The sequence below is a fragment of the Phodopus roborovskii genome, unplaced genomic scaffold (assembly GCF_943737965.1).
Source record: "Phodopus roborovskii unplaced genomic scaffold, PHOROB, whole genome shotgun sequence".
In the NCBI taxonomy this organism is placed as follows: domain Eukaryota; kingdom Metazoa; phylum Chordata; class Mammalia; order Rodentia; family Cricetidae; genus Phodopus; species Phodopus roborovskii.
The window spans coordinates 58,462-202,640 of NW_026126002.1; the positions used below are offsets into that span (position 1 = coordinate 58,462).

The following is a 144,179-nucleotide window of genomic DNA, read 5'->3' on the forward strand; positions in this document are numbered from 1 at the left end:
CAGAAATTTACTATTTGAAGCAAGAATTTAAAATAGAGTTGCAGCATTTACCAAACTGTGAATTAAATCTGGACTGCACTAAAAAAATAAAGAGGTGTGCTTTAAAATACCCAACTTCAAGGCCAGGCAGTGGTAGTACACACCTTTAATCCCATGATTTGGGAGGCAGAGGCAGACCGATCTCTGAGTTTGATGCCACGCTGGACTAGAGTGAAGTCCAGAACAGCGAGGACTATATAGAAAGAGCATGTTCCAAAAAAGGGAGAGGGAGAAAAAGATATCGAACTCTTAATAGCCGACAATACCATATTCCCAAATTCCACAGCTAGAGAAAAGTTAATATATTTTCAAATGAGCAGGAAATTAGTCTGTGAAAATAAATGCACATAGAGATAAGGGTTAACCAGTGGACAAGAAATTTAAAGCTATTATTCATGTTTTTAAGATTTAAAGAAAAATGTATATACTATTAAGAGAAATGAAACCAGAAAAACATGGAATTACATAACAGGGAATATAATGCCCCATCTGCAACTAAATTCCAATGAATGGGTTTCACATGTAAGACACTACAGTACTGAAAAGAGTGAAGAGAAAATAAAAGCAATAGAAATAACCAACCAAAACCACCAAAAGAAAATTTTAAAGCCTTAGGAGAGCCTTAATGAAAGGAGGAGAGCTACAAATCAGCTTTTTTTAACTTGTCATGGGAGAGCATCCTAGCTTACCAGGATTTGGGAGCCTGAGGCAAGAGTATACAAAATTTGAAGTCAGCCTCAACTACAAACAGAATATTTCCTCCAAAATAGAATGAATAAATCAATAAAGAATTAGTTATACAAATTGCTCTTCTATAGAGAACTTTTCTAACAAAGTGAAGTGATAAATAAATAAATGAATTTTTAAAAACTAGAAAAAAAACTTGAGGAAATAACAGGCCATAATTTGCCAGATTTGATGAAAATATCAACCTACAAAATTAAAAATCCAATGAGCCCAAACAGATTTAATCTTTTTATATAAAATATGAAAGAGTTTTTTAATCTCAGCACTCAGGAGGCAGAGACAGGCAGATCTCTGTGAGTTTGAGGCCAGCCTGATCTACAAAGTGAATTCCAAGACAGCAGAGCCCTTCTACATAGAAACCCTGTCTTGAAAAACAAAACAAAACAAAAAGCTAGCCTGTTTTAAATTAAAGATCAGTATTATTCACCATAAAATAACCACTGAAAGCCATAATTAAGAAGAATATGTAATAAACCAATAGATTCGCTTTTATGGGGTACATTTAATGTACAGGAGGGCAAAATGAGTTAATTTAGCAAGTAATATATAACCCTGCATATATATAAGACTAGTAACTGTCTTCAAAAACTAGAAGTAATAACCGATAGGACTAGAGGACAAACAGACAAATCTACAGCTAGGGTCACTGACTTAATTGTGCCTCATTCAATAACTGATAGAGTAAGGCAAATGGAAAATCAGTAAGAAAGTAAACGACTTGTACAATATTACCAAATGATAGCATCTAAACCTAAATGATGTATATAGAATGCTTAAACGGACTGCAGACCTTAACATAGTATTTTCCAATATACCTACAATATCCAACAAAATAGACTTTAGGCCATACTATGAATCTAGCTTTCAGTATCCATAAAATTAACAAAGCTATAACTAAATTTCCATCTTTTCTTCTTTTTGTAGTGTTAATGAAACAACCCACTGCCTAGCAGAAACTCCCAGAAGCCCAAAAAGATAACACGGTTAGGTGAACTGGGAAACTTAATAGCATCTACCAAAAAAGTCGCCTATACACAAAACCTACAGATATGATATTAGTTGGCAAAATGAGATCAACTTTACACCAATATTTTTGTGAGCATTAAATGCTATGAGAAGTTACCCTGTTAAAGCCACACAGAGGAAAGTGTCAACAGGAAAAGCATATGACCATTTGAAGCTGGAAGCCGAGACTAGGATTATGTCCCCACAAACTAAAAGCTGTCTGGTATGAGCAGAAACTGAAAGAGAAAAAAAAATGGGTTTTCCCTTACAGCTACTTCTGGCCTTCATAACCAAGACAAATTAAGTTTCCATTGTTTGGCTGCCTATTAGGGCCAATACTACCAATATAATCCCATAAATGAGACAAGCTAATATCTACATATTAAAGACACTTATATAGTTATATACACTATAGTTATATCCACTGCAGTTCACACACCATCTTCAATTTGAATGGATGCTACTTACACCTTCATGAGTAAAAGGAATTGTTATTTGTTTATTTTGAATATGCCATGGATTGAACATAAAAGGTTTTGTTATTTGAATTTTTCTTAATGAAGTTAAACTGGTCAAATCTTCTCTTCACTTGACCTGTAAGGAAACACCCAAGTTAGAAATATTTCATGATTTTATTTAAAAAAAATTATCCATGCAACATACCTTAATTGAAGCCTTTATGTTTGGCTCTGTACTCAGCACTGAGGTGCTTCTAGAGTGCATAGGATAAAACTTAAAAATGCTAAGAGCTGTGGACCACTGAGAAAGGGATTATTTCAAGAGGGTAGAGCTTTCACTAATTGGATTAGTATCCTTATAACAGACATAAAATGGATCTTGTTTACCTTTTCCAACATGAGTATTAAGCAAGAAGTGGCCATCTGTGAAATATCTTTGAGTGCTCAGCAAACAAAAACTTTGTTAGTGCCTTAATCTGGACTTCCTACTTACCACAACTGTGAGTAACAATTTCTGTCAATGATGTTACCTCATTTGTGCCATTTTGATACATAAGTCTGAGAAAACTATGACAGACAAATATATGAACAACATATTGTTTCTCTGTGTTTGTAACTCACCACCTGTCTTATATGAACAGTTTCCCTCTGTTTTTTAAAAACATGGCACTTAAATATTTTACAGTCCACCACATTGTTTTTTTTAATATACTCCAACAATATTTGTGTTATGAAAGCACCTGTAACAGATTGAATGTTTGTGTCTTCCAAAAAATTTTATGTTAAACCCAAACAAGAATGTGATTTATTAGAAGGTAGGGCCTTTGGGAAGTAATTATCTTTTGAGTGAGTCATATTGGTACAGTACTGGTAATGAAATTTAGTCATCTTATGAGAATAATAAGAGATAGAAAACATTCTTTATCATTGTCATGTGATGGTGCACTGAAAAGTATACAGTCTAAAAAAAGATCTTCACTAAGCCGTATGTGGTAGCATTATGACCCTAGACTCCCCATACTCTAGAACAAAAAAATATTTATTACTGAACCAGACAACATAATTCATTTTCTTACCACAATCAAAAATGACTAAGAAAACACGTACACACCAGCATGAATATATGTGTCTTGCATGTGTGTATCATATATGTACACCTTTTCTCTAAACAAGAACATATAATTGGTTAAGAATTGAGATTCCATTTCTTTCACATAATTGATAGCATCATTACTGCAATATTTTGCACATAAAAACAGATAAATGCAAAAAATGACACAGCCACAGATTTTTTTAGCCTCAATTTATAATCCCTTAGTTGAGAGTTGAGAACAAGGATTCTTTTCTGCTCTAAATTTTCCACTTTCTGACATAACTTAGCTTGCTGATAAAATAACATATGGTATGACTAGCAACAGAGAAGACTGAAGTTTCTATTTTAAAAAAAAAAACATAAATGTTCTTATAAAGATGTTAAATGATTATATGACTATAGGGAGACAGCAGAGTAAACTAAATTCCTGAGACGGTAACTTCAATTAATATTGTTTTCCATATCAACAATCCACTCTTAGCAATAATGATTAGAGGAATGTCACAAAATAATACAAGAGGGGAAGGCATCCTTTTGCAGTGTCAAACCAGGGACTTGGTATCAGATCATGATTTGAGTTTTGATTCCTTCCACAAAGTTTTAAGTAAGTTCCTTTGACTATCTAATCTTCATTTAATTCATCTCAAAGAGAGTCTGAATACAAAATTTTCTGAGGATTAAATGAAATCAGGGTAAAGGGCTGGCACATACAGCAAGTAGCCTTATACAAAGTTTATGTCTACTTCTCTAATAAAAAGAGAAAATAAAAGATATGAGCAAAGACTGGAAATTGTACAATAGTTATGAGAAGTAATAAAATAGGAAAAACAATTGACTTAGAATTTCTATTTAAATGTAAAAGTTAAAGTTGAATGGGTATTCAGGGTTACACAAATAAAGGTGTTAAATTTTATAGTTATAACTACAGAAACCTAAACATCATGTTTTTTAATGAAGAAATAGCTCAATTATTATAGATTCAGAAAACATATGGGATCTTTTCCCAAGGAGACAGACATTACTCGGCTTTCTGGAAGTTCTAAAAGAGTATTAGAAGAGTAGTAATAAAAAAGACACTTGAAAGGGGACCTGGAGGGCAGGGTTCAGGGTCAGAGTCTCACAATACACCAGGCTGATCTTGAATTTATGATCCTCGTGTCTTTGCCTCATGACTGTTTAGGAGTCAAAAGACTTCATTAACTCCCTTCCCCAAGCTCTTGTTTTATCCTTCTCCTGGATTCACAGGTTTATCTGCAATCAATCATAATGTCTGATTTCTCCATATGGCAGGGATATTCTGCTAAACACCATTATCTATACATTAATTGACATCTTCTTTCTCCTTTTCAAAAGTACCTGCAATCAAACTCCTAAAACTATCATGTTCTCAACCTCTATTTTTCTTTTTCCCTAAAATAAGCCAAAAGAGGCTCTCTCTTCACATCAAATGGACCTCTAGGTTTGGTTGCAGTATGGGGTGGTGGCGGTAGTGGAGGTGGTACTGATTTGGTTTTGATGTTCTACTTTTTGAAAATGGAGTATCAATCAAATTGTTAACACTATGCAACACTATGAACTGTTGAAAAGTATATACCCTTATATAGCTTGTTATTGAAACACAATGATAATATGCTAGTGGTTAATAGTGAAAAATACCATCCAAACACAAAATGTAATATTGCTATGCCGACAGTGGTAAAATCCAAATGATGTTCAATAAAGTGTGATGGCTGGCTGTGACTGACAATTTGGTTTGTTATGATTAGGATCATCTAGAAGGCTTATGGGTATCTGTAAGTGTATTTTTGGATAACTGAGGTATGGAGACCTATACTCAATGTGGGCAGCACAATCCCATTCTGTCTTGAACTGAATAAAATGGAAATGAAAAGTAGAACACTGGTATTACTCTTCCTGCTTTGTGACTGTGGCTGAAATGAAGTAGCCACTCATTCCCCCATGCCACCCCATGCCACCCATAAGAGACTTCTTAAATGTGATCCAAAATAAAACCTTTTCTAAAATTGCTTTTGGGCAGGAATTGATCAAAGAGGTAAGAAAGGTAACACATGGCAGAAGTGCTAGTCTCATCACATGTTTTTCTTTCTTACTAAACAAAAGGTAACATGTATGTTAATGCATTGTTGTTTAAGTGAAGAAATATAAATAAAAACAGAAGCAAAATGCACACCCATCATAGCGTATACAATGGGAAGCAAAATGAAAATGGAATACAAGGGAGAGCAATCTCTTTCTACAATGGTTCTAAGATTTCAAAACCAGGCTTGCAAGGGTGTTTTCCTCTAACACACACCAGAATGAGGTATAAACTGAAATCCAATTGCTGAAAAGAATAGAGGTTTTATTATCTTTAGTAAAATCCTATTGCCTCTGAAACTATCACTGTGTGTATCAAAATTAGTTTGCATAACAGGTAGTGGCCCTGTAACAGCGGCATTGTAAAGGGATTCTGTTTCATTATATTATGTTTATTCCTTGACAAGTATGCTTTTTTCAAAGCACCCAAACTCATTACTAATAATTTAACTAACACCTCCTTGGAGCCTATTTTAAAGTTACTTTCATTTCAAAATGTAATGAAACCAAAATTAAAAAAAAAACATTACCAGGCCCACACACATAAACCTATTCTAAAAGAGCTAAAAGTTAAATAAATTAACATTGAAATGAACAAACTAAGTCTAAGTCTCCAAAGTTACATTAAATTTACATACTATTGAAATATCCTTTTATAACAACTGAAGTGTTAAACTAACTGCAGTGTACACTCTCATACATATCAGAAGATTCTAATTAACAAGAATATTCAATCAAATATGATAGAAAAAGTATCCCCAAACCTATATGTTCGATAAGAAGTCCACATTTATAAGGAGATTATGTCCTTAAATCTGTTGGTAAATCAGCTGAACATAAAAATAAACAAACAAACAAAAATAAAAACATTGGGACACTTTCCAATTAAAATAGTTCAACCAAAATATTTACTCAGGAGATCTTGTTCCTTTCCCCTTCTCAGGGATATCATATTTATCTCTGTTAGGGTCCTCCTTATTTCCAGCTTCTCTGGGGTTGTGGATTGTAGGCTAGTTATCATTTGCTCTGTGTGTAATATCTACTAGTGAGTGAGTGTCTGGGTTACCTGAATCCAGATGGTTTCTTCTATCTCTATCCATTTGCCTGCAAATTTCAAGATCCATTTTTTCCCACTAAACAGTACGCCATTGTGTAAATGTACCACATTTTCTCTATCCAATCTTCAGTTGAGGGGCATTTAGGTTACTTCCAGATTCTGGCTATTACATATAATCCTGCTACAAACATAGTAGTACAGATGTCCTTGTGGTATGAATGTGGATCCTTTGGTTATATGTCTAAGAAAGGAATTGATGTGAAATGGAAAGCTCTTCCATGCTCTTGAATAGGTAGGATCAACACAGTAAAAATAGCAAGCATACCAAAAGCAACCAACAGACTCAATGCAATCCCCATCAAAATCCCAGGACAATTCTTCACAGACCTTGAAAGAACAATACTTAACTTTATATGGAAAAACAAAAGACACAGGATAGTCAAAACAATCCTGTACAATAATAAAGGAACTTCCAGAGGCTTCACTATCCCTGACTTCAAGCTCTACTAAAGAGCTATATTAATGAAAACAGCTTGGTATTGGCTAGATCAATGTAATTAAATATGAAACCCTGACATTAATCCAAACACCTATGAATAATGATAAAACTAAAATTATACAGCGGGAAAAAGAAAGCATATTCAACAAATGGTGCTGGCATAACTGGATGCTAACCAAAATATTCAATTACCAAGTCTACACAGAAAGATACATTTGAGATATAAAAACATGTACTATGTAGAAGAAGAAGAGGAAGAGGAAGAGGAAGAGGAAGGGGAAGGGGAAGGAGAAGGAGAAGGAGAAGGAGAAGGAGAAGGAGAAGAAGAAGAAGAAGAAGAAGAAGAAGAAGAAGAAGAAGAAGAAGAAGAAGAAGCAGCAGCAGCAGCAGCAGCAGCAGGAGGAGGAGGAGGAGGCATTCCTGACTCCTTTGAAAATGATGGAATCAATCCTTGCATGGTGCTATTGTTTGGGAGTGGGGTGGGGGTTAGCTGTTTCAGCTTGTATTGCCAAAGATATCAAAAACAACAATGACAGTGCATCCTATCATTATGGAAGCTGGCTCCCTGTCTGCAAATAAGGAATCAAATATTGCTAGGAGAGAACTCAACAAGAAAACCATGGAGAATAGTAAATATCACCAATAGTCATTTTTACAGCTCTGTACTTAAAACTGAGGGATAATAGTTTGCACTTCATTTACGATAGGGAGCTTCCCCATATTAGAAGATCCTGTAAGAAAAACTAGTCAGGTCACATTTGTTGCACATTGTATCATTCATAAGTAACTGTCTCCTATAGTAAGTAGAGTAAGCCTATCTTGCTATTTTATCAAAGTGCTGGGGGTAGGAGGGGTGTTTAGACAGGTAGAACAATTGTAAGTTGAGAGGTCACTGTCAGGCACAGCTGACAATGGGCAACTTAATTACCTTTTGTAAATCTGATCTTCTAGAACTGAAGATAATAATGATCATCTTCTAAGATTACTTACAATGAGGACAGAATGAGATCATCCCTGAAAAACTTGTATTTATGACAATCCTTATAACACAACAAAAAGTCAGGAAGCATTACAGGAGAGTACCTGGCAGATAGGCTGCGATAGGGACAGGCTTTTGTATAATGAAACAAGCATCATTCCTCTCACATGTCATAAAGAACACTGTCAACCCACCAAAAACAGACACTCCAGGAATATGAAAAAAATCACTTCCCCTTCCCATGGAAAAATAGCACCAGGGTTAGGAGCCTTTTATCTAATCCAAATTGAAACCCATTCCCTTTTCCTACAAAGTTCTAAGACATCCATGCCTCAAGAAAACTATTTTTTAAAAACAATCTTGCAGGTAGCAAGTTATTGCCTTTGAAAATAAACCTCATAAATATTCATGGGAGGTTATTATAAAACATGAAAAAATGTGTCCCAAATTATATCAAATATTTCTGGAATCCTCACTTGTTCACTTGGCATAGTTATTCTGTAGTTGCACTATCCATGCTTTTATTCTATTAAGTCCTAAGTAAATCAAGGATATCTATTTTTTCATGAACTTTCATAAACTAAGTACAATGGAGTCTGTCATTCCCCACACCCAGTGATCCATAAATATATGATCTGTGTGTGAAAGAGTTTTTTAAATTAAACAATTAAAAGGGAAGGGAGATAAGTAACCCTGATGGAAACTTCTGGAAAATGTAGGAGACTTAAGCTGTACTGTTGAAGAACATAATGAATCTCCTCTTGATGGCACCTCATCAAGATCAATTTTTTTTCTTTTCAAAACATAAGATTAACTGGGTGAAAGCCTGAGTTGACACCCACAAGTCTCTAAGACATATTAAGTATCTTCATTTCCCATATTTAATTCAGAAAAAAAAAGGCAGGTAATGCTGAAAATGGTTGAAAACTGAATTCCTGATAAAAAAAGGACCTATGCCAAATATGGAACTACCATAATGTAAAGCCTTGAAATCAATAAACATGTTAGCACATAAAACTACACAAAGCAATAATCAAAGGTGGCTTTTCTATCAATTACCTTGGATATATATATATATATATATATATATATATATATATATATATATATAATGCAATTTTAAGATCATAATTTATGATGTGAATCCCTGAGATATATCATACAGTCACACACACACACACACACACACACACCACAAACACAGATCAGGTATTAAGATCTTAACATTGCAAGATATGAGAAATTAAAACAACATAAACAACATGCCAAGACTTTCTGAAACTCTATTTTTCTTTGCTTTATTGTTTTCTTAGCTTCTGCCATATCCCAACTCACCAACCTAAAACAAAGAAAATTAAAGTCTGAATAAAAGTCAGTATATTATATGGCTCTAAAAAAGTATCAAGCCAGATTATGTTTATCTGACTGTATTTTCAAGAGGACATGGAGTATAAGCAACTGTATTTTTAGCAAGCTATAAACTTCTAGCCAGGGCTAGTCAGGTATGTTCAGTGTACTCATAAAGCTTAACTAAGGAATTCAGCAATAATGCAAGTCAATGAACAGGTACTTAAACCACCAAAGCATTAGAGACACCTCTAATAAATAACAGAGACCTTCATCATGCATATGGAGTGTAGTTTAAAGTACTTTAAAAATGGCACACACTACAGTTTAATTCTCTTCCCATCTCTAATATTCACACAAAGCCATGCTAGACAGAAAAGCTCACAGAACAAGCCTAAGACTATCCTCTATTGAAAGTATTCTTATAATGTTGGCTATTGGTAATAGTGTAGGAACCTGGATGTAGAAGATATCCCTGATTTCCTAAATGACAAGGTGAGAGTCACTGTGACTGTTGATATGAAATAAAATATAAAGACCTGCTTTATATTGGGGAGTTTGTATTTTTCCTAAAAGCTAAACTGAGCACCTATTCAAACAATCAAAAACAAATAAAAACAAACAAAAAGAAATTGGGGTCTGATTTTCTACTGTCATCGCAGGAACAAGTAGGTCATGTGAGTCACTTGTATATTGCTATCTTTTCACTACTTGGGAAGAGAATTTTCTGTGTAACCTCTCTCAGGAGGCAGACAGAAAGCCAACCTACCCATGGTTTCCTCCAGGACCTGCTTAAAGATCTTCCCCCTTCCAATCAAGGAGTGACTATTAGACTACAGCAACAAATTTTAACTGTTAATAAAACAAATCTCTCACTCTGGTGAGTCCCTTTTAACAAAATTCCCAAAGTGGAGACTGTCTTGGTAACACTTGTGCCTATCATACATGTGACTGTGATGAATAAATAAAAATAAATAATGAAAAAATTATTCACACTTTGATCTGGTCCTGAAAATACTTTCTTTAGACACTTATAAGAGGTTTCAGAAGGGCTTCCAACAAGTATGTGCTGACTATTCATTAAAATTACCCACGTCTTTAATCCCAGCACTTGGGAGGCAGAGGTAGGCAGATCTCTGTGAGTTCGAGACAAGCCTGGTCTACAAGAACTAGTTCCAGGACAACCTCCAAAGCCACAGAGAGACCCTGTCTTGAAAAACCAAAAACAAACAAAAAAATGATTACCTATTTTCCTTATAAAGTCAACAATTGGTTATTGGTCATATAGAAATAAATATATGGCTCTGTATTGGAGGGGTCTACAGTATTAAAAGAACCTGTGCACATTGACAGACTATGCACTTAGAATTGCCACTTTCTTACAGTTACAAAAGAAGATACAAAACTACTTCGGGAGAGACATCACCACATTCTCTGACAGGTAATTTGACTTGCACAAAAATGATGTTATCTTAACTTCTTTCAAAGCGTAAGTCATACCGGAATCATTCACTGCATGTGGTGAGAACCTTCCTAAAATTTATCAACTATCAATGAAGGTATCAAGCACAGTGCAGAATTTATTTAGAATACAAACACAATCCTAACCCTCAATGATCACACGGTCTCCTAAAAGAGATAGGGTAATAAATAAATCATTATAATTCCATATTACAAGTGTGAGAAGCTTACAGGAAATAAACTAAGAACACAGATGTGGATCATGTGACTTATGATCTTGAGAAAAGATACCATAAATGTTATAAAACAAATGTGTGATAAACTGTCAAAGAAGGAATACCTGAAAGGCAGTCTGAAAATTACCTATAAATTTAATGTTTCTACCTGTTATTTAAAACATTTGTACATTTCCTTTGAATTATAAAATTAGAGAGAAAATTTTATCAAGATATAAGTGTACCTGATACAAAAGCCAGTATATTGAGTAGCCTTTGAAAGCAGACACTATCATCATAATCAAGGATAGGATTGCTGAATAAATTACATTAGGACGGGTATATGATCTCAAAAACATGTCACTTTGCATTTCCTCTATATTTTTAAAAAAAGTCCTACTTTGAAAGATATGCTTCATTTTACTTGGCATTGTGCTGAAAACCAGACTAATTTTTCAAACAATTTCCATTAAAACCAGCAAAAAACAATATTTATGGAGGGGAAATAAATCTTGAAATTAATCACTTCATTAAATTTAAACTTCTTTACCTTAAAAATGACAGATGTTTTCTTCTGTACACAGAAATATTACACTCTCCTATTTTTGAGGGCTTCAAAATATATATTAGTTCAAAATCCATTTCTTGGTTCCCACTGAGATTTAAATTACCTGAAACTAATAGCCTCACTACAAGAGGTCTATTGCATGGCTTGTAAGTTGAATTCACCAGCATGCCATCTATGTTTTATATATGTAAATTCTACAGGGTTACTGTAAATTCAAGACATTGACAACAATGGTTTCCTAAAAGCTTGGTACTACCACTGAAACAAATACACAAAATAAGACAGGAAGCACCCATATTTTTTCTTGCCTGCCTATTTTATTGTGGCAATCATGGAAAGAACAGAGACAGTCTAAAGCACAAAAAACAAAATAGAAGCTGAAAGCAGCATAAACTATATGAAAAATAAATATCTGCATATAAATCAAAGGAAGCAATAAGGCTTACCTCGTGGTACATAGTAAAAATTATTTTATTACAGAAGCTACTGCCTGCATTCTACCCTCGATTATTACATTTTCCAAAATTTGGCATGGACAATATGAAAAGAAAATTTAAAAGCAATAATATATACAGAATTGATCAGGTTTTCCCTTTACCTTTTCAATTCTTCCTAATGCTACAAGAAGCCCAGTATGCAGAACAAAACATAATTGTGAGTGGAGTAAAGTAAGAGGATTGGTGTCATCTGGCAAAAGCACAGCCTAGGGAGAGGTATTTCAGCTCTGGGCCATCTCACAGATATCTTCTGTAAGTATTTATTTCTTATGTTAACTAACTATGCAAATAACAGTGACATTGTTCATCAGTCCTATCTACCACTGGTTACTCTCAGAGAATCTGCTTACAATCATAGCTATTCGCATAGATATAAGTAATTCCTGGTGGTAATTACCAGAGGCCCCTGTCTCCACAGTACTTTGATTACTCTCTGGTAATCAGGTAAGCACTTAAAAGCAGACAGCAACTTTTTCAGAGGTTATCAAGGGGATATTTAATTCATTGCAGCTGCCAAATTCTTGATCACTAACACAATAAATAACTTCTTTTATACTACAGATGGGTGGGAAGTTTCAATGATGGTAACAGAATTTAGCACCTTTCTATAAAAGGGTCCTGTGGGTAGAACATTATCTTGGATCAATTGGTTTCTTCAACTGTCTTCAAAGACTCAGAAGTTTCTTCGAACTTTTGAAAAGTATTCACTTGATTCTTCCTGTCCTTGCTTTCTTGTAGCATTAAAGGGCTTTTTGTTCAGCTCTTCCACTTGCTTCATTAATTCTATTTCACCCTTGTGCTCTCTGATATTCCCTTCTTTCTTCTTTCTCTACCAAGAGACCCTGAAATGCTAAGGTTTGGCATATATCTCCCATGTGAAGACTGCTATGTTTTAAATATCTGCCACTCTAGAACCCATGTCCAATTCTGGATGTTGCTCTGATCATGACCAACTGTGTGATGATGCTGGCACTTTAATCTTGGACTTCCTATCCTCCAAAACAATGAAAAAATAAGTTTTTGTTCTTCATAAATTACTGATCCTTCAGGATTCTGTTATTGCTGAACCAAACGGAAGATGCCAAAAATATATATGCTGATCCTCTGTGTTTCAGTCTATTTTCTCATTACTTTGACAAAATACACAAAATAAACAACTTAATGGGAAAAGATATGTTTTGGCTCATGGATTGAGAGGGTACAATCTACCAGGACCTGAAGGATAGGTGGCTGTAGTGACTGAGTCCATGGCGATGAAAGCATGAGGCTGTTTGCTTACATCTCCATGATCAGAAGAAAGAGATCTCAGGCTAGCTAGCATGTGACTCAAGCTACAGCCCAGGAGGTCTAACTCACTCATCTCAGCAGCTCATTCTCTCTAGCTAGGCTCCACATCCAAAATGTTCCATAACATTAAAAAACTCTAAGTGGGGACCAAGTGTACCAACACATGAACATCTGAAGGACACTTCACATGCAAACCATGAAAGTTCTCCATCCAATTATCAAACTCTCATAGTCACTACCTATATAGATCACTAGAAAACACTGGTAATACCATCTCCATTTTACATCTTTGCTTTGATATATATCTACATGCTATTGATGGCTATCCTACTACTAATAACCTCTACTCTTATAATATTTCTTAGTTACGCGTTTTGGTTTGTTTTTCTTTTTGTTTCTGTCCAAGACAGAAAAAGTTCTGGTATCAGTTACCAGCCTGCTCATGCCTAACCTTTGTCACCAAACCAGTAACATAAATACATAATTCTTAATTTTTACTTGGCTGTGACTGAGCCAAAGCTCATTCTTCTCCCATCTTGTCCTATTTTAGTCACAACTCAGACATGCAAGGCTTTTTTCTCTATGATAGCACATCCTCACACACATACATTCACACACCCCTTTATTGTATAGCGGTACCTGTTCTGATTATCTTACCAATATCACTAGATTTACCTTTAGCTTACTAAGATTTCAGAGAGGTCTGATTTTATGCATCTGTCATTTAATAATGTATCCTTTGCAAGAAACAAAATACTTTAGTAGAATTTAATCTAACTGCATTTTCCCAAAGAAAACGTTACATTTATAAAGATATACTGAAAACAGAGAATCATACACATTCATTCATCACTAGTATCTACCTCATAGGACAGAAACTGACACCTGCGTAACAAATACAAACATGTACATTCTAAACTATCACACGTCTAAGTAAACGTCAACCTTTTGGTTCCTGCTGTACTTCAATATCTATAAAAGTACCTGGCATATTCGGCAAGAACAAAACAAGTATTTTTAAATAAATGACTAACAAAGAAATACTGGAGTTATAGGGCTTGTAGATCATTAGATAGCTGCACAAAAGTCTTAGAAAAGTGACACATTTGAAACTGGGAATATGTATGAACATTTATATTGCTGATGAATTATATACCTCTGCTTTCAATAATGTTAATTTTGTTTCTCAGAATGTAAGTCGTTGGGCTGTGAAGATGGCTCTGCAGGTAAGAAAACTTTCTGTGCAAGCATCAAGATCTGAGTTCAAATCTCAAACATACATGCAAAAAGCCAGGTGTATTGATATATATGCTTATAACCTCTGAGCTGGAAGTGTTGGGCCAGGGAGGCAGATCCAGTTGAAACTACTGGGAAACCTAGGTTCAATTAATAAAGCAGAGAATGACAGAACAGGACACATAGTGTCCTCACTTGGACTACCAAAAGAACTATTTCAATAAATATAATCACATCTTAATTTTAATTCCATCACTTTCCACTTGGCAGTTGCTCAATAAAGCATTTATACTTGAGCATACACATAGGACACATAAGAATAAGTGACATTAGGAAAGTAGATCTGTGGTAGAGCACTTCTTCTTAATGGAGGAAGCCATGAATTCAATTGCTAGTACTGCGTAAAAAAAAAAAAAAAAAAAAAAAAAAAACTTATTGATGGCTGTTCCTTATATAAGGGAATTGTCTTATCTGACAACGTCCCCCCCACGAACTCACTGAGTTGGCCCCTGATCCCGCTGCTCCTGTGTCCTGTCACCATCGAGAGGACCCTTGGAGCTCTAATATACCCCTACCCATCCCCTCCACGAGCCTGCACCCCCTACCCTGTGCCCCACCCTGCCCGCTGTCCTGCCTCTCTGGTAGAGGACTGGGACAGAGGGTGGAGCCAACAGTCCACACTACTTCTCGGAGCAACTCTGAACAAAGAGACCTGCCTATCCATGCAGGACCACCTGTAATTTCCACCTGCTTGGTCTCTGACCCCCACCTCCAGTACTCTGCTGGAGTCCCGGGCCCATCGCAAAGACCCGCTGATCTCTGCGGGACCACTCTGAGTTTCTGCAGGCATCTGCTACTGGATCCTCATCCCTGACCCCATCCCTGGGTCCCTGTCTGCGGAGAGACCTCCTATAGAGCTTGAACCACCCAGAGCTACAGATATTGAACCTCTGACCCTCATAACACCACCTGGGAAGTACCACAGAGAGAGGGGGAGACCCCACCAACACCTACTGGAAGAAGCTATGGGAAGACAGCAATACAAGGAAACACCTAACAACAGAAAGACAAGCATGACACCACCAGAATCTAGGGAATCTACACCAACTAGAACATAGTATGTACTCACTCATATATGGATTTTAGATCTAGAGCAAAGGATCACCAGCCTATAATTCACACCACCAGAGGAACTAGGATACAAGGAGTATTCTAAGAGATTCCTATAAAGTCCCTCACAGAAGCGGGAAAGGACAAGTCACCCAGAGTACAGGGGAAGTGGGGGGGGGGCAGTGAATGGAGAGAGAAGTAGGAGAAAGACAGAGGGAGGAGAAGAAAACACATGCGACTAGGAAGATTGACTCCGGTTAGGAATAGAAGACAGGAGAGAGAGACAGACAGACAGAGAGAGAGAGAGAGAGAGAGAGAGAGAGGGAGGGAGGGAGGGAGGGAGGGAGGGAGGGAGGGAGGGAGGGAGGGAGGGAGGGAGGGAGGGAGGGAGGGAGGGAGGGAGGGAGGGAGGGAGGGAGGAGAACATAAAAGAGGGAGCCAATATTGGTTTGAAGAGAAAATTGAGCACAAAGAAAGGTCTAGAGAACTACAAGACTGCCGCCAACTAACAATTTGAGCATCCGTGGAAAGGCTACCATAAATGCCCTTCCCGGATACTGAGATCAACAACTAAATTATCCATGGAGCCCTCTTCTAATACCTGTTGGAAACAGGAGAAAACACCCATACATAAACAGATTAAGGGCTTTTCACTTTGGAATAAAGTTTAAGTAGAGTTCTCTTTTGTTAACATAGTCATGGAGTGGAGATATTTATAGAATTTACTGAGCATAGCTACAAATGATTAGAATGAAGAAACTGCAAGGTTCTGAACAACAGAATGTGTTGTTTACCTACATTCCAGAAAACGGTAGTACAAATTATATATCAAAAACCAATTTTGGGATATTTGTAAATTCATTCTTGGTAATTAGAAAGACAAACATTTTTTAAACTTCTCGACAATAGTGAAAAGGAAGATGACTGAAAATTTTACTCATTCAGTAGTGATCTAGTATAAAAATCATCATTGTAAGCACAATAAACCAGATTCACAAACACAAACATTGAATGCTTTGTCTAATGTGTGCAAAGTAAATATAAATATAAAATATATATGAATAAGATGCAAAAGTAGAAAGTCTAGAGGGAAGAAACACAATAGACTAATGGTGGCAAGAAGCAAAATATTTCATGTTTTCGCTCATGTAGAATCTATATTGACAGTGTGGGGGGGGTCAGGGGGTATATGGGTGTGTCACATGAAACCACAAGGTAAACTATTTGGAAGAAAGAAGTGAGGAATGGATGGGGAAGGACAGTGGTAGATGAGCAAGGAGTGTATGTATGTGTGCATAAAATGCCATAATGAAACACATTATTTTGTAAACCAACTATGAATCTTAAGGTAGTACTGGTTTTAAAAGTATAATTTAACCAGGCATGGAGACACACTCCTTTAATCCCAGCACTAGAATGCAGAGGCAAGCGGATCTTTGTGATTTTGAATCCATTCTGCTCACCATAATTAAATACAAGAACAGCCAAGACTACATAGAAAGACCCTGTCTCAAAGGGCGTAAAAGTAGAATTTCATACTTAAAATATTCAAAAGGATGTTGCAGTAATCAATGTAAGTTCCAAATATAACTACAATGAATTAATTTTTCAAGTTGGGTCTTATGTTACTTGTACTTTTCTAATGTTTCCTGTGACTATAAGAATGGTCTGTGGATTAAAGTAATATACATTATAATCTAAGCATACATTAATTATTTAGTTTTTATGTTATTTTTGGTAAAAGCATGAAAGGCATTCACAGACTATCAAGAAGTTGTGACAATGTATTTAAATGAATAATCTATGAGTGCATATTGATTTTTTTAATTCAAACAGGAAGGGGAGGTTAATAACATCAAATTTTACAAAATAATGCCATATAACAAATGCAAAAGTCAAGACAAAACCAAAAAGTCATTTTGTAACGAAGAAATTAAGTGACTTGGAGCAAGAATTCCAACCACAGGTGTGAAAAGTATACAAAGTGTTGCTAAGGAACAAGTTCCTCACATCATCTCAAAACATCATCTTATTTATTACTTATTAATTTAAAATGTAAAAGACACTTCCTCAATTCTTATCATGGGGCAGCCAGATATTCATATGCCTCATGATAAAATGATCTATAGCCAAGAATCACCTATGAAACATTCTTGTTTAAATTATTTCCCTAAATTTAATCATGAACAGACAGATAAATGAAGACTGGGAAACATTCTGCAAAATGACTTCAGTTTCTTCAAAGTCTTAACAAAAACTTTTCAAATGCATCTATCATATTCTAGATTGAAAAAGATGAGTAAAATATAGATAGTAAAGTTTGATCTTCAACTAGATTATATGAATATACTTATAAAGGCAATTAATACACTCGAGGAAATTTGAAAATTGGCTATAGTTGAATAACAGTGTCATGTCAGTGGATGGAGGGGAGACGTTAAATTTGATTATATGCACTGCTAATGTTGGAGAAGTTCCTTGCTTTTTGGAGAGACATGTTTAAGCACGAAAGTTTGAAGTATAACAAATCAGCAACAAAAATCACCGAAGAAAGGAGAAAGAAGACAGAAAAAGCAAATATAGTGTAATATAATATTTTAACTAGAGCCTAGGTGGAAGCTATATGAGTATGCATTCTAACATTACAGTGATCTGGAAGCCTTAGAGCAAATAAGAAAAGTTGGCAGCGAGTTCTTTGCATAATCATAAAACAGCCCAAACAAGTAACTATAGAATTATCAATCAATTCATTTAATCAAAGCATTATCTGCCAAAATTCCAATCTCATTTTAACTCATTTCAAAAATGGTTCATTTGTTATACACAAAAAGCTTAGAAAATATTTTGGGTGATTTTAATCAACTTCCTGAAATGTGATAACTTAAAAATAAAATTAGAATTATGCACTTGTGTACTCACATACAATTTGATGTGACATTTTATAATTGGACTACATTAAAAACAAAAGCATGAAATTGTTTTAGCAGCTATTTCAGCCTAGTCATCTGTTTAATACAAGTAATTTTTCCAAATGAAAACCTTGCTTCATTTGGAATAGTAATTCAGCAGTGCCCTCCCTATAAACAAGGAAAAGGATGGCTTGCCAAAATTTGTCAAACACTTTGATGCATTTCTGCTACTACTTACTGACCCCATACCTCTAGATTTGTCTCCCAATTACTTGTGTCTTGTAAATATGAAAATTTACATCTTGATGGCAATGTGTGTATTATTTTAAATCAACAATAGGCTAGAAAGCAAGACAATATTTCATCACGTTTCTCAAACAATACAGAAAAATACATTTTAAAAAAAGATGGAACATACCTACTCAAATACTCAACTTTTCTAGAGATAAAATCGTGCCACCACCACACAAAGTGAAAATTGCTTATAGATATTGAATTTTCAGTAACTATAATTAAGGGACCCAAAGGTACCTGGGTTTATGACAATATTATTTTGTTATAAAATATTTAATCTACCAAAAGTATTTTATGTTTATATCATCATAATACAAATATGCATGTCTGAAAGAAAAGTGTATTAATTAAAATTAGTACATGCAATTTTAAGAACATACCTATGCAGCAAAGAAATGAGTGTATATAAATTTACCAAAATATGACAGCATTTTATAAGGGGATAGGATTATGGGTCATTTATAATTCCTATTCCAGTTTGCTTAATGTTGTTGTGATAAACACCAGAACCAAAAATAATTTCAGGAAGAAAGGTATTATCTCCTCTTACAGGTTATAGTTTATCCTCAAGGCAGGAAGGAACCTGGAGGTGGAGGGTTGTTGCTTACAGGCTTGCTCCTTGTGGCTTGATCATCCTGTTTTCTTATAGAACCCATTACTACCAGCCCAGGGATGGCACTACCCATGGTGCATAAGGCCCTTGTACATCAATTATGAATCACAAAAATGTACTACAGGCTTGTCTGCAATGGGGCATTTTCTCAATTATTATTCCTTCTCCCAAGATATGACTAGGTTGACAAAAATGCTAACCAGCACATTTCCCTTGAGTAACTCCACTAGCTTTCAAATAATGCACTGGTTTTTAAAAACCAATCTTTAAAATATATGCCAGTATATGTATTTTTCATTCCTTAAGCTCATTTTCCCTCTCTCTCCTCGTTCCCTTCTTCTCATCAAAATTGCATTGCCATCACAAAGAAGAGAGGTAAAAATTTTAAAATCATGTATTTAGAAGAGGGCAAATTCTTAACTACTACCAGAAATCTGAAAATACTATGTCAGAAACTTTGTCATTGCTCAGTTTCCATAACTTTGGTTATAGAAAGTTATTAAACCCCTAATTTATGGAGTATGTATAAGCGAGGAGTTCAGACTAAATAAACAAATGATGCCATGACTGCACAGTTTAAAGATGGATATTTTTCATATTTAGATGCAATATTACAGATGGCATCCATTGTTGCTTATGTCTTTTCATAAAGAAGTGACAGTAAACATAACCTTTAGCCAAAGAGCAATGTCAAAAATGTGAGATTTTATGATGGATAAAAGCATATTTGGCTTCTAAAGAAGACACTGAGTAATGAAATGAATACATAAATGTATTATCAGCCAGCACTGTGGTTCAACACATTTCTTTTGAAATGTGTGTTAGGAACTACCATGAGAATTATCTCTTTAACTGGTTATCACTGTAATGACTTAATATGTAGCATGTTTGACAGTTTACAAGTGTTTATAAACTCCATCAATATAGCAAAATACATATAACAGTGTGGGCTAAAGAAAGATAAGTCTTTTAGCCCATATCACTCAGGCATAAAAAAGTAGTAATATTTAAATAAAATGTTAATGAACTCTTAAAAAACAAGGACCAAGTCTTAGTATGCAAGAGACATAATTTAAATATCTAGGCTGTAACAAATAAGTAATTAGGCATCCCTTTGTTCAACTGTTATAATTTCTGTATTAAGCATTTATTTTGTATGGTAGATTTCCTGTAAGTATGATTCACTGTGTATAACACACTGTGAGCAAACACAACCGGAGAAAAATTCTAAGGGAACAATCATCATGCTTCTAGCTGGTATGATGAAGAGCTATTTTGAGAGAATGTTGGATAATGGAACAAGAATGAAGGGGAGGGTAGACCCTTTCAATATTCTTCACCTCCCACATCTAAACTTAAGGAGAGAACTTGCATAGTCACATCTACACTCTGAATGAAATGAAAAATTAAAGAACATTGAGACGGTGAGTTATAAAGGAATACTTAACAATTCTGAAGTCCCAATCTCTAGACTGCACTCCCATCCCCCCCAAAAAAAGAAACAACAGTAAAAAAAATTACAGCTCTAACAGGAGAATTTGAATTAGAAGAGCCTGAAAGGCCACTTAAGCCTACAAGTGCCCTAGAAGAGTTCATGGGTGATAATGAGCAATTTTCTTCAATGTAGCAGAGAAGATACTTCATTTTTTAATTTTTATTCTAAGGGGGAAAAGGAGATTTTTATGACACTAACATCATCTCCAAAGCATGAACACTGTTTTTGAAAAACATTACAAAATAATGAGCAGTCTTCTGATTTCAGTCAACTTCACTGGAGTCATAAGAATGCAGTGATTAAACAGATGATTACTAATTATTTTATTGCTGTAACAGCCTAGTGTATTTGAAAGTGTCTAAGGTATACTAAGACATGGTCCTAGCCCTCTGAGAGTTTATAAGCATCTTAATTAAATATTAATCAAACAAAGCTGATGTTTAATTGAAATTAATTATAAAAGGCTAGAGTGCATAAGATAGGTGAACATAGATGATATAAAACTCAAAAGGACAATGTTTTATATCTTGCAGCTTAGAAAAATGGCTTCAAAAACTTATAAACCAATGATAGAAATGGAATTGTTTCTAGTGTATATTTTTGGTCACTAATGTAGCAGTAATTCTGCACTTTTTCCTCCCACTGAAGTTGTATAACATCATCTGTTTACAAAAGTCAGTGTTGCCAATTTGCAAATGAATACTCCAAAACACAAAGATCATTCTTTCTCAATAATTTGGTCCCACTCAATAGTCTTGGGCCTTCTTTTCATTTTACTAACAAATGAGTTTTTCTACTTAATAGTTAAAAATAATGGAATTGATTATTTTTATTCTGATTGAATGTAGATTTTTAATAATATTGTTACCACCATCAAAACTAATCTTTTACAATAGCAAGTATTCTGCAATGTCTAAATCCATTAGAAAAACACAATCAACTCAGAGTATGAGAAAGTAATCTTTTATCATCACGAAATAACTACTTCAAAGTCCAATAATCAATGTTTTGTCTCCCCCTTCTGGACTACCTAATTATAGATAGGAAAAAATAGGAAAGTAAGATTTAATCTTTCTTCACAGGATATATTCAAACTATTGGCATGATGTGTATAATACCACCATGAAGAAATCATTAAGGTATTATATGCTGTTAATAAACTAATAAAAATTGAATTTAATAATAGAATAATAGCTCAACAGCTCACAGAAACATGCTACCATACCTAGCAGTATTTTATGAATAATACTAATAGTAGATGATTTACAGCCAGATACATAGAAAGGACATTGTAAAGTTACATAGAAACTGGTCATAAAGCAATCACTCAGTCTCAATCTCAATGACTCTCTTGCTGTATTAACAGAGTCTCACACTGTGGTGCATGCAGACTTGATCTTGAATTATCATGCCTACTTTTGTATTACTTTCTTCACCATCTAGAATCCTAGAAACCTACAGGCCTCTCTTTTGGAACAAAATCCTGGAAATCACTCAATTAGTGAAGATAATTCTCACATACTTTAGGGGGAAAAGTAACACTTGCATTGACACATTCACTATGATAAGTTTGTCCTTTGGACTGAAATTACTTAGAAAGATTACAAAAGGAAAAAAGGTCAGTTTTTAATCATTTAAGGTTGCTTATTTTAAAGACAAACTCCGTTCTCTATGCTAACCCACCCACAAACAGTGCTCCTGAATTAGTAAAGACAGTTTGGCTTCAGCTTATGAGCTAGTGAAATATATTCAAATGATAACTGATCTCTTTCATCAGCAAGGTACAGAAAGTATATTTTAAATAATAAAAGCAGTAATCTGCAACAGTGAGCCCCATTATAAAAAAATCACCCTGTTAATGTTATAAAACTAAAGAAATGTCCTTGCTTGGCCAGACTTCTGCTTTTGTGGTCTTAGCCATTTTTCCTTGATTTACTTATGTAACTGAACTCATCATCTTGGACTCCAAACTTGGTCTTTCTCTTGACTTACGTATGAATGTTCAAGTCATTTTATTCAGGCATGCTAGAAATTTCAGTCATTATTGAGGCACACATCTCTTCTATCTTTTATATTCATTTTCTGAAGCTGATACAGCTCACATCCAGTCTTCCTTACTCTCTCCTCTATACCCTCCATTTAGTTCCTACTAACTACATTCAGAGTCATGATATCCCTGTAGAAACCACTTGTTCAGTGTCTAACCACGTCCTCAGTGTCTAACCACGCCAAGTCTACTACTGTGATTCCGTCCCAACAGAAACCTCTGATTCTGTCATTCTAAGTCTCAAAATTGCCCCGGGCTCCCCCAATCACTACTCAGCTGACAAGTCTTTCATACAGTTCTCCTAAATGACTTCAGCTTACCTTTCCAAGTTTGGAGACCGCTAGGTATGCTTAAATGTATGTTCAGCTATTGTTTCTAGCTCTTAGCATTGGTTAATAAATAACCCTTCCTGTCCTTTGCCCATCCCATGCTACCTACCCACAGTGTCCTCATTTCTATTCCTCAAACATTCATGCACATTCCTGCCGCAAGGTTTTTCTTTGCACTTGACATTGTCTCTGCCTACAAAGCTCTTCCCTAGATATTGGCACAATTCTCCATTTTCACTGAGTTCTCTTGCTCACATACCTCACCTGTTTAAGAGTACATCCCTGATCACTGAGCTTTTTCATCTTGCTCTTTTTTTTTACATTTTTCCTCCCACAGCACTTGCCAAAAACCTGTCATAATATTTGATATGTGTCTTACTTTATGTTCCTCCAACTAAAATGTTAGCTCTATGAGGACAACCTGTATAATTTATCATGCTAACACTACAAGGAGACCTAGAAATTAGTATGTGAGTATTTAAATTGTAGTCCTTAGCTCCAGCTTTCTACTGATTCTATCAAGGAAGAGTGGAAATGGTCCATTCACCAGAAGGACTGACCAGTTCCCTAAATGGAGCCTAAAGGCAAAGGTCTATATGTGCATTTCGAGGCTATTGTTTCATCTTTTCCTGTAAGTTATAACACTGCTATGGGAAAGGTGGACACAGAACAAAACTGGCTCTCTCCCACCAATATTAGCATAAAGGGCAAAATTTATTTTTTCCAGTTTCATGTAATTTATGGCCATTTGTCTGAACATGGACGTGTATTAGAATGCAAAGTCAGGCATTATGGTCAGGGTCTCTGGTAATAATACCAAGAACAGGTACCTAATAATTCTGGGTTTTATAATGAAGGCATTGGGTGTGGCAGGGTATGCTTGCAATGGCAGTGTGTGGTGCTCATTTCAGGGAGATGAGGAATACAAGGCCAGCCTTGGGTACATCAGGCCCTGTCTCTACACTGTCAGAGGGAATAAACGCATGTTAAATTAGTCATTTATTTATTTTCTTCTGATAAAGTATCTTATTATGTAGCTCTGGCTGGCCTGAAGCTAGATATGTAAACCAGGCTGACCCTGAACTCAAGAGAGTCACCTTCTTTTGCCTTATATGTTGCAAAATTGAGCACCTTCAACCACCATGTCTGGTCATAAGTCATCTATTTAAAATATGTTCTTTCCATAGGTAAAACAAACACCCCAAAGTCCCTGCTGCTGCCTTAGACACTGTCCTATTTATTATCTTAAATTTCTTTATGTTTAACCCTATAAGAGCTAATCATTATATTTATATTTTTTAAAGTATCGTGTATAGTCAAGACCTTTTTCCCTATAGAAGAATGATTTCTCTCTCTCTCTCTCTCTCTCTCTCTCTCTCTCTCTCTCTCTCTCTCTCTCTGTGTGTGTGTGTGTGTGTGTGTGTGTGTGTGTGTGTGTGTGTTTGTGTGTATCAGCAGGAAAATCAAATCAATCATCTAAATCTGTTGTATGTGATGTGTTACTAACAATAAAATCTATTTTGGTACACAAATTCTACCACACTTATTTAGAACTATAAGCCTCCAAAAAGTCAACAATCAGTTCTACCTCTATCGGTCTGCAAATTCTCTGTAACTTTCAGAGAGATAATGGTAATCATGGACAGAATCTATAGAAAATCTTCAACTATTTTAGTGAGTCTTTAAAATAATCGTGTCTGTATTAACTTGAGACCACATAGGAGGGTTTCTATTGTGTTTGTTGTTGCTGCTGCTGTTGTTTTGCTTCTTTCTCAAAGCCCAGCAATAACACACGGCTTCCAATAAAGAAACGAAACCTTCTTCTAACATTCAGCGAAATCCTTCCCACCATTTTTTTTTTTTTTTGAGAAAGGGTTTCACTATGTTCTGAACTCATGGCTGTCCTTGAACTAGCACTGTATACAAGGGTAGCCTCAAACTCTCAGAAATCTACCTGCCTCTGCCATCCAAGTGCAGGAATAAAAGGCATGTGCCACAACTGCACAGCCTTCCCACCATTCTTGACCCAGAAATCATTGTATTTCTACTTTTAAACCTACAAAGAGCATAGATCTTGTATGCTTAGAAAAAAACAATACTTCATGGTCTTAATTCTTAATTTCAGTTTACAGTGTAATTGTTATATTTTATAGTTTCAAGTCATGTTACATAACTATCATAATTAATGAAATGATCAAGTGGACATATGATTGAAGAGTTTATATTTTAAATACATACTGAAACTTATCCTGAAGTTAGTATTTGCATTTCACAATGAGAAGTCTGAGGTTCATGTATGGCCTGTAAATTACTCAAGATCATACAGGTCCTATGCAACAGAGTCTGAAACTGAACCCATTTTCTTATGAATATATGACTTCTATAAGACATAGAATGTGTCCTGTGGACACAGAAAGACAAACACAAACAATGATAGAGGCTAGTATTCAAGTACATAAATTACAATAAAGTAAAATATGAATGTCAATTTTAAAAAGCCCTTAGGGACTATATGAAGTAACAGAAATCACCAGAGAGAAAGGAACAACATGTATAAAAGAAAGAGTTAAGGAATTACAGTAATGTATTAGGTGGAAATGGGAGGTGGTTTGGGGAATCCGAATTAAGAAGGACTTCAAGTAAAAGCTGTGGAGAAAATCTGGGGAAAATATTCATAAAGCCAGAATTGGTATGATCTGGGGATGAAATTGTTGCTGGGTCCCAATAACAGGCACCTTTCAGGTTTGATTTTTAAAGTAAGCTTTATGAATATGAAAACTGAAAAGCAACAGCAATGGTAAAAATGATAAGAAGCAGGGCCTCCAACACTCTTATTTCAGCTTGCAATCAGAGTTAGAGAAACAAACCTGAAAAGGCCATGCAGACCTATTTCATTGTATATTCCATTTTTCCAATTTAATTCTGACTTTTCCAACACTCGTTTTTTTAAAACTAATGCTAAAAATCTCTAAGTAATCAGATTTCTCAAATTGGTTATAAGAGAATTCTACTGTCTATAGCACCTCTGTGAAATTTCCATCTGCCTGTTTTACAAGGAAAAATACTCCTCCCACCTTTTTAAGATTAATGAGCCCATGACACATAAGCCTTTAAAGCTGTCTTTTAGCAGAGGTAATTTTATATATTGTTTGTTAATCTCTCTCTCTTTATGTGCAAAAAAATAAAGTAAAATAAGGACAAAACAAATCTCCATAATGCATCCCTCATGTCTTTAAATTAAATCTTCCTCATTTTCTGTAGAAGGGATTCCTATAGTTTACTCTCTTTACAACAGAAGTTGACAGTTCAAATGTGAGAAGCAGAAATTGGTTATGAAAAAAACACATACTCTTGATCTATCCATGGCACTTGTCTCAAAGTGTCACCCTTCAAAACACTCTGGGACCCATGCACAGCTGCTGATCTCTCCTTCTTTGGGACTTCTTTGGATCCTTTATGTGTTCCAAAACCTGTCTGTGATCATCTATCTTGTTCCCCTTTAGACCCACTTTCTTGAAAAAACAAGCTGTGTTGATTGGCAAAAGAAAACATGGAAGAGCTTTCTTCAAAAAATGGTAAAAACATGGTAGTAGAGGATTGAATGACTAACATGGAAGAGCTTCTTCCTGCAACATGGAAGTTAATCAAGATGGATACTTAGGTACTTGCTGGGCCACCAAAGAAGAAAAGATCATTCTAAGTAAAAGCTAATATATGCTTAATTTAGAAAGATTCAAGAAAAATGTCCTTAGGAACTGTCAAGAGTACCTGTCAAGATAAACACAGGAACAACGCTAAAGATGACATTATAAAAAGGAGGCCTAAGATCAGAGACATGGATCAGTGGCCTGACAACCTGAGTGAAATCCCCATAGTAGAAGACTGACTTGAGGGAGTTGTCCTCTGACCTCTCTATACATATGTCATGACACATGTACACATACACACACAAGTAAATGTAACATTCTAATGAAGTGGAGATGAGATATAAAAGGGAACTGGGAACTTTTTGAAGCTTTTAAGAGGAATAGTAACATGTTTCTGGTAACCATATGTAACATCTCCCATGGAGAAAGAGGGAAGGAAAGAATAATAAGGAACTTTTAAAGGGACATCAAATATTATACACATTCACTATGTTAAATTCATCATTTTTCTGTGATTTTAAAGATGACTCATACTCTATATTCTCAAAATAAATGATATATACTCAACCCACAAAGTAATAGTAAACATCTCTGAAATACAATTCAGGGAATGTCCGGTTTGTTATATTACAACTGCAACACCGTAACTATATAATTTTTAAATGGTAGCACCAACAAGAAACTTAAAACATAAGTTGAAAAATTCAAGATATCTACCTAATAACTGAAGTTCAGGGGAAAATTACCAAATGTCAGAGCCAATATATATTATCCTACAAAACCAGGTCAGCAGGCCTTTTAACTGCATAGCATTAGTCGATATGAACACACAGGCACACACATGCAGTCACACAGTCTCTCTCTCTCTCTCTCTCTCTCTCTCTCTCTCTCTCTCTCTCTCTCACACACACACACACACACACACACATCAATAATGCCAAAACAAAAGTAACACATCAAAATAAGAATTTGGAATTTGTGTAAAAAGAAGGTCCATACTTTAGGAATACCCCCCCCACACACACACACAAATACTCGATTCCCCCGAAAAACTGACATATAGCACACAATTTCACCCTAGTTATCTAAAAGACAGAAATGTGATTCTCCAAGGGGTGGGGGGAACAGAAAAAAAAAACTTCCAAGAAAACTCAGGCATATTCTACTTCTTTTAAAACATATTCAAACTATAAGAAAGTATTTAACCTAGCTAAATTTTAATCACTTGATTTCAATATTTAATCTTAGCACTTTGGGAAAATATACATCAAATAAAAAAAAAAACATTAACTACTACATTCAAAAATCACAAATCTCTGAAACACAAATTTAGTACTAAAGGTGAAACACATCTTTTCTACTTACCGTAACTTTACTTCCAACTATCTGCATGCAGTGGTCAACGGAGAATGGTTATGGTGTGAAAAAAAAAAAAAACAAACAGCAATCATATTAGTAATCAGAAGCTTTGACAGGTGTTAAGTGTTTAGTAAATTAGTCACTGGACTACTCTAATAAACTTTAAAACAAGATACCAATATTAATGTGTGCCATTTCAAATATACAGTCTACATATAGAGAAAATGATCATGATGGTGTAGAATTTTTTTTAAAATCTGCATTGTAATTGGTTTTCCATGCATTACAATCTAAATATAAAATATAACTGCAATATACACTCAGATAATTTCCCTATTCATAGCCCCTCAAAGAAATTATCAGTAGAAACTTTTTTCCAAATATTACTCTCATTTTCTTTCCTAGCTATGGCAAATATAGTGTTACGGTCAGAGTTAGTTACTTTAAAATATAAATGTTGCATTTAAAGTCATGCATCAAGTTCTGATATAAACTTTACTTAAAAGCTGAATATTATATAGTGTTATAAATTTAAAAGGTACAGTATCATTTTAACTTATACTTTTAAATTATGAGACACATTTGTTAGTATTGTTCTTTTCTGGATCATCCTACTGTTCCAAGAATGAAATCAGAGTTTTCTATATAATGTGCGAACAAACAATGTATTTTATCCATAAGAATGCACATATTAATATGGAGGAAAAATCAGAAATTTCAAGATGTGAGAAAATTTCTGAGAGGCATGACTGTGTTTAAGAAAACAAGAGGAAACTCTCAACATAAACATACTCTATGCCATAATCCAAATATAAGTCCAATCACTGTTATAAGTTTCCCACACTTGAATATCAAGCATTGTATAAAAAAGAGCTAATTCATCATTCAAAACCATTCATGTGATAACAGTATCAATACGTGTTGTATTTTTCAGCTAGTGCTTTTAAAATTTAATTGAAAGCCAAATAAGTATCATCAGCTGAGTAAAATACTACAAGATACAAAAAGATAATGGTGGCTGTCAATGATTTCAGAGGAATTCACGAGCCTCCAAATAGAGAAGCAAGTTCCTTAAAAATTCATGCAACACACTGTTTACAACAAGAGATTATTTAGATGAATAAAACTTCTTTGGTCTCACTAACAATCCTCTAAAATTAAAGATATGCTGTTGACCTAAATTATTTCCTCCCACTAAAGAAGACAGAGGCTATCTCTGTCCCTTGTTTCCTTAGCACAGCATGAGATCAAAAGGAAAGAATGAGCCTGGGTTAAACATTAAGACAGGTTCACAGTCAGCAAAACAACTAAAACGTGGCCCATTGAAGGTCTGTTTTTAATGACTCATTCAGATTGCAAGATGATTTCATATAGCTAAATCACAGACAGAAATATTTTAGATTAATCAGTTAAGAGAAACAAGGAGAAAATAGTTTGGTCACATCTGGGCTCAACTGTTTCTCATTATCCAGCCCATGGATGAAAAGGACCTGAGGAAAAAGTATCTGATAATAGCAACAACACAGCCACAGTAAATACATACATACTGACATGTGTAGCACAACTTTCAACTACTTATTTTATTGGTTAAGTGTACAAATCTGTAGATATAATTGATCTAACTAAGTTGGATTTGGCAGGAACAAATTATACCTCTGAATGTCTCACTTGTCAAAAGTATAATATGACATGTTCTAAAATCTCAATTTCAAAACTAGTAATTAAACTTAGAAGTAAACTGCTATCTCCTTATTGTCGTGAGGACAATGGTGTGCAATTCACTAACATTAGGACTCTGGTGAATAATTTCCTCATGTCTACATACACTGTTAGGAGTATGCAAGATCGTCTCTAAATCACCAGCACAATGTGATTCTTTCTGGGTTATGAATCATTAGGACAGCTTTTACAATACCAACAGCTTGTTTTCCAGTTCCTTAATGACACTTTGAGACTATACAATCTTCTTTGTTATTTGTAAATAAATAATCCATATAGGCTAACTCCCTTTGGTCAGGCCTAGAACGGTACCTCCTACAATAACAAGTGTTTGGCTCCCAGAGCAATAAAAGCACACTTGGTTCTCCACATAAAGAAGTTTAGTCATCATTGGGTTACTCAATCTTACTATTACTTTAGGATACAGAGTATCTATTATAGAACTTTACAATAAATGTGTGTGGATGACCAAAAAAATAGTTTTACAACACAGACTTGTGGTTTCTTTAATATCATCTTATCCAATCCTAATTATAACAAAAATTAATGATACAGCACCAGACTGGTTTGTTTTAGAAACAGATTCTGACACATCATCTTTTAATGCCGTTTCCCAGAAACATCATGATGGCTATTCCTCTCTGAGCTCACATTTTCATTGCTGAAATTCCATATAAAAGAAGAATGCAGATAGTTAAAGGGGGAACAATTTAAAATTGAAATTTAACTATAGTCCTTCCATATCTTACATGTAAATATAGAACATTTTTGGACTTTAACACTGGTTCTACTCTCAGATGAGACCTTTGATTACCTCCAAAGCCTTTTTATCACATGATAGTTATCATCATATCTGTATTAAATGAGGAAGCATCTTTAATGAGTATACGAATATAATGAAAAAGAGTAAAAAATGTAACACCTTCTGAAAGCCAGACAGAAGGGCAGGAACCTAAGCTCCACACAGGCAACAGCCACATGTTCAGTGATAATTGGTGCAAAACCGACAGTCATGATGAAGATCAGGTGAAATAATTTTTTCATACTGAATGTTGTTATTCATTGAATGACATCCCTCTTAACTTTAAAGGGAAATTACAAAAAAAAATTGTAGTTTTAATGATAGAAAACAGTACTAATTAATGTCTCTCCAAGGTGAGAAAGCTTCACTGCTTGTCAACAGGCTCTCTTCCATCAAATTATTTGGCCCAGAAAAATTAATAGCAAAAACTATAATCTTGGAATTATTATGAGAGAAGAAGAGCTAACAAATACGTTGAATGACACAAATAAGGGCCATCCAGTCAGTAGTGTTAATTTTGTGGCTACTTAAAATGGAAAATCTCGTGTCTTATAAGAAATAGTCCATATCTATCATTTGAATAAAGCAGTGAGAAGAAGCACCTATCAAGTCTCCTCCCTCCTCCACTTTTTTGTATCTCCTCCTCTCAATCTCTCTCCAGTGCTAGATGGAATTCAGAGACTTAATAGGTCAGGCAGGCACACTTCATGGTAAACTAGAGCTTCACCCAATTGTTTTTCATTTTAATCCAAAAATGAGCATAAGAATTAAAGTGTATATGTCTTTGATGGGTTAAAGAGAACACGATATGAACAAAATTTAAAATATGGTGTTCACAGATAACGAGAAATTATCCAAAGGTTAAGGAAAGAAGACGTCACATAATCTTCATTATAGTCAGTCCCACTTACCCAAACAACACCAACAAATGAGCCAGAGATGCTAACAAATTCCATTAAAATACAATATCATTAGTCATATATTATCTCCACTTTGTACTCAGATATATATATATATATATATATACACATATATATATATATATATTGCTAGTATAGTTGCCTGCCTCTAAGCTTTTGAAAAATCACACTGAATATACGCCCTGAAATTTCCTAGAGCATTTTACTGGGAACAATAACTTGAGTGCAGAAATGAGAAGAGATTCATCAGAATTTCAAAGGAAAAAACCCTATGCATCATCTAATTCTATTGAAAACTATGCTCGTGGCAAATTTTACTTATCACTTGAAACATATTTCTGCCCTTGGATACCACAACCAAATTAAAAAACATCCTGTTGCTCTGCTCTGGCAGGGCTGCAATGCATTGTGTTTAAATAGTTCAGCATTCAGATTTAGCTTGCCTAAAGTACAATATAGAATCAATACAATTCCAAAATTCAGGTGTTGCTATTGGAATTAGTGTACTAAAATGTATGAATGACATAGCCAAATGATGCTATAATATGCTTTTACAGTTAAGGACATTTTCTTCAGTGGTCAATGTTTTAACCTGAAAATACTTTGTCTTAAATGCATTTGTACAAAGAAAAATATGCAATATATATATATATATATATATATATATATATATTCATGTACCTATATATAAATTATATATATATATATATACATATATATATATATGTATATATATATATATATATATATATATATACATACACACACACACACTCACACACACATCCATACAATGATTTTCTTGAAATCGGGACATATAAAGCTCTTTACAGAAATACAGGAGCTATATTTTGTCATATCAAAAATACATTTTCTCCTACAAAAAGAAATCAAATCTTAAAGCTACTTTTCAAGGAGCCTTAGAAGGGTAACAAGAAAAAAAATAAGCAATTCTATTAAAGCAGTAAGTTTCTCTTCTTGACAATAAATTCTTCCAATGAAACAAAGGTTTAGGTTTTGAAATTCATACAGATTTGATTAAAGTTCCCGGTGTGTTCTTTCCTTTATATTAACGTGAGCTTTACCACACCAGTTATGAGACAGCTTACACAGTTCGCACTCAAAACAACAAAGCAAAATAAGAAAAAATCCTTAAAAACCACATGCTTCAATGTAAACTTAATTAAAGGTGGCTGTGCTGTTTGTGTTTGCTCCCACAAATTCTGAAATTTTCATGTAGCAATCTGTATAGTAGGTAGAATAACAGCAAAACACTGCAAATTTTTAGTGACTACATAAAACCTCTGCCCTTATATCCACTGAACTCAGTCAAGAGACTGAATTGGTCTCTTGCTTATAATAATGGATCTCTCATGTCTAATGAACAGTTCAGTACTGAGATATATGTGCAAAATATGTAAAAGTGTATATGTATCATTTCCTTAATTGGCAATATGAGTTCACTGAGGCAAGTATTTAAAGAGCTGAGGTTTGTCAAATTTTAAGCAAACAACTAAGCTAATTCTGTTGGTTGTCTGGGAAGTGTCCTTACTTACAGATTTGGCAGTAGCAGAAATATACTGGACAACCATCTCACGCTTGGTGGTAAAATCCTTGTTTCGTAAAGGAGCCTTCTTTTCTTCATTAAGGTTCATATCCTCCTGTTTAAAATAACATCTACTGTGAGGATGGATAGATCCTTCAAAAGTGATTATTGCAATTAATATTTCACAACAAATCATTTTGGATAGGTCACTATTATTTAGTACATGAGATACCATAATTCTGTGTATATTTCACATATATTCATAATTTATATTTCTTTTATTTTAAATGTTTTTATTTAAATTTGAAACAAGCTTGTTTTACATGTCAATCCCAGTTCCAGAACCCTCCTGTCCTCCCCTCTTCCCCCCTCCAAGCCCTGTCCTATCCCCTTTCTGCTCCCCAGGGAAGGTGAGGCCTTCCATGGGGAATCTTCAAAGTCTGCCATATCATTTGGAACAGGGCCCAGGCCCTCCCCTGTGTATTTAGGCTGAGAGAGTATCCCTCTATATGGAATGGGCTCCCAAAGTCGATTCATGTACTAGGGACAAATACTGATCCATTTCCAGAAGCCCCATAGAGTGCCTAGACCTCCCAACTAACACCCACATTCAGGGAGTCTGGATGGTTTCCCAGCTATCAGGCTGGAGTCCATGAGCTCCCCTTGTTCAGGTCAACAGTTTCTGTGGGTTTCTCTAGCTTGGTCTGGACCGCAATTTATATTTCTATCTAGCTAAACTATGAAAAGAAAAAATATTTGTAAACTATGGTACAGAATACTTTGGTGGTTCATAACATAGATGTGCATTATACAGTACTAGCAAAGCCATTCACTTATTGCACTTATTGCTATAGCAAATACACACACACACACACACACACACACACACACACACACACACACAAAATACTCTTTGGTCCGTGCTTCCAAAGGACCACTACTACCCAAGAACACATAGGTGATAGACAAATTTAACAGGAGATATATCACCAAAGAAAAATTCTCAGAAAGTTGTTGTATATGAAAAAAAAGGAGGAAATCTAGCTGCGTCTATGTCTGTCTGTGTGTGTGTGTGTGTGTGTGTGTGTGTGTGTGTGTGTGTGTGTGGACAAAAACTATGTATTAAATTATCAACCTCACACATGCTTCATTACGAAACTTCACACATGTATAAAATACACTTTGATCATGTTATTCCCCTCTGCCACTTCTTATCTCTACACCTGTTCCTACAAACCATTTATTCTTAGAAAATATTCCCTTCCTATTACTGTAGCTAGAAGAACTCATTCATTACCACTTGTGTGCAGTTTAATTTTTGTTAATGTTTTCCTCACAGTGCTAGATATGAAATACAATCAGGAAAAAATTTAAAACTATTAAAGTCAAAGGGCACTGACTTTTTATGTCTACTATCAAAATTAGAATCACTTATTTATTCAACATATACTATACATAAGGAACTGTGAAAAGTTAAGAAACTGCTTTTATATTCAAATTAAGTGCTATTATTTATGAAGCAATGACTGGTCCTTAGTAAATGTTATGTATGCTGTTGACTAAAGAAACATAACTAATTCATGATCTAATAGGGACAAGTAATTATAATGGAGGCATGTATGAGATCCCTTGAAAACATAAGACAGATGGTAAATATTTATCCTGGATTTGAGTTATGAAAACTGAGGAATATCTGACTAAAAGCCAGGAGACCAGTTAAAAGATTCCAGTGATGATCTGTCATTATTGGCTGCCCAATACCATTTGGGCATGGCTTCTACATTTTCATGCAACCTCACATTGTAAAATTCAGTTTTAAAATGACTCCAAAAAAACTGCATTTGTCTACTTCCCTTATATATAATTTCAGTATAGACATGTAGCTTAGTCTTCACCAATGAAATGCATTTATAAAAGGTATAGAGTCAGAAAGAAACTATGTGAATAAATAGGCCATGAACAGGCCATCCATCTTGCTAGACTGTGTGGCAATAGAGATGACGTAGATAGGGAGCTGATGGCAGCAGCCACATATTTTTTACTTAGACAGACCTATTGGTTCTGGAGTGGTAGCAGCTCTTTAATCAGACTATATTTCACTATGTGGCTCTGAAAACAATTCCTATAATGCCATCTGGAGTCTGTTGTTGCAACACTCCTGAATGAAGAGCAAACTAATATCTCTTAATACTTAGTCAGCTTTTAATAATCTAGAGCAGGATACTTCTGCTGACAAATGTGAGATACTGAAGCATTTCAAGGGAATACTGTCAATTGTCAAACTAAAGAAGATGGTTGCTCGATTAAAGGAAATTAATTTAAAAACCACATAAATGTTTTTGGAAGTCTGCATTTTCTCAGGTGAAAATATACAGTTTCAATATATGTCCCTGTGATATCACTTAGAATCTATATCTACCACTCTCAAATAATCTTCTTCACCTTGAAATAATATACATCTATTCATTCAACCTTGGATTTCACCTTGAAATAATATATATCTATTCATTCAACCTTGGATTTTACAATGTCATTGGCTAAGCACATCATTGCATAGCCTCATATTGTTCTTGTTTTCATCAAAATTCCTACGTTCTCTCTACACGTGCTGGGATAATTTACTGCCTCAAAGATGTTGCTAAAATTTCTGTCTGACATAAAAGGAGTTGCATAAAATCTACATCTCTAAAGTACAATCAACTGGCCAACTGTCAGAATTTTCTGGAATTGTAAACTTTCCAACATAGGCTGAAAGGGTAATAGTGTCATCTCTCCTTACAGTGATCGTTCCACATTGGTACCTCCATTTGCTTTTTAGTGGCACATACTGCAGTGGTCAAGCCATCAAAGAATAGCATTGTCAGAACAACAGGCAAGACAATAAGAGGAATAAAAGATTATACACCTTAGAGAATGTTGTCAAAATTGAGTATGATCATACATATCCTGACGCACATTAACCAGTACCCAGAAAATGATATCTACCACTAATGTTATCAATTCCCCACCCTCATTCTGGGAACTTCTTTTTTGCTTAACCCTTTTTGCTTTAACACTAGGTGGGCAGTGATTGTTCCACATACGATGTTGTTTCATATTTCCCACTGTTCTTTATATGATACTGCTTCTGCTACCACTTCTCACGCTGTGAGCTGCTGCCTCCCACTAAATCAACATCTGGCCAGTTCTTATATTTTAAAATCTGTTCATCTTCTAAGCTTTCCCTAAGATTTTCTGCAAGGCCCAATTTCAAAATAAAAACCTTCATTCTGTTCTTCGATAATAATTTTATTTATAATTAACAATTTGTCATAGTACTATTACCGTAAACATGTAAGGTAACTGAAGTCAGGAATTTAATCTCTGCAAACCCAGTTAAGATCCTAGTCCCTGGAATACAGTAAACTCTTACTCAATATTTTTTGAGCCCCTGTGATATTTGGGACTTTTCTTTAAATGTTGTAACTTGCCTGAGAATCATCAGCATTTTTTTTCACTTTTGAAATGACTGCCTACATTGGTTAGGAATGGGTAACATTCATATGAACAGAAGAGTCTATAATGACTCATTTCATTCTTATAGAAATTAAAAAAACATACTACTAATTATGCAGCTGATACTTCCAAATCATTAACTCCAGCTTTATAATACAATAATAAAACTAAATAGAGCAATGCTCATAAGTCAATATTAACTCTACACAACATAATTGAACATGAAACTATTTCTGAACACAGTTCTTTTTATACTCAAAACACAAAGTAAGCTGTAAGCATATTTCATGTTTGTTTAATGTATCCACAATATGAGAAGAATGTAGTGTTAAAAATGATGTTGAAGTTTAAGTATCTGACCACATAGAATAGTTGTCAGCTAAGCCAGATTTGTAAACTTTAACACAAATAATAAAAACCCAGAGAAAAATACTGTTTTAAAGCTGAAGATTAGAGAAGCAAAGGAGGCAAGCCACATCATCTCTTTCCTGTTTTCACATATCATACATTTATATCTCTCTGGACATATTCCTTTACTTCATTTAATATTGTTTTTTTTTATTGTTTTGCTTTTATTTCATTTATTTAATTATTTTGGTGCTGGGGCTTGACCCCAGAATCTCATGCATATGAAGCAATGCTATAACACTAGCCTACACCTATAACTCAAAACACTGTACAACTAAAGTGATACAGAAGGAACTATGTAAAAATAGAGCCCGATGAGAAGGTTAAAAGTTGTAGTAACTAAATATTACTTCGTTTAATCATTCATTCTTTCTTTCTCACCCCTTTCTGGTTTTCTCTTTTCACCTCCAAATCCTCGGCTAGAGACATAAGGTCCTTTATGGAATAGTAATTAATAGTACCCTGGTACCTAAAATACACTTCTATCAACAATGAATGTAAATATTTTTCTGTTTTGCATTTTTAAATTGGTAGAATTTTATAAAATTACTAAACCAAATAGTTTTCAAGGCTGTTTGGGTGGTAGGTAAGTTTGAGCTTGGTTGTATTATTGATACAAAGTTTGTTATATAGCTTAAGCTAGGCTAGAACTCATAATCCCTGTGTTTCAACCTCTCAGGCATACATCTCCATACAAAAAAAAATATTTTCTACTCCATAATTATAGTTTCTCTGAACAAAAAAAGAATAAATATTTACTTCTTAAATTAAAATGAAAATATCAAGGATTTTTTTATGTCATTTAATTAGTGGCCAGTTAACCTGGCACTTATCAACTGCCTCAAATTTTCAAAAGATTTGGGTAACTCTATCAAACTACGTAGACTGCAGCCTCATAACATAAGAGCTTAGGTTGAAAACCAAAGTGAAGTGGATAAAGTGAAAAGATATTATTTCTGAATATAGAATGAGCCCAAAGGCATTCATAACATTAAGTGAATATTACTGTTTCATACACATCTTCCTCATCTATTTCTTTTTTCAAAGTCTTATCAGAGGCCTCCACCCAAAATCATGTATTTTAATATAAGAAAACATAACTAGACTTTTCACTGTCTAATAATTACTAATTATGAGTACAATCTTCAACTGATGTTTCTTGAGTAAACAGATTACATAAAAGACCCACGAGGGTTGAAAAATGGCAGTCACTCAAAAGATTAAGGAAAATAAGACTTACTAGTACCTAACGGAGAATACACACTAGATTCTTCTTTGGATCCATAGGTACAATGGTACGTGAAGTAGCTTAAAGGAGCAGTGAGATAGTCAAAACACAGATTTATTCGCCATCAGTGTACTACAACACTACAGGTAATGTTAGGTATATATACAGATTATTTTATCTAGTTTTAACCAAATAAGCACTCAGAAAATGGAAACTGAACTCTAAGTGATTCCTATAAAAGACAACAGATTGAAGATAATAGGATAATACCAATAATGCGAGCAAAAGAGAACAAGAAAATAGGTGACTGTTAGATCTCTTCTTCATAATTCTGCTTCTTTTTTCCATTATTACATAGTAAAAGTAACAAAAATCTAACTAATAAACTGTCTCCTCAAGACAGAAATGATTAAAGTAATCATTTGAAATATGGTTACCTATCAATAATGATGATGACCTGCAGTTTATGTGCATATTATACTTTAAAATATCAGGCAATGGTAGTAAAAATCCACCTCAAATTAACAAACCATTTAAATCCTAGCAAGCCAGAGCATGAAGAGAGCATCTTCAATTTTCTCGGCAATAATTAGAATCACATGATCTCAATCCTGTACCTTAGTGATAGTGTATAAACTTAATGGCACATGTTTATGTGCCTCTTTTGAATTTTCTTAATAGCAAGAAACAAAAGGCACCACAGCAGCTTGAAAACACTTGGTAAAAGCAGCTGAAATAGCAAATGCAAAACAAAATCTAAAATGCCTTTCTTGTCATCAAATACTGTCAGAAGACACACAGAAATCATTGAAAAAAACAAACAAACAAAAAGTGCTAAAGCAGGTATTAGGAAAGTGACTCAAGTGTGGGATGTTCACTATATAACTGGATGAATGCAGCTGTTCTGTAAAATAGCTTATAGTAAAATACCTTATAATTATTTACACACACACACACACACACACAAACACACAACATTTTTCTTGGAATCACTGAGAACAATGCAACACAGAAAATATATTGCCCAAATCAAAGCTGTAGTTAAGAAAATGCTTACAGAAACAAAACACACATGCACATAGAAAAAATTCCTGAACATACTTACATGTGGAAAATTCAAACAGTATTTTAAACCAAAGTGCACAAGGTGCTATACAAGTAAATAGGTCAGCTTTTATTTAAAGAAAAAAAATTAAAAAAAAAATCAAGCCAGCAAAGGTAATAAGTCACACCTATAAATCTTGCACTCTAAGAGCTGCAAGAAGGAAGACCACAAGTTCAAGGCCAGCTTCAGGTACATGATGAGTTCCAAACTAGTTTTGGCTATTGAGACTATCTCAAAAATACATGTCAAACAAACACACTAAAATATTTACCTAATTATTTAAATGAGGTAGGAAGCAAACATGAAAATATTTCTTCCTAATCATACTAAACAATGTAAGGTAGTGTCAGAATGACCAATGTATGTTTCCTCTCACTTGTGGTTCTCAGAGTTTATACAAATATGTAAAATCATGGATGTGCATTACATGAAAATATATGTGAAAATGTCTTGAGGAACAAAAGGACTAATAAAAGTTGGGAGTGTTAATAAAAGAGAGGTGAAAGTATGTATGGGGAGAATGCTAACCATACAATCAATACTTGTATGAATACTTCAAAATACATTTTAAAAAGAATGTATTTTTCCCTACAAACACATCTCTGGTTACCATAACATAAAGTATTTTAAGGCGTGATTTGGGAATTTCTCTTTTAATTTAACAAAATAATGTCTAGTTAGAAAGTAACTTCTTTTCAAAAAAACTCCATGTGGACTGACACATATTGGCTGACCCAACTTCCCTATCAGTCTTCTACTGGAATCACTTTCTTCTCGGGGCTAGGATGATAAAGACCTATGTATGAACAATATAGAAGAGAAAATGGAAAGGGTCTATTTTCTAAGAGCATTAATTAAAGACTCTCTCATTAAAGAACATTTGAACGCATTAATGTAAATACCTTAACATATAACCTGTCATACTCATTACACAATGGGTTGTCATTAAAGGGGGAGAGAATTTACTTGTCCTGGTGAAGCCTGATTAATGGAATGGATTGGTAAAAGTCAATGTTTTGATTTAGTTTTTGCTAAATACCCACTTACTGCAGTTGGAATAGCTTTTTGTTTTATGTAATTTTTAATGTGTTTTGCTACATTTATGTCTGTGTACCACATGTGTGCCTGGTAACTTCAGACATCAGATGATGTTAGGTCCCCAGAGATGGGAGTCACAGATGGTTAGAAACCATCAAGTAGGTGCTAGGAATTGAAACCAAGTCCTCAAGAATAGCACACTGTGCCATCTGTTCAGCCCTGAACTTAGGCTTCTTTGTCATCTTTTGGCTTTGACTGTGACATATCAGCCAAATATCAAAGTAAAATGAACTTAGAGAGAAGTAGTCTAATTACTGCCTATTTTAAAACAAGACATAAAAATAATGGGCTCACTGTCAGCTCACAGTAAAAACCATCATGAAAGCAAAGGCTTTAGTCTGAAGAAATGCATTCATTGGAAAATCTCATTCCTTCAAGTTTATTTACAATCTTGAATGCCCCTTTATCTTATAAGGTACATAACATTAGCATATGCATATGTATTCACAGTTTAAAATAAGACATATTGAGGTTACTTGCAGAAATATGTATACATATAAACAAATGAATTCATACATATACATTTATTTTTGTATATACAATTCAAAAGTGAGGAAGAAAAATCAAAAGGCTTAAGGACCACTGCATTATTCCTAAGGTTACAATGCTTTGCTGTAGTATGTCAATGCAGGTTAATAAGTGTTTTAGGTTTTACTCACTAGATTGTATCTGATTTCTTTTTATTCTTTGCTGGGCTTGTTTTTTATTTTGTTTCAGCTTGCTCAGGATTGGTTTAAGTTTGTGAGACAGGGCCTATATATCGCAGATTAGCCTTGAGTTCTCTATATAGGCCAGGATAGACTAAACCAGAATTAACTTTTGAGAGAGTACAAAGAAGACACAAAAGAGGACTTCAAAAATAGACATAGCTGTATTCAACAAAATCTCCTTTGTAAACAATGAAATTCATACAATTTCCATGCACCTTCAAATAGTCTTCTCTTTAACCATTTAAAACATAAAGCATGGGGACTGTGAACTGGCTTTGCATAGAAAAGCACTGGCCATACAAGTCTGGTGGCTTGAGTTGGACTGTGGAGAAGAAGAAAATCATATCTTCCAAGTTGTCATCTGACCTGAACATACATACTGCAGCATGTGTGCATTCCTACATGCACTCACACATCACACACACACACACACACACACACACACACACACACACACACACACACACACACCAGTAATAAAATAAAAATATAATACATAAATCAAACATTGTTAGCTTACAGAGCATTCAAAGTGAAGTCCTTCTGTGGGAAACAGTATCTTTGATATGTTTATGTTCTCTGAAACAACAAAGTATCAAACATTCTGGAGAGAGTTGTCCAAGCAAGTTCACTATGACTCAAAAGCTCTTTTTGGCTATTTCTTCTTTTTACAATGCCACCTTATGTTTCCATATGTCACACTATCAGAATGTTCGGGATTTTCTTTAAGGTATTTGCTCTCTCTTTTCTCCCTTCCCCTTCCCCTTCTCTGTCTCTCTCTCTGTTTCTCTCTCTCTCTCTCTCTCTCTCACACACACACACACACACACACACACACTCGCACACACAGACACACACACATATGCATATATATGTATGTATATAATAGCGTCTAGTATATTGGAACTCTTAAACTTTGGTGAATTCCTCAAACTATGAGAATGAACTGAACCTAGAAAAACAAAGACTGATAATTCAGAAGTTGACATTGGCATATCACATTTTCTTTACCCCTTCATCTGCTTCTTTCTTAGCCCCCACAAGAAGCTCAAAGAACTGTATTCTATCCCCACTAAAATAGCCGATCCACACCTAGCATAGATTTTAGGGAATCCATGCTTACTTGTCTCCATGACTGAACTCTGCTTTCCGAGGGTAAGAGGAGGTGCTGTATCTCTTTATGAACCTGCAGCTTTTAGTATACTATTTAGCACATAGCACAGATTAACTCATAATTGCTAAAATATATTTGTGAAAACATGACAAAAAGCCCTTTTTAAAAAAGGTAATTAAAGGGACAAGACTTCCCAAGAAAATTGGGAGCATAGAGGGAGGAGCAAGGGAGTTAAGAGAAAGGGAGAAGAGGAGCAGAGGGGTGGGCATGAGTGTACAGGAAGATTATGACAGAGAAAGAATAGAGGAGAACAAGAAAAGAAATACTATAATAGAGGGAGCCATTATAGACTTAAGGAGAAATATGGCACTAGAGAAATGTTCAGAGATCTACAAGGATGAACCCAAGTAACAATCTAAGCTATAGTGGAGAAGCTACCTGTAATACCCTTCCCTGATATTGAGATTGAAGACTACCTTATATGCCATCCTAGAGCCTTCATCTATTAGTTGAGGGAAGCAGAAGCAGACACACACAGCTAAACACTACCCGAACTCCTGGAATCCAGTTACAGAGAGGGAGGAGTGATGAGCAAAGGGGTCAAGAGCAGGCTGCAGAACCCCACAGAGACAGCTTACCTGAACAAGGGGTTGCTCATGGACCCCCAGACTGATAGATGGGAAACCAGCATAGGATCATCCAGACCTCCTGAATCGTGGGTGTTAGTTAGGAGGACTGGAGAGACTATGGGGCCTCTGGTAATGGATCAGTATTTATCCTTAGTATAGGAATGGACTGTGGGAGACCATCCCACATAGAGGGATACTCCCTCAGCCTAGACACATAGGGAAGGCCTGGGCCCTGCTCCAAATGATATGACAAGACTTTGAAGACTCCCTAGGGAAAGACATACTCTCCCTGGGGAGCAGAAAGGTGATGGAATAAGGTTTGGTGGGGGTGACAGGGGAGGATGTAAGGGTGAGGGAACTGGAATTGACATGTAAAGCAACCTCGTTTCTCTCTCTATCTCTCTCTCTCTCTGTCTGTCTTTTTTGTTTGTTTGTTTGTTTTGTTTTTCAAGACAGGGTTTCTCTGTATTGGTTTGTTTTTGTTCTACAACTAGCTTTGTAGACCAGGCTGGCCTCGAACTCACAGAGATCTGCCTGCCTCTGCCTCCCAAGTGCTGGGATTAAAGGCATGTGCCACCAACACTCAGCAACAACCTTGTTTCGAATTAAATTTTAAAAATGGAACAAAAAGTAATTATTTTCAAGGCATTCCCAAATGCAGACATAGAAAAGAAGCAGTGCCTCCTAAATTTGTCCCCCTACATCGTCAATTTTCAAACCTAGGTATTTAATTTCTCCTCCTTCAGTACCTGACTTCCTTCCTTAGGAACATTTTGTGATACTAATAATATTAAAAATTTAAACTGATCCAGATCCAGGTTGATTTTGACATCTGTTTTCTTAGTACATGTCCCTACTCCTTTACAAGCTTTCCATTCAATACTTCACAGCAAAATAAAATGTAGAGCAGGATCTAAAATATGGGGAAAGGGTGTAGGAAATGTAAATTGGGCTGTCTGAACAATTTCTTAGAATCTAATCATTTCTGACAACTATTTCATGGCATTTTATAAACGTGAAGGCCTAGTTTACCAATAATGTATTTTATGGAAACTTGTTAATAAAATTACTTATGCTGAGAGCACTCAAAGATGCTTAGCCAAGCTAACCAAATTCTAAAACCCTGGTGCTGAGTGAGAAAAACAATCCCTTAATAGCAGTGAAGGAAACACAATATTCTTGGGTTAAAGAAGAACACCTGTTGTCCAGAGACAACTCTTTGTTGTAAATTAATGAAAGGGAAAGGGAAAGAACATGATTAAAAGCTTTATGATCACCTGTGAGAATTATAACAGGTGGCACACAAAAAAAACATAATTAAGAACTTATTAAATATAACTATGTCATCATTAAATTATGCCAATGATGAAAAGTACAATCAATGTAATGCAAAAAAAAAAAAAAATACTGTTTGTAAAGTGTGTGTGATCTATGAAAGAATTACCTAAAACTTCGTATGTGAAACCTTTTAATCTGTCAGCAATAAACACTGGTATTATTATTTAGGTAGTCTGTTTGCTGCATCAAATATGCAGATAGCTATAGTATGAAAAGGGACTTATTGATGCACAGAGTAGATGTGAGAGTGTAAAAAATATTCAAAGTAAAAGTGAGCCACTTACCTTTTTTTTTTTTTTTTTTTTTTATTTGACAGGACAGACTCTAGCCCTGTTAATTGGCCTATAATATCAAGATGACCTCATTTTCACAGAGATCTACCAGCCTTGGCCTCATGAATATTACAATTACAGTCATGTATTACCACACCAGATATCTCTTTTTACTAACTGGCCTGTCATTTAAGAGTTTTCATTAGCTTCAAAATAAATCAAGTGGGTTTTGGGAGGAGTATTAGGAAACGATTAATAATAAAATAGCCAATACCTGTTTTAAAAGTCCTATTCTGCCGTAATTTTAGTATTATTCTTCTAACTGCTACAATGAGAAATGCTATTGGTACTTTTGATCCTCAAGCAATAAGAATATCAATTATCAAAAAGAGGTAGAATAAATTTGAATACTACTTTTTATTGTTTTTCCCCATAAGTTTTATGAAAACATTCCATTTCTCAAAAAAAAATGTTAAATAATCCATTGCATTAGCGATTGGAAGCTAATCCATTTGCTGTCAAGCAAGTAACACAAAAGCAATGTGTGAAAGGTACTATTTTATACACTTGGGGCATATCATCAAAAAAAAATCCAAACACATCATTTATACAAAAAATGATACACAGTTGCATGGTAGTTCTGGAAACTCTAAACTCTGATTAAGACAAACAGTAGAATAAAGGAACATCAAGAGACTATCCAGATCATCATAGTAATCATCAAGTAACAAGAACTTATTGTTTACACTATTTGTAATGATGACATCCACAGGGAGTGAAGAAAACAAAGAAATTTCATATCTGAAAACCTACTTCTGTGTTTAAAAAATAGTAACTTAAGTGCCTTCTCTTAACCAACTATGATGATGATACCTTAACTCTTTGCTATTATAAGGCTATTGGCCTCTGATAAGGTTCTATAAACTGTAACTACAAATAAGGAGAAGTCATCTATGGAAAATGTTCCATCTCAGAGTCTTTATTGCATACTTTATGTATCTCAATTATTTATTTATGAAAGTATTGATTTTATATATAGATTTAATGAAATGGTAAATATAGATGCCACCAAAACTCCAATGTTTTAGATTCATTATGTACCTAAGTGTATGTATCAGTTTGCCCACTTAATAGCTTTAGCAAGTTACTGAACAATCTTTCTTAGCCATCTCTCTCTGAAGCTCATTTTATTTATTTGGAAATGAGATCAAACAATTAGTACACACTTGGAAGAACAGTTATAATACACGTAAAGTATTTTCATGTCTGGGCAAAGAACATGTAATAAACAAACAATGCTGATTCTGAAGAGAACATACTCATTGGAAGGCAATATTTGTAAACTAAACATAGCATACAAGCACATGATAAAAAACCTTCTCTCAAAGAATAGATATAATCCTTTAAAAGTCTCTCCTTTATCTTGGTTGTTACCTTTTAATCAAACCATGTTTCTCATAAAACTATGCCTGATATGTGTATACTATTATTTTAAGGTAGTGTGTTTATTTATAAATGATATTTACACATATATCAGTGTTTCTCTTTTGCTGTTGTCAGAGATAAAGACAGTGTGACAAAGCAGTAAACTGATAAGAAATGTTGGCAACTCAATAATGATCAGAGTTTATCTGATAAGGAAAAAAATGCTACAATTGTTTCTAACATATATTCACTTGCATTATATTTGCCATATAAGTTTTCCAATCAATATGAAATGATTTGCCATTTACAGCACACACTATGCAATGATTAAATCTAGAACATTAATATATTATAAACTATTTCAAATGATTGTGTGCGAACACCTTTTTTTTTTTTTTTTTTCATAGAAATCCTTTTACCAAGTAACTTGTCCTTCAACTTAAATTTTTGGAGTCAAAGCATTTTTTTTAATTTAATTTATTATTTTACATGTCGATCCCAGTTCCCTCTCCCTCCTTCCACCTTCCCTCCCTTCCTTCTTCACTCCCTCCCTCCTGCTCTCCCTCCCTTCCTCCTTCACTCCCTCCCTCCTGCTCTCCCTCCCTCCCTCCTTCCCTCACTTTTACCCTCTCTGCCCTCTCACATGCACTCTAAACACCCTCCCTCCCATTCCCCCAACCCAATTCCATATGTAGGGGAATTCCTTACAGTTGGGGTCATGTATATCTGACAGGTAATATGAAGTAGGGATTAGGGCTTCTCTCCTGTCTCTAGAGTAAGGCAGTTATCCCTCCATGGGGGATGTGTTCACAAAGTCCTTTTGTGCACCAGGGATACATCCTGGCTCCACTGTCTGAGGTCCCACAGACTGTTCAGTCCTTCTGGCTGAGACCCATATTTAGGGTGGCCAGAGTCAGTCCCATGCTGGCTTCCCAGCTATCATTCTAGTGGCCGTTAGCTCCTCCTTGCTCAGGTAAGCTGTCTGTATGTGTTTCTGCCAAATGGTCTTGTCCTCTCCATCTGCATCTGGGTTCTAGTTCGATTCAGTGTTTATGTATGGGTGTTTGATCCTGTTTCCAACATGCATTAGTTGAGGGCTCCATGGATGAGTTAGTTGTTGATCTCACTCTCCGGGAAGAGCGTTTGTGATAACCTTTCCACAGAAGCTCAAATTGTTAGTTGGGAGCAGGCTTGTAGTTCTCAAGACCTTTGTGTTCAATTTTATCTTCAAACCAATATTGGCTCCCTCTTTTATGTTCTCTCTCTCTCTCTCTCTCTCTCTCTCTCTCTCTCTCTCTCTCTCCTGTCTTCTATTCCTGACCAGGCTCAATCTTCCTAGTCGCACATGTTTTCCTTTCCTCCCCCTCGTTTTCTCCTACTTCTCTCTCCATTTACTGTCCCCCCACGTCCCCTGAGCTCTGGGGGACTTGTCCCTTCCCAGTTCTGTGAGGGACATTATATGAATCTCTTAGAATAAACCTTGTATCCTACTTCCTCTGGTGATGTGAATTATAGGCTGGTGATCCTTTGCTCTAGGTCTAAAATCCATATATGAGTGAGTACATACTGTGTTCCTCTTTTTGTGACTGGGTTACCTCATTCAGGATGGTTTCTTCAATTGCCATCCACTTGCCTGCGAATTACAAGATACTGTTATTGTTTTCTGCAGAATAGTATTCCATTGTGTAGATGTGCCAGATCTTCATTAACCATTCTTCAATTGAGGGGCATCTAGGTTGCTTCCAGGTTCTTGCTATTACGAATATTGTTGCTATGAACATTGTTGAACAGATGTCTTTGTTGCATGGATGTGAATCCTTTGGGTATATGCCTAAGAGGGGGATTGCCGGGTCCTGTGGTAAACTAATTCCCATTTTCCTGAGGAACCGCCATACTGATCTCCAAAATGGCTGTATGAGTGTGCACTCCCACCAGCAGTGGAGGAGTGTTGCCCTTTCTCCACATCCTCTCCAAGATAAGTCATCATTGGTGTTTCTAATTTTAGCCATTCTGGCAGGGGTAAGATGGTATCTCAAAGTTGTTTTGATTTGCATTTCCCTGATAGCTAAGGATGTGGAGCATTTTCTTACGTGTCTTTCAGCCTTTCTGATTTCCTCTAATGAGAATTCTTTCTTCAGTTCTGTACCCCATTTTTTAATAAGGTTATTTGGTGTTTTGTTGACTAGTTTCTTGAGTTCTTTGTATATTTGGAGATCAGCCCTTTGTCGGATATAGGATTGGTGTAAACCTTTTCCCAGTCTGTGGGCTGCCTTTTGGTCTTGTCTAATGCACTCTTTGTCTTACAGAAGCTTCTAAGTTTGAAGAGGTCCCATTTATTAATTTTTTCTTGATGGGAGATTTCATTCTGTATATGTTTCTCATACTGGTTAATAATAAAGCACTGTTGGCCAATAGGAAAGGAATATATGAGGGACTAGGAGACAAGGAGGAAATAGGAAGTAGGAAGGAGGGGTCAAGATGGAGAGTCGGGAGAGAGCAGTATGCTTCAGCCGGCTCCCGGTAAGAAGAACATGTGGACACACATAGATTAACACAAATGGGTTAATAACTAAGGCAGAGCTAGCCGATAAGAAACTAGTACCTGGCCAACAGAATAACATCAAATAGAGTCTCTGTGTGTTATTTGGGGCTGGCGCGGCAGCAGGACAATACAAGGTGGCGGGTGGAAAAACCATACCCCTTACAGTTTCTCTCAGTGTCTGTGCCCCTGGAGTTATGTTCAGGAAGCGGTCTCCTATACCAATTTGTTCAAGGGTACATCCTACTTTCTCTTCTAAGAGGTTCAATGTGGCTGGATTGATGTTGGGGTTTTTGATCCATTTGGACATGAGTTTTGTGCTTGGTGACAGACATGGGTCTATCTTCAGTCTTCTACACACCCTCATCCAATTGTGCCAGCACCATTTTTTGTAGATGCTATCCTTGCCCCATTGTATAATTTCAGCTATTTTGTCGAAAATCAGGTGTTCATAGGTGCATGGGTTAATATCAGGATTTTCAATTCCATTCCATTGGTCTACCTGTCTATTTTTATGCCAATAGCAGGCTGTTTTCAGAACTATAGCTCTGTAGTAGAGCTTAAAGTCAGGAATGGTGATGCCTCCTGAAGGTCTTTTATTGAATAGGGTTGTTTTGGCTATCCTGGGTCTTTTGTTTTTCCATATAAAGTTGATTATTATCCTTTCAAGGTCGGTGAAGAACTGTGGTGGGATTTTAATGGAGATTGCACTGAATCTGTAGATTGCTTTTGGCAAGATTGCCATTTTTATTATGTTAATCCTACCTACCCAAGAGCATGGGAGATCTTTCCATTTTCTGGTATCTTCTATAATTTCTATCTTTAGAGTCACAAAGTTCTTATTATATAGGTCTTTTACTTGTTTGGTAAGCGTTACACCAAGATACTTTATGTTGTTTGTGGCTATTGTAAAGGCTGATGTTTCTCTGTATTCATTCTCTGTCTCTTTGTCGTCCGAAAAAAGTAGGGCTACTGATTTTTTTGAGTTTATCTTGTATCCTGCTAGTTTGCTGAAGGTGTTTATCAGCTATAGGAGTTCCCTGGTAGAGTTTTTTGGGTCGCTTATGTAAACTATCATATCATCTGCAAATAGAGACAGTTTGACTTCTTCCTTTCCAATTGGGATCCCCTTGATCTCCTTTTGTTGTCTTATAGCATTAGCTAGAACTTCTAGTACAATATTGAAGAGATATGGAGAGAGAGGACAGGCTTGTCTTGTTCCTGATTTTAGAGGAATTGGCCTAAGTTTCTCTCCATTCAGTTTGATGTTGGCTGTTTGTTTGCTGTATATTGCTCTAATTATGTTTAGGTATATTCCTCTTATCCCTGACCTATCCAAGACCTTCATCATGAAATGGTGTTGAATTTTGTCGAAGGCTTTTTCTGCATCTAGGGAGATAATCATATGCTTTTTATTTTTCTGTTTGTTTATATGGTGGATCATGTACATAGATTTTCGTATGTTAAACCATCCATGAATTCCAGAGATGAAGCCTACTTGGTCACGGTGGATGATTTCTCTGATGCATTCTTGAATTCGGTTTGCCAGTATTTTATTGAGTGTTTTTGCATTGATGTTCATCAGGGATATTGGTCTGTAGTTTTCGTTCTTAGTTGTGTCTTGTGAGGCTTGGGTACCAAAGTTATTGTGGCCTCATAAAAAGAGTTTGGCAATGAACCTTCTGTTTCTATCTTGTGGAACATTTTCAGGAGTAGTAGTATTAGTTCTTCCTTGAATGTCTAGTAGAATTCTGCGCTGAATATATCTGGCCCTGGACTTTTTTTGGTTGGAAGTCTATCGATGACTGCTTCTATTTCATTGCGGGTTATAGGTCTATTTAAGTTGTTTGTCTGTTCTTGATTTAATATTTGTAAGTGATAGTTATCCTGAAATTTGTCCATTTCCTTTGAATTTTCAATTTTTGTGGAATACAGATTTTCAAAGTATGACCTGAAAATTGTCTGGATTTCCTCTGTGTCTGTTGTTATGTTCCCCATTTCGTTTCTGATTTTGTTAATTTGCATGTTCTCTCTGTGCTTTTTCGTTAACTTGGATAAGGGTTTGTCTATCTTGTTGATTTTCTCAAAAAACCAACTCTTTCTTGCATTGATTTTTGTATTGTTTTCCTGGTTTCTATTTTGTTGATTTCAGCCCTCAAGTTGATCATTTCCTGGCTTCTACTCCTAAGGGGTGAATTCGCTTCTCTCTGTTCTAAGGCTTTCAGTTGTGCTGTTAATTTTATTATGTGTCTATCCTCTATTTTCTTCATATGGACACTTAGTGCAATGAACTTCCCTCTTAGCACTGCTTTCAAGGTGTCCCATAAGTTTGGGTATGTTGTATCCTCATTCTCGTTGAATATTAGAACGTCCTTAATTTCTTTCTTTATTTCTTCTTTGACCCAGGAGTGGTGCATTTGCACACTGTTAAGTTTCCATGAGTTTGCAGGTTTTCTGATATTTGTGTTGTTGTTGAATTCCAATTTTAAAGCATGGTGGTCCGATATGATACAGGGGACTATTCCTATCCTCTTGTATCTCTTGAGGTTTGTTATGTCACCTAGTATGTGGTCAATTTTAGAGAAGGTTCCATGTGGAGCAGAGAAGAAGGTATATTCTTTTGTCTTTGGATAGAATGTTTTATAGATATCTGTTAACCTCAGTTGAGACATAAGCTCTGTTAATTCTTTTGTTTCTTTTTTGAGTTTCTGATTTGTGGTCCTGTCTAGTGTTGAGAGTGGTGTATTGAATTCTCCCACTATTAGTGTGTGAGGTTTTATATGAGCATTGAGTTTAAGTAGTGTTTCTTTACAAATGTGGGTGATTTTGTATTAGGGGCAGAGATGTTCAGAACTGAGACTTTGTGTTGATGGATTTCTCCTGTGATGAATATGAAATGACCGTCTTCATCTCTTTTGACTAATTTTGGTTTGAAGTCTAACTTGTTAGATATTAGGATAGCTACACCTGCTTGCTTCTTATTTCCATTTGATTGGAAAATCTTTTCCCAACCCTTTACCCTGAGGTAATGTCTATCTTTAGAGCTAAGATGTGTTTCTTGTATGCAGCAGAAGGATGGATTCTGTCTTCGTATCCATTCTGTTAGCCTGTGTCTTTTTATAGGTGAGTTAAGACCATTAATGTTGAGGGTGAGTAAGGATCATTGATTGTTGATGCTTGTTTGATTTAGGCAGTTGTTGTTGGCAGTGGTATTGTGAATATATTTGTTCTGCTCCACCCTAGGTTTCTGGTGTAGTTGGATTATCTGTTGCCTACATTTTTGTGGGCGTAGTTCCTTCCTTGGTTTGGAGTTTTCCTTCCAATACTTTCTGTAGGGCTGGATTTGTAGATACATATTGGGAAAATCTGGTTTTCTCATTAAATATCTTGTTCTCTCCATATAGATTTAGAGTTTTGCTGGATATAGTAGCCTAGGCTGGCATCCGTGTTCTGTTAATACTTTTAGAACATCTATCCAGGACCTTCTGGCCTTTTGGGTTTCCATGGAGAAGTCAGGTGTAAAGGTCTGCCTTTATATGTTACCTGTCATTTTTCCTTTGCTGCTCTTAATATTCTTTCTTTATTCTGTATGCTAGGTGTTTTTATTATTATATGTTGAGGGGTCTTTTTTCTTTGGTCCAGCCTATTTGAGGTTCGTTATGCTTCTTGTACTTTCATGGGCATGTCCTTCTTCAGATTTGGAAAGTTTTCCTCGATGATTTTGTTGAATATGTTTTCGGCAGCTTTGACCTGGGCTTCCTCACCTTCCTCTTTGCCTATTATTCTTAGGTTTGTCCTTTTCATGGTGTCCCACATTTCCTGGATGTTTTGTGTTAAGGTCTTGTTGGATTTATGATTTTCTTTGGTTCGATGAATCTATTTCTTCTAGTTTATCTTCTGCGCCTGAGATGCTCTCTTCCATCTCTTGAATTCTGTTGGTTATGCTTGTGTCTGTAGTTGCCGATTTTTTGCCCACCTTTTCTATTTCCAGTATTCCTTCAGTTTGTGTTGCCTTTATTTTCTCTATTTCAGTTTTCAAGTCTTGAAATGTTTCCTTCACCTGCTTAATTGTTTTTTCTTGGCTTTCTGTACTTTCCTTAAGGAATTTGTTCATTTCTTCCACTTTTTTGTTAGTTTTCTCCTCCATTTCTTTAAGGGATTTTCTCACATCTTCTTTGAGGGCCTCTATCATATTTATGATGGTAATTTTTAAGTCGTACCCTTCTGCTTCCTCTGCTTTGTTGTTGTGGTTCCATTCTAGTTGGTGAAGATTCCCTAGATTCTGGTGGTGTCTTGCTTGTTTTTCTGTTGTTAGGTGTTCTCTTGTATTGCCTTCTTCCCTTACCTTCTTCCAGTAGGTGTTGGTGGGGTCTCCCCCTCTCTCTATGGTACTTCCCTGATGGGCTTATGTGGGTCTGAGGTTCAATATCTGTAGCTCTGTGTGGTCCAAGCTCTCTTAGAAGTTTCTCCACAGTCAGGGACCTAGGGATGAGGATCCATTTGAAGATGCCAGCAGGTACTCACAGTGGTTCCACAGAGATAGGCAGATCTCTAGGAGGAGCCCAGGACTCCAGCAGAGGACTGGAGTTGGGATCAGAGACCAAGCAGGTGGTCCTGGGTGGATAGGCATGTCTCCTTTGTTCAGAGTTGCTCCGAGAAGTCTCCGAAGTAGGGTGGACAGTTGGCTCCACCCTCTTTTCCAGTGTTCAACCAGAGCGGGAGGACCGTGGGTAGGGTAGGGCACAGGGTAGGGGGTATAGGCTGGCGGTGGGGATGGGTGGGGGTGTATCAGAGCTCCAAGGGTGCTTTCGATTGGGACCGGAGACAGGAGCAGCAGGATCAGGGGCCAACCCAGGTAGTCGAGAACACCTTTTATTATACCTTAACATTTTCAATACAATGTGTTATTAATTTTAGTCAATACTTTATATAATAGATCTCTGTACTTTATACAATGGATCTCTTTAACTTATTCCCCCATACCTAACCAAAATCTTATAATCCTTTGGCAATCATTTCACTGGTCTTCCCCCAACTATATCAATCCCTGTGTTAAAGCTAGTTTTTCTTGTCAACTTGTCACAATGTAGAGTTTCCTGGAAAGAGAAAATCTTAATTGAATAATTGACTCCATCAGAATTACAACCATGTCTGTGAGGAAATTGTCTAGACTGATAATTGATATGGGAGGGACCAGCCCAATGTGGGCATTGCCATCCCAGAGCAGGTGGTCCTGAGCTAATTAAGAAAACTAGCTGAGCGTGAGTCTGGGAGTAAGCCAGTGAACAGTATTGCTTCAAGTTTCTAGCCTCCAGCTTCCTGCCCTGACTTTCCTCAGTGATGGACTGTTACCTAGAAGTATATACTGAACCAAACATTTTTCTCCTCATGTTGCCTTGGCCATAGTGTTTGTCAGGGCAACATAAAAGCTAATAAGAACTCCACTATAACCACCATTATACTCTTTAATGCTATGACATCAGCCTCTTCAGGTTCTGTACAACAGTGACATACTCAGTATTTGCTTCTGTGCCTCGTTCATTTCTCTTTTGTATAAGCCAACCTATGCCTACAATGTGGTAACTCATCTCATACCTGTTTTGAATGGCCATGCTCAAAAAGACAAGATAGCACCTATACACAAAGATATGGAAACAACAGGACTCATTGAGTTGCTGATAGGAATCTCAATTAGCACTGGTGTTAAAGAAAATGATATAGTCATCAAAATACTAAACAGCATAATCAAGTAATCACATCACTGGATATGAACACATTGTCAATATACAAGTATATAATACTTTTATGTAGGTGGCAATGATATATATGATATGCAAGAAATTAAATAATAACACAATATATTTCCTATAAAAATATTCCTTTAACATCCTCCTCCAAAGCCCTATGGAATAAGACAATCTCATTAGGGAAAATGTAGCACTAATTTATACATTTGCTTAAATAACATTAATGAATCCAACAAGAAAATTGTTCTACAAAACATCAAACATTTAAAGATTTTTTTAAAATATATATTATAGTAAACATTAGAATTAACATGAAATCATAGAACATGATTATGAAAAGTTATGAAATATGTTTTCTAGTGCCTCCAAGTTATAAATTAATGGGAATCACTATTGTATAAGGTATAAGGTTTCAAGCCCATAAAAGTCATGGTGCACCTTGGAGGAAAGTAGTAGAAATACAACTTTTTTTTTTTCTTTTAGATGGATTGAGATTGGATGTCTCTATGTATTGCATGCTAGCTTCTTAACCATGAACGTCTCCCTCAGCCTCCATGGTATTGCTATTACAGGCATGGACAATAATACCAGGTAGTACATACCATAGCTTTACACTGAATAATTGGGAGGGAGAAAAAAAATGGGAACTACTTGTATACATAGACATAGGATTCAGACATGAAACAGTCATCCATGGTAAACAAGAAACAAAGCAGTCCAATTAGTCCAGAGTCTAAAAGCAAGATACATGTAGTAAAGGCCAATGAATATTCACTTTCCACCCTTCCATTTTATTCCGTAAATTAAGCAACAAAGTCATCAGCATTGAACTATGGGAAGGGTTCTAATGTTTCACCTGCAAAGATGTGAATTAGTCACCTAAGGGCACAGGTGTAAGAACATTGGGGTCATTAAAAATGACTGTCTGAAGACATAAAGGCCCATGTGGTGCTTTTGAAAAGAATTCTCTCAGAATTATTAGGGGTATACTGGATAAGGACAGGAAAAGCATGAAAAATGGGCAGAAGAGCAGGTAGGAAGCAATCTACAAGAAATACCTCTAAGAAGGATTATTTAAGCAAAGAGGAAAAGCAGCCAGTAGATGAGGAAGGACATAGATCCAACAGCTATTACAGAAGCTGAAACAATAGGATTTGACCAGCAACTAGAAGTTAAATGGAGGAAAAAATATGGATGGAGCAGAAAATAACCACATATTGCTGAAATTTACAGAACCTGGATACAGCAAGGACACTGAACCAAGAAGACAATGTCAATGCTGCAAAAACTGACCATCAACTTAAGGCTAGAAACATAAGTTTTGCGTGAAAGAGGGAAGGCTGAAAAAGACAGCGTTACTAACAAAATAATCTCAAAGAATGTTTCTGCATTTGTTATTATTGTCACCATTTCTGGCAATTAAGAAATTGAGTGACTGAGAAGTACTAATAATACAAGATACACTAGGGTTTGTTTAACAAAGGAAGGGATGCTACAAATTTTATTATATTCTTTATATAAAATGTATTCTGATGCGTGAGATGAGTTTGTTAAAGTAACAAATAATCTTTGGTAACTCTAAAAGAGATATGGTCAAGCTAACCAATATGAAATGGCCCAATATTTCATTATCCCTGTTCCAGAATAAAGTGTTGAATAATCCAAGTATTAAATTTACTATTTTAGAAATAATTTAGGACACACACACACAAAGAAAGAACATTAAGAAACACCCTACAAACCGCAAGTTGTATGACTGTTGCTAATGTGAGAAAATGGAATTAATTAATTCCTTGGTTCCAATTACCATTTTTGTTGTTTATTTTACACTCTGCCTTCCCAACTATATTTCATATACTCAACAGACCTTATAGACTTGGACACACTTTGCTTTGGACCAGCAAAGACACAAATTAGTTAATTGATAAATTGATTTGCTGTGCCACAAACTACAAAATACTAGAAGACAAAGAGAAATAAATCTGTCCCTGATTTTAGGCACTCTGAGTAGAACAGATAGGCATGCTAGCTAGCAAATAGATAGATAGATAGATAGATAGATAGATAGATAGATAGACAGACAGACAGACAGACAGACAAGTCTAGGTATTCCTGGGAATATTTTTGTTTTGACAACAAGGGTTGGGTCTGTCTTTTATATGACATAAACAGCCACCTATAAACATCCCTATTTAAAATGCCATTCTAGACACACATAGTTTCAAATGACAATGAAATTAGAGGTGGAACTCACCATCATTTTCTCAAAGAGATCCAGAACTTCCTTTTCAGACAAATTCAGAGATCGTTCATCATATAATGGCTGAGCCGTTGGAAACTCACTTATCATGGCTTGAGAATCAATAGGATGTTGAATAAGAGGTTTATCTTTTTTGACGGTAGACTTTCTGAAACTTGTAATTCGGTCACGCTACAAACATAAAAAAACAAAAAAAAGCCATGAGAAAAGGATCAGAAGCCAGGCATGTTAAGAATGGAAGCATCAAAATGGTACTTAGTATAATATCTATTATTATTGTCTCTTGACAAAACATTATTGTAAGCAGCAAGCTCCAGTTAGAGATTGGACCGTTCTGCAACCCTGAAGTCAATCCTAAGCTTCAGAAGGCTGGGGGTGAAGACACATGCCTCAAAAGTAAAACTGAGTCAATTGTCATTTCTGTTTTGCAAGGAATGAAGTGAAAAGACACTTTGGATAAAATTCTTGTGGTGACTGTTTCTAGGAGAATGGGTCTTTGGTGCCAAGTTTGTGCTATCGAAAGAGTAAGAAAACAGCGACTGATAGCAAACTCAAAGGGAAGTTTAGGGTAATGTTTTTCTGCACACTGCAAATACTGTAACAACTATGTATATGAATAACTATCAGTGTAACAGTTGACTAAGAGTCTGAAGACAGATACAGTGACTGCAAATTCAAACTGAAAAATCAGTATCTCAGGATCAGTCCTCAGGAAATCACTTTATCTCTCACTGGTTCCTCTGTACAAGACAGGGTTATTGTGAGAGCCAAAAACACTTGTTTTGTGTTGATGCTGTTAGTTACTGTTACTACTATATCCCCAACTTTTTCCTTCCCAAATGGTTGGCATCAATAGTAAGGAAAAGAAAGCCAAAGCACTCATTCCATTTGTTGGAAATGGAAACAGAAATACCTTCCTCCTCCAAATACTGTTATGATGTATGGGTAGTTGCTTTAAACCATCGATACAATCTCTAACACTTAGCTTGCTCTTTGATATCAAATGAGTCAAGGACTTTGGCTGCATGTCAACAGGTCATTCAATTTGAAAATCACCAAATATCTGACATCAAACATTAGTAATATTCATAAAACTGAAGATAACTCAGTTTTATTCTGGTGTCTGTTAGGAAGCACATGCAATATTAAGTCAAATTAAGCAAGCAGACATGTTAGCTAGGGGACAGTGAATGTACACTGCCATGTTACCATAGTTCATTTAAATAACCTTTAAGAATACAAAAACATTACAGACATTACTATGGGTTATGTAAAATTTTGTTAACCCCATAAGAGAATATCATCTTTATTTTATAGATTGAAATATTGGGTTTTTAGAACCATAATGTGTACTTTGAAGAAAGCAGTTTTAAGCAGCTTAGTTAGGATTACAAAAATTATTTGAGTATATGGTTGCTTCCAGGAGATTATAGAAACCACAATAGTTTAGAGCTGGGAAGAAAAATAAAATGGCATCTAAACCAACTTCCTCAATTCACAGAAATGGTGACTCAAGCACAGGAGCCCCTGGTTCTGATCTAAAATTTCCCATTACAATTATTTCTTTAAAATTATTTGAACTGTATTATTAACTTTTATTTTAACTCTTTGAGGGCCGTTAAGTTGGTTTAGATAGGGAGTGTCTTTACACAACTCAAGAAAAACAATTTTAGTAATCCCAAATAAACTGAGTCAAATTTTACTTAAAGAGATGGTGGACATGAAAGCATTTAAATATGAAATTTGCATTAAATTAACATATCTCTTCTCCAATCACTTCATAACACTGAAGAATACTTATACAGTCCAAGTTTTTGTACTGAGTATCAGCATTACTAACATATAGATTTGATATTTCTATGCCCTTCACTTTAATTCAAAAACTGCCTTCTTCTTTCAGCTGTATTTTGGTAAGAAGTCAAGCTGCATACTTCATCCTCTTAGAGCAGTAATGTTATTTTACATCTTTTGTGGACAGGTAACTTCAAGCAGACAAAAAAAGAAACTGTTTAAAATACTATTCAAGAAAGTTTAGGTATAAAGAGTACATTTAAATATTAGCTTATAACTTTTAATGAGAATTACTATTGCAGTCTGAGCTTTTTAGATTCAATAAGCACATATCTAAGATAATAAACTTAATTTCTTTTGAAATTGTAAATAATTTCCTACAATATTGGTATTGAATGTATCCACAATTTATGTGGCTACCAAAAGAGAAAATGTCCATGTTTTCTAGGGTCCACATTTATGCACCAAACTTTAAAATACTTTTGGTACATGTTACATTGATAAAGAAATAATTTAGCTGGGATCTGACCCAACTGTTTATGTAAGGTTGTAGCAGTTGTTTCTTTTTATTGAAGATGGGTGAGGTACTACCTAGCCCTAGCTAACCTAGAACTTGCTACGTATACCGGGATCACCTCCAACTTGGAATAATCCTCCTTCTGTCTTTGGAGTACTAGAATTAAAAGTATGCACTATTATGCCTGACTACAGCTCTTTATGTTAATATGTGAAAAAGGAGAGATTGCTCTATTGGCAATTATCCTGTTCTGTTCTACTTTCTAAACATCCAGTCACTATATGTTGCATATATCAATGCTTTAATGTCCACTTATACAAGAAAATGTAACATGCATAAGCAATACAATAACATGCTGCTCACACCACCTTACCACATCATCTGCCAAAGTTTTTATTTGAATGTTCTAGTAAAACCAAAAGGAAACAAACAAAAGAAACACCAGTCAGATAAGAGAAATTCATAGATCAAAATGTAAATTGAAAATGTAAATTGTACAAAAAAATACAAAGTTCAACATTCAAATAATACAACCATTACAAAATGAAAAAAATGTAGTAATTACAAATGAAGGTTTGCTTAGAGGAAGAGTAATCTATGAATGCTAAGATCTCCCTTTCACGTCTGGCTCAGATAGTGCTACAACACTGTTCAAATATGACAGATGAGCGAGTGAAATTATGTTCCTTTACAATCTTTGAAAAGGTTTGGTAATATTTTCTTAAAGATGATTGCATTAAAATAAAAAAGTAACAATGTCACATATGGCCACCATTACTTAGAGTAAAATATTAAAAATATAACAAAACTAACAGTTCAATAAACTTCAGTATACAAAAGTTATTTCAAAATCTTACAATAGTATATATCCAGGATAAATTCTATATCTCACTATACAAGTACAGCTAAGCATCACTTCATGATGACGATATGTTTCTAGAAATGCACAGTAAGTGACTTCATCATTAAGTAAACATCACAGAACATACTCAAGCAAACCAGGATGTCATTAGATGATAAAATATTAGGATCACCATCATATGTACAGTTCCATCTCTGATTCAGACTTCTCTGGTAGGACATGATAGTACACTTAAATGTCATTTAAGATATATGTTTAGAAAAATAATCATTCCACAATTGTTAGAAATTGAATTTAGCCCTTCTGACTTGTTTTATAATCTTGTTTCTTATAGAAGAAGCTGAATTAAGTATATTTTTTGCATGGTCAGGGATGTTGGCATGTATTTTTACTAAGTAAAATACAATGCTTTCACAGCAAAGGATTCCATTTTGAGTTTTCATTAAGTCAGAACTACTTGATCTCAAAAAATCAGGAAATTACCTACAATTACTACTATTCTTTCTGTGCTATTATAGATAACCTTTCCCTAGAACAATTATGGCAAATGTACTAATGCATGCAGAGATTTATTTTTTATTTTTATTTTTTGTAATTTGAATTCTTTGATTCCTTCAGAAATTTAAACTTTCAATCCCTGTACTAAACCATCATAAACAACAACCAATCTTTACTGCCTTGAAAAAAAGAAAAGAGAGGATTGGAAGATGGCTTAGTATGCAAAGTGCTCACTGGACAAATGTGAAAACCTGAGTTTGAAAGCCACATTAAGCCAGGTGCAGTACTGTGCATCTATAATCCCAGTATTCTTGACGATAAAATGACAGGCAGTGACAGGATAACCTGTGATAACTAGTAGGCCAACTAACCACGCAACAAGGAACAACAAAGTGGCCCTGTCTCAAACAAGATAAAGATGTGAGTACCCAGAAACACCCAAATACATTCTCTGACCTCCATCCATGAACATGGTCTGGAATGCATGTACACACACACACACACACACACACACACAAACACACACCATACACAGAGACACATGCATGTGACCACAAACACACACATGTATGTGTCCACACACATTCACATGTGTCCACCCACATATACATATGTGCTCTCTCTCTCTCTCTCTCTCACACACACACACACACACACGAATGCATCATCCATAAGCAAAAAAAGATAAAAATGGAGATTATTTCGAAACTAAAGCCATCTTTAAAAGATTAATTCACCTTAAAACTCTCTCCACCAACTATTTTCTTTTGAGGTTTTATGGTGGGTTACAGAAAACTTTCATGCACAGTGATAAACTTGATTTCTTGTAAAGCACAATTACAGACCTGAAGTGACCCTGCTAACATCTGACATGAGCCTGTCCACTGTTTTTTTGTTTAGAGAGATTACATAACTCTTTAAGTAATGTCTGTTTTCCTTTCCTTCCATTCCTTTGGGATTATAAAGTTATGATTGGAAACATCTATATCTCCAAAGAAAAAATATAAATTAGAAGAAAAATGTTTTGCTGTATAGTCATATTCCCAAAGTTAAGGTACATATGTATCAGAAATTCTTCAAATCTGTATCTCAATTGAACACATGTTGACAATTTAACTGGTGGAGACAAACACAAGGAAAAATAGAAATGTTAGCTATCTTTTCACTTAGTCTTATAGGAAGATTCGCGAGTCTTCTCACAATTCTCTGGTTTTGAGTTGACATTTCTTTTGTTCACAATAAGGCACATAATATGGACAGTTAGAGTTGGGAGGAATTAAAAGATAATCCAAGCATTTTTCTAATAAGAATGTACCATTTATGCTAATGGCACCACTGCATTCCATTTGTCTATGCTTAAGACATTACCTCATTCTTAATCTCCAATAGTCCTTAAAAGACTATCTGTTCAGTAACCACACACACACACACACACACACACACACACACACACACACACACACAGTCTGCTTCAAGCCACCATGGGCTTTTACTCAGATTTCCTTAGTAACCGTCTATCTTGTCGCCCTTATTCTAGCTTTGTTCTCTTACAGTGAATTTTGAAAAGGGCAGACAAAGTTATGCTATGAAAACCAAAGTCATGTCACTCCCCAGTCCAAACCTGCAATGACTCTATTTTCCTTTCCAATGCAACTCAGAGTCATTACAATGACTACAAAACAACTGACCTCATTTCTTACTTCTTACCCTTTATTCAACTAGCACCATTCACACTAACCACCTCACTTCTCCCAAGAAAAGCAATCACCCACAGGAATTCACTCTTCCCTCTGCCTGCAACATTCATTTCAGTTATCTGTACAACTTGTTCCTTAATCCCCCTAGCACTGGTTTTTCTTTATTTTTTTTTTTTTTTTTTTTTTTTTTTTTTTTTCTCAGTGAGACCTACTCTGGTAATAATGTTCTAGTAATAACATGAGCCTAATTCCCATAATCCCTTGTTTTCTTTCTTCAAATAAAACAAAATATACCTATCTATAATCTGTAGTTATTCATTTGTTGGCTTTCACTTTGTTTTCTCTAGTGCTGGGGATGTAACACATTGCTTTGTACATGTTAAACAATTGTTTTTCCACTGACTACAGCGCCAACAATTTAGTATCTCTTCTGCTCACTATATTATGAGCTGTATAAGGACAGGATTCCTTTTTTGTCTGTTTTTGGGCTGTGTTTCTGATGCCTAAGACAACACTTGGCACACTAAGCCTCAATAATGATTATGAATGACTCTCATACTCTTTTTCATAAATATTTAATGTCTCTTGGTACTGTAAGGACTAATAACCCAAAGGCATTCAAGCTCTGAATGACTTGGCCCCAGGCCACCTTCTACTTCTTCCCCTCATGACCCCTGTACTACATAAAACAAAAACTGAAATCTGTTACCTAGTGCATGTCCTATGATGTCCTGTTTGTAGTTTTACAGGTCCCTTGACCTGGGATGTTCATTTTAGAAGGTATATTTCTGTTTCTACTTGCCTCTTAAATTTAAAATTTGACCACTGGCAAACAAAATGTGGAACCCTGGTAAAATAAAACTGGATAACGACTGTGCTCTATTTTATTCTTGAAGAATTTTTCCATAATACTTATTTTCAAGAATGATAGAGAACCCCAAGGCAGAAGGTATATTATATACACTTAAAAAATATCCAATTACTTATAATAAAGAGCCATAAAGAGAAAACACTCTGCTCTTGATTTCTTGATTTATAAATTTTATTTCACTACAGAACATACATTCTATATAACATTTACTGTAATATGGCTATTTTCTAACATTTTTCTCACTACAATATTTGCTTTCAAGAGCTTGAGAAATGGCTCAGCAGGTAAGAGCACATACTACTCTTGTAGAAGATCCAAGTTTGGTACCCAGCACCCACATCAGGAGGTTCTCCTGTAACTCCAGCTCCAGGAGGACCCAATACCTTTTCTGACCCTGGAGACATCTGCACACATACATCAGACATGCAAACACATACATACATATTCACATAAAGACAAATTTTAAAATATTTATAATTTAGACTTCACAAATATCATATATCATGAGTATAATAATATTTAAAACCTTTCTTTAAAATTGAGAGAAAAGAAATGACCATGGGGAGGGGTGGGAGGGAAGGGTGGTCGGGGGCATAGGAGGGTGGGAAAGAGGGAAAGAGGGAGGAAGGTAGAGAGAGAGGGATGGAGGGAGGGAGAGAGAACTGGGATCGATATGTAAAATAAAAACTTTTTAAAAAATGACCATGGTGTGCTGAACAGGAAAATCTTTAGCAGACACATAGTGCCTGAGTTTCATAAAAAGTGGATTTGGGCCACTGTGTACTAAAAATGTACTGAAATTATAGTATAAGTCACAATTAAATAATCATCAACAGGAAAGAAAGGATATCTGCCACACGACTGAATGTCAGCCAAAATGACAGCAAACAGGAAGTTCAAAAAACTGTAAAGAGCAGCTTTGGGGCAAGATTAAATCAATTATGTTCATATGAACTGATAGACCTTTAAAACACATTTTAAAATGACTATATTAACGTATACTTTAACACAAACAGGCAAGGTGGTGCACACCTTTGATTCCAGCATTCTGGAGGCAGAAGCAGGTGGATCCCTGAGGTTTAGTCCAGTTTGATCTCTGTAGGAGAGTTCAAGGACAGCCAGGGCTACACAAAGAAACCCTGTCTGCAGAATAGCAGCACAGAGAATTCACAAAACTTGTCTGAGAGATCATGAATTAGGCCCTCAACACAGAAAAACAGTATTTTAAAATAAATAAATAACCATCATTTCAATTCTAAATATTCTTTAAGTTCTCAAATCATTCTTGAATTTAATTTAATATAGACTAAAATATCTTTCCCACAAGCCATGGAAGAAAACATGGATCTTACTCCTTTATACAAACTATACAGCTATACATACATATATATGGAATTTAAAAAAAATAAAAAAAACAAAAGAAAAAAGTGACCCCAAAAATTGGAATCACGGCCTTGAATTAAAAGCACTGATTAAAGTCATTTCGGTAAGGTTTTATTATGCAAATCTAATGATAGTGGTCATTACAGTGGGGGCATATTACATCAATAAGTATAGTGACCATATATTTTCATTAAATTTAACTCTGGAGAAGCAATCAAACTATGCATTAGTCAAGCAATCAGAGTTTATTAAACTTCATTTATGATAAGCTATATTAAATATAACAGTGCAGTATTATATAGTATTACCTAATTATAAAAGTATTGCTCTAGAGTCTCAACCCCTAAAGAATACGAGAAATGGTGGACATATAAACTCTAATGTTGAAGTTCTGATTGCAATACAAAAGATCATTATTGCAAGAAAATTAAGTTTTAATTTTCTCAATCAGGCAGAAATTAACAAAAGCAGCAAGATGTAAAAAGTCAACTCTCTCATGGATAATGTTACATGGAAATACAATGCTTTACAAACATTGTGCAATTAGTCTAGCACCACAGAAATTGGACAACTAAATTGGAAGTAATTCAAAAGTCTCATCGTCAACTCAAAAGTTCAATCACTGTATTTGACAACTTTTTTCTCTTTTAAAGAGAATCAATAAGTTGGCCATTACAACAAAGATAAATGGTCAATTATTCACCCAGCTTTAAGTATCTTGCTCTCCAAAAGGGCCAGGGCAATGGGATACAGAAAGACACATTGAAATCAATATAACAAATATTTGAACATCTTCTGTATAGGTTCTAGTTTAGTAGGTGATCAGGGGATTGAAAGAAAAATCAAATAAAAAATTAGGGGGAAAAGGGGAGTGCTGTGTGAGTTTGGATAAGCTAGTACCTTGGTATAACCTGAACATACTTTCCAAGTTAGAGAGTCCTTGAGAAAGTTGAGCAAGGGAGCCAAAATCCACCAGGTAGGGTTGGATTCCTTTACAAGGCATGTCTGCCCAATTCCTATCTATTCAGATTGGTAGCAGTCATAGAAGGAAGCAGTTCTGCCTTCCAACTTTTAAGATTCTATATGGTGGACTTTCAAAGCTAGCAAAACCAATCAAAGTAATTCCAGGTCATTTGAATACCTAGTAATCAAAATCAACATTCTAAGCAATCACTGAAATTCTTTATAGAAATTTTATTAGTTTAATAGCTTTATGATCTATTTATTTCACTGAGAAAATTATCAATAATCTGATTTTTAGAAGTAAACTCAACATAGATGTTTGCTTCTAGGATGACAAGAGAACACATTTTAGCTTTCAACATCATGGAAATATTTTCTACCGGTATTTAAAATTACCCTCAATCATTCGTTCTTCTACTTTCTAACATAAGGGATATTTGCCAACAGGAACACATCATCTTTGGCAATACTGTCCTCCATCACAATCAGCATTTATGAATAGATACTAGACAAACTGGCAACATGCTAAGCACTGCAAATTTAAAGATACATGGACATACTTTCAAAGGCCAAAACACTAACAGAAGGGAAGATGAACTTTAAGCTTCACTTATCTTCCTTATTTTGCTAACATCTTACTAGCTAACTAGTAAGATGCTTACTAGCTAACATCTATAACCTTCCATTTCTTCATTTAAGTAGAAAAAATATGTTTATATCTTTGTAACAGTATGCACATTATCTCAGAAATATTATCAGGTTGAAGCCTTAAACTTTAAGCCACCAGAGTTTTTACTACTACAATTCAAAATTCTTTCTGCCATTGTTCTGAAAAAAAAAATGCCTTCTGGGATTTTCTCCTTAAGCTGTTCTTTCGATGTAAAAGAATAAAATATTTATATCTAAGAGATCAAATACAACATCAAAGTCCAGGGCTCCAGTTTTCCTCATGAAGCAAAAAACGGGTACTCTATTAAATTAAGTTAGTCTGTCCTAACAAGATATGACCTCAATATGAAATGAAATGTACTACCATAAACTTGAACATTAGGACAATCAACTATAGTATGGGAATCCAACAGTCTCTTCCACTGAATAAGCATGATCCACCTCAGGAAATGTATGCAGGTCACTTAGGTGTTCAACTGAAAGCCACTTAATGTCTGAATTAAGCAAAACAATTGCAGGAATAATCAAGCTTTTTATAGTACGAGCTGCTTCTGCAAGCGCAGAAATTACATTTGCTTGCTGTGTACTAAAACCTGAGATAGGAAGAAGAATTCAACATGAATTTAAAAAAAAAAAAGACTAGAGAAATCTTGCCTGACATAAATACAGATACTCCAACATTTCAATGAAGTAATTAGAACATTAGATTACACTTGGATCAATGACTTAGCCAAATGGAGAGTAATGTTTAATAAATAATTTTTTCTTCTATGTTAACCAATGGATGAATGAATTGAGTAAACATTAGCAAGTACCCATTATTAATCCAGCACTGTATAGTATACAGAAGTATAACACAAAATTCTCCCTTAAGACAAGTGCACTCTAACCAGCAGTTAGATAACTAGCCACATAAAATCAAGTCAATAATGAAATATTAAGCTATAAGTTCTCCATCTTCTCCTCCTCTACCTCATTGTGCTCTAATATAAAGACAGCAGTGTGGCTATCTGTAAGACCTTGCTCACTATTTACATGTTGTTGTCTATTTACTAGAAAACAATTCCCCTCCCAGCAGAGATTTTGTGTTTGCTTAGCTTTCTAAACATTAACTTTGATCAACTACTGGCACATAATACCTGTTCAAATATTTTGTGGATAAATTCTTTTAAGTACAAAAAGAATTCAGGGAAGAAAAGGTTTAACTATTTCTGAAGTGGAACTTGGTTGAGAAATTCTGCTAAGAATCACACACTAATCCCTGGATAGGAAGGAAGTCAGAAACAGAAGGCAACATTCTGTGCTTCAGGGGCTTGGGAGGAGTGGCTTTAGGAAACAAAAGGTTCAAGAGGAAGGGCATTATATTACATTTCAAGAGGCAGGGTATGGTCAGATTAGAGTCACTCTTGAAAAACACAAGGGGTAATCTATACAACATTTAGCAACCTGGTTGGGGGGGTGGTAATACTAAGGACTTCCTCATTCACAGAAAGACATAGGGAGTGTGATGTTTTTGAAAAAACTTAATTTGGATACCATGGATCCACAGTCCTCTCTGGAATTTTGGAGACAGATGTGTTTTGGAATTACAAATAATTTAAGTTTGAGAAACATGGTCCATGTACAAGAAATAATAAAACATATCCAGGAAGATCCACAGTAGCATACTGAATTGCATTTGAGTTCAGTAATAAAACATGGATGTTCTACCAAACAGGATAAATAATGTAAGTAGGCCCAGTTTTACGGCCAAATTATAAAAGGTAATTTTCAGAGTTTACAGGTTTTAGCAATATCCAGATGATATTCCATGATATTCAGGACTGACTGAGGGAAGACTCAAAAGCTCAGAAGCTTGCACTAATTAGCAAATGTGGTCTTTTCTAGGTATGTAACAGCAACCCTCTACTGAGTGTTTATTAGATGCTAGGCACTATGGTAAGAGCCTTATATATGCTGTCTCACTGAAACCCCCACAATAATGAAATGGAGGAGAATTATCTTTCTATTTTGCATTATCACTTTTTATTAGCATTTAAACCATATGAATAAGATCACATGCTCTGAAACTTCTATCTCATTTGGAAGATTTTGGTAAACAGAATGATTAGTATAACACTCCTGATTAAGGCTTGAGCTTATTTGTCAGTCTTGGCCTTTCTGTGGTGGCCTCTTTGCTAGACTTCATAGTGCTTATTCTACCTCACCACGCTTCATTCAGCCTTTCTGCTCTTAGCTAAGATGGCTGTTCTCTTACAGTAAGTGGTGACGCTCAGTTGGTGACCTCCCCCTTATCAGACTACAATGTTTGTTATTGCCTTCCTTGTTACAGTGGAAACTCTGGGTGGTCAGGACTAAAAAGATCTTCTCCACCTCTCTACCTATATAATAATCTCTATCCATATCTCTCTCCAGTTCTTTTTGTGTATTTTATTCCTGTCATTTTTTCTTTTTCAGTCTTCCTGTGCAACCTCAAACTCTCCATCCAATACCCCTACTTCACTCTGCCCAAGTCTAGATCTGAAAGCACACATAACCACACCAAAACTGAGGACTAGGCCTCATCCTTCTTTGTTTCCACCACATCCTTGGGGATTTTACACAGTATCCAGCACAGAGTAAACATTTAGATTAGTAATGATTGATGGAACAGGGGTTGGGAAAAAGAGCAGTGATGGAGAGAAAAAGAGACCCAATTGTTATGATAAGAGCTCAGATTAGGTGGTAGCAAATGGAACAGAGAAAGCTGTTAGTATATGTAATTTTGTTTAAAATTACCCTTGTTATTGAAGCAATGTACCCAGACATATGATTGTTGTTTGTATTAAATAGAGTAATTTAAATATATGCTGTTGTGATCACTATCTTTACAACACACAAATAACCTCTAAATGCCTATGATTACTACTACTAGATACTTCACCTTACAATGACTTGCCATGCATCTATTTCAAGCAGCTTTTATAAATAACCTCATCATTTAGTTTACCGATATAGCTGAAAAATTAATCTGACAAAACAAAATGATTCACTCCTTCAAAGCTTCAAGGGCATAAATTGCCTAAAACTGAAAATTACACCTGAATTTTGAATGTGTTATTATTAAACCTAATTTTATATGGAAAATGCATAAAATTCAACAAGTAATTTAATTTAATGTCATTTACCAGTACTTTTAGCTGACATTTCTGAATTTCCTAACATTCCACAATTCACGAATGAGTCAAGTCTAAAAGTTTGTTTGTTCAGTTCAGGTTTTTAGCTCTCAGGAAACACAAATTCAAAGGTACAACTCAAAGCCATGTCTTCCATCTAAAAGCAGAGAGCTTAAGTCCCCAGAAAACCAGGCAGCTTTTTCAGATTCACACAAGAAATAAAAAAGAAGGAATCTTATAAAAACAAACCTTAGAACAATACATTGACAAAACTCTTAAAACTAAGAAGCTTGGGGAAAATATGATATGGTAGCCAAAAAAATTCAATTTCAAAAGGCTTACAAAAAGTTTTGCAAGAATTCAGAATGCAGAATTTTAAAAATGTTTAATTTTAATTTTTCTCAAGACAGAATTAAGATTCTTTGTTCAATAATGGCAGATCTGTTAAACACATTTGTCTAACTGTGAGTCTTAGCTCTGTATTAATTTTCAGTTTTTAACTCAATTTTAACTTTTTTAAGGTATTCACATCTGAGCTACCAAGAGAAACTGTCAAAATAATAAACAGCAAACACCAAAAATGCAAATTAGACTACTATGATTTATTAATTCCATCATAGAGAATTAACAGGTAGTTTTCATTTTGGACATGTAATTATATTAGGCAAACAACAATTGAATTAGTGTTTATTCATACAGGTCACCAATTTCTTCTAAACTGGTGCTTGTCAAAATGTACTTTTCACAAATTTGGGGAAGTTTGCATATGGAAAGATAACAACAGCTAATAGCAAGCAGCAACAATACCTGGCTTTCAAAGCATCATATGTCCTATAGTCACTGTATCATTACAAAATAAAAAGCAATGACCTGCACATCTGTTTGTCTGAAAACTTTCAGAACCAACTTGATAACACTTGCCCATTTATGAAACAAAGCAAATGACTCAAGTATTTTTAATACTGTGAATCACTGAAATGCTTAAGTGCAAAGATACTCAGGCTGAAAACATACCACTCTTCTTTCTTCCTTTTCCTCTAGACTTTAGAACAGTGGTGTTTGTTTATCAGTATATTATTCACAGTTTACATAAAGCCAGAAAATGTGAAAAGGTTACTAACTCTTTCTATAATTCTTGAACTTTACTGATGCCAACAAAGGATTTCAACCAGAAAAACAAGCTTTCAGAGGGATGTGTATCTATTTGCACCTTGCACTTAAGCCACATTAAACTTGCTAATAGTACTCTGTGTGTGTGTGTGTGTGTGTGTGTGTGTGTGTGTGTGAGAGAGAGAGAGAGAGAGAGAGAGAGAGAGAGAGAGAGATTGCTTTTTAATGCAAGAGAAAGTCTTAACTTCTCCAGAATAAATTTGAAAAGGTCTAATCTTATTTTAATAGCTTCTGTAGACTTTCTTATTTTCTTTGTTGCCAAATATTTTGGATTGATAACATTTTGGCAATTAGGAATTAGAAGGTTGAACTTAAATGTCATACAACTGATAGTGTAATTTACAGTTAGTGTACTGAAAAGAAAATGTAAATGTGTTTCAACATTTACAGAATTTCTCTTTCAGTGTTACCTTGAGTTTTGGTTCCAAATTAATATGCCAGCAGGTCAGGGATAGCCAAAAATTTTATAAAATACCTACATTGACTTCTCACCATTATAATTCTATTGCTATTAATGTTATCCTTACTTTATATAAAATGAATAACTTAATAGCCATAATCAATACTACAGAAATCCTTAACATACATGGGCTGTTTAGAGCTAGTTCTATTACTGTATTTTCTTATGGAACCAAAGTTCCCAAATGATGGTTAAATTCCCAGATCAACTTCATGTTTCTGTGCATGCATGCACACGCGCGTGCGTGCACACACACACACACACACACACACACACACACTCACTCACTCCTTTGGAATATTTTCTATGAAAAACAAAGAATTGGTTGTAAAAATGCTTTTTCCCCCCCCACAGGCGAGGTTAGCTGCACCAACAATGGTCTACAAGCAGACAGAAAAAAAAAAAAAAAACAACTGGCCACTTATTTCTGTGCAAGTGTTCAGATCAGACAGTGAGTGAATAGAATATCCTTGAGTAGCTGAAATGAGAAACAGTGGGCAATACACCCCTTCTATTAAAAGAAAATATCCTGGGATCTAAATGATTTTGTGAGAACTGCTTCAAGAGTATTTAGAGTGAATTCTTTCAAGAGCTTAAATATGAATTTGATCCACCAATTTGAAAGGCTGCTGCCTTTCAGATATCCATTGAACTTGTAAGATCTAAAATTTCATAAACTATATACAAGCCCACTCCTACTTGAGCTTTAAATGGTGAGCATTTATCTTAAAATACTAGAATGTGCTCTTCCCTTTTTTCTACTGTAATTGATTGCACTAAGTTAAGCTTTTTTCATATAAAATACAGAAATGAGACTACATGTAGACCCAAAGCTATAGACAATACCCACCTGGAACATGTAACTTAGACTTTGAAGAAGTAGCAATTTCTTAAAACTTTAAGAAACATGGTGTCAGTCATCAGTAGCTGACAAGGACCAGTGCTTTTGTGAGCTACAGCATGCTTTGAAGAGGGCATTAAACACCACAAAATATACTAATTTTTATTAGCCCAACACCTTGATTCATATTTTACTACAATATTTATCAGATTATATAACTTCCAATTTTAAATTAGAGATTTGAAGTTAGTACTGAGTCTTCTATTTTGGAACATGCTCCATAAATGGGTTAAAGATGGCCCTATATACTGATCAGTAATTGACATATTACCTCCAAAGTACATAACTGCCTACATAACGTCCTTTATCAATTGTTCTAAATATCTCACCCACAAAACAACATTTAGCCATTTCGACTTTGCCTAGTTTTCTTACTGCCCCGTTGCATTGCAAGAAGTCAAATCCAGTGGAGGATAGAAGAAAAAGGGGGAGCAAAGGAGAAACAAGGAGATTAAAGGAGAAGGTTCAAAAGAGAGAGTGTACAAGACAAAGTGAAGAAAGGAAAAGACTGAAGGAATGAGAATCTCTGTAGTTATCAAATCTGAAGGGCAATAACAGGGAGTGCTGTTTATTTTTAATTTGTATGTTCAAATGGAAGGCAGAGAAAAGTTAGTTAGACTGAAAGAGGCAATCAGCAGTATAGTACATTGAATTAAGAGTCACTAAGCCCAGGCGGTGGGAGGCAGAGACAGGAGGATCTCTGTAAGTTCAAGGCCAGCCTGGTCTGCAAAGCAAGTGCCAGGATAGGCTCCAAAGAGTAGAGAGAACCCCTGTCTCAGAAAAAAAAAAAATGTCCCTAAGTACTGAGTACCAGGAGTTATTCTTAGGGCTCTAATTTAATTCCTACGGTAAATCTGTAATGTAGGAACTCCCTTCTATTTGTGGTTTGTGAATATATGAACATAGAAGTTGAATAAAACCACCTTGTGTAACATTCCCTGTTCTATACGCAACATCTCTGTGCCAGCCAAAAACACACAATCATAAAGCATATACAAAGCAAATACCATACTATGGGGTATAGTGCACCTCTTCACTGCACAGGTGGAAACACATCAATACTCAAATACAGTTACTAGTTTCCTTGCTTAGAAGGAAACTAATGTAAGTTCCCACCCTACTGTCTTACAACATTTAAATAGCTGCTTTCAGAATACAAGCGAGGGTTACACAGCACAAAGGTCGCATGACTGGAAGATTGCTTCCTATGAACTTACCTTGTGTAAAAAGACTGGTGGTTTTGTTTTCTGATACAGACCTTTTCAGGTGTACATTTGACTAGCCTACTATAAACCACAAAGTAGTAAGCAGTAACTTCATACTCATGAGCAGTTCGGAAGTTTCTTTCTCTACCTCCATGAAAAATATAGATGGAAAACGGTGTCAAATAAGTGTTAATGATCTCTGTAAGAAAGATGAATTTCTAGTTTGCATTTGCATTAACAATATTTATTGCATTTATTTAAATTGCATGACAAGAAAATTACATTAAACATAATAAATCTTAAAACAAAACTTAAAAATCTTCCCAGTCTCTGTTGTTATCTACCTAATTTAGTTCCTGCAACATACAAAGTAAAGTATATTAACTTCATCTCTCAAGGATTTGACAACTTCAACATAAACTCTGGATATAGTCAATAAGGAAACTCAGCTTTATTAAAACAGAAACTCCCTTCAGAACTCTGTCAAGAACATAAAACCATAAATATAATGGCCTTGCTAAGTGGAATGGGGCCAGGGTTTAAACCACAGTGAAGTTCTTCCACATCTACATAAGGAGTAGAAGGCTTGCAGGCCAGTAAGAATGGACCGCTTCCTCAAAATCACCTGTGGGCCACATCCCACATCCCTGCTTCCACACCAATTTTTAAGATAAAGAAGTGCCAGGCATGGTGGTCCATTCCTTTAGTTCCAGAATTCATAAGGCAAGGGCAGGGAGATCGCTGCGAGTTTAAAGCCAGACTGTTCTACAAAGGAGTTCCAGGACAGTCAGGGCAACACAGAAAAACCATATCTCAAAACAAAACAAAAGGTCAAATAGAAAGAAAAAGAAATGGAAGCATCACAATTGCACCTCCTGAAGATTTAAAATACCAAATGGAAGATAGAGTTAGCTGAGGTTTGCTGAGGAACTTAAAGAGAAAGCTAGTAGGGCATGGCTATATTTTATAAATTTTTATTTTTTTTCTGTTTATCTTCAAAGTACTTTGTTACATGTTTTTGTTTGTTTGCTTTTTGCTTTTTAATGAAGGAACTGGGCAGGGTGGCCCATACCTTCAATCCCAGCACTTAAGAGGTAGTGGCAGGTGGCAGATCTCTGTGAGTTAGAGGACTGTCTAAGCAGTGAGTTCCAGGACAGCCAAACAAAAACAAAGAAAACAAAAATTGAGATCTGAGTTCTAGCTCTGACAATGATTTCAGATATGACATTCTTTTGTTGGGGGGTTGGTTTTGGTTTTTTGGGGGCTCTTGAAACATTCCAGACAAGCCAGAGCACTTAATCATCTTTTCAGAAAAGCACTCCCTGAATACATGTAAGTAAAATGGAAGAAATAAATATGGGATTAATGGGATAAGTACTTACACAACCTAGACATCTCTACATCAGTGGTGATGCTTGCATAGCCTGACTGCTAAGCCTGCTTACTTTTCTGAGCTCTAACAGCAAGAGACTAACTTTTCTTTAACCCTGTATCTCTTTGGATACAACCCCAAATTCTAAGGCTGCATATCTTGATGCTATGCTCTGCCTTTCTTGTTCTCTCTGTGTCTCTATCTTTCTCTCTCTGCCTCCTACCCTTCTCTCCAAAGATTCCCACTTGCTATGCAGTTGCTTACACATCTTTGCCACCCACTTTTTTTCTGAGTGCTAGATTAAAGTCTAACTTTTCCTTTCACCCTTTTGTAGTTTTTCTTTGCACACTGGCACAAATCCTAAACCTGCTTGTCCTCACGCCTTCGTGGTCCATGCTCGTCCTCCAGAAGACCCACTTCCTCACCCATTCAGCTGCTCACACACTATCCTGCTATTTCTTTTTTCAGATGATAATAAACTGATCATAGATCTTCCTTCTGGATTGTTTTATCAGTTTGATCAAGAACCCATAAAAATTTCTGTAACAAAATGAAATAATCTCTAAGAATTAAAAAAAAATTAAATGTCTTTTAGTGTCTACATCCTATATAGTTTAATCATTTTAGTTGCAACAGGAAAAATACTAAAAGGGAATATTTTCAGGAAGAATTACTTCAGAAACAGCTACTTGTAACTGAGTAGTTCATTGCAAATTCTCAGGAAGTACATTAGCCAGGAGTAAAACCTGTCAAACTGATAGAAACTTTTGTGCCAAAATCCATGTTGATGTGACCCATCCAGCATAAACATAACATTTTCTCTTACTGAACTTCTTCTGCCTTCCCTTCTCACAGCCAGCATGATGAATGAGAATTTTCTAGCTTAAAATCACACAGTCAACATAATCTAAGCAAACTGAAGTATATGTGAAAGTCTTAGAGTTTTGTATGTCTTTCTTTACAATGATCAATTGTGGAAACATCTCAAACATTATGAGGTACAGAAAAACATGCTTACTAAAGAGGATAAACTAGAAACTGCTTTTTAGGACTAATGTCCTGTTTCTGTGCTATGCAGTAATCCCCCGCATTTGTACTTTTGCTTCCAGAGTTTCTGCTCAACTGCAACAACAAAATGCTAACATTAGCCTTGACACTTTTAAGAAAGAATGCATTCACATAATTTATATTGTGTTATGCTGTTATAATGATTCTACTTAATTATTATTTAATCTTACTGGACATAATTTGTTGGGTTTCTTTCAATACGTATTAATATTTTGCCTGCATGTATGCCCGCGCACCACCTGTAAGCCTGTGTAGGCCACAAGAGGGTGTTGGGTCTCTGAACTTTAGTTTCAGATGATCAAATAGCCATGTGGATACTGGGAATTAAAATATTCTTAACCACCATGCCATTCTTTTAGCACCTACAGAATTTAATCTGTAAATCAAACTTTGTCAGTTAAAATAGTGTAAGAAAACTGTGTGTGTGTGTGTGTGTGTGTGTGTGTGTGTGTGTGTGTGTGTGTTACCACTATCTGTTGCTTTAGGCATTTACTGGTAGTCTTAAAGTGTGTTCCTGTGTGTAGAAGAACTAAAGACTAGAATTATTTTACAAGAAGAGAGTGTTGCAATCAACAAATACAATGGAATAGAACCATTACATGACCCAAGGGAAAACTATTTGGAAGAAAAAATATTTGAAAACCGGGAGAAAATACATGTATACAGTTTGTATGAATAAACCCAAGTTTTGTAAAGAAAACAATGGCCAAGAATCCACTGAGCAAAATAACGAGTCTACTACATGGCCTGTATGAACATTGTTGAGCTGCCAATTTTCAGATGAATCCTAAAGTTTATGCTGGAGTCTAAGCAGGGATGTGTGAAAGGCTTGGTTAACTTTTTTACAATTTATTTATTTTTTTAAGTTCCATTTTACATTCCATCCTCAGTTCTATCTCCCACTCCTCCTCCTGCTCTGCCTCCTCCTTCCCACTCCCCCCACCCAACCCCATCAATTCCTCCATGGTTAACTTTTAACACAGGTGCCTCGAGTGTAGGATAAGTAGAAGAGAATGATAAAAATCTAATTCAATTAGTTACATCAACCAGTTCAATTGTCACATCAAACAGATAATTTAAAAGGCAGATCTCTGACTCCTAGTACTATAGAATTTACCATATAAAAACAAATAACTTGCATACTCAAAATAAAAATACATAAAACAAATGTAATTTTTTCAAATGTTATTACATTCTATTCATTGTATATGTGCATATACAATTCTGTGTGTGTGTGTGTGTGTGTGTGTGTGTGTGTGTGTTCGTGTGTGTGTCTGTGTGTGAGAGAGAGTGTGTGTGTGTGTGAGCGCACATGCAGGTACCTGTGTATGTGTGTGGGCATATGCTTGCCATGGTATATGTGTGGAGGTCAAAGGAAGACTTGCAGGACTGGGTTTTCTCCTTCTACCATATGGGTACTGGAGATAAAACTCATGCTTCAAACCTGGGGACTGTTCATGCTTGGCAGCCATAGATAGCCTTTACACACCAAGCCACCTCCCTGGCCCAAAAGTATATAGTCATGAAATGATTTCTCACCTAGTGGACAATAAACATCAACAGACAGTGATAAAAGTTAGTACATAACAGTACTATAAAAGAGGGAGCCATGCTGACAAAACAAAACAACCCCCACTCAAATGCATACAATTTGCACATGTATATAAGACAACAATCTATGAATATGAAAATTAGAGGAATCAAAAAATAACTAGCACTCAACAAGGAAAAATAGACAAAATCTGGCATCCATTTAAAGACTCTCACACCTGCATTCAAACTCTAGGGGAGATAAGTCAGAAGACTGCCACAAGTTCAAGGTCAGCTTAAGCTATACAGCAAGACCCTGTCTCAAAAAGTCAAAAACAGCAGCTAGTGGAAGCATAAGCCTTTAATCGTAGACTGTCAACAGAAGCACTCAGTTTGAAGATAGCCTAGTCTACATAGTGAGTTCCAGACTAACCCAAACTACATAGTGAGAACCTGTCAGGAAAAAAATAATCTATATGTGCACATATAATATGTGAACATATAATTATATATAATAAAATACAATTTTTTTTAATTTAAAAGCAAGTTTTAACAAATTTTATTGCACCAAAAAGAAACATGGCAATATTTGTGGAAAAGTAGATCTATAATGAAACAAATAAAAAGAAAAAAATGAAATCTGCTCCAGATATTAAAATTATTTTAACTTGTTACACATGTTGGGAATTTTCAATAGATGGGGTGAGTAGAGATGAAAGCCCCAATGTCTGAGCAAAACATCCAGTTGAAGGACTAATGGCAAATATTTATTAGACATGGACACCAGAAAACATGTGCTACAGAAGCATGATAAAATGAAACACAAAGCAAAGAAACAAACAATAGAAATGAAAATGAAATTTTAAGAATCCAAAAATATATGCAATTGAAATCCCAAGGATAAAAATAGGCTAGTAGATCAAAGATACTTAAAAGGTACAGCAAGCAAAATTTATACAATTTGATTTAAAAGAAAAATTATAAACTAATTCAAAAAGCCCAAAAGAGCAGAGAATAATAAACCAAGGGCCCATTGTAATCAAATTGCTAAAACCCAGTGACAAGGAGAAAGCATTAAAGAGACTGGTACATAAAAGTTGAAAGACTATAAGCCATACAATAATGGTAATAAAAAAAGATCAGTGAAGTAGTGTTACTATCAGACAATGTAGCCTCAACAACAAAACACTGCCAGGAATAAAAGAAAAAAATCATTCCACAATGATATAGGGGTATCAGATTTATTAATTCTGAATAATTATTCCTGTAAATGAAACAGACAAAGCCACAATTGCACTCAGAAATATTAATGCTTCTCTCTCAAAAACTGATAGAACATGGAGGAAGAAAGTTAATAGAAAATAGGAAACAGAAGGCAAGACGACAGAGAACTTGAATATTCAATACAAAGCAATATGTACTATTCTCAAGTGTGTGTGGTTCATTTACTAAAAATTAAAACCACAATGAAAGTCAAAGTATTCAAATCACACAAAGTACATACACTATACACAAAAGAAATGTATTAGAAATGAAAATCAAAAGATTTCTGGGGTCATAGAGATGGCTCAGCAGTTAAGAACATATGTTGGTCTTGCAGAGGACCTATATTCCATTCCCAGCAATCACGTGATGGCTCAAATCTATCACAAGCTCGAGTTCTAGGGCAGTATTCTCAACCTTCTTAATGCTACAATCTTTTAATACAGTTCTATTTTGGTGAACCCCATCCACAGAATCATTTCAATGTTACTTCATAATTATAATTTTGTTACTGTTGTGAGTCATAATGTAAATAACTGTGTTTTCCAATGATCTTAGGCAACCCCTGTGAAATTGTTTGACCCCTGAAGGGGTCATGTCCTACAGGTTGAGAAGATTTGATGCCCTCTTGTGGCACCAAGCATACTTACATATAAACTTCCAAAATATTAACATAATAAAACACTTCTAAATAACTGATAAATCAAAGATGAATACAAAAGAAAAATTTGAAATTATCTGTAACTAAGCAACAATAAAATTATACTATAGCGAAATTGTGGAATGCCACACAAACACTATGAAGGATTTAAAGCAATGGATCTCTTCATCATAAATATAAGTTCTTAAAGGCCTTTAGTTGCTACCTTCGGCTAACAAAATCAAACTAAACAGAAAAAAAATGAGTAAAATAAAACTACTGTAGCAAAAATGTGAAGCATTTCTTTGAAACGATATGTAAATAATTATGATTAAAAAGGAGAATGTTGTAACCAGGTTTTATTGCTGTATTTTACTAAAAATCAAGTCTACAGAATCTTCCAAAGTCCTGAGAAAATTGTAAACTGCTATTTCTTGATACATGAAAGAGAAGATAGAGGTTCAAGGCTTTATCATGGCATAGCATCTTTAAGCATGGAGAATTTACTACCTTGACTATACAGACCGTTTTCACATATGCGAAAATCAGCTTTATACTCTTCTTAAATAGTTTTGGTTCACTGTATGTCAGTTTACATGATATCAAATAAATAAAAAAAAACAACAATCTCCATTTACAATGTTTTACTTTTAATGCAGTAGAATATACAAATTCAAAACACTTGTTCCCTCTCAAATTATAAAACTCTTCAAGGGTGCAGATTGGGACAGAAATGGCTTTCTCTTATTACTTAGGAAAGTATTTATATCTAAATTTATTTATTAAGAGGATACTGATTGGACATATTTACAGTAATTTGTGAGTTTATTAACTTATAGTTTCAATTTATCTGCACTGAGCTGTATGTGCCATTTTAACAAAATACTAATACAGTTTTGTATGCACTAACAAAACGAAAGAGTTATATAGGTGTCCCAGTCTAAATGAGAGAGCTCCAAATAGATAAACCCCTTAGGTTGATCTTTTGGTTTCAGGACAAAGTCAGCAGATAAAACATTTTTTAAAATAATACAAAAGCAAAAGACAGGAAACATCTTATATTCATTCTATTTGTAAACCGTTCTCTATTATAACACTGCTGCTTTGGGCTATGCATAAATACTAGATAGTAGTTAATCTCTCAAATCCTAATCTGTTTAAATCAATAGTTGCTGAAGCTTGAAGCAAGATCAAGGGTAAACTAGAGCATTACATTCCATCTTATGTGTCCCACTTCCTGGACTATGACTATAATGCCAAGGCTGACAGAAGACAAATTTTTCACCATGTAATGAATATTACCATGGAAGAACATGTCTAATTCAGCCATAAATTAAATTAAAGTTTAAGGCTGGAGAGATGGCTCAGGCTTTCAACCACCAGTTTTTCGAATCTGAAAGGATTCCATACATTCTTTTCTTTTAACCTCCATGGGCACCAGAGATCCATGTGGAACATATGCATGCTTAAGAGTAGGCAAAATATCCATACACATAAAAACAATAAATCTTAAAAAAAATTCCTTAGAGAATAAAGTTTAGCCAGTTGAGGTTGTGTACAACTTTAATGTCAGCATCTCAAGCAGACACAGGCAGATCTCTGTGAACTTTGGTCTAGATAGTTCTAGACCAGCCAGTTAAATGGTATGGTGGTTTGCAGTAAAACGGCTCCCATAGGCTCACATATTTAAATACTTGATTACCATATTTAAATACTTCATGTGTCACTAAGGAAGGGCTCTGGGGTCCACATCAAAATATAAGCAATTAGTTGTTAATACCACCATGGCTTTGCTTGGCCATCATGGACCTTTAGCACTCTGAAATTGTGAGCTTCCAAATTAAATGCTTTCTTACATAAGCTGCATTGGTTGGAGTATATTATTACACTGTGAAAACCTACCCAAAACAAAAGCAGTGATACTTTCAACTCAATGTGACACCACTGATATCTTGCATCATAAGTTAATATTTACCTTAAATTGAAAGTCTTTGTTCTGTGGTTCACCGTCAACTGTTCAATTGCAATGCTACTGTGTTACACAAAAATGAACAATCTAAATACAAGCTATGTAGTCTAGATTTTTTTCTACATGGTACATTTATTAGCCAGGCATGGTGGAGATTCATATTAAATCATGGCACTCAGGATGTGGAGGCAAGTAGATCTCTTGAGTTGGGGTCAGTATGGTTTACATATAGTTCCAGATCAGACACTGTTACATAGTGAGAACCTTCTCCAAATATGCATACATGCATACTTGATTATCAGAAACCATATTCATATCTTCACAAAAATTTAAATTTTATATTTAATTACATATTTTCCTAAGCACTGCAGGAAAGCAAATTTTTATTGTAGTAACAACACAGATAACCTGCCAATTGACTATAACTATTCATGACACTTACAAGAAAGAAGGGTCTAAGCAAATACCTCAGTGAGTAAAGTTCTTGCCATGCAAACATGAGGATATAAGTCTGGATCCCTAATAACCATGTAAATCCAAGCACAGAAGTGCAGACCTATTTATGCCAGTGATGGATTTGGGGTTGACAGGTGGATCCCTGGAGCTTGCTGGCCAGTTGGACTAGATGACAAAGTGAACTCCAGGTTAAGTGACTGACCATGTCTCAATCAAAGAGGACAGACTGCAATAGAATGTTCCTGACATGGAACTATAACTTATACATTCATATACACACACACACAACACACACACACACACACACACACACACACACACACTCATGTGAGCACACTGACACATATCCAGATTTTCACATAGAAACAGAAATAGAAGGACAGAGAACAACTAATATTTCCATGGATAAGTCAATAACCACAAAAATTAACTCAAGATTATATAATTTTTAATACTTACATACATATATGTAGCAATACAGAGAGAGAGAGAGAGAGAGAGAGAAATTTACCTACAGAAGATGGCATCTAGAGAACATTTTTTTTGTCCAGTTTCCTAAAAAGTTCCAAATGATTTTGCCTACTTACTCTTCTGTCTTCTATGTTAGTCTTCAAGCAAACAAACATACCAAGACACAACATAATTATTCATCAAATGGCAAAGAGAACATTCATCAAGTTTATTGCTTTATTGATTTATCAGCTCACTCATTCATACATAATATATATTTCAGAAATACTTGCTAAAATGCCACACACACACTGTCAAATATTGGAGATAAAACACTGAGCAGAGGAAATGAAAGGTGGGCCACACTTTAAGAGAGTCTATCAACAAAAAAAGAGACTAGTGGAAAAATAGGCATTAAAGAGTTACACACAGAGCCAGTAAAGTGGTATATACCATGTATCTCACCATTCAGAGGGCAGAGATGAGAAGATCATGATAAGCAACCTGAGCTACATAGGAGTCCAAGCAAGCTAAAGCTACATAGTGAGACCATGACTAATACTAATACATCACCTCCCCCAAAACAGAATAATAACTATGAAAAGAATATATATATATGTATATATATACATATATATATATATGCACAAAAATCAAGCAGTGCAGCAGAATACCTGAATCAATGAGGTAATAATTAAACTGAGAACTTAAATATTTCTTAATTTTTTATTGTTATATGAATAACTGTTCTGCCTACATATATGTGTATATATCATGTGCATACCTAGTGCCTGTGGAAGTCGGAAGAGAATGTAGGACAACCCCCCTCTGACTGCATTTACAGATGAGTTGTGAACAGCCACTATGCCGATGCTACAAGCTGAACCTGCACCCCCTGAAAGAAAAGTAAATATTCTTAATAACTGAGCCATCTCTCAAGATATTAATGACTGCAGATTACATAGGAAAAAGAAATGCTAGGAGCAGAGTGTATAAAATCCCTATATGATTCACTTTGAAAGGTATTTTAGCAAATTCCTACAAAACTCAAATACAGTCATAGGATTATCCAGCAATTGCAGTCCTCTACCCAATTAGCTAAAACTGAAGTAGGTTCCTGGGCTGCAACAAAGTTCCCTCACTGGCATAAGATGCTGGCAGGAGGGAAGGCTATGTACCCTGTGAAGGCTGATGTTATGTACCAACTCCTTGCAGTTTTTGTTTGATTTTGCTATGAACCTAAAATTGCTGGATTTTTTGTTTTTGTTTTTGTTTTTTTATGACTTGAGGTAGAAATTTAAGTTAAACACTGCTACAAAAAACAGTGATTGCAAATGCTATGAATGAGTGTCTGTCAAGGTAAAGGAAAAGTTTTTAAACCGAAGAACAAGTATACAGAGTATGTACAAGTTCAGGCTCTCAATATCTCCAGGTCTCCATTATAACCTCTTCTCATATGAAAAAGGTCTGAAATGCATATGAATCTTTTTCCTGTATACATAATTGCTTGTGTAAACATGTGAATATGTACAAACACAAATGCACACCACATACAATATACACACATGCCATACCATTCTCATACAGGGTAGCCTCACCAGGGTGGCCAGCATGAGGGAATGAGGAACCACTGCAAAATCAGGATTCCCCCTTTTTCCTTTTGGTAAATACAGATGGAGGATAGAGTAGAAAGGGGCAATTATAAAATATCTACGTGAACTCACATTTATCTTCATAGTCTCATATAAAGTACTCATTATACAAACAAAGATAGATATCTTACACAAAAACTAAAAATAGTTAACAACTGTATTGTGATGATAAGAACAGGAAGGAAGGGTAGTGTGGGAAATTAATCCTCTTCTATCTGAGAAGGAAGTGAATAGACAATATCTATAACAGATAAAGGAAAACATAATGGCATAATATTTGTAGATACGAAGGAAGCTGCTAGAATAAAAGGATGACAAGTTCTCAGAGAGGTCACCACTAGCAAATACTTACATATAACAAGGGGTGGGTCATGAGTTATCACCTTTTGCCACAAGTCCTTCTGTACTGTAACTATAATTATGTATACAGAATGATAAAACAAAGATGTTTTAAAGAGAATAAAAGATGTACTAACAAAACTAGCAGGCATATATATAGGGATATATATTTATATAATGTATATTTTTCCTATATAGAATTCTTTCTGTGCTATAATAAACATAATATAAAGCAACTTAGGGAGGAAAGGGTTTCTATCTATAATTGAGGGAGTCAATACAGGAAGATGAAGGAAAAAAATGAAAGAGACCATGAAGGACTGCTGCACCAAATTTGCTTTTGTGAGACAGTATTCACCACCTACATCAGGTTGGTCCTTTGTTCTAGCAATTAGAAAAAATGAATATGCCTCATCTGTAAGAAAAGACAGGGCTATCAACTCCTGAGCTATCCCTTCAGACCAGAGTTAAAATTAAAGAAAAATGGGGAGAGCAAGTTATTTGGGGGTTTCGTTTGTTTTATTATTTTAAAACAAGTCCTCACACATTATAGACCATAACAGCCTTGAACTCATGACTTGGCTTCCAAACACTGAGATTGTAAATGTATGCCATAATGGATAGTTTCAAAAATGGCAAGTTAGTTCTTTAAGCACGAAAGAAAATAATGAGACTAATTCTCTACCTCATATGGTATGATAACTCTGATATTTCATCCATGTGATTTACTGTGCAGCTAGCATAGTAATGCACAGGCATTCAAGTTCTTTGCATCACCAATAAAACTACCAAACATACAAACTCTGAATCTATTATCCTTCCCATTAACTCCCCTCATTCTATGGTGGTGGGTTTAGGGTAGGAGGGTCCTACACGTGAGATCCACAGACCCACTGTCATTAGACTTCCACATCTAAACTAATCCATGCAAACTGACAAAAGGAAAACTGAAAAGTTGTCATTGATCTTCAAAAGCAATCTAGAAATTAGACACTAGAGAAATTAACACATAGAAGAATGAAGCAACAATCATACGGGAATCCCTGACCCAGATGATCCTTACATACCCAAATTCTAACCATTTGATCACACATGATCATTAAAAAGACATAAATAAAGTAAAAAATATGATTTTTGCATAGAGTATACATGGAGAATGTTGCAACCACAGATCTAAAATCCAAGCACTCAGGAGGCTGAATAGGCAAACAGAGTTCCATGCCAACCTGAGCTACATAGCCAGACCCTGTCTCCCTATTTAAAAAAAGAAGAGTGTTATGACACAGAAAACATCCAGAATGCCACACCAGACTTCACTTACAAATGTACTTAATAATCTCCCAAACAAAAGCCCTACTAAAAGACAAAGAAGGAATATCAAAGGACAGACACAAAATCCTTCCCACTTACAAGGAGGAGCCAAAGATATTCTATACAGAAGCCTTGGATAAGTACTTTAAAAATCTTTAATCAGAAGGAATCCACCATGATTATTAAATTATTTCCTACTTTATAATTACCCCAATTTAAAATTTCCATAGTCAATAATTGCCCTCATCTAACATAAGAAGGATGATGTAATAAAGTAGCAATTTATGATTAGTAACTTTTTAGGAATTATAATCTGTTTGACTACTATGGTAATTCAATGCATTTTCATTCAAAGGTAGATCAACCACTTATTATGTCCTGAAATGACCAAAAAAGGGAAGTGCTCACTAAAATTTTATTTCTCAGCATGGAAAATTATGTTTTACTGCAGACAGCATTATATAGACACAGTAAGTACCACAGGAGGTTAAGTTTTAAAAGGTGGTTAAAATAAAAAATCACTAAAAGGAAAAACCTATCTTCAACATTTTAAAATTGAAAACACTGAAATATACATTAATTTATCAATTTTTTAAGGCAGAGCTAAGGCCTTTATAGGATCATCAGCTGGAATTCAAAGCGACCTTCTTTCAAAAAACCACATTCTACCATCTGCTATTTACTGTTCTCTATAAGAGAACCTACAGAGACCTGTAAAATCCTACGACTCCTTCTAATGTATGTTTGGATTTTTTTCCCTGGGCTTTTGCTTACCTCCTTCATGCCTATTTCAGTAGCAATCTTTGTAGTTGCCATATCAATTCATGCAAAAAGAATTCTGAATTTTAATAGATTTCTTCTCACCAGCATATCTCATCAATTTACATGTTTAATTAAGTCATGTAACTACAATAGCAATTACATGCACATATATATGGAAGCTAATGCAACCTGCAAACTACTCTTTGGCAAACATAAAACTCAACACACGGGAACAGAGAGTAATTTGTAAAGCATTATTAACCTGTGCTTTAAAATATATTCATCATCTGCTTCAATGACCACTGTTTAAGCTTATAGATTGCATGGAAATATTGGATTTGGAGGTAAGAACTATGCAACAACTTTTATTAACTGATGCTTACATTCAAACATTAAGGAACATTTCTTTTACTCCAAAGGCCATACAGCTAGTATAAAACTTATGAAAATACTATACATGTACTCCTTGCCATTTGTCTCCTCTCAACTCCTGAAGCTTTTTGTGTTGCCTTTAAGAGAGCAGTCAGGAAAACAGAGAAACTATGAATGAGATGGGCTGACTTGTTATAAAAAGCAAGAGTTGAAATGTAGAAAATAGAGCTGGGAGAGAAGTAATGTGTCCCCTCTTTGCTATTCAACTGTCCTGACAGCATTTACTCCTAGACCTGCAGTACTGAATTCAGAGCTTAGGGTTACACAGCATCCAGATGTTCCAAATACTCATTGGTCCATTGCACTGAGGTTTCTGCTGTAAAAGAAAGATAATTTGTTAAAGGTACCTGAGATTTAAATGCAGGGGTGGTTATGTTTCTGAGTAAAATTTGTGTACTTATGGGAAATAACATTCTAACTAAAGCTATAAGACAACAAAAGGAGATCAAGGGGATCCAAATTGGAAAGGAAGAATTCAAACTGTCTCTATTTGCAGATGATATGATAGTTTACATAAGCAACCCAAAAAACTCTACCAGGGAACTCCTACAGCTGATAAACACCTTCAGCAAACTAGCACAATACAAGATAAACTCAAAAGAATCAGAAGCCCTACTTTATCCAGATGACAAAAAGGCTGAGAAAGAAATCAGAGAAACATCACCCTTTACAATAGCCACAAACAACATAAAGTATCTTGGAGTAACACTTACCAAACAAGTGAAAGACCTATATAATAAGAACTTTGTGGCTTTAAAGAAAGAAATTAAAGAAGATACCAGAAAATGGAATGATCTCCCATGCTTTTGGATAGGTAGGATAAATATAGTAAAAATGGCAATCTTGCCAAAAGCAATCTACAGATTCAATGCAATCCCCATTAAAATCCCAGCACAATTCTTTACTGACCTTGAAAGGATAATAATCAACTTTATATGGAAAAACAAAAGACCCAGGATAGCCAAAACAACCCTGTACAATAAAAGAACTTCAGGAGGCATCATCATCCCTAACTTTAAGCTCTACTGCAGAGCTATAGATCTGAAAACAGCTTGGTATTGGCACAGAAATAGAAAGGTAGACCAATGGAATCGAATCCAAAATTCTGATATAAACCCACACACCTATGAACACCTGATTTTCGACAAAACAGCTAAAAGAATGCAATGGGGGGGAGGAAGGCATCTTCAACAATTGGTGCTGGCACAATTGGATGATGGTGTGTAGAAGACTGCAGATAGACCCATGTCTGTCACTATGCATAAAACTCAAGTCCAAATGGATCAAAGAACTCAACATCAATCCAGCCACACTGAACCTCTTAGAAGAGAAAGTAGGAGGTACCCTTGAACAAATTGGTATAGGAGACCGCTTCCTGGGCATGTTTAAAATTTTAAAAAATAAAGAAAATAGAACTAAGCATGCAGCTCAGTGACAAAATACTCGCTTGGCACATGTGAGGTCAAGTTCGGTCTCCAGCTACCATGGCAGTTCAAAAAGAAATAAAAGTGCCCTGGGACATAGTCTAGTTCATAGGGTTCTCACCAAGTTTACCTGATGTTTGATAAACAGTACCACATAAAACTGGGCACAGTGTTGTACAGCTGTAAGTCCAGCACTTGGGAAGTAGAAACAGGGAGATCAGGAGCTCAGAGTCATTTCTGTGCCCCGGTGCAAGGCCAGCATAGGCTACCTGAGATCCTGTCTAGAAAGAAAGGAAGGGAAGCATGGAAAGGCAAGAAAGAAAGGGAGAAGCGGGGAGAAAGATGAGACAGGAAAGGAAAAGAAAAAGAACAATTTAGAAAACATGTGCAGAGGAAATCCTTAAATCAGAATAGTAAACAGGGTAAGAGTCACTGCTTCCTCCAAGCCTTCTTTTTCACCACCTGCCCTTAGCTCCTGTTCTTCTGAGTAGCCCATCTTCATCTGCAAAGGCAATTTTAAAATAACCAAGTTCTCTGTCATAATTAAGAGTTAAGTGACTGCACAAAGATGAAGAGTTTGGAAAGAAGAAATGGGCAAGTAACTGGGGACAATGAAGAAGTAGCAAACTGTTGGGGTGGGTGTCACAGCAAAAGGGGAAGCCCCTGAACAGAGAGTACCAAGGTACAGAAAGGGGTATGAAGAAAGAGGGAGAAAGGCACAGAGGTAAACGGACTAATTTGAAAATATAGCTTAGGGTCAGCCCAGAGCCTAGCAGAAAGGAAGGGACTTCCTTCTTTGTTCCTATACCATATGGTACATGTCTTCTCCCACAGCTCAGGCTGATAGATACTATTAATAAAGTGTCTCATCTGCAATGTATATTAAGTAGGATTCGAAAAGGGGGTGCTACCCTGGGAAAGTAACCTCCATTCAGAACATGTTCCCAAAGAAACCATTTCTTGCAGATAAAAACAGAAACAAAAAAGTCTGGCAAACACTTTTTACAATACAGCATGCTCCCAGAGTCCACAGATTAAAGAATACACACAGAAAAGAATTTGAAATGCAGAAAAGATAAAGGGAAAGATAAAGTTCAGATTTGCAAGAAAGAAGCTGTTTTTATTAAATCACTGTGCCATAATGTCCTACTGCAATGTGTCAATCTTTACTAATCTACAACCCCTTTAGAGGCAAATCTTACATCCTCTAGGGATTTGCAAACACCTCCACACAGGGACTCTGTATGTATCTCTGCTTAGTTAGATTCTGTATGTATTTCTGCTTAGTTAGATTAAGGTGGAGGACAGTTTTCTGTCTATTCATTCGAGCTACAATTGAGTAGATAAATTTTTTTCTCCTGCTTACATTAAGAAAGGACAGTAGAGGCTTTTGAGCACACGTTTTCAATTTATACATATCCTCAAGAGATTCTCGTACTCCATCCAGTAATCAACTTCTCCACAGCAGGAGAGCATCTCTCCTCCATAGCAGGCAACATCTCAGTACCTAGCAGTGATGCCTCACAACCACCGAAGTGTCCTGTGTCTTTCAGCAAGTTCAACTACCAACATTCCACTGTGCCTGTTTGTAGGGAGCTGGGGGGCTGGGGTGGAAACCTTGCATGAGTGAAGTGCTGAAGGATGTGTGTGGTTGAAAAAGACACAGCCATGGGCCATATCAAGGAACCCATAGCATCAGACCCAGGGTAATGAATGGCAAAGTGCCTCCCACCCATGGTTTATGTGTAGATGCTGATAGTGTGATCAGAAAGTGTCCACCACAGCTTTCTCCCCTCAAATATTTATAGTCTGAAACCTGCTCCCCTTACAGAGACTGCTCCCACTGAGATTTGCTAAACTTGTCATCCTTGATTTAGTTGCATGTCATAAACCCTAGCTCCTTGCTTAACTGTATGCAAAAACCTTACCTCCTTGTCCAGCTATATGCAAAAACCCCTCCTCTCTCTTCAACTCCACATAATAAACACAGTGAACTTCCAGGATGCTGTGGTTTCCCCACCAGAGGGCTGAAATCACCTACCCCACCTGTCCTGTGAGTCTGTGTATCTGTCTTCATTCTTGCTGCCCCAGTCAGTTCTGTCTTTGGAGCTGTACAGGTTTGGCAATATTCTTCAATCTCCCATCCAGTTCCCACCCCAACTTAGTCAATCACTAAAATTGTTCATTCCCAAATCCTCCTCTTCCTTTTCCCCTTTAAAGAGGCTCAATGCCAAGCATTGGAGGCTCAATTCTCTAGTCCTCTAACTTCTCTTATACTTCTACCAACCTATCTCACATATTTCCAAACATTTCTCCTCACTATTTGAAATATCTGGATCCTGAATCTGAAGATTTAAATGCATAAAAATTCTGAGAATGTGTGATGTGGGTCAGCTGTAGAGAAATACGTACCAGTTAAATGACCAAAGCTGTCATGCAGGGTAGGGGGTGAGGAGTGTGTTAAACCCTAGAGCACATGACCCCTCACAGATGTCATTCCTATGGAGTGGATTACTGCAATACATGAAGAAACATGGAGCCATTACTGTAAATACACTCTGATGACTCAAGAGAACCTAGAAATTTGGTTTGTGTGTGAACTCCCAATTCTTAAGGGTTGCAAAACTTAAAAGTCAACATTGAAAGTAAAACAAAACAAATCTGAGGGCTAGAAATGACTTGCAGGACTGCCATTTTGAAAACTATATATATGACATTAGTGGGTATCCCACTGTATAGTACAGAATCACCTAGGAAGATTATTAATGCAGATTCTTGGGGGCACACACTAATGAATTCTGGTTCATTAGGTCCACGCTGCTCTAGAAACTACATTTTTAGCTAGATTTCCTGGTGACATTGAAACGAAATGGTTCAAATATGACTGTTAACAAATCTGTATAAATCTGTTAAAAGGAATGAAGGCAGCAGAGGAAATGGAAACTATATTTCTAATGCCTTGAAAATCCTTTCATTGTTCTCATTAAACATGTGAAAGCACAACTGAGCATTAAACTTGTTTAAACTCTAAACAACAGTGTTCATTCATAAACATATCTACAAGAAATATATGAACCCAATTAGGATTGTTTTAAAATGGCTTTGTTCAATGTACTGGACATTCAAAAAAAAAAAAAAAAAACAGTGTAGTGATGATTAGTACTGAAATTTAAGATAGTGTTCTACAAATCAATTATATTTTGTTTACTGACTTACTATGCTTACTGTGTCCTTGTAGCATATACTTTCTTAAAATGAAACAGATCCATGTCTCAAACTTTTAAACAATATATGTGAAAGTTCCAAACACACTAAATCCATGGTTTCCTGAAGGCTAAAGTATATTGTTTTAAATTATAAGTGAGTATTTTCCCCTTGGCAAGTGTGACTCTCTCTCTCTCTCTCTCTCTCTCTCTCTCTCTCTCTCTCTCTCACACACACACACACACACACACACACACACACACACACACAGAGGAACGGGAAGACATTCTTAGTGACTCAGTTCCTAGTCTACTTTCTCCCATGTTATTAATATTTCCTGTGTCTAAATCCCAGCCATTCATAAGCCACTTACCAAATGCTGACTCACACTTTTACTCTGTGTATAACAACGTCAACTTCTTCCTAACAAATACCCATATTTCATTCCTAACTTGAAAAGGTAAAGATAGAATTTCGAAACTGATACATATTATATAGCATCATGATATCTATGGGAAGAAGTGTCCCATCCTAGGAAGCAAAATAGGAGGAGAAGCCATTAGCTAGGAAAAGCTCCTGACTCAGTCCTAACTCTGTGGTATGAAGTCATATGGTCCAGCCTGGGATTCCTAAGAAGCCTAGTATTCATGGTACCACATATGGGTGTCCCTGAGAAAGAAACAAAACAGAAACCACTCTGAGTCAAGACTGGGCTTCCAATTCCCAAGACAATCTCAGTAAGAAGAGGAAAAGAACAGGCCAAACAGTATTTTTGGCTCAACATACCAGGGGAGCCCCTCCACAAGAGCCTTTCATATGGCTATGTATTTTATGTATTTATAGCTCAGGAATTTCCTGTCCTCTTCGTTTATAGTAATATGCTTTGTGCCTGGGAAGCTCAGAAGAGATTTAGCAAGAATCACAATTCTCATGTGAGAAAGTTGTCAAGTACAATATGAGCCCTGTATCAAGGACTGCAACACTGACCTATACATCTTTGCTTTCAGCTAGATGGGAACATCAAACAACCATTCACCCCATTAAAAATAAAAAATAAAAAAGTTTAATTTTAAGGAATCAACAGATAAATCCTAAAACCTTATATTTATACACATATAAACACACATACACACTTCAGGCATGTTCAAAACAACATAACCAATAGAAACATCTACAATATGATGCATGTTACAAGTAGGTTTGCATAAGAACTAGACATAAGCACATATTTGCTTGATAACCCAACTATATACAATCCTGGACCAACTTTTACTCACCTGGTTCTAATCTCAAATTCATATGTGATTCTAATTGGTAATTACCCCATCGTGAAAGCTGTAGTAATAAAACTAAAGCTGACAATGTCTCTTACTAAAAAACTAACATATTGAAGTAAAATACATTAAATTGGGATTTATTTCAGGGCAGTGCTAAGATTACTTTGCCACAACTGTCTCTAAGTTAGCTTATTTTATGGTAGATATCCACACATGACAACAAAAATACTTCAGTGCAGCTAGAATTACCTAGTTACATATGTCACAAATCTTGCACTTCTCTTGGAATATTTGAAAGACAGGCTGCAATCCAGCCAAGACATTACATATTTGGTTTGACAGCACAAATCCTGTAATCTAAATTATGTGACCTTTAAGCCAGTATCTGTTTGTAGAGGAGAAATAACAGAGCTTGACTTTGAAAGACACAAACTTGAGAGGAACAGATCTACAGAGGAGTGAGGTGGGAGAGAGGGCCAATTAAGTTGCTACAAAACTAAGTCATCAAAATGCATGCTATTTACAGTGTGTATTTAATTTCACAGGTTCAAATCTGTCAAATTAAAACATTCCAATGGGTATCAGAATTAATGGATGCTCTATATTTACACTGCAAACAAGGCAATTACCACATAGTTTTACAAGAATTTAGACTTCATGATATTTCCAATTATCAAAACTCCAGAGTAAGGTCTGATTATACACTCCAATCAGTTCCAATCTACTCCCCCTACTCACTTGCTCAAACACTCTACCCAGGTTATCGGAAAAATTGGAAACAGTTTTGAGTAAGCATATGATGCTTGCTGTGCTTGAGCCATAATCTCCACCATCTTGATAATCAGCCACTCTCATACACATATCCCAGACTCCCTGAAATCCTGCTTATTTCCTCAAACATGCCCTCATTCTTAGCTCCCTTGTAATTTTGCCTTTTATTTTGAAAGTGTTTCCTGAACATTCACAGGAATTGCACCCCCTCTCATGTAATGGTATTAGGAAGTACCTGGGGCCTTTGAGTGATATTAAGGATTGGACAAGAGATCACTGAGCTCTCAGCTATGTGAGTATAACACAATAAAGTAAAAATATGTAACTCACAAGAGGACCCTCACCAGAATCTAGCCATCACGACAACCTGATCCTGGATTTCCAGGGCACAGATGTATATAAACTAGATTCTGTTGTGTGTAAGTTATCCAGTCTACAATGCCTTCTTATATGTAAGCCAATGTTAACTACGAGACACATACTGTTCTCACTAAAGGAAATGCTTTTCCTCGCTTTACTACTTGTTAAAAACAATCTCCATACTTTTCTTTAAAAGCTTTTTGTCCTTATCATCCCAGAAAGTCCTCTCTACTATTCCATTTGAAGTGAAACTTATCTGTGTCTCCAAACACCTTTACCACTGCATCTGCACTTAACATGATCCATCCTGTACCATGTTTATAACATCATATTCTCCAATTCTGTGTACATAGCAGGCAGAAATTGCTTATCTTAGCCCTAATAATGCTTACTTAACTTAATGCTGAGGTGGGCTCTTATAAATCTTTTATCATATTTGATTAATTATTGAACAAGAGAAATTTCAAAGGTAGAATTCTTCGAACTGAGCAGCTTGCCTAAGCAAGTTGTCAGTAGTAAAAGTAACCAGGCATACCTACACATTGAATGTTTAGGGACAAGACCCAGCAAATCTGACCACACTATTATTCATGCTCCAGGACCCAGATCAAACCATCTGAAGAGGATCTCCTGTCTCTATCAGGCAAAGTATGTGGCACTCCAAACAGCACACTACTCATACCTATTTATAATTGCACTTATGACTTTACAGTCACCTACCCCTCTTTTCTCAATAGGCCACAAGTTTCTCAAGAATGAGACCTATTTGTAACTGTATTTACACCCTCAGCATGATGCCTCATACATAGCAAGTAGATGATGTCCAAGGAATGATTATACATTGTAGCACTCATTTATAATGAGGACCGTGGTTAGTAAGACTGTGTGTGCTGCAAAATGAAATTATAAGTTGAAAGTAAAGAAACTGATCATGTCATCTGTAAACAAGTAAAAACAAAATACTTATAATTCACAGGAAAAGAATAAAAGTATAAGAGAAGAGATTATTGCAAATAGGTGGGATAATGCAGTACATGGCTTAATTAAATGAAGGGAAAAACAGAAAAGGATGATAATTAGAGTTAGGTACTTAATATTATGCTCAAATACAAAATAGCCTTGTTTCTGCTCAGCTAAGCACAAAGTAGCAAATGACTTTCATTGGTCAAATGGGGAAGTTAACCTTGATTCAACTGGAACAGAATCATAAAGGTCAGTCAGTAACTACTAATAAAGAAATACAATCAGCTGATAAGTGAGGCAAGGGTAAACCTCAACTTGGGAAGGTAAACTTGATAAATACCATGTGAGGGGACAATTGATTTTCCTTTTTCTCACAAAGAAGAACATTAAAATGAACACTGTCATATAGTTTTCCTTTTTAATCTGTGTTTAGTCAAACCAAACATCCCCTGAGCTTGCCATGGCAGAGTCTCCAACTGAGATGTTGATGGCAGTAGAAGTTCGGCATCAGCTACATGCAGGTGGTATTTGGGGAGGCAATCTGTCACCTGAAGTGGTGTGGAGAGATGAAAGAGTGAGAAATCTGTGAGGACTGGAAGAAGGACTGGACCTTTGGAAATTAACAAGTGGAGAAGCAGAAGGTACCAGAGAAGTCAATGTCACAGAATATAAAATACACACGGGTCATCAGGTGTGGTCACAAGCACAAATAATCCCAGCACTTGTGATGAAGCAGATAAGATTATGAGTTCAAGACAAACCTAAGCAACATGGTAATACCACAACTCAATTAAATAATTAAAAGCCATATAGATGAAGTGTTAAATATGAGCAGCATCAAGAGCTGGCAAGGGCTCAAGCAATAAGCAAAATGAAAATCACCTTTTAACCCCATTAGGAAAAGAACACATTTTCCTTAGTTGTCAGAAATGTGATAAGTGATAAGAAGTGCAATTCATAACAGAAAGCTGGTAACAGTCCAGTCCAGCCAGCTTAGATTAGCAGGAAGGAAGAAGATAAGAATACAAGTTGTGAGGGCCAATGACATGACTGATACTTCCTTGAAAACATGGATGAGCTGATCCTATCTCAATACAGGGCAAAGGACAAATGGGGAAAAAAAAAAGAAAACAGGAATGTCTGACTACCAACAGGAGTTTTTCCACACTAAATACAGTAATAGTCAGAAGTTCTAAAGCAAGGTCTTCCAGCCTTTCAATTTGTCTGTCTCAACCTTGATATTTTGCATTGAGTACATCTTTGTGTACAGGGAATGTCCTATGAATTGTAGGATATAAAGCATCATCATGGCTGCTGTACTCTATATACTATTAGCACTGTCTCATAACTCTAAACTCAAAAAATGTCTACAGAAATTATTAAATGTTTCCTGGGAATTAAAACTGTCACACCCAGAAAACCAATGGTCTAAAGGTGTGTGTGTGTGTGTGTGTGAGTGTGTGTGTATGTCTGTGTGTGTGTCTGTGTGTACATGTGTGTGTGTCTGTGTGCGTGTGTGTGTGTCTGTATGTCTATGTGTGTGTGTGTGAGTGCATGTGTGTGTATGTGTATGTATGTGTGTGCCTCTGTGTGTGTGTGTGTGTGTATGTAAAACTTTTGGGAACAGAGGAGTCCTATGCCCTTTCTTATGTACTTGTCCTTAACACATGTTAAAGCTTTCTGGATTTGAAGTCAAAAATAAAAGGAGAATATGAGCAACCAGGACTAACATGGTGAGGTGTTTTGAATTGGATTCCATGCCCTACCCCTGCCCCACACAAGTCTTCAGCATTTGAACACTTACTTGGTACACAATTTATGGAAGTTTAAGCAGTATGGTGCTGTGGAATATTATTTTAACAGGGTAAAGACGTGTTATATTTGTTTATGCTGCAGAATATGACTTTAACTGTGTAAAGGTTTGTTACTTTTGTTCATGCTGCATTTGTTTAATTATGTAAAAACATTTTGCATTTGTTTCACCTTGTCCACTTTCGGCACCCGATTTGTTTTTAAAAAGAGCTGAATGGCTAATATATAGGCAGAGAATGGCTAGGTGGGGCTGGCAGTAAGAGAAAGGAGAAATCTAGGCTAAAAATGAACAAGAGAAGAGAAGAGAAAATGAGAGAAACACGTCCAGGGCAAGAAGCCAAGTAGCCACGATCCAGCCACAAGTCAGCCACCAGCCAGCCAGACATAGGAAATAATAAAAGTAAGATATGAAGAAAGAAAGAAGGTTAAAAGCCCAAAGGCAAAATGTAGATTTATAAATGGTTACTTTAAGTTAAAAGAGCTATCGAGAGTCTAAACTCATAACTAATAAAAAGTCCCATGTCATGATTTGTGAACTGGTCGGTGGGCCAAAAAAAAAAAGCTTGGCACAGTATGGCTTTGAGGGGTCAAGTATGTCACTGGGGATGGTCTTAGAAAGTTAAAACCTCATGCCTCTTCTAGTTTGCTCTCTCTACTTCCTGCTTACATTTGAAGATGTGAGCTCTCAGCTTCCTGCTTCAGACAGACTACATGCACGCTGCTTGCTGCCATGTCTTCCTGCCATGATGGACTCTTACCTTCCTAGGAACATAAGCCCAAATAAACTCTGTATTCTATAAGGTGCCTTGAACATGTAGTTTTATCACAGCAATGGAAGAGTAACTGTGTACATGGATTTTGAAGGATAGAAAAAATGAAAAAAAAAAACAATAAAATTCTTCATTCTTCATCTGCTTAATTACTAGCCCTCTCATCATAACTATCCTTCTCTCTCAAGTATGGTAAAAAGTTCAATGAAAAGAACCAACAAGGAATGTTTAGCTCATTAACATTAGTAAGTGTCAAATTGCCATAGGGTATCCCATAAAATGCATAAATATTATGTCTCATCAATTTTTAATAGTGATCATAAGTGTGAAATAGGCTCCAGGCATACAATGGAATATTAGTGATATAATTTACCTATTATAGTTTTTTTAAAATTAAAGGCACTTTCTTTTTGGAAGGATGATGCTTAAAGATAAGTAGAGCCTAAACTACGTTAGGTACTCTCAATTATTTGGTTTTTAAGTCCACAACTAAGGTCTCTTACTAGGCACACACCAATGCTAAAATAGTTTGTCACAACATTTCTGCAGACTAATTTAAAAAAGATTGCACTTGGCTGACTATGCCACACTTTTATAGCAGCCAATCTTTAGCAAAGCAGACATAGGAAGCAGCAGGAGAAGGTAGGTGGTTCTTGGCACTTCCCTAATCAAGAAACAATGCATATCGTGTACTTGTGTAACAGGAGACAGCATTAGTTTTCCAAAGCAGTTTTGCCTCACACAAAAGTTCACAAACAAACAGAAAATGGGGAGGGGAGAGCAGAGTGAAGAATGCAAACAGATTTGCCATGTGTTCTGTTAGAGTGCACTAATGTACAAATGGGAAGAAAGAAAAAGAAATGTATCACCATCAATGGCAGTACTAAAGCACAGCAAGCCTTGAGGTGACTCAGAAATTATGTAATAAAGGTCAAACTACCAAGACTGCTATTTTTAAGAACTGTGCTCCTGTAGCCTTAAAAATCCACAGGCACATCACTTCTGTGCCCATGGCATTTTTGCAAATGGTCACATATCTTCCCCACTATTTCATGGCAGCAATTCAAAGAATTTTAACTTGGGATTTTCAGTAACATTGAAACAAATGGCCCCTGAATGCTGTCTTCTAAATTATACATAAACAAGGTACAAATGTAGGCCAGGTCCAAAACATCACCAGTCCACAGTACTACTAGGTCTTCTGGTTAGGTTAAAGCAACCCCAAGGTTTAGGCTCTTAGGCAGTATAGAAAAATGATGTGTTAAAAACACATATTTTTATAATAACATTGTGTCTAAATGCCAAGTTCACTGTTTGAGAGTCTCCGGCAAGTTACTGAGCTGCTCTGAGCCTTTCTTGTTCCCTACAAACTGATGTCTGTCAGGATGAAATGTGTTAATATTCAGAAGGAGACAATCCGCCATCAATCCTAGAACATCCTTGTACATTACTGCTCTGTATGTCAAGACTGAAAGATGCTGCTGGGATTTTATACAGGCCACTTCCCAGGGCTTTGTTTGTAGCAAGTGATTTTCAGAATGAGGTAACATCTCCCAAAACCAGCAAAGACCAGGCTGTGAGCTTGTCACTATTAAAGTAACAAACCCCTCAAGTGTTCCTCTACTATAATACAACTCACTTCCTGTACCCATCATCCAAGTCTACTCTATGGGACCTAAGATTATGGTGAACCTGAGTATTGTGTTGACACATTGCTATTACTTTTTCAGTGATAGTATTCTTTCTCTCTGACCTCTAAGTTTTAGGTATTCTGTAATCATCTGTGAAACTGGAAGTTTGTATATAGTTTGAAATCCTACACTTTGTATGATTCTTAAAGATTTATTTTTATCTATAAGCATGGGGGTGGTATGTGCACCTGAGTGCTACTGCTCAAAGAGGCCAGGAAAGGACACTGGATTTCTGGAGTTACAGGCAGTTGTGAGCTACCAGACATGCATATTAGGCATGAAGCTTGGTTCCTCTGCCAGGCCTGAGGAATCATTCCCCAAGCCATCTTTGTAAAGGGCTTCACAAATACATGCAATGAACTCAGAAAAGTAACAAGAGTTATGAGATTGAGTATCACTGAATTATCTCTCAATAGCTTGAGTAATTTATTTGGTTAATGAACCACAGAAATGCCTCAATGCCTAGAATCATCTAAAATTAAGGTAATACTCTTTAGAGGGAAATATATGGATAAAAGAGTGTTGCTATTGCCTTCACTGGATACAATAACTCAGATCCTAGAAACAAAACTATAAAGTTAGATGGAATATTCAACTGTTAATATTCAACCTAAACAGCATTCTTTCATATTTCCCACTTTTAATATAACTATAATCTACATGTAGTGCATTTGTGTTAAGGCAGATTACATTTCTCAATAATCTTTAATCCTTAATATACAGAAGCTGAACAAAGCCCATGCAGGTCATCTATTTCGACCACCTTGTTGTACAGAACAAACTGATAGCTAAAAATTTTTGGGGGGGTTTTGTTGTTGTTTATTTGGTTGGTTGGTTTTAATGATGTGGCCATAAATACACTTTAAAGTTAGTTCATTTCTAAGAAATCTCCTGAAATAGCCAGGAAGAAGCTCCTTTAAACAATAAGTTGGCATACACATCCTACTTAGCTCATTTCCACTCTGCCAAAGGAAGTACTTTCAGATCTACTTTCAGATCCTATGAGACATAATTCAAGGTCTTGAAAACTTGTACTGTCTTCAAAAAATAACTAATAAACATTACAGGGCATATGATCTTCAGTACTAGGAACATTCAAGTAAATTATTTTAAAGGAAGGAGGAAGTTAAAAGCCAGGATCTGCAATGTAATACAATAATATAACTTGATCCACAATTAGCTATAGCAGAACTGGAAGGACAAGTGACAAAAACTGGAGTTACAGCCCTGTACAAATCCCTACTTTCAGTTACAATTAAAGCCTCATTTCATTGGATATAGAGACACAGCTACTTAAAATTTAGGATGTAGTCTCAGGACAACTCAGCTTATATAAAAATGGAGGCTCCAGATCTCACAAGAGAATCTGAAAACAGTTTGAAAGAACAACTATAGGCTGTAGTGGGAAAGTGTAAGAATTTAGAGATCACAGAACATAGATACACTCTGTTTTAGAAAAAAAAAATACGTAGATAATCTGAGTCACTCAACATGAATGAAATTCAGACCCCCCCCACCATGTCATAGTAAACTAATTCTTACATTTAGAGACCATTAGCTATCCAACCAAAGAGGGGAAAATGTAAGCTACTGCAGTCCCAAAGACCAACAATCTATGAGGGCAACCTAAGGAAGGTTATTTTCACTCTCAAATGTTTTATATACACACAGACGCTTCTGAAAAGGTACAAGACTGTAGAGCATATTATAAGAAGCTCTGTCTCTGCCAATCACATCTTAGAATTCTGTATGTTCTCGAGTTGTATAATGGGTGATACATGCAAGTTACAATACAAACTTCAAAAAAGTACAATCTTATCCATATGATCTGTGACTATATAAAGCTCTTTGAAAAAATAATGTCAAGTAAATCAATGTGAGGTGTACAGAAATAGCAGGGCCTTAGTTGAACCTCAAGGACAAAGTCATCCATATGTGAGGATTTCAGAATTCAAAACCAAAAACAGTCAGGTGCAATATATTACATAGGTATACACATAATATGCCTATTCGAAATGAATAATAAATGAAATATACCTATTCTAGAAGACTGGAGAGGTGGCTCAGCTGTTAAGGTAACTTACTAGTCTTTCAGGGGAGCCACATCTGGCAGCTCACACATACCTATAAATCCATCTCCAGGGAAGCAGTATACTCATGAGCACATACGAATACACAAATATACATAATTACATATAAAGCAAAACAAAGAGAGAATCTCAGCTATGTAAGGAGCTCCAACAATTATCACTCATTTACATTTTAAGAGGGCAGTCATTCACTTGACTGGGTCAGTAACTACTCAGTCAAGAAGATAAAGAGGAGGCATGGAGTACGAGAATGAAGTTATTTAAAAGTTCCCAAAGTTAGAGAAATTATACACCCACTGCCTTTCAGCCCTGTACCAGCACCAAACTGGTATCTAAAGAGTACTGGTTCTACAATTTCTTACACCAGTCTGTGGAGAACTAGACCATTTGCCCATGTGTAGCCACTTCACTCCTCTGCAACACTGTAGCCTCATTAACATAATCTGGTTTAAAAACTGACAATTCTGACTCTTTGGCAAAGGTTCATTGGTAGGGTCAATTACATACACATCTAGTGTATGTGAGTATGGCTAAATAACAAAGAAAGCCATCTGAGACGACAAATTAGCATTTATTTCAAAGAAAGCCATCTGAGACGACAAATTAGCATTTATTTGGTAATAACAATACAGTTAGTAAACTGGGGGAGGGGGGTTGGCACACACCTTTAATTCCAGCACTCCAGAGGCAGAGGCAGATAGATCTCTATGAGTTTGAGGCCAGCCTGGTTTACAGAGTGAGTTCCATCACATCCAGGGGTACACAGAGGAAACCCTGTCTCAAAAAACAAACAAACAAAACTAGAGGTAGTAATCTAAACATGAACATGTTATTGTGTATGCACGTATCAAAACACTGTATGAATCTTTTATATGCATACAATTAAATAATATTTTCTCATTTGGCTATCTACAAAATTTCTTTGGCAGGAAAATTCTTCCACTGTCCACATAAAGGCAGTGAAATCAGATGTCTAAATTTGATCTATTGTTTATGGTATAGAGTAGCTATTCCAGTCTACCGACACTTGTAAAGATAACTCTAATAGATACTTTTACGGAATTACAGACAAATGTGAAACTACCTTATTTATGTAGATTAACTGTGAAGATTTTAACATTATTTAGAGCTATATTTATGTAAGTAGTTTGATGCTATATATATTAATTACACATACACTAGATTAAAAATCTAATTAATTTTGAGGTAATTGAGGATACTTGATTATGGGTTGAACACTGGATAATATCAAGGATTGTATGAATATTTTAAAGATGTGACAGTGGCATAGTGATTTTCTTAAGAACTCAGTAATTTTTAGAGATGCACACTAAAGTCTGTAGTAGGAAAACAAAATGACATCTGGAGTGTGAATTAAAATCCTCTACCAAGGAAAAGACAAAGGAAAAATAAGTAAATTTAGAGAACTAACTACTCTGTCTGAGTAATTAATGGTAGATCACCACATTACATACTCTTTCTAGTATTTTTACTAAGTTTTAAACTATTTTCAACCTAATTTTAATTTCTCTTGTTAACAACAAATTAGGTGTACAATGAAAATTCCTCAAAATATTGACTGAACATTTACCAAAACATGTGGCTGTCTATAAACAATCATCACAACAAATATCTTGTTTAAAAAAACATTGTGGGCTGATGCAGTAGCTCAGGTGATAAAGTGTTTGGCTCCCATTCATGAAGCCATAGGCTTAATTCCTATTGTCTCATAAACTGAGTATTAATGGCACATGTCAGTAGTTGCGGCATTCAGGAGGCAGAGGCAGGATGTTGCAAAGTCCGCAATTACCCTCAACTACACAGAAAGTGTGATGTCAGCTTGAGCTATATGATATTCTCAAAAATAAAGGACTGTAATCAAACATTCCCATCCCTTAGGCAAGCATCACAATTACTAGTGACTGAGTCACTGGCCATTTGTGAGTAATTTCTTCCTAATGCTGTGTTTGTCTTGCACCTAGCTTCTATGAATCAATCAGAAGCTTCTCACTTATGAGAGGTACCACTGTATAGAGACCAAAGATAGAAATGGGAGGCCAATTTAGCCATGTTGTTGGCAGCATTGGAGTACCCTTTATCCAGAGCAATTCAACAAACATCTTCACTAAATGAAAGACAGTGCAAATGGTGATGAGTTTTTTAAAAAATGTGGTTTTTGCATTATTTCTCAGAAAAAGGCAGCAATACCTTCTTCCCTAGGCCACCACCTTCAAAGCAAGTATTCAGATTCAGTTAAGGTTCTTCTTAAAACTATGGTCAAAGTATATCATTTAATAATAAACCAGATTCAGCCTGATGGTATAGTAAGTTTTAACTTGGACAGAATATGCTTCTTCCTAGTCCTGAGGGTCACAATAAACAACCATATGAAAATATGTATAACATTTATATGCACCAATTGTGAGCTGTCTTCCACAATAGGTATCACCGTTAAGAGGCCAAGTTAAGCAGAAAGATTACAACTATGTTATTATGTCACTTTGCCTTTTCTGGCTTCAGAAAAAAATAATATACTTCCCAAATCTGGCAGAAGGAACAAGAGAAATCTGGGTATTCAATAATAATCATTTCAGTGATAAGGCTACCAGGTAATATATTAACCAGATGTGCTGATTCATATAAATCAGCATATATTATTATATACTATTTTCATAGAATGCTGGTATTTACAGTGTTCTTGAGATCAGGTTAGAAATGAGTACCATTTCACTTAAATGACATGTTGCTACTGGCAAAGTTCTTAGTACAGTGAAATCTAAGGAGGCTTATAATTATAAATTGCTTAAAAAGGAACAAAAGAAGTGAGAGATTAAATAACTTTCTACTTTTAAGAGTTCCTGAAGCATAATGACTCAGTGCTATAGATAACTTCTACAATAGAGGTGATAGCTTTTAAACTTATCTCTAAGTCAGTCCCCACAACACCTGAATGACTCCGTTTCCTTATTTGTACAAGATCACTAAGCTCCCTGACAAGACGGAATGTCATACATTCCTACTGAATTTTTTAACAAAAATTTTAAATGCCTGAAATTGATCAGTTCAAAGAAAACAGTAGACATGTTCTTTAAAATATTAGAGTGTGGGATAGAGAGATCTCTCAGTGGTTGGAAGCATGTATTGCCCTTGCAAGGACCTCAGTTTCTTTTGCAGCACCTACATGGTGGTTTCAAAACCGTAGGAAACTCCAGTTCCAGAGGGCTTGATACCCTCTTCTGACCTGTACACACACCAGGCACATATGTAGTGCACACACATACATGTAATCAAAAACACTCATACATATAAAATAAATGGATCTAAAATTTAATAAATGAGTGAACAAAAGTTACAGCTACATCTACAATCGCTCAAAAGAAAGGATGATTAGTAAAAGGACAAGATGTATGTATACCTTGGAGCTATGGTCCAGTTCCATAACCATATTTGATTCAGGTGATATAAGGAGCTAACAGTATGGCTATAACATTATAGAATCTCCTAAATGTGTTCTTAATATTTAGTGTATTTTATCCAAGCCGTGTTGTCTGGCAAACCAGACACACAAGGTGGCATGCTTCTGTAGTTCAAGCTACTAAGGAGACTCTGACAAGAGGCTCGCCTCAGGTCAGGAGTTAATAGATAGCCTGGGCAACAGAACTGCAAGACCATGTCTCAAAAATCAACCCATCATTTTAGGCAGGAAACCATATCTCTGATTGGCAAACATTAATCAAAGAGCCAAAATTTCTGGTATTAGTGTTCATCAGAGATCGCAAGTAAATAAAAGACAAAAAGGACACTGGAACCTGGAATTTTTGACTCTACAGCCCATATCACTTTTAGATTGATCTGAAGCCTCCTAGTAATAACAGCAAACTGTCATTTGGTACTTTTTAATGTCAGTACCATTGCTCTACATGGGAGTTCTGGCTCTGATATCAGAAAACTCTAAACAAACAAGGAGAGGAGGCAGTTTCTCATGACCCTAGAAGTTGTTTGAACTTCTAACTCAGAGAAAAGACAGAGGAATCAGACATGTAGGCTCAAACCATAACCCATGTATTTGGGATATGGAGGAAGACAGAATTCAGTATTGGCCAGTCTCAGGAGCTACATAGTGAATTCAAGATCAAACAAAGCAGAGAGAGAGAGAGAGAGAGAGAGAGAGAGAGAGAGAGAGAGAGAGAGAGAGAGAGAGAGAGAGAGGAGGGGGAGGGAGGGAGGGAGGGAGGGAGGGAGGGAGGGAGGGAGAGAGAGAGAGGAGAAAAAGAATCACAAGAATGGACAGGATAATATACAAATGTACATACTAACAAAAATACAACACATAAAAAGTCAACAATTTGGGGCTTGGGATATTGCTTAATTTAGAGAGTGCTTGCCTAGCACATATGAAGCCCTGGGTTGAGTCCTCAGCACCACATAAACCAGATATAGCATGCAAGCATGTCAGAAGTTGAAGTAAAGGCAGATGAGTAAGAAGTTCAAGATCATCCTAAACTATATAAGGAGTTTAAGGCCAGCCTGAAATAAATACATCTCAAAAACAAAAAACAAAACAAAAAAAAAAAAACTACCACTTTTATTTTTTGTTTGGTTTGATGTTGTTATTAAGTCTCTTTTCAACAATGTAACTCCCAATATATCTGACCTACAGAGACAAAAATCTCTAGCTAAGACCTGAACAAGGAGGAGCAAATGGGACCCCAGACTGATAGTTGGTAATCCAGCACTGGACTGACTCAGGCCCCCTTACATCCCTTAACATGGGTTTCAGTTAGAAGGCCTGGGCAGTCTAAGGGACCTCTGGCAGTGGAACCAGGATGTATCTCTGGTGCACAGAAGGATTTGGGGAGCACGTTCCCCATGGAGGGATACCCTCTTATCCTAGAGGCAGGAGGGAGGAGGGCCTAGTCACTACTCCAAATGACTTAACAAATTTTGATGACCCCTCCTGGAAGGCATCATCCTATATGTAGAATGGGGGGGGGATGGGATGGGAGGGTAGTAGGGTAACATGGGAGGCTGGGAGAGAGGGAGGAAAAGAGGGAGAGAGGGACACAGAGAGAACTGGGATCAATTTGTAAAATAAGAAAAATAAAAGTAAAATTTTAAAAATCCCTAGCTAATAATTATTGGCTGATTTACGAGAATAAGCGTAAAAGAGGAGCCATGCAAGAGAAGCACTTGAAAATCTCTGTAAAGCAAGATCAGCACATAACACTGAAACTCATGACAGCCAAAAGTTCAGAAGAAGAAAGAGCCTTCTTATTCATTAAGATGAAATAACCAATGAAAGCTTAAAGGAAGAGAGCACTGAGGTAGGGGCTGGGCTATGAAAGCACTGCAATTCATTACAGACAAACAAGAGAAATGCTTCCAGTTCGGTGAGACTACCCTGGCTAGTCGGGAGGGAGAGAAAATGGGAAGTATAGGACTAAAGAAATTCGGATGCAGGACATACATGAGCAACAACTTGACTCTAAATGGCAAACTCCACCATACCACTCTGCTCCTCCTCACTGGCCTTCTCCCTCCATTCCAGCAAACTTTTCCATGAAATTCTCCACAAGTCAAAATGTCTCTATAAAAAACATACATAACCAGGGAAGCTTCCCTTTTTAATCTCCCCAACAACTTACTCTGACCTTCAGGAAAAACAGTTGAAACTCCAACACAAGACCCAAAGTTCTACAGCTCATCCCTTTGTGGCCAGATCCACTAATAAATATAACTTCTTTTTGTTTCTGCTGGGGATTTTTTGGTTGTTTCGGCCACTCATATCTTGTTAAACATTCTTAATTAGCATATTTCTACATCTACCTAACATTTTATCTAGAATGCCTTTCTCTCCAATTCTTAAATCAAACCCTGTTCGAACCTTGGTGCACACGTCTACTACTAAAACCGTTCTCTTTTTTTAATTTCCTAGTTATTCTCTGTGGCTTTCTCATCGTGTTATCATGATCCCATTCATCTCCCCATGTCTTCATATCTGCCCTCTGTCCTTGAAAGCCCCCACCCCAAAAATAAAATTTACAAGAAAAAAAAAGAAAGAAAAATCTCATTGTGGAAACTGCAGTGTGGCCTGGTGAGTCACTCAGTAAACCCTTTACTCCATATATCTTTACTTGCAAGTGTTCATTGCAATGAGTCATTGGTCTGGTTTCAGGCCTCTGGCTTCTGCTGCACTATCTGTACTGGACCATCACGGGGACTGCTCTTGGATATCCTGTTGTTGCCCTATGTCATAGAGAACTTAGATCCTGTAGGTTTGGATCTACAGGCCCAGCCCCTTCACATGCTCCAGCAGATCATGGAGTAGATGCTGGGAAGGGCCAACTCATAGCCATAGTTCTGTAGCTGGGTAGTCGCAGGGTTGGCTAGCCAGCCAGCTCTCCCCCATCCTCACCACCAGACTGAGCTCTGCAGCATTGTCCCAGATGCAGCACTTGGGAAAGAAGGCCCTATACCTTAATACATAAATACACAAAGAGATAGCTTTAAAATCCAATTTGGCTGGGCAGTGGTGGCACACATTTTAATCCCAGCACCTGGGAGGCAGAGCCAGGCATATTTCTGAGTTAGACACCAGCCTGGTCAACAGGGCAAGTTCCAGTGCAACCAGGGATACATACAAAGAAACCCTGTCTAAAAAAAAAAAAAAAATCCTTAAAAAAAAACCAAAATCCAATTTAACTGAAATGCCCCTCTGTGACATTTTTATAGCACTTCTATATAATTAACTCCCCTATCTGCTTCACTGGACTAGGAGTATTATTTTAAGACAAGGCCTCACTCTATAGCCCAAGCTGGCCTCAAATGTAAGATGTTCCTACTTCAAGAATGCTGGAAATACAGGTATGCACCATTATCACTGACTATGAATACTGCTTTTCACCAAATGTGGAAGTTTGGTGTACATAATTCTGTACATAAAACCATTAAGCTCAAAACATTATTTAAAATTAAAACATAATTCTTCAATTATAAAAAAAATAAGCAAATACTCAGTTACATAGTAACCAGAATATTAGTGTGCTACTATAATGAACTTTTAGTTAACAGCTAAACACTCTAATTTCGGTTTCAATCTACCTCTCACACCTATCAGAAAAAGTTATTAACTTAATTTCACTGTAAAGGAAAAAGTAAAGGAAAAACATCAGAAATTATACAAGCAGAAAATTAAAATATAAAATTTCCAACTAGTGTGAGGCTTTTCTATATCCACCATCTTGTGATGGAAGATACACTTTTGAAATGTCCTCTTAATTCTCACTCTCTCGTGTGTGTGTGTGTGTGTGTGTGTGTGTGTGTGTGTGTGTGTGTGTGTGTGTATGTGTATTTGCTGGTATATGCCCACATTTGTAGAAGCCAGAGATCAATCTTACAGCCATTCATCAGAAGGAATTTCCTTTTTTTTTTTTTTTTTTTTTTTTTTGAGAGTCTCTTTCAAAGTAATATGGTACCCCTTTGGTTAGATTAAGCTAGATGTCCTGTGAGCCCCAAGGATAGGCCTACCTTGTCCTACCCTCAGCACTGGGATAACTAATGTGTGCCACCAAACCAGGCTTTATACCATATTATTGGGCATCAAACTCAGTCCTCATGTTTGCATGCAAGCACTATACCAACTGAACTGTTTAACTCCAACATTGCATCCTCTGAATGATTAAAACATTGCTTTAAATGTGTGAGATACAAGATAAGAGTTTCTCACTTACACTTCTCTAGGATACTCTCCTATTCAGTTAAACAAAAAACAAGTCATGGTTGACATCAAATTACTAATCAAATGAACAATCATGCCAGTTAATAGCATGTTACAATCTGGGCCTAATCCGAAAGTTATATAGAACCCAAAACTCTAATACCAATATATTATTTAAAATGCCTTGTGTTACTGAATGAACTGCCTTCACTAATAGACAGATAAACATATGACTGTTTGGATGGAGAAGGGGGCTCATTAAGAGGATACATGTCTGAAAAAAAAATGAAGTGAATTCTGTTAAAATTTGACTCACACAACCTTGAACAGAAGTCATTACAGTTCTGAATGACCAATGTGAAAAACTTCTCACTGATAGCCATCGATAAGCTGAGGATCTAAAAGTCACTTTGCCTGGAAAAGAATACACCCTATATTCTCATTTTTCTAAATATATGCTCAACTAAATGAGATACCTTGTATCTAAATGCATATAGTTTTTTTTTTAAAATTAGGCTACAGTGATCCAGTAAATTTTGTAATGTGGCAGAAACTTCCACCACAGCTGAACAGCATATAGATATTGTGATCTAAACTTTGTATTTCATCAGCCATCCTTGTATGGCTCTCCCTTGTCCCCAGTGCTTTCTTTTCTTTCTTCAAGGTGTTCAAGTCCCCTGCTGTCACCTCCTTTGCTGCCTTTTGAACTGAAACACTTCTTTTTTTTTTTTTCCTCCAAATCATGGATGCTTGTAAGAAACTTAAAAGCCATGAAACAAAAAAAAAAAATTAACATCCCAAAATTTTTTCATATATTTTGAAGAGTTTTGAACCCTTAACAGCACAACAACCCAGACAAATAATTTCTATTGCCATACAGCTGTCTTGTTTTCATACAGGACTCCTTTACACACACTCATATTCGGAAATTATTATAATGATACATAATATATAGAATGATGTTTTAAAATCCTGTTAAAAATCTCAGGTGAACTCTTTCCTAAAAGTTTACCAAATCATACTGTTCAGTCAAATTGTTTGTCTTAAAATGTGCCATACTGCATTCCTACTTTCATTAGTGTGACATGTTGGCTTATAGAAATTATGCAAAGTTCAAAAATATACTGGAGGGGTAAAAAGAAAATTCAAGTCAATATTATGTTCAGGGTTCCAATACTTGATCTACTGCATCAAGCTATGTTCACTATGGAACAGTGAAATTAGCTAGGAACTGAAAGTGATGCTATCTCATAGTCATCTAGTTACCTTGTCAAATCAGGTAAAACATAAAAGATGAAACTGGACAAACAACCAAAGAGTGGAAAGAATATTACCATGGTGTTCTTATTAATAGAGATAAATGTTTTTCTTTTAGTATCCTTACTAGATGTATAAAACTACTATGGAAAATATCCCTTAACTTTTCTTTTGAATTAAACTTTTTATTGCTGATCACAGCAGTCTGGACTGACTGGGGCAAATGGAGCAGGAAAGAAGTAAGATGACTTTTTTTTTTTTTTTTTTTTTAACCACAAACTGGTTAACTTCAAAGTCAGTTCATTAAAAACTTCAACTACTTGATTGGGCATGATGGCTCACATACTCAGGAGGCCAAAGTAGGAGGATGTCTGTGAGTTCAAGTTCAGCCTAGTCTACTTAGCAAGTTCCAGGATAGCCAGAACTATATAGAAAGAACTTGGATCAAAAAGAAACAAAAAAGAAAAAAAAGGAAAAAAAACTTGAAATACATTCAACTCTATCAATACACTCAGAACTGTTTTCTCGAATTCAATAGGATGCAGGCACTAACTATGATAGTGTAGACAAGTCAAAAACAGGTGTGACTCAGTTTCTTTATTTGTAAAGAAAGGCTAGGGTAATAGAGCACTTTAAGCAAGTAATATCTAGAACTCTCTGGGTTTGTATGGAATTGATGACATTTTGAATTTGTAATATTAACCTAGCCCAAGTCCTTTCCCACATAATGGAAGCCTTCGTATGTCCTAATGTTTGAACACAGTTTCCCTGTATGGACAGTCTGTAATAGGAAAGCAAATAGGAGCCAAAAGAGAAGTGCAAGTCCAGACCAAATGGCCGAATGCCACAGGAAATGGTTTGAGTTGCATGTCACAGTCTCACCCTCTCTTCTATTATAATCAAGTTGTTGCTCACAGCTGAAATATAGATATGCAACATGTGGACTAAGAATCTTCTGCTAAAAGGGCTCATGAAAGACTGTAAAGTTTATTTGCTGAATCTGTGCTGGTAACCCCTTTCTCCACATTCCACTGAAAGTAGAAAGTTTACAGAAAGAGGAACCCTTTTAACTGATGAGCTGAAGAAACCCCAGTATTTCCCAACCTAACACCAGGCCCCATAGATGTCTTGCCTTTTAGCAGGAAATTAACTACTACTACTTGTCCACACTGTCAGGACTATCAGACACATAGGGGTACATGACTGCTTTTGAGCATTCTCAACCAAGTAGAAACATTGTGGCAGGCTATTGGGGGTGAAGGGCCTCCCATAGCCTCCAACTCCCACGCTCCCCTCGAGCCACATGCTTCCAAAGAAATGTTTCTTGAGCGAGCACATGGTGGGGGGAATGCACGCAGGCGCCTCTTCCTTGGATTTCTGGCAAAGTCGAAGGACTGGGAAACCTATGTCATGCTTGTCTTGATTTACGTAGCTGTAAGTGGGCTCCAATGGGTTTGAAAAGGAGCTGAGGGAGGTTCCCCTGCCCAGGACCCCAAGTGTTAAGAGACCAAACAACAACTGACAAGAGGTGGGAGCTGAAATGGAATCCCGAAAACAAGATTCGCGCCCACAAGTTAGACAAACAGCCATACCCAGTACTCTAGGACGCCACGCGGGGTGTCCCCAAGTCGGGGTGGGGCCTTTCTCCTCCACAAGCTGACACGAGAGAGGGCCGGGTTAAGTGGAGAAGGGGTACTCTTCCGCCCCCATGCTGTCTCCGTTCCCCGAGTTGCTCGGTGAGAGCGCGGTTGCAGCTGGGAGGGGGGCCCGGGTCCCCTGCATGTTCCACGGCCGGACGATTCGGGGCTCTCGGGTCCCCGAGGCTGGCTGGGGTTGCGGGAATACTTACCAATTTTGGTTTGTTTTTCGTTTCCTCTTCGTTGGCCGCCCGGTTCCCTGCGCTCCGCTTGTTGCTCCGGCCCACGCCGGGTTCGTCGCCGCCGCCTCCAGCTCCCGACGCCGCCGCCCCAAGCTGCTCCATCTTTCTCTGGCCCTGTCACCTGCCGCCCTGGAACCCCAAGTCTCCTCAAGGGCAAAAGCCCCTCGGAGCGTTCCGGATGTCCCGCGTCCACGGACAGAGAGGGTTGCCCGCCAAGCACCGCTCCCAGGCCCCCGGGTCTCCCCAATCCCAGGCAACCCCGACGCAACCACGCCGGTGCCACCACTGGGCGCTGGGGCAAGCCCTGCCCCTAAGCAGCTGCAATCACCACGGCCGCCTCCGCCCTCGGGGCGGTGTTTAGGGTGGAGGAAAAGTAGGTGCCTATCTCTTTAAGAAGGCCTCAACACACGTGATTCATCAAAGTGCCCGCTGACGGTCGCCCAGGCGGGCAAAAGCCTCTTCCTACTCTTGGTGCTGAGCTGCCCGGGCTACTGAGCATGCCCGGAGCGGTGACTGGAGCCTAACAGAGGACATTCTGCTGTGGTTAAGCACTGATTTCACTTCCTGATAGCCTAACACCAAAAGGAAGGGAACTAGTCTAGACTGATAAAGGAGAGCCCATTTTAGAGACAGGGAAACTGAGTGGGGAGATTCTCTTGTGCATTTTACTGATGAGGCCAACTGAGTCTCAGCTTTCACTAGTGTTGGTCAATATACCTTCCCTTAGTCAGAGGGCCCTCAGGGAGTGTGCTCTTGCTACACTCTGTGGGAAGGTTTAATTAGCAAGGCAACTAGTAGGAAAACCACTGGGAGTTCTGATTAATTGCCTAGACAGATTGTATGGGTCAAAGTGGAAAGAGTGGGTGCTTCTTTTACCATGATTGCATTGTGGCCAAAGAAATACAGTCATTTCTTTCTTCCCAGGTTATTAGTGGTTAAAGCCACTAGTGCCTCACCAAGTAATCCTTAGGGTGATATTAGGCTCTTTAACCGGAGCACCTCTTTACAGTTTTCTATTGAGCTGAGTCCTATCTTTGATTTCCCAAGCTAGTTTAGGTTTAGGGTTATTGTGAAGAGTAAGTTTTATCATGTATTTCAAAGCTTTGTTTAAAAGATAAGTCCCTAGACAACTTCTAGTGATTTTATGTAGCACTAGCAAGCAGCATACATAGTACTCAGCCCATGCACTGTCCCTACTTTTTCATCCTCGGGAACTAGATTTCCCCATTCTTTTCCAAAGGAAATTTTCCAAAAGAGTTTGAAGGAACCACAAGCCATCACAGAATTAGGGCCAAGTACTGGGGAAGACTCGTGTAATAAAGATTAAACACCAAGTCCATAAACATGTCAATAACCCTGTTAATGACCAAGATAACTTTGGGATGTGGGGCCTTTTGGTCTTCTACAATTCAATTTGAAAATAGTTATGCTGAAATGAATTTGTAGCAGAATGAATATAGTGATCATTCATTAGGATGAATTTGGCCATCATATGGGTGTGGTGATGCAAGTAACTTGAAGAATAGAGCGAAACGATTTTAGGTATCTCAAAAAAGCTCAAATCCCAGCTTCGTCTTTATCGCTGTTTCTTTTTAATCATGGGGATAGGATGTCTGTGTTCCTGAAGTAGCCAGCTCCCCAAGGACAGCAGCAAGAAAGTGTATGCTCTCGGATACAATGGACAGAAGCTCCAAGATACATTTGCTTTCTTGAAGCTCATGCACAGCTTCGAATATTATGTATGTTTTTTAATTCACTCCTTATACACATACACAGGTGAATTTATCTAAATGTCACCCCACATGAAATACTGAGTAAGAAACTAAAGTTGCTATAGAAACATAATGAATGATATGACCAACATTTTTACATACTTCCTGTAGAAGAAATGTGGGTAAGGATCAAAGCAAAAGGACACCAAGTTTAAGCATTGCTCAATAATCTTTTCAGCAAATATTGCTATGCCAGATGGTATAAAAAGTGATTTGTGTTGGAAGGCTAAAGCGGACCTAATTTTTACCCTTTAGGCTACTGGAAGAAACAGGCTAACTGAATTCCATCATGGGACAAAAATAGGTGACAGGAAACCTATGGAGTATATATGAAAGAGGCACAAGAGCACCTTCCTGAAGAAGATAAGGTCTGAGCTAACTGTTAAAAGTCTGCTTAAAGTCATTAAGTACCAGCAACCTCATACTACAAATGAAGCTTACTGTCATGGAGCTCTCAGACTACTGGGAAAGGTATTTAACAAAAATGTATTGACCAATTGCTGTACAAACAAGCACAGAAAGCACTCCACGAAGGCAAAGGAACCAATGGTAGCATGTTAAGAGACCCCGTAATTTCGTAATTTCAGCAAACAAACAAAAACCTAAAGTGGAGGATTGTTGCAAGAGGAGACACAGCAGGGCATAAGGGCACACTTAGCAAACAGAAACCAGTAGACCTCTGTGAGTGTGAGGCCAGCCTGGTCTAAATAGCAAGTTTCAGGGCAGCCAAAGATACCTAGTAAGAACCCATCCCAGAAAACCAAATAAATAAATAGGAAACATTGCTATCTGAACAATTATGAAATCTCCTACTTGTATAGATCACTGTTGTTTTAAAAAGTGGAGGGAGGGAAAGGCATTGTTACATGAGTTATTTCTCTATGATGTGTATATATGAACTTACTTGAAACTGAATTGATATGTTTTGAATGCAATGTTGGCTTTCACTGTCCTCAGGAAGGACTAAGCTCCATTTGCTAACCAATTAGACACCTACAAAAGATCTATAATCTCTACAAAAACTGGAAAAGTATGTCCCTAATGCAACTTACATTTGGCTTTATTGTGGTTATCTCAGACCCTGTCATTTGGTTTTGGTTTTCAGCATTTTGCCCTATTTAATGTGAAAATTAAATTATAAAGGAAATACACACACAGCAATCTTTTTTCCTTTTTGAGGGAATCAGGGTCATTGGTCTCTCTTGGAAACTAACACACAAAAAAGAAAACAGTAGCCTCGGGCAAAGATGCTTTGTCCCTTAACTGTGAACCTAGCCCTTCAGCAAACTGCTGTCTTAGGGCTGATCTCATTTCACCTACATTCCTTTAATTTTTTTCCTTCTTGTGACGCACAAACAGGCTTGTGGGGGAAAGACCTTGTCTTTTCCTGGAGCCAAAGAAAGGAGGAGAGAATGTCCATCAACTAGAGTATCAAAAGTATACTTTAGATCTATTGGTTAGCCTGTCTCTAGTTTCTCATGAGTATAGCATCAAGTCCCAAGTCAGATATTAGAATAAAGAAAAGTATCTTTCTTCAGACTGACCTTAAAGCCATCCATTACCCTCATCTAAACAGCCTGCCATTCGTAGAAAAACTAAAAGGAACTCAAACTAGAAAAAAGAATGAGAAAATAACTCCAAGGTCACAGCAAAATATTTATAAGTCAACAGATGACCAAAAGTAAACAAGTATTTGCTAAGCATATATTATGTACCTAACATCAAACTAAATGCAATGCAGATTTAAACAAAGGAGAGGTGTAATACCTCCTGCTATAATGTCATATATGTCTTCCTAGAGAAGCTCTAGATATTCTTTGTTGTTGTTTTGTCTTGTTTTCTTAGAAAACTAAATGCTATAGATAACAGGGCTTCTAGAAAATGGTTTTAAAAAGAGCACTTAAATCTGAAACAACTTTGAAGTCAGAGCATTAACAAAAAAGATAACTATACTAATAAAAATACTCTGGTGATTAAGTTGTCACTGGCAATTGAATGGAGCAAAAGCCATCTATGTAATGTCTCCTGACTGTTGTTTGTCGCCAGTGGCATTGAATTTGAAGAGATTCCATTTTGAGAATTTTTAATTGAAGAGTAGTCACCTTTTTTTTTAAACACATGGGGAAAGGTTTTCCTTTCCTTTCCAGTCCTTCACTGAATGCTCATAGCTTTGCCACACCATTTCATATGGTTGAAAACTTAAAACTTGAAGCCATGAAACCAGTGGATAGTTATGCATAAGACAGCATTTTATACTGGATTTTTCACTTTAAAGTTTTTGTATGACTAAGTCTGCTTGAATACATGGAAGTTGGCTCCTTAACTTGGAAAATTATAGTGCTAAAAAAATTCATCAATGAAACAATTGGGCTTTCAGATTATTTTGAAATAATCTCCAGCTTAATAATTGCTAGAGTGCTATTTGTGGTACACAGACATTTGTAATGGAGCCAACTACTAAATATAAAAATCCCCACCATCACTCAATCTAAAATCTACTTGAAGAAACAAACAAGAGAAGAAAGGGTTAAAAGCAGTGTGGTAGCCCCCGTTTGTAATCAAAACACTTCTGGTGGGAGTAAAAATTTATACAGCCTTTTTGGAAATCATTATTGTGGTTTCTAAGAAAATTGGGAATCAATCTACCTAAAGATGCAGTGATACTACTCTTGGGCATTTACCCAAAGGATGCTCAATCATACCACAAGGACATTTGTTCAACAATGCTCATAATAACATTATTTGTAATAGCCAGAAGCTGAAAACAGCCTAGATGTCCCTCAACTGAAGAACAGATAAAGAAAATGTGGTACATTTACACAACAGAGTACTACTACAATTGATGACTTCATGTAGTTTTCAGGCAAATGGAGGGAACTACAAAAATAAAGCATCCTGAGTGAGGTGACCTTGCACTGAATCCAGCAGTGAAGTGCTTTGAAAGAGGGAAACTCAAATGAGAAAATGTTGACCTGTGGTGAATTTTCTTAATGAATTTTTGTTATGGAAAGGCCCAGCTGCCCACAAGGGGTTTTACAAGAAAGCAGGAAGGATAAGGAAAGTGGCCCAAAATCAAGTAACAAAGTCCAAGATGGCCCCTGGCCTGACTCCACTGTTCAGAATCCGATAAGACCAAGCTACATAACTGTAATATGTATGCAGAGTGATGGGGATGTCCTCTGTACGTGCATTTCTCTTATTGGTTGATGAAAAAAACAATGTGGTCAATAGGGCATCAAGATAGGCAGGTCAAGGAGATGAGGAGAATTCTGGGAGGTGTAGGTAGAGAGGAGTTGTAATGTGAACCCAGGAAGAGAGGACGCAGGTCAGGCATTATGTTGTAAGATAAGACCATGTGGAAATATTCAGATTAATGGAAATGAGTTATTAATTAAGACAGAACTAGCCAATAAGAAGCCCTCGTCACAAGCCAACAGTTTAATAATTAATACAAGTCTCTGAGTGTTCATTTGGGACTGTGGGACCAGGCTGGCAGGAAAGAATGCTTATAACAACAGAGGGCCTAGGTCAGTCCCAGACAAGCTCCCTGGTTGTTACTTCAGTTTCTATAATATCATGAGTCCAGGTTAGTTTATTTATTTATTTATTTTTTGTGATGTCCTTGGCCCCTCTGTGTCCTATAATCCTTCCTCCCCCTCTTTTGCAGCTCTGTAAAGATTGTCTGTGGGTCTCTGCATCTGTTTTCATCAGTTGCTGGGTGAAGCCTCTCAGATGACAATAGGGCTAAGCACCAATCCTTGTCCATCCTTAATAGGACAGGAGGTGCCTAGTCTTACTGCAACTTGATAACACTAGGGTTGGCTGATATACCTAGGAGACCTGCCTTTTTCTGATGAAAAATAAGGAGTGGATAGGGGTGGGGAGAGGGGTGGTTGGAGGGAGGGGCTGGGAGGAGAGGAAGGAATGCAAACTGTGAACAGGCTGGACAAAAGCAATTAATTAATAAAACACAAAAGAACTGAACAACCTGTGGGGACCTAGTGAGTAAGCAGCACTCTTTCATGGTCTCTGCATCAACTCCTGCTCCAGGTTCCTGCCCTGAATGAGGTTCTTGCTTATGCATGAACTGTTACCTGTAAGTATAAGATAAAATAAAGCCTAAGATAAAATAAAGCCTGTCCTCTCCAAGTTGTTTATGGTCATGGTGTTTCATCACAGCATTGGAAACACTAAGACAGATGTGAAGGAAGGAAAAGTATCTGCCTACCTTGGAGAACTGACTCAAAATACAAAGTACTAGAGAGAAAGGATGAAACAAATTAGGTCCAGAAGAGATGAAGTTTTCTGAGAGAACTACTTCTGCTGCTGAACTTTGAATCAGAAACCAGACTTGAAAAGGCAAAACAAAGAAAAGAAGCAAGGAAAATACAACTTATGGAATAGCCTGGAAATGTTGACCGATAATGTTCAAAGGCCAATGAACCTATGCTAAAAATAATAAGACATGGGTGTTGAATATTACTGGGAAATGTATTCAGTCCAGGAATATTTTCCCAGTATGGAAACAAATTTGAGTGTAGGACACAGAGGTATTCACTGATAAGGATCTTTAGCAGCAGTTTTGGCAAAGATACTTGAAAGGAAAACTGATTTTTTTTTTTTTTTTTTTTGGAACCATGCTTCCTTTAGTATGGATTTCTTTTGGAAATAAATAAATAAATAAGACTCTTCACAGAGCCCCAGAAGAGCAAAGTCCAGCTGGCTGGTTTGGCTAGTTCTCCTCTTGGCTTCCCTACCACCCCCTGGGGAAACACTGCAAGGCAGCATAGCCTGGCTCTATCTAAAGTTAGATGAAGTCCTGAGGTCTGGAACTGGAGCATCCCCAAAAGAAATGCAGAAATGCCTCCAAGACTCTTTTAGGAGGCACAAACACTTTCTCCCCACATATTCCATACAGGAAACAAAGGAAAAGAATAGCTGACAAACAACAATTAGCAAAATGCTGCCCCAAGGAAATAAAGACTCCAGCTAAACTGGGAAATGTAATCTCAACAAGTGCCCGTGGTTGGCAGGCCGAGTCTAATCAAGGTACAGAAACTAAAGAAAGTAATTATGGATGGACAGGAAGACTTAGAAGGTCCTAGAGTCACCATGCTTGGATAAACTGGTACATCATTAAAGAGTGTAACTGCAGGTAACCAGCAGGCAGGTAGCCAGATGCTGGAAGTACACCAATGGATGTCTCATCATGTGGCCAGAAAATTAAAGTCTCAAAACTTTGGCAACAGACAGACAGAAATGCGATCAGGTAGTTTGTAACAGGAGTAGTCAGTCACAGGGATTGTGATTAGGAAACAATTACCAGTCTCTTGAGGGGGTCTTGCAATGAACATATGAGGGAAAAAACTGGTTCTAAAGGAACTAGTGAAGCAGAAGACGTCTATGAAACAAGGGCAGACAGGAAAGTAAAACATATCCTCAGTACACAGTCACATCTCCGGATAGCTGAAATAAGAATTGAACCTACTGCTGTAGGACCACAAGCTAAGCCAACAAACTACTAAAGTCCTCTGTGACCAGGAACAAGCTGGTTCCCAAGAGAGGAGAATAAGAACAAGACAAAACTGCAAACACTAATCACTACTGAGGCCATTGACATGGAGATAAATGTTAATGGATTTGGTAGTAAAAGCAAAAATGGAAACAGAAAGATTCACACAAAATTACCCAAGAGAAAACAGTGCCAATTTTTCTCTGGGTGGTGGGGGCTTGCGAAGCTGATAGTGAATTCCCAAATTCTGGACCCCTGTGGTCTTAAACAATGTTTCAAAAACCAAGCCTTTAATGTTTAACAGGAATTAACAGGACATTTACATATAATGCTTTTAACAAAGAACAGACCTCCCTGTTCTACATTCAAAAAAGCCCCAAGATGTTTTCCAGGAGTCTTTTAACAAATCATGAATGGTAACTCTCCAATCTACAAATTATTAAAACACTGATGTAGGGATGAAGAGACTGAGGAACACTTTCTGTTTCCTTGCTAAACTATGTGGCAGAGAAGCACCATGAGGATATTTACTTTAGGAACTTTAGGGTTTTGTTGTTAATGTTTGGAACTGTTGGCCTGTTTTGACTTGCATTTAGCTTGCTTTTGTTTTATTTTGAGACAGAGTCCTGCTATGGAGCAATGGCCTTGATGTTGTTATCTTGACTGAGCCTCCAAAGTGGTGACATTCCATGTGCACACCAAGATGATCAGCTCAGTTTAGATTTTCTTAAGAAATTGGTAAACATTCTCTTGAAGACGAAAATACTCACTGTAAAAGCAAGACTAAAATTGTGCAATTAAAAACTATTGTCTATTTTGTTTGGCAGTTTATTTACTGACCTGTCTAAAATAATTATTAAGTACATGAAAACTAAGAAACATGTGTAAATAATAAGAATATTATTTATATCTGGCCAGCAATAGTTAGGCAAACGTAAAACAGGTTATTTGTGTTTCATATATTCTGTTATATCATTATTTTAACATCTTTATTAAGATATACATGTTTCTATATTTGATATCTCATTTTCTATTATCTCCCCTTTAAAATAGCAAATAATTCTTTTTAAAATATTTATTTAAAATATCTTACAGCTCTTACCATAATAAATTTTAGACTCCTTTCTTCGACTTCTGAAAAGAAATAAAAATAAAGAACAACACCCTAAAAAAAATTCATTGCTTAATAGTTACTTGTGCCATACCTGCCATACCTTCCAGCTTCAGCATAAGGCACTAGTCAACTTTGTGTAGCTGCAGATTAACTAGTTTGGACATTTCATATAAATGGAATCATATATATATATATATATATATATATATATAGATATATAGATAGATAGATAGATATAGATATTACAATTGGCATATTTCACTGAGAAGAATGTTGTCAATGTTCATTTATTAGCTCACTGTTATCTGTTCATTTCTTGCATGTTGATTTAAGCCAGTTGTTCAAGCCATTCCCTTGCTGTTCATACAGTGACAAATATGCCTTTTTACAATTCAAGACTTGGCAGCCTGACAAGACTAAAAGGCTACTTCCCATCCCTCCTGGCAAATGTAGATTTTCAATTCAGTTTTCTTAAATAATGATATGACAGAAAATGTATTATCTAAGACCTGATCACTGGTATTTTTGAGAAATGACCACAAACACTGTATGTAGCATATTATATACTATATACCTCTTAGGAATTTATGCACATGGATTAAGCAAGACAAACTGGAGGCTGATTTCTATTATGTCATGTTATGTTAGCTACTAATTCAAGAATCAAAAGTTAACATGTGCTTCTATAACAGCACCAAAATCATTCAGAAGTCCAACAGTATAAAACTTAAAATTTCATAATAATATGAGTGTGTGTGTGTGTGTGTGTGTGTGTGTGTGTGTGTGTGTGAATGAGAGAGAGAGAGATTGATTCAGGGTTGGAACTCAAGTCTTCTGGTTTGCCTAGCAAATGTTTTTACCGTTTTAACCCATAAGCCATCCTGTAAAGATTTACATGTGAGTTTTCTTCTCTCCATGATTTTTCATGCTGGGGATCTAATCTAGGGATTTGTAAATGAGAGGCAAGTGCTCTACTACTCACCTCCATCTCTAACTTAGCATGTGATTTGTGGCTTTTTTGAATTTTTTTTATTGAAAATAGATTTTTTTTTCATATAGTAGATACTGATTTTGGTTTCCTTTCCCTCTACTCTGCCCAGCACCTCCCTACTTGCCCTCCAATACACATTTACCCCTTTTCTATATATCATTAGAAAACAAACAGGCATCTAAGGGACAATAATAAAATATAAGACAAACAAAAACAAACTAGTTAGAATAGGACAATACAAATAAAAAGAGAGTCTAAGAAAGGACCCCCAAAAACATATAAACACAGAGACCCAATCATTTTGCACACTCAGGAAATCCACAGTTAAAAATGAAAATAAAATGTAAATTTTTTTCTTTACAAAAAGGGAGAGAAAGGAAGAAAAAGGCTCTGACAAGATAATATGAGACAAGGAACCACCAAAGATGCAACTGAGTCCATTTAGTGTTGGCCATCTTTGGCAGGGCATGGGGCCTTCCCTTAGAGTGGCTTTTTTTCACCAGGGAATTTCACTTGAAGAAAACTAATTTTTCATTTCCAAGTGGTAATCAATTAGAGACAGCTTCTGGTTAGAGATGAGGGTGGGGAATGAGACCATATCTCTCACATCCAGGACTTCATCTTCTGTAGATCTGCACAGGTCATGCGTATGCTGCCTCAGTGTCTGTGAGTTCTTCCTGCTGTGAATCATCCTGCTGTGTTTAGAAGGCCTTGTTTTCTTGACCCCTTCTATCCCCTCTGGCTCTTAAACTCTGCATCTTGTTGTGGTCCCATGAGCCCTGAATGGAAGGATTTGATGGAGAAATCCTATCTAGGGCTGAGTGATCTAACCACTCTCACTCTCTGCACATTGTTTAGCTGTATGTCTCTGTATTTGTTCCCATCTTGTGCAGAAGGAAGCTTCTCTGGTGATGGAAAAGCAAGACATGGATCTATCTATGAGTACAGAAAAATGTGTTAGAAGTCATTTTCTTGCTAAGTTCTTTTATTATGACAGTAGTATTTGGTTTCTCCTAGTTCAATGTTCTGTCTAGTCTCAGGTCATGGATATGGATTCCATGTCATGGATTGGACCTTAAATCAAATCAGATCTTCGTTGGTTATTCCCACAAACATTGTGCCACTATTGTACCAGCATATCTTGCAGACAAGACACCATTTTAGATGGAAGGATTGTAACTGGGTTGATGTTTATCTCTCTCATTTAGTATCATCCCAACAGAGTACCTTCCAGTACCATGAACAATAGTACATAGGGGTGAAGGTTCTAGGTAAATACTAGCTCAGCTTCTCTGTGTTTAATGAGTAGTACAGGTGTTGTCTCCAAGTCAGCACACTATTTTAATTCATTAATAGTATATAAATGAATGTTGAGAGTGATCCATGTCCAGTTCAATGTGCAGAGTATAAGGGAATGATCTCAGTGGGATTACTATCAAGTCAGGTCAACTGACAAGTTCATAATTACCTATAGATGAATGTTATAGGATCATGTAATAAGAAAAGAATTGAGAATTGGGCAGCCTTTGGAGAGAATGTAGGCCTATAAGTTTATTTATGACACCAAATGTTGAAAATCAGAGGCAAGTGTGGGTGACAAAGGAATTGGCATTACCAAGAGCATGAAGAAAAAAGTATGGGCTGAGTTATATTCTAGAGATGCTGCAGTGAGAGATAAAGCTGGAAGAGCAATGGAACCAATTCAGGAAAAATTGAAATATGATCCTGAATTTTGAATTTCTTCTATATGCATGGACTCAATAGAGAATCATGAATGATAGAAACAAATTAAGAGACCTATGTTTTAGAAAAAGAACAAAGCAGATTTGGGGATATAGTCCACTCCATGCAGTTCTTGTCTAACATTCACAAGGTTCTGGGTTCAGTCCCCAGAACTAGATAAAAATGAATGTGGAGGCACATGGCTGGAAACTCTGCACACGGGAAGCAGAATCAGGGGGGAGGGTCAGAGATTCAAGGGTGTGCTCAGCTACACAGGGAGTTTGAAGCCAGCCTGGGCTACAAGAAAATTATCTCAAAAAAAGAAATCAGAAACAGAGATGAGAAGGTAAGTTAAGAGGCCACTTTCAAAAGTACCAAGTTTTGGGTGGGGGAAATGTGCATGTTAAACTTGAATGCTGGTCTCTAGAAGCATTACATGGGAAAGATATTCAGGACTGTAAAGACTTAGCCAAGATAAAATCTACCACTAATAACAAAGGGAAAACATAGTGAAAGTCCAAATAATAAAAGTTTCAATTACACTTCATTTGAGGATTCAAGGATTTGCCTAATGGAGTCCGGACAAAGAGTAAATGAATCTTAAGGAAAGAGAATCAATGTAAACAGCATATAGGCTTGCAGAGTTTAATCTTATTGGTTTACAGATAAACTGTTGTATAGCTATGTTGGTTGGTCCAAGATATCAGAAGCAGTGAGGTAGTTTTATCCCAGGCATGCAATACCACAAGCTCTGGGATAGTAAAAGACAATAAAGGATGAAAACAAATAATATAGTTGTTTGAAATGGTTAGATTCTGAGATTTCAATATCCTGTAGTAGGAAGAGTAGAAATATGAGACTGGGAATCTAATAGGAGAAAAATACACTTGTAAAAATAACACAATGTCAAATTTTATAGAGAAAGGAAGCAACATTTCAGATGTCTGCCAGGTATGCTCATGAAGATTTTATTAGAAATTAAGTCTAGTGCCTCTGAAAAAGTTTTGAGGAAGAGATGATATTTGAATAAAAAAAGTGAAGATTTAGAGTCATTAAAAATATTAGTTTGAGTCAGGTACAGTGGCATATATGTTTAATCCTAGTACTCAGAAAGCAGAGACAGGCTGGTCTCTGTAGGCTTAATTCCAACCTGGCAACACAGTGAGAACCTGTCTCAAGGGGAAAAAGGAAAAGAAGTATTATTGAAACTACGGATGTAGATACAATTACCAAAGAATAGCATGCAGAACAGTGATTCTTTCTGGTGCTATGACCCTTAACTATAGTTCCTAATGTTGTGGTGACCCCCAGTCATAACATTTTTTCATTGCTACTTCATAACTGTAGCTTTGTTACTGTGTTTAATCATAAAGTAAATGTCTGTATTTTCTGCTGTTCTTAGGTGACTCATGTGAAAGGGTCCCTTGACCCTAAGGGATCTCGACCCACAAGTTGAGAGAACCACTGATGTAAAGACTAAAGAGAACTAAGAAAATAAGTCTCTGGGAAGCTGAATTTAAGTGTAGATAGGAAAAATAAATCATCTAAGGAAAAAGCATAACATTGTTTGTTAATTATCATAGAGTCTGAGATTTTAGTACTGAATGATGGCCAGAGATGAGGGAAAAGATGTTGGTAATGTGATGCAATAGTAAAGACTGGAAATCAAAAAGAGATATTGGATGGCTGAGTGCTGAGGGGGGAAAATCCACACAGGTAAACTGGGTGTAATGGTTAACAGAAGCAGTCTTAGACATTCCTAAAATAGAGGTGCAAGGATGCGTGTAGGCAGACTTCAAGCCCAGCCTGGGAGACATAGTAAGGCCTTATCTAAAAAGCAAACAAACAAACAACAAAGACCCACATTCAGACACCACATGGGATGGTATCCAAGACAGTGACATAGCACCAAAGGTATTCATTAGCTTAAAAGAAGAGTAGCCACAGAAAAATTAGAAAGGAAAAAGCCCTGGGTAACATTAAAGACAGAAGCCAATGAGCAGATTGTAGTGTTCTCAAAATAATGTATCATTGGAAGACTGCATCCAATTAAACAAATGGTAAAATTGCTCAGAACATCAGTTCTGAAACTGTGTCAGAGGCAATTCACCAGCCAAGTAAATTCTGATCTCTTCTTAGTCAAAGGGCACTTATTATTGGTATTCATCATGTTATTAGTCTTACCCTTCCTTTCCCTTTCCCTTCTTTCCTCCCTGCTAGCCTTTACTCAGCACATGTTATTATTCTCCCCTTTTGGCCACACCTGGTAGCACTCAGCCCCATTTTCTATAATATAATTTACTGATGTCGACCTGTGAACAGGAAGATATGGAAAAGAGAGCTTTAGATTATAGTTCAACATTCATTTAGGGAATCAAAATCCCTAGAATGTGTCAGAAAGTACAGAGGGAGCCAAAATTCCATTTACATGCTGGGAGAATGCTCTTACTGCTGGAGGTTTGTACTTTATAAACTACATTACCTTCAAGCCTTCTTAGATATGAGTTTATCAATTAAAACTAATATACAAAGCCCATGAATAGATACACACAGAGATAATTGTGTTAGCTGTTCATTGGTATGTAAAATACCTGAACAAAACAACTTCAGAAGGGAAAGATTATTCCCATGGTTTCACAAGTTTCACTTTATAGCTAGCTGGGTCCAGTGCTGTGGGCTTGAGATGCTGAAGCTGAACATTAGGAAGAAAACCCACCTACCTAATAGCCATTACAAAGCAGAGAAAGAGACAGGACAGGGTCAGGGAGAAGATATAGCCTTCAAAGTATACCTCTAGTGAATAACTTCCTCTAACCCATCTCCACATCCTAGACTCTATAACTGCCTAATAAGCCATCACATTATAAATTCATCTATGCATTAATCCACGGATATTGTTAAAGACTCACTTCCTCAAATGTCCAACTCTGAACATTGTTGTCCCAGGGACTAAGTGAGCTTGCCCAACATAAGCCAATAATATGTAAGAAGTATTTGTCCCACTAGCAAGCTCCCAGATAATGACATGGAAACTTATTATGAATTATGAAAGCTGAGCCTTAGTTCAGGCTTGTTCCTAACTAGCTCTTGTAACTTAAATCAACCCATAGTCTTAAATATACATTCTTTTACATGGCTCAGTCACCTTTACTCTGTACTGCCCATTCTGCTTCCTTGGCATCTGGCTGAACACTGTGATTTTCTTTCTCTCAGAGTCCTCTCTGTGCCCAGAAGTTCTGCCTAACTTCTTCCTGGCTAGCTAGTGGCCATTCAACTTTTTATTAAACCACTCACAGTGACACATCTTCCCACAGTGTAATAAATACTCTGCAATAAAAATCCTTTACTTCTGCCAATATGTACAAATATAAATATGTTCATTCTAATAACAGCAAGAAACATGAGTATGAAAGGCCACATGATTTTCTTATTCAAGTAGATTACTTTTTATTTTCTGATTTTTTTTCCTCTTGGCTACTTCTAGAAAGCTGAACAGCTTTCATTTAGACAATGGGCTGCACAATAGCAATAAGTTCAAGACCGTTATTTTAATTCTAGACAGCGCCTTCAGTTTGTAACTTTTCAGTGATTCTGACTTGGAGGACAGTGGAACATCCAGAGGTTTTATCCTGTGACTCTAAGAGATAGCTGAGCCATCTCTCTAGCTCCATCCCTTAGTTTTTATAAATAAAATTCAGTGCCAACCAAAACCCATTACAATAAAAACTTTAGTGAAACAAAAAAAATCTAGATTTTATTAAGACTTCCCAATAATTGTGATGCACTGATGTTTGAGAAGCCCTTAAGGCAGAAACAAATAAACCAGAGGTCTAGAGAAAACAACAGAGAGGAATAAAGCACTAGTGATGGAAGTAATTGAACTAAGAAGGTGAAAACTACTACGGACACTACTACTAACTGCTTTCTCAAGAACAATTTTTACATGTAGATATTTCAAAAGTACCAAACTGCATGTTTAATAAGCAGCAATATGTTTAGTGGAATAGGAAGCCAAATGGTTAGTGCGGGCAAGCTCATAGTCAAGGGTCGATGGCATAAGAGATTAATCAAGTGCAAACCAGCAGCCACTCTCAGGAGTGAAACAATGCACACAGGTAACAAATGGTAATAGAGATGAATCTGATCCTCCAGGCACGACTAGAGAGAAGCAAAAACAGCCCCAAGGCTCCAAAGAGGGTCAAGGGCAGGAGATGAACATGGAGCTTCTGTCCCAACATTATCTGAGTGGGTGTTAAAAAGAAACAAGGCATTCAATGTAATCTGTCGTTTCCATGGGGAGTGTTGCCTATAAAACTCTCATTTCATTCACAGCCCTCAAAGGCACAGAATTTCTCACGCCATCAGAAAACAGAAAAGCATCTGTAAAAAGCAGGGACCTTTAAATCTGACTCAGATGGTTTTTAAACAAGCCCTTGTAACACTTCTTATATATTCACTAAGAGGCATTCTGGTTATAGGAAGAAAGGAAAAAGAGTAAGGAAGGAAGGGAGGGAGGGAGAAAGGAAGGAAGGAAGTAAAAGAAAGGAAGGAAGGAAGGAAGGAAAAAGAAAGGAAGGAAGAAAGGAAGAGAAAGTGACTGGTAAGGACCAGCCAAGGATCTGAAAAACCGTATTATACCTGTCCAATGAGGCTTGGTGCTATGGAGGAAGAGCAAGAAGGAAGTCGTTGATGTGTCGTTGGTCCCTAAGTATTCATTTGGACAGGTGGAGCAAGATAGAGAGAGATAATGTGGCAGGGCAAGACAATGCAAAGGTTTCTCCATCTTGTATTCTTGCTGAGGCTATTTCAGGCTTAACTAGAATTTGGTCTCCTTGATGAATAATGCCAATGAAAATGACCTGACTCTTCAAAACAAATGTCAGAATGCCCAAGCTAACTTACCACCTTCTGTTAACTGCCTGTCTGTGTGGAACCCCTCCAGCTACCTGCTTATCTTAGCTTCAATTAAACTACTTGCTTCTACATAGGTCACCTGCAGCTGCTGTGCTTGATACCAAGACATTGAATTTGCCTTCAAAATCCATGTAATCTGAACACTTGGGGTCATACCTAGATCCCTGAATTCCTGGAAGTGGTCTCAGCCAGTTGGAATAAACACTTCCAACTGCCTACAAACTATGTCTGAGCAGTCATCTCTGGTGGGTTACCTATAATAATATAGATAACAAAAGCCTGCATTGGGCATGAACAGGTGAAAAGATTGTGAAAAGATCCAATCTGTCTGCACATACCAAAGGTCTAACATCCAAAGTGAAAAAGAGTTTGTAGTCATCTTCCCACCAGGACACAAAGAACAGATAAAGATTCTTGGATCAAATACATTCTACTGCCTGATGCATGATTTCGGGCGCATTGCTTAATCATGTTTCTTCCTCTGTGAAATGGTACCTACTTTATTGTATTAATTGGGATCACATAATGTAGTGTATATAAAATATTAACTCAGATACAAAAAGTGACTAATATGTTTCAACAATTATTGTAAGTATATGCTATGATACATTGCAGCCTTATAGCATTACTCAAGTAGCTGATCTCTACAGTGCCTTAGTTTCCTCCACAAATAAAATGGAGCTATGAAATGAAGCAACAATTGTCCTTTGCCTTGATAGAGAAATTAATCAATGTATGCAAAGTTCTTGGAAAATACTTGGCACATAACAAGCACATGATGAATGTTCACTACTATTACACTTCAAGGATATGTTTCATTTTCTCAACTGTTTTGTTTTAAATTTTTAACTTTATGGTTTTTCTTTTTGTGGTTTTTCTTTAATGTGGGCCACATTTTCTTTTGACAGCTTATATAAAGGACAAGAAAGCTGTTTTGTTCTTTGACTAATGACACTTGCTTTCAATTCACTAGTATTAAAACCTGCTTCTTTGAGATGCACATATATACTGAAGAGAAAGTAGGAGGTACCCTTGAACAAATTGGTATAGGAGACCGCTTCCTGAACATAATTCCAGGAGCACAGACACTGAGATCAACAATAAATAAAAGAGACCTCCTCAAACTTAGAAGCTTCTGTAAGGCAAAAGTCACAGATGACAAGACAAAACGACAGCCCACAGACTGGGAAAAGATTTTCACCAATCCTACATCTGACAAAGGGCTGATATCCAAAATATACAAATAATACAACAAACTAGACAACAAAACAACAAATAACCCTATTAAAAATGGGGTACAGAACAGAAGAAAGAATTCTCAATAGAGGAAATCAATAAGGCTGAAAGACACTTAAGAAAGTGCTCAACATCCTAAGCTATCAGGGAAATGCAAATCAAAACAACTTTGAGATACCATCTGACTCCTGCCAGAATGCCTAAAATTAGAAACACCAACTACAACTTATGCTGGAGAGGATGTAGAGAAAAGGGAACACTCCTCCACTGCTGGTGGGAGTGCAAACTAGTACAGCCATTTTGGAGATCAGTATGGCTGTTCCTCAGGAAAATGGGAATTAGTTTACCACAGGACCCAGCAATCCCCCCTTAGGCATATACCCAAATGATCCACATCCATGCAACAAAGACATGTGCTCAGCTATGTTCATAACAGCACTATTTGTAATAGCAAGAAACTGGAAGCAACCTACATGCCCCTCAACTGAACAATGGGTAAAGAAGATGTGGTGCATCTACACAATGGAATAATACTCTACAGAAAAAAAAATAGTGGAATCTTGAAATTCGCAGGCAAGTGGATGCAACTTGAAGAAACCATCTTGAATGAGGTAACCCGGTCACAAAAATTCACACCACCAGAGGAACTAGGATACAAGGTTTATTCTAAGAGATTCATATAAAGTCCCTCACAGAAGAGGGAAAGGACAAGTTCCCCCAGAGCACATGGGAAGTGGGGGGCAGTGAATGGAGAGAGAACTAGGAGAAAGAGAAGGGGAGGATTGGAAAGCAAGTCTGACCAGGGTAGGAATAGAAGACAGAAAAGAAAGAGAGAGACAGAGACAGAGAATATAACAGAGGGAGCCATTATTGGTTTGAAGAGAAAACTAAATTACAAGACTGACTCCAACTAACAATTTGAGCAACCTTGGAAATGCTACCATAAATGTCCTTCTCTGATAGTGAGATCAACAACTAACTTATCCACCATCATGGAGCCCTCATCTAGTACCTGCTAGAAACAGAAGCAATCACCCATAACTAAACACTGAGTCAAACTAGAATCCAGAGTCAGAGAGAGGACAAGACCAGGTTGCAGAAACACATAGAGACAGCTGACCTGAACAAGGAGGAGCTAACGGGCCTCCAGACTGATAGCTGGGAAGCCAGCATGGGACTGACCCCCTGAATACGAGTCTCAGCTAGAAGAACTGAGAAATCTAAGGGACCTCAGACAGTAGAACCAGGATGTATTCCTGGTGCACAAAAAGACCTTTCAGACACATCCCCCATGGAGGGATACTCCCTTAACCTAAAGACAGGAGAGAAGTCCTAGTCCCTACTTCAAATGACTTGGCAGAATTACATGACCCCACCTGGATGGCATAGCCCTACATGTGGAATTGGGGTGGAGGATGGGAGGGTAGTGTGGTGAGGGTGCATGTTAGGGGGGAGAGAGTGTAAGAGGGAGGGAGGGAGAGGGAACTGGGATCGATATTACAAGAAAAATAATGACCTAATACTTTATGTAGTGGTGTTAATTAGGTCAATAATTTGTTGTAGTTGTTTAATTTGTTATTGTTGTGCTAAAGCACTCACAGAAAGTTACTTGGGCAGAAAAAGGTTTTCTTTTTTGTTTTGTTTTTTGTTTTTTTTTGAGTTATCACTTTATAGTCCTTCACTGAAGGAAGTCAGAGCAGCAGAACAGGAACTCAAACAGGGCAGGAATCTAGTGGCAGGAGCTGCTGCAGAGGCAATGAGTACTCCTTACTGGCTTGCTCCCTGTGGCTTTGTTCAGTGTTTCTTAAAGAACCCCCATGGATGATACCATTTTTTTTAAAGGGCAGGTTTATTTATTTGTTTATCGTGACACAGAGTCTCACTATGAAGCCCTAGCTGGCACTGTATTCACAGATATCGCCTTGCCTCTGCCACCTAAATGCTGTGATTTAAGTTGTACACCACCAGGCCCAGCTTGATAAAACCTATAAAATGGTAACTCGCAAATTGATCTTAAGAACAATAGCTGTAAAAGCCCAGACTCCAAATAATCCATCAGTAAGCCTAACACTCATAAGTTGAAATGGATAGAGGAACAGAGAAATTGGTAAAACAGACAGAGGATCCAGGGAAATTGCTTGGAAGGTAATGGGCCAGCTGGCTTGGTGTACTTAGTTTGACAGAAATAAGAGACCCATCATCAATAGTTAGAAGGTGAGAATTGACTTTGAATAGCTGTCCTATCACCTCCATACATATACCATGGTGTATTCATGTGCATATAGAATAAGTAGATATACATAAGTAAATACATGTAAAAAATGCATTATATATACAGATATGGAATTTTGTGTTAATGTATGTGAAAATCTGAAGAAATGAGTGTTATGTATTAAATGGTTGCTGCTAAAATTCATGTTGAAATCTTAAACTTAGTATTTAAAAATATTACATTATTTAAAGATAGGGAGGGCCTTTTAAGGGGTAATAAATTCAAAATAAGGGGTCTAAATCAATTGTGACTTGTGTTTTTATACAAAGAAAAAAATTAGGACACACAGAGAGAAAGACTTCGTGAAGACAAAAGGAGACAGTTATCTGGAAGTCATGTACACAGTCTTCAGAAGAAAGGCACACTGCTTGACCTTGGATTTTTACTCCTTAGAACGGTTAGAACATAATTATCTGTTGTGTAAGCCACCAACTTCATGGAACATTCTGGGCAGCACTAGCCACTAATACAAAGCAGACTAAACTAATAAAACCACTGCAAGGTAGTTTTAGTAACTATAGTATTTTCTAATGAAAATAAATGCGATGGTCTTATAGGAATTTGAGAATATGTTCCAGAAAAATGTAACTCTCTAGTGACCCAGTCTTCCCCTGTAGAACTTGGCAAATAATCTCAGAATCTCAGAATTCCTGAGTCTCTGGCTTTCCTTTAAGTTTCAAGGCTCTTTTTTTTTTTTTTTTTTTTTTTTTTTTGCCTTGGTTTTTATTATTTCATTTCCTTTCTCCATTCCTGCTCTTTCTTTTTGTTCTCTATATCTTCAACAATCTCTCATCCCATATATTGACCAACCAAAAGTATTACAACATAAGTGACAGCTTACCTTCCCATTTATAGCTCTTACATGTCCTAAAAAGCCTTCTAATTCCTGGTTAATAGAGGCCATGCCATCTGCTTCTCATCCATTACTAACTTAATAGCCCAATATGTGGTCTATAAAATTTATCTTAGAAAACATTGAATTATAAATAAAATTAATATATCTATGAAGAGAAGAGCTAGTTCTTTAACAAAATTTTTATCATTATTTATGTTCTGTTTTGAAGTAAGTATTAAATTAATTTTATCTCAGGAGAGGGCCAGGTATAATATTACTTTTAAAGAGGATATTTGTTTATATATCTTGTTTTTTCAGAGAACTTATATGAAATAACTAAGAACATTGATTTATTCTGAAATCAAAAGGTAAAAAATAATTAATACCGTGTTTCTAACCTGATGTGCCCAACTCTGGAAGGTCATTTAATATAGATGGCTTATTTGGCACAGAAACAAAGCATATTAGCAGATTACTCAGAAGAAGGATTCTTATCAAAGTAGAATATGTATGTATGTATGTATGTATGTATGTATGTATGCATGCATGCATGCATGCCACCAATTTAATGTGAGAGCAAAGCCCTGTGATTCCATAAAGATGCAAGATCTTACCTAGTTTATGATGTACCTTTAAGCAACACATTTCTAAATTTCTTCTAGTGATGTATCTTTCTTTTTTTCTTAATGATTTCTTTATTTTTATTTTGTGTGTGTTCATGTTTTGCCAGCATGTCTGTCTGTGTGAAGTTGTTGGGTCCCCTGAAACTGGAATTACAGGCAGTTATGAGCTGCCATGTGGCTACTGGGAATTGAACATGGGGCCTTTGTAAAATCAGCCAGTGCTCTCAACCACTGAGCCATCTCTCCAGCCTCAATGCATCTTTCTTTCAACATTTTTCTACTTAACGGTGAATTTCTCTTTTAAAAATGTTGCCTTTTTATTGAAAATATTTTTTCATACAATATATTCTCTCCCATCTCCTCTCAGATCTTCTCTACCTCTCTGTTCATCTAACTTCATTCCATCGTTCCCCCTATCTTTATAATACAAACAGGCAAATTAAAAACAAATCTATTTTTTTAGGATAAACATCCTAATCTCCAAAACATTGATTCTCCCACCAAATTTACGGTTCCAATTCTTTGAACTCATTAACTCCAAAGCCTTTAGGCCAACTTCACTCTAGCTGCTTGTTCCAAGGTCATACCTTCAATTACTTTGTACAAAATTTAGTATAGTATTATTTTTGATAAATGCTCCATGTGATTCTCTCATGTCAGTGAACTGCTGACCACACTTTGAGGAACTGCTCTCATATGTTAGGATATGAGAATTTTTTCATTTGAAGTTCTTTGTCTTCTTTGTAAAATAGATGAATGTTTTGTTGCTCCAATTCCATCTGCACACTCCTATACATCCCTTAATATCCAAACTATCCAAATCGAAGTAAAGCCCTTCATGCAGTCTATCACCACAAATTAACCAATCTTCTTTTGATTCACTAAAGTATCTTATTTTTGTCTTTAAGTGGTACTTATTTCCCATTGTGACAATGGATTGCTTCTACCTCCTTAAATGATGAAACTCCTCAAAGTTTTGCTTTTGTACTTCTCTTTATTTCTTATACATTCCCAGGATAATATCACACATACTCATGGTTTCAATTCTTACCTTCATGCTTAGTACATTCTTGCCTACAGTCTTTGTGTCTCTTCTGACTCTCAGATCCATACCTCCAGTTGTATACTAAATACTTTCACTTGATTGATAAATATATGTCCTGTCTCAATGTTCAAAGGTGATATTACTTTCTTTCTGTATTCCCAACCTCTATCCCAAGCCTCCTCTAACTCTTCTGTTTTAGAAAACAGCCCCTTTATTCATTCAGTTGAAGACAGTCACAGCAGGCATTCTACATTTCTTCTCTCTTATTTCCATTATTCAGAGCTGTCAGTTTTGACACATATCTCAGATTCCTGTTCTCTACATTCTCCCTAATATCATTTTCCATAAAATCTAGTTTATTAAAAGCTATGGCAACTCATGGAAGAACTAACATTAAATAAAGACAAGAAGCAAATAATTATATATATTGATTCTTCCCAAAATTATCCATGTTTATCCCATTTCTCAAGATAATGATTCTTGATGTGGAAGTAGATAATAGTATGGCTAATCTCATATCAGAGTAAATATATAATATGAGAAAGTCAATAAATCTATAAGGACAGTGTTAATGGAAATACAGTGTCACAAAAACACATGAAAAACATCCTGAAGGGATGTATCCTTGGTGCACAAAAGGACTTTAGGAACACATTCTACATGGAAGGATAGTCCACTAACCTAGAGGCAGAAGGGAGGGCCTAGTCTCTACTCCAAATGACTTCCATCCTGGAAGGCATCATCTTCCCTGTGGAGCAGTAGGTGGATGGGATGGTGGTGGTGGGACATGGGAGGGAGAGAGGGAGGGAGAGAGGGAGGGAGGGAAAGGGAACTGGGATCAAAATGTAAATTAAGAAAAAAAATTTCAAAAAACATCCTGAAGATATCAGACAAATTCTGAATGTGACAAGGGAAATGAGGTTAACTGAACCATTTAGATTACTAGAGATAAATAATACTACATGCTAATATTATTTGAGCGTAATCAAACATACAAGAATATTCTTAAGAGACTTGAGTAATTTTGAGCACAGTTTTGTTATTGAGTGTTAGTAAATTATTATGGAAAAGATATTTATTTGTTTGGTTGGTTTTGTTGTTAATTTTCTCAAACAGGGACTCATGTAGTCCAGCTGGCCCCAAACTCACTATGTACCTAGGATGGCTTTGAACATTTGATATTCTTTCTTCTTTCTCCTGAAAGGTAGGATTACAGGCCTGTAGTTTTTAAAATGATCTTCTTCTAGAGATTCCTAAGGAAAGGGCAGATTTTGCCACCAAGGAAAGCATCCAGGAGCCAAAACTTATGCAATGTACAAGGCCGGGTTCCAACCCCAGAAGACAGCATAACTTGTACTTTATTTATCTTGTATTTATCAAGGAAGATACAGGAGTATTATGTGGCTGGGTAGTCTGTACATAGAAGGAAGGATTAACAGGTGTGTCCTTGTTGGAAGAGGTGTGTCACTAAGAATGTACTTTGAGGTTTCAAAATCCCACAAGGCCCAGTCCTTGTTCTCTCTCTCTCTCTCTCTCTCTCTCTCTCTCTCTCTCTCTCTCTCTCTCTCTCTCTCTCTCTCTCTCACTCACTCTGCCTCCAATTTATAGCTCAGGATGTAAGCTCTCAGCTAATGCTCCAGTGCCATGCCTGCATGTCTGCTGCTATGTGCCTTCCCATGATGGTAATGGACTTACCCTCTGAAAGCGTGAGCAAACCCTCAATTAAATGCTTTCTTTTTAAATTGCCTAGTCATGGTGTCTCTTCACAGCAATAAAACAGTGACTAAGATAGGGTCGAACAGGAGTCTTGGATTATATTATACCATGTTATCTAGATTGCTTTCACAAACAGTATTAACAATGTACAACTTGATTTCATTGTTGGAGTCCGGTGCTTTGGTTTCCATGCCTAGGTGTATAGACTTGTGTAACCAGCCTCCTACGAAAACCTAAGACTTGAATGGTGCCTTAGTTAGGGTTTTGTTACCGTAAAGAGACACCATGACCATGGACTCTCTTATAAAAGAAAACATTTAATGGAGGCTGGCTTACAGTTCAGAGGTTTAGTCCGTTATTGCCATGGTGGGAAGCATGGCGGCATGCAGGCAGACATGGTGCTGAGGGCTAGCTAAGATTCTACATCTAGATTTGTGGGAAGAGGGAGTGAGCTGCTTGGCCTGGCTTGAACTTCTGCACTCAAAGCCCAACACCCAGTGACATACTTCCTCTAACAAGGATACATCTATCCAACAAGACCACACCTACTAATAGTGTCACTCCACATGAGCCTATGAACATCATTTTTATTCAAATATCCATAAATGGGTTCCTATGTACAGAGTTTTACAAAATATATCCCCACAATTCATAGTCAATAGTTTTTTTATATGTTATATAAAAAGTTTTTATATATTATTATATAAAAGGGAAAAAGTATTCTTGATAAGGTCCTATATTGGAAAGGACTCCACAGCCTCTGCCTGAAATACTCTGGGCTGCATGCAGCAGACATTTCTTCCTTATTTTCATGTGTACTATTGCTGCACCCTCAGCAACTGACCTAACCGGGATGCAGACTGGAAGGGGAAAGTCTAGTTACAAGGACACAAGTACAGAAAAGCTGTCATCAGGCAGGATGTGCTTGCTCTGTTGGAGGAGCTACCACACCCTGGAAGCTCTTGATTTATTAGATGCAGTTGAATAGAGAGGCAGGGTTATTCCATATAACTGAGCAAGGAGACAGACCCATTATATGCACGTGCACAAGGAGATAGAATTACATACAGCTGAACAGGTTTAGCTAATTTTAGTGGGAATGATCTCTACAGGGGAGGAGTCTTCAGGCTGTAACCACACATGGGCAGAAAGTTATGGTAGCCAATTCTACACACATTGTCAACTTAGATCAGAGGAGGACTTTGCCATCCCTCTGAGCCTTACCCAAGGAATGTTTTGCCTTTCTCATGTAGCTGAGACATTGGATTACTTGAAGGTTGAACAGAGATATAGGGTTATTGCATAAAGCTGAACAATGAGGCAGGATCATTATATACATATAAACAAAAAATACACATTTACACAGGATACTTGTTCCCTATGTACTATATAGTTTTTTCTGAGTCAAATGTTAGTCACGAGTTTTGTGTTTTCTAGTAAACTAGTGAACTTGAGGTAGTGCTAAGTCCCCTGCCTGATATAAATGAGAAAATAATTTGAAGACATTTCAAAAAAGAAAAAAGAAAAAAGAAAAAGAAAAGAGTGCTTAAGTGTAACAAGAAAATTAAATGACCCATATGATGGGAGATGCCATTATGTATATACGTTTCTCATACTGGTTAATAATAAAGCACTGTTGGCCAATAGGAAAGGAAGATAGGAAGGACTAGGAGACAAGGAGGAAATAGAAAGTAGTAAGGAAGAGTCGCCTCTGCGGTAAGAGAAGGCCATGTAAAAATACATAGATCAACAGAAATGGGTTAATAATTAAAGATAGAGCTAGCCAATAAGAAACAAGTAACCGGGCCAACAGTATTGTATCAAATACAGAGTCTGTGTATTATTTGGGGCTGGCGGCGCAGCAGCAGGACAAGACCGGGCGACGGCGGGCAGAAAAACCATACACCTTACACCCATAGATGGATATTTGGGTTCAAACTTCATGCTGAATATCAGAAAAACAAAGCAGCTGGCCACTAGCTTCTTCCCTCTACCTCAAGCAGAAGGGGCTGGTCCTGTCTCCACAAGCTTTCACCAAGCCTCAGACTGTAACTTCTCCTTACCGTGGCTGGAGAATAAATGCCTCATATTGATAACTTGATCCTGTCTTTTATACCAATCTGGTGCTGGGATTAAAGGCATGTGAAGGGCACAGGAGCCAGTCAAAGATGGTGCTGAGGGAAAGTCAGGAAAGAGAGTACAGAGATGTTTTCAAAAAAGGGTGATTGGTTGACAGTATGGAACCAGATGTGGTCACTGCATGAGTAGCTCATGTTCACTAGGTAAAGCATAGGGTGCCTAGAAGTTAACCTTTAAAACCATTGGCTCCATTGGCTGGCTGTTTTCCCACTCTGTGGGTTTTTTTTTTTTCACTTTAAAAGATGCTTTCTATGGGAAAATAAACAACTTCCCCCTTGGCTTGTCTCCCTACTGAGTCTGATTATCTATTGTCTCCAGGATCCTAGGGGGCAGGGGAATGGGTGAGCAGTGCACTTACTCTTCCTTGGACCCAGCTCAGCTTTCTGCATAATTCTTTTTTAGAGTGACTCAATCTTTAGTAGATCTGGGTGGCCTTGGACTCACAGTGATCCATCTATCCTTAAATCCTGAGTCCTAAGATTACAGGTGTGTGCCACTACCTCCTAGCATCTGGATGTTGGGATTAAAGGTGCGTGCCTGGCTGCTATGGCATGTAGCTGATTTTGCCTTCTGGATCCTCAGTCAAGCTTTAATGAAACATAAATAGTATATTACTACATTTATGGACATAAAAACTTTTTAATAATACTAGTCAGTTAGAAAGTGCAGGTCAAACAACAATGATGTTCCTATGAGACATTGACTAACATTAAAAAGTTTGATCACAGCAAGTACATAAGGAGGTGGGGGTTTGAAACTTTCACATACTATCGATAGGAAAAATAGTGTGGAAAGTTTCTTAATAACATAGGCATATGACTGGCATACAATGAAGTAATTCTGTCAGTATGGACCTGCCAATAAGAAATAAAATATATGCTGAATAAGACTATCTACAATGGATTTATTTATAGTGCCACATATCTGAGAATAATACAAATGTATTTTATAACCATTCAATGCACAATGGCATAGCATACCAAACAAAAGATGTGTGGATCCACAGAATAACATAAAGGAATCTCAAACAAGGATGCTGCATGAAAGAAGTCAGACCAAAAGCAGATTGTATGTAAGCTTACATCATTTAAAAACTATAAGAGATGCAAATACATCAGAAAGAATTAGTGGATTCCAGAGTAGTACAATGGTTCAAGGTAAGACAGGATGACCTAAGAAGGAATTTTTCAGGATCTGGAGGTAGAACTTAGTGGCAGAATGTGTGCATTAAATGTGTAAGGCCTTGGTTTCAATCTGAGCACCTAACAAAAGAGAGCAAATGCAGCATAAATGATAGCACAAAAATGTTGTGACAGTGGATTTATTCATTACTTTGATCTTGGTGATGATTTCAGGAGAGTATATGGACTTTAAGACATTGTATTTTAAAGTACATGCAGTTCACTGCATTTCCAAATATGTCAAAATATAAAGTGATAAATACTATATATGAAAAATAGCAGCTCAGTGTTGTAGATGCTAAATTCTGGCTGGTGTTCCTATCAATCAAAATTGTTTCTGCTGCAAGCAACAAAACAAAAATAGAGTTTCCAGGAAGTGAATAAGGTGTAGAATGGCTGGGTGTCAGGGCTAGAAGTTCCCTCACCGGGAGCTGGGTAGTAAAGATATAAAATCCAATAAGGAAAAGAAACTACAGGAAAAGAAAGGGGGGGAATGTTGCTAGATGAAGCACTGTTGATAAGGCACTCATTATTTTTGTAGCTGGATGATAGGTACATAGATTTTTTTATTATAGAAAAAGTCTTATTAACACATGAGTCATTAGTTTATACAGAACTAAAATTCAAATTATTTGAAAGGATTTGTGTACTGTGAATGAAAATGAGGGAAATGGAAGAAAGAGGAACAACCATTATGATCCTTAAATTTGCACCCTGTTTGCATTATTGCTTCACTAAAAATACAAAGATAGATTCATCAGTAAACACCAGAGACATATAAGTATGCTCTTTTTAAATTGTATAAATCAGTTAATTATTAATGCAGTACATTTAGTCACTTTCATAATCACTCATCTTTTAAAAGCTGGAGTATAAAAATGTTCAGACTTGTTATAACTTGCTCACTTTGTAAAATGATTTCTAAATTTGGAAATTATAAGTACTCAGATATTTGAATGCTATAAAATTTTTATTTTGGAATATATAATTTTGGCAGAGCATTAGGAGTTGAAAAGAATTGTTGACAAACTACTTGTACATATTATGCATCAAATATCTTGTGCTGCTACTTTAGAGGCATTTTTAATATATTAGACATAGCCATTATCCATCTTTATATAATTAAAAGAGAAATATCTAGAAAAGGAAAGAATTCAAGACAGGAAAAATGTGTGTCTCCCTTTTTCTTCTTATCTTTTTATTTTGGGGGAATCTTTTTCATAATCATCAGGATTTATTTTATTATAACTAAAAGTCTATAAATTTAGGAAGTTTCAGTTGATGAAAATGTTACCCATCCTAACTGAGTGAAAAATTAGTTGTTAATAAACCAGAGGACAAAGAACTTAAGGAATCCTTTACTGGATTCTATTCATGCATCTTTATAAGTGACACTACAGGAGAGTTTTGTGGAAGAATCTTGTGCTTTATCTTCAATGGAACAACCTCTAAATAGTTTCCTTTTTTTTTTTTTCCAAAACAGCCTCAATATCCTAAAACATCCTTAATATATATTGCCAGGGATCTTCCATCACTGAATTTACCTAAAATTTTCTTTGACTCAGTTTAACAGAGGCTGTGCAGCAGGGTACTTAGGGCACACATTGCAAACAAACTTGAATTGGAATTGTAAATCCTAGCAATAAATTTCTCTAGGCATTTGTCTCATCACCTATAAAATGCAGAAAATAAAAGTAGCTACTTCACAATGAGTAAATTAAATAGCATAGAGCCTGTCATTCAACACATTACATGTGTGTCTTTGCATTTTGTGTTTTCAGCCTATGTATTTTCTAGGTGTTTATAATTAATAGAGTCAGACCCATTTATTTAGAAGGTTGTTAGCTCATCTATAATTTGGATCTATTATGTCTCCCATGAGCTCCTGTGTTTGAACAATTGGTCTCAATCTGGTAGTGCTGTTTTGGGAGGTTGTGAAGCATTTTGAAAGTGAATCCAAGGTGGAAAAAGTGGTTTCCTTGGGAGGGATGCTTTGAGTTACAATACAGTCCATTTTTGGCCCCAGTCCTTCAGTCTCATATTCTCTGACACAGGAGAGAACAGCTCCCTCCATCATACCTCCTCACCACGGCAGTCTCTATCTTCAACCAGGAGCCAAAAGAAATCCTTCCTCTGTTAATTTGCTTTGCTGGGTATTCTTTCACAAAGATGAGAAAAATAAAGAATACTATTTCCCCTTGCTATGTAAGTATGTCCTTATACAAGAAGAGAGTATGCTGCTGATTTTCTTTCCTCTGTTAGTGAATATTTTGGTGGTCCTGTCTCGGTTACTAGACTATACTGGAGAACTTGGGTTTCTTGGTCTCATTAATAAGAGAATTTAACAAACTTAGAATTTAAAAGATGACCCCCCCCAGGGTGGGTAAGTTGAAAATCTGGTGGCTGCCTGGAAGCAGAGAATGAAGGAGAGAAGAGAAGAGAAGAGAAGAGAAGAGAAGAGAAGAGAAGAGAAGAGAAGAGAAGAGAGGGCATGGTATTTGAGCTAAGCTACATGGAAGTCTGTCTGGAGGAAGCAGGAAGCCACAGAGCTTTAGATAAAGATTATGTGAGCCCAAAGTACTGGAAAGAGAAAATCCAACTGGAATTCATGATGGTTTTGAGGGTCTATGCTGGGGGTAGTGCAAATGTTAGAGTGTGGGTGGATTTTGGATACACAGAAATTAAGAGGAGGAAAAGAATAGTATCCCATTGAAGGAATAATTATTCTACTTTTTCATGATTGAAGATGTCCTTCCCTTCCTGGGAGAGCCTCCCCCACATTCTGAGGAGTGGTCCCTTGACTTGGTCCTTTGTCCACCCACTTAACTCTTAAGGGAGGAGATGATTCCATTTTCCACCTTCAAGTAGAGTCTATTATTTTATTTGAAGTATTCTCTTTATTATTTTTAATTATGTGCAGGTATGTGCACATGAATGCAAATGCCTGATGATGCCATATCAAGTGGAACTGGAACTAGAGATCATTCTGATCTGTCACACATGCATGTTGGGAACTGAAGTCAGGTCCTTTGGAAGAGTAACAAGTGCTTTTAGTCACTGAGTCAGTCCTCCAGCCCCTAGATTCCATTCTCAACAATACTACCATTAAAATGCCACCTCTTTACTGACTTTGGGTAAAATTCTGATCTCCTCAGGCTGGGGGCTTTTATACACTTAAGGAATAGATTTAATGACTAACCTAAAATTAATTTGGATTATCTGTAGAACAAAGCCACTGAACAAAAGGTAGTATATGTAAGTACCTCAAGCTTTATGCCATGGTTAGAGAAACTGTTTAGTGCAGTTTCTCACACAGTTCTAACCATGAAAAAAAAATCACCTGCATCATTTGTTAAACAAGTGAACCCTGGAACTTGGTGCATTCATGAAGAGGTTCAAGAATGTGAAAGTTTAATGAGCACACGAGGGATTTCTAAGAGCTCACAAGTTTGAAAACTGTTGCTGAGGTTAGAAGACCAGACTTCGGAATGATACTATATATGAGTTCAAATTCAAGCTTCTCCCTTTGGGGATAGCTGATCACAGAGTTAATTAACCACCCTCAACCTCTGTTTTCATCCCCATTAAATGACAACTAAATGAATTAATTTATTTAAGGCACACATCTCACAGTGGACACTGAGAATTTAAGCTGGCATTATTATAATGTACCAATACTTTTAATTTATTTACGCTTACACATGAATCTTCACTCTCCTGGGTGAGGTGCTATATTGTCCAATGATGTTCTAGAACTTTTGGGGGTCAAGTATATGGCAAAGTCTCATTACATACATCTAGCTGGAACCCATTCCATAAACACTGTAATAAATCCCTACTTTCTCCTGCTGCTCTCCTTGGCCTCTACCTAGCAACAATGGAACTTGATGTGTTGACTAGAGTAGACTCAAACCCGCAGATATTGGTCTGTCTCTGCCTCTCTAGTGCTGGCATTAAATGTGTGCTGTGTGCTGCCATGCCAGGCTAATTCATATTCTAAAACTTTTTGCTTGCTCTCTAGCATGCCTTTTTCTTTAGAAGAAATTAGCTTTGTTATTGTGATTAGCTGTTGTGGGTCACCTTTAAGTTTTTAATTGTTATGCTTTATTATGCAAATTAGGCAACCAAATTGTCTGAGGGGTTCAATTCACATTCTCCACTATAGATGCTGGATGTAACTTGTACCTAGAGAGCTAATTTTTCTAACAGGACATGATCTCTCAGACATAACCTCTGAGTTCCAGCTCGAAAAGACCTAGTAACACTGCACTTTGAGTTACTGTTCAAAAAAATCTTTGGAAGATTTTTTGGGATTTACCTGCTGGTTAAAAGGTGATAGAGAAATGGAGGAAGACAAAAGAGTAAGTCAAAGCCTTATACTGGCAATAGCAAAGAAAAGGCAATGAGGAAGATACAGACAGATGTACAGTGCCACATTGAGGTAGCAAGGAGCTGTGTTGTTGTTGTTGTTGCATAGAGAAAAACACAGATAGGAAAACAGAAAGCCACAGGGAGCTCAACAGAAATGGTCACTATACAGACAGAAAAAGAGACCAACACATACTGGGATGAAAGCTTCTCTTGTTATATAGACAAACAGGTTATGCACAGGGAATTTCCAAAATAGTTGAAGGAAGAGAACTCAATTCATTTCACACAATTGTAAAGTGATTGCTATGGTAAAAGCATCAGGAAATAGATGGGGAGTAAGAATGTGATAAGCACCATTAAAAGTCAAAATGCTTTTCAGTCCCTTGAAGGAAAAAAAAAAACATACATTCAGTTGGAGGATGATGTGGAAGCCTAAAGGACAAATAAAAATTTATAATTGGAAAGAGAAAGGATTTTTCCAACTAAGGAAAAGGCTAGTAAGAACTTTGAAATAGCAAAACATCACATGCTTAGGAAAGTTGCTCCTTTCCTGGCTAAATTGTAGGCTAGTGCATATGAGCAAAGAGGGTTATTTGTAAATGCATATGTTCTGGCCTTTGTCCCATGTGCATGGTATCAGAGTGTCTGAGAACAGTTCCCAAGAGTCTGTACCTTTCTCTGCAAATCATGGGTGTATATGGTGGAGTAGAAAATCAAAGGTGGCTTTTTTTTTTTTGTCACAACTGAAGAGGTTTGAAATGCTGTGGACTAAGGGCATAGATCTTATTAACTATTGAGTCACTTTGGCTCAGAATCAGTGAATCAAAAATGTCATGGTTTGAGTCTCAGCTGCTGTTCTGTACTGAGTTGTACTTACAGCATATGCAAATGAGGCCAGATTACAGCTGGAGATGAGTGGTAATTAATTAAATCTGGTTTTAGGTCATGCCACCAACAGGCAGATATGCTTTTTTTTTTTTTTTGTAGTTTGGAAAATACAGTTGAAAACACATTCTCTTTTTAGTTAAATGGGGGTGAAAAATAGAAAGTATCTGCCATATAAGACTGCCTTTTCACGTCTCAAACTTTTTGTTGATTCCTGTCAAGCCTTAAGTAGTTTCCTCTGTAGCAGTATCAGAATTCTTGAATTATGATTCATTGGTAAATTATGTTAGGAATGTATTTGAAAGTCAAAAACAAGGTGTACAATGCAGGAACTATTTGAAAAGGCATTTAGACTTTATAAAAGTGAAGCAGAAATATTTTTTTCAGTGCTATTTCAAAAATGAGGGATATGTTTGTATTGTCATGGTATGTAGTTTGTGAAACCATCTCAGTATTTTTATGCTAAGTGTCCTTCACCTATGAAAAGCAGCTCAAGGGAGGGCTGGT

The 144,179-nt window shown here is 36.5% G+C and overlaps 1 protein-coding gene across 2 annotated transcripts; it reads right to left on the reverse strand.

The window, feature by feature from the left end:
* Positions 1-28,335: 28,335 nt before the first annotated feature.
* On the reverse strand, positions 28,336-111,925 carry LOC127218258 (protein diaphanous homolog 2-like). 2 transcript variants are annotated; one of them, XM_051179275.1, is made up of 5 exons: positions 111,315-111,907; positions 59,425-59,457; positions 56,738-56,914; positions 33,386-33,490; positions 28,336-28,415 (listed from the first exon to the last, which is right to left on the reverse strand). In XM_051179275.1, the coding sequence occupies exons 1-5, from the start codon at positions 111,444-111,446 to the stop codon at positions 28,365-28,367; spliced, it is 498 nt and encodes a 165-aa protein (XP_051035232.1). In that variant the 5' UTR covers positions 111,447-111,907; the 3' UTR covers positions 28,336-28,364. The 2 variants fall into 2 exon arrangements, with proteins under 2 accessions (XP_051035232.1, XP_051035234.1); XM_051179277.1 differs by lacking the exon at positions 59,425-59,457 and having other exon boundaries at positions 111,315-111,925.
* Positions 111,926-144,179: the final 32,254 nt, after the last annotated feature.

Excerpts from the sequence above, each read along its gene's own strand:
- LOC127218258 (XM_051179275.1), bottom strand. The coding sequence starts at position 111,446 with ATGGAGCAGCTTGGGGCGGCGGCGTCGGGAGCTGGAGGCGGCGGCGAC. Across the intron at positions 59,458-111,314 it reads CGAAAAACAAACCAAAATTG|AACATTCAAATAAAAACTTT; the intron begins GTAAGTATTCCC and ends TGGTTTTACTAG. Across the intron at positions 33,491-56,737 it reads ATCTCTTTGAGAAAATGATG|GAGGATATGAACCTTAATGA; the intron begins GTGAGTTCCACC and ends TATTTTAAACAG.